General features: G+C 35.8%; 9 protein-coding genes across 13 annotated transcripts; 6 read left to right on the plus strand and 3 right to left on the minus strand.

The window, feature by feature from the left end:
• Nucleotides 1-4,346: 4,346 nt before the first annotated feature.
• On the minus strand, nucleotides 4,347-15,216 carry LOC135684012 (SCO-spondin). Of its 2 annotated transcripts, XM_089109492.1 has the most exons (14): nucleotides 15,085-15,215; nucleotides 14,855-14,911; nucleotides 14,209-14,344; nucleotides 13,201-13,445; nucleotides 11,993-12,172; nucleotides 11,728-11,904; nucleotides 10,261-10,437; nucleotides 9,744-9,974; nucleotides 9,051-9,227; nucleotides 8,417-8,647; nucleotides 7,619-7,795; nucleotides 6,972-7,202; nucleotides 5,118-5,294; nucleotides 4,347-4,735 (listed from the first exon to the last, which is right to left on the minus strand). In XM_089109492.1, exons 2-14 carry the CDS (start codon nucleotides 14,898-14,900, stop codon nucleotides 4,503-4,505), a joined length of 2,418 nt encoding a protein of 805 aa, XP_088965618.1. In that variant the 5' UTR covers nucleotides 14,901-14,911; nucleotides 15,085-15,215; the 3' UTR covers nucleotides 4,347-4,502. The 2 variants fall into 2 exon arrangements, with proteins under 2 accessions (XP_088965618.1, XP_088965619.1); XM_089109493.1 differs by lacking the exon at nucleotides 11,993-12,172 and having other exon boundaries at nucleotides 15,085-15,216.
• A 2,752-nt stretch (nucleotides 15,217-17,968) lies between these two features.
• Nucleotides 17,969-20,942, minus strand: LOC135684016 (sedoheptulokinase). The gene is made up of 4 exons (XM_065199459.2): nucleotides 20,257-20,942; nucleotides 19,202-19,377; nucleotides 18,944-19,087; nucleotides 17,969-18,535 (listed from the first exon to the last, which is right to left on the minus strand). The coding sequence occupies exons 1-4, from the start codon at nucleotides 20,907-20,909 to the stop codon at nucleotides 18,084-18,086; spliced, it is 1,425 nt and encodes a 474-aa protein (XP_065055531.2). The 5' UTR covers nucleotides 20,910-20,942; the 3' UTR covers nucleotides 17,969-18,083.
• Nucleotides 20,943-20,948: 6 nt separating this feature from the next.
• LOC135684015 (lysosomal dipeptide transporter MFSD1) lies at nucleotides 20,949-33,767 on the plus strand. Its single transcript, XM_065199458.2, has 17 exons — nucleotides 20,949-21,102; nucleotides 22,348-22,423; nucleotides 23,486-23,510; nucleotides 24,152-24,255; nucleotides 24,774-24,829; nucleotides 25,588-25,711; nucleotides 25,926-25,948; nucleotides 26,959-27,044; nucleotides 27,337-27,409; nucleotides 27,876-27,958; nucleotides 28,389-28,421; nucleotides 28,761-28,861; nucleotides 30,040-30,148; nucleotides 30,623-30,763; nucleotides 31,063-31,199; nucleotides 32,018-32,120; nucleotides 33,198-33,767. Exons 1-17 carry the CDS (start codon nucleotides 21,018-21,020, stop codon nucleotides 33,357-33,359), a joined length of 1,521 nt encoding a protein of 506 aa, XP_065055530.1. The 5' UTR covers nucleotides 20,949-21,017; the 3' UTR covers nucleotides 33,360-33,767.
• Nucleotides 33,768-33,772: 5 nt separating this feature from the next.
• On the minus strand, nucleotides 33,773-38,593 carry LOC135684019 (mediator of RNA polymerase II transcription subunit 19-A). 2 transcript variants are annotated; one of them, XM_065199463.2, is made up of 8 exons: nucleotides 38,407-38,592; nucleotides 37,284-37,400; nucleotides 37,001-37,034; nucleotides 36,616-36,712; nucleotides 36,251-36,347; nucleotides 35,406-35,434; nucleotides 34,754-34,810; nucleotides 33,773-34,006 (listed from the first exon to the last, which is right to left on the minus strand). In XM_065199463.2, the coding sequence occupies exons 1-8, from the start codon at nucleotides 38,480-38,482 to the stop codon at nucleotides 33,974-33,976; spliced, it is 540 nt and encodes a 179-aa protein (XP_065055535.2). In that variant the 5' UTR covers nucleotides 38,483-38,592; the 3' UTR covers nucleotides 33,773-33,973. The 2 variants fall into 2 exon arrangements, with proteins under 2 accessions (XP_065055535.2, XP_065055536.2); XM_065199464.2 differs by lacking the exon at nucleotides 33,773-34,006 and adding an exon at nucleotides 34,047-34,240 and having other exon boundaries at nucleotides 38,407-38,593.
• Nucleotides 38,594-38,660: 67 nt separating this feature from the next.
• On the plus strand, nucleotides 38,661-53,921 carry LOC135684014 (serine/threonine-protein kinase Chk2). 2 transcript variants are annotated; one of them, XM_065199455.2, is made up of 18 exons: nucleotides 38,661-39,048; nucleotides 40,003-40,127; nucleotides 41,591-41,646; nucleotides 41,827-41,861; nucleotides 42,277-42,336; nucleotides 43,232-43,287; nucleotides 44,383-44,423; nucleotides 45,861-45,954; nucleotides 46,539-46,595; nucleotides 47,657-47,721; nucleotides 47,866-47,965; nucleotides 48,778-48,816; nucleotides 49,244-49,291; nucleotides 49,562-49,725; nucleotides 50,298-50,413; nucleotides 51,061-51,146; nucleotides 51,799-51,882; nucleotides 53,333-53,921. In XM_065199455.2, exons 1-18 carry the CDS (start codon nucleotides 38,724-38,726, stop codon nucleotides 53,411-53,413), a joined length of 1,632 nt encoding a protein of 543 aa, XP_065055527.2. In that variant the 5' UTR covers nucleotides 38,661-38,723; the 3' UTR covers nucleotides 53,414-53,921. The 2 variants fall into 2 exon arrangements, with proteins under 2 accessions (XP_065055527.2, XP_065055528.2); XM_065199456.2 differs by having other exon boundaries at nucleotides 51,802-51,882.
• A 1,051-nt stretch (nucleotides 53,922-54,972) lies between these two features.
• LOC135684017 (malate dehydrogenase, mitochondrial) lies at nucleotides 54,973-66,372 on the plus strand. The gene is made up of 13 exons (XM_065199460.2): nucleotides 54,973-55,132; nucleotides 56,421-56,541; nucleotides 58,574-58,705; nucleotides 59,301-59,370; nucleotides 61,448-61,487; nucleotides 61,783-61,847; nucleotides 62,427-62,487; nucleotides 62,671-62,748; nucleotides 63,265-63,363; nucleotides 63,487-63,537; nucleotides 63,859-63,960; nucleotides 65,560-65,628; nucleotides 66,155-66,372. Exons 1-13 carry the CDS (start codon nucleotides 55,064-55,066, stop codon nucleotides 66,215-66,217), a joined length of 1,020 nt encoding a protein of 339 aa, XP_065055532.1. The 5' UTR covers nucleotides 54,973-55,063; the 3' UTR covers nucleotides 66,218-66,372.
• Nucleotides 66,373-70,551: 4,179 nt separating this feature from the next.
• LOC135684018 (uncharacterized) lies at nucleotides 70,552-76,309 on the plus strand. 2 transcript variants are annotated; one of them, XM_065199461.2, is made up of 5 exons: nucleotides 70,552-70,712; nucleotides 71,418-71,778; nucleotides 74,536-74,957; nucleotides 75,740-75,840; nucleotides 76,053-76,309. In XM_065199461.2, the coding sequence occupies exons 2-5, from the start codon at nucleotides 71,469-71,471 to the stop codon at nucleotides 76,153-76,155; spliced, it is 936 nt and encodes a 311-aa protein (XP_065055533.1). In that variant the 5' UTR covers nucleotides 70,552-70,712; nucleotides 71,418-71,468; the 3' UTR covers nucleotides 76,156-76,309. The 2 variants fall into 2 exon arrangements, with proteins under 2 accessions (XP_065055533.1, XP_065055534.1); XM_065199462.2 differs by lacking the exon at nucleotides 70,552-70,712 and adding an exon at nucleotides 71,092-71,231.
• A 2,605-nt stretch (nucleotides 76,310-78,914) lies between these two features.
• On the plus strand, nucleotides 78,915-89,268 carry LOC135683453 (protein spinster homolog 1). The gene is made up of 10 exons (XM_065198707.2): nucleotides 78,915-79,269; nucleotides 79,913-80,115; nucleotides 81,740-81,891; nucleotides 82,130-82,196; nucleotides 84,135-84,295; nucleotides 85,421-85,549; nucleotides 85,940-86,135; nucleotides 87,371-87,436; nucleotides 88,028-88,126; nucleotides 88,858-89,268. Exons 1-10 carry the CDS (start codon nucleotides 79,032-79,034, stop codon nucleotides 89,086-89,088), a joined length of 1,542 nt encoding a protein of 513 aa, XP_065054779.2. The 5' UTR covers nucleotides 78,915-79,031; the 3' UTR covers nucleotides 89,089-89,268.
• A 2,461-nt stretch (nucleotides 89,269-91,729) lies between these two features.
• Nucleotides 91,730-112,049, plus strand: LOC135683361 (protein spinster homolog 1). The gene is made up of 9 exons (XM_065198594.2): nucleotides 91,730-92,290; nucleotides 99,462-99,664; nucleotides 100,662-100,813; nucleotides 101,265-101,501; nucleotides 101,955-102,083; nucleotides 103,210-103,405; nucleotides 103,741-103,806; nucleotides 104,235-104,333; nucleotides 106,287-112,049. The coding sequence occupies exons 1-9, from the start codon at nucleotides 92,035-92,037 to the stop codon at nucleotides 106,635-106,637; spliced, it is 1,689 nt and encodes a 562-aa protein (XP_065054666.2). The 5' UTR covers nucleotides 91,730-92,034; the 3' UTR covers nucleotides 106,638-112,049.
• The last annotated feature ends 7,982 nt before the right edge of the window (nucleotides 112,050-120,031 follow it).

Genomic DNA, 120,031 nt, shown 5'->3' on the forward strand with positions numbered 1-120,031 from the left:
GTTTGCCGCTCAAGCTGTTTCCATAACACATACCGTAAATTGCTTGGTGGTGCCATGACCCACTGCACACTTTATATTCATTAGCTCTGCTGACCCCCCCAATTGACATGACAGATTTACGGCCCTGCTTGACATGTACTGTAATTGCTTTCCAAGAGCTACTCTAATCATGCAATGCGTATGAATCGTGTTAACACATGTATAACTTCTATGTATGTTATATAAAGCTATATCGAAAAGGTCCTGTGTAACGTTTGTCTCTCTAGTGATCAATTCGTTGTGAAAATTTGGATATGGCTTACCAGTAATTCTTACACCAATTCCATCAATCTTCAGATCGTAGGAAGGTGGATGCAAAGCCAGGGACGGATTTAAGCGGCAAGGATTAGGGTGCATGGTATTAGATAATAATTTAATTTCGGTGCCACACCCTTCATGTCATTGGAAAATGTTGGAAACGCCTATCTTTAAAATTCGGTTTTAATTTCAAGATAAAGAAGATAAATGTAACAAGGTAAACAAAGAAAAATCTTGGCAATATTTGATTACTGTTAACTACCAAAAAATGTTTTTAAACAAATGGAAGTTTAAAACAGGTTTAAAAAAATGTTTTTAAACTTAGCCTATGAAACATGGACTCAAGTCATTAAAAATTACATTTTATTTCACCAAAGTTGAATAATAGAGAGTTGTCACTTACCATTTAATGAAGGAGCAACAGCTACCTGATGACCATTGAAAAAAGGAAAGAGCTGCAGTGCAGGATGTTTATCTTTTATCTCTTCAGTATCAGCATTTTCAGGCAATAGGACAGCAAGCTGAGAGGATGTTCCAATATTCATGACTTCAAAAAAATACACAAACCATTGGAATTTGAACTCACTGTTTAAATTTAGTAACAAATGAATAAAGCAAGTTTCTTGTAATAGGGCAATGCTTGACACAGAAAATGTCTCACCTGCTGTTGTTGTATCAGCACAGCTAGAAAAAACAGCACATTGGAAATCCCCCATAGCTACCTCCACATCTGTTCCAACTTAAATGCCATGCCAATCTCCTGCCAACATACCAGCACTGGTGCCAGCCATACACATATCTTGAAGCAGTGACACTGGAAAACTTCTTGATGCATGACTAAAAATACAAAACCCAAACTATTAGGCATAGGTCAAGCCCCCATAAATCAATATAGATTCTTTAATTTTGCTTGGAAGCTATCATAACTCTGCTAAAACTATTTTGCTCTGCATATACAAAACAACTGGAATGTTCAATTACAACAAAATGAAAAATTTCACTATCAGTTGAAAATAATAGATCATGTATGTAATTTCAAGTCTGATGCAATAGCGTAACTCCTATTCTGTCAATGTCCCAAACTCTCAAATGCTCTATATTTGACTTCATTGTTTTCTCCATAACAGCAAACAATTCAACACTCCAAATTGGGCGGTTTCGTTTAGTTTTCTATACAGTCGAGGTGCAACATCGTCCTGATAGCGCAGCTTCAAAGCTGCTAATTATTATAGCGAACATTAATTATATAGCGATGGGTCGATTCCTGGTGAAAGCCTCAAAGGATTTAATCGCATTTGTAAGAATGCTGTCGAAAATACCTATTTGAAATATTATATTTTATGAATGCTTCAGCTACCTATTTACTTTTATGAAGGGATCAAAAACTTCACCGGCCTAATCTGACTTCTTATTGTAGAAGGAACAAAACAATACTACTCTTAAAATAAAATATTTTTAACTTTTTAAGCTAAGAGTTGCATTGCTCAGTCTTTCAACCCCTTTATATTGTTTTACGTGTTGTACTTCGGGCTTGCCCTTTCATTTACCTTTTCATGTAAAATATATTTTGTTGTTTGTCTCTTTATACACATAAAAAAATCTCGTGCATTTGGAAAAACAAAGTTGCATTATGAAGATAAAGCAAAGTTCTGCTATGAAACGTTATTTTCTACAAAAAATATGGCCTAGTCTTGATTTATTTTCCAAAACGATAAGGGCCTACTGTGATCTCATAATTTTTTAACAATTTCGATACCTTCTAATTGTCTCTGATGTCGGACTCATCAACCTAAATATGATCCGGAAAGATTGAGATTTGGATAATATTGTCATTGCTGCAATCCATGTATTTTGCTTTTTAATTTTTCTGCAAAGATAAAGTATGGCCTAAGAGAAACACTCTGAATGAAATGAAGAAACGAAGCGAAATGAAACGAAATGAAGTCTAACATTAACCTTTAAATGACACTAGCGCAACTTTTTTTGACATGAAAATATCATTTGTCATTTTTTTCTTGGCTTTGTTATTGTTCTGTTAACATAATTGTTTTATATCTTTCCAACAAGAGCTTTGGTGGCTTCCAGAAATATTGGTACTTGTAGAGAAGGCACAAATCACGCAAAGAATTTCACCTGGTAATGGTATGTTAGTGTCTGGATAATAGTGCAGGGCCACCTAAAGGAAGATTGGTCAAGGGGGACAAGATGAATAAAAGGGCATTGCATCTTTTTTCCATAACATTGGTTATTGGTAAAAATGTTAGTGCACTTACCGAGAAACATCTTCACTAGAGGGCAGACATGACTATATGCTCCATTTAGGAGCCACGTACTCTTGAGTATACTTAATTCTATTGAAGTTTTTCTTTGTGTAAATCTTTCTTCCATGTATGCTTTATATTTTCTTTATAATAAGTTGTACTTACTTTCCTTTTTAATTTTCATTGTAAGTGGAGGTGAACCCGGTTAAGCGCCAGGCACACATCCTTCCCAAAAATTGGGACAGGTGCATTATACGTAGCAAATATTCAGATTAACTACAACATAACACAGGTTTTTAATTTGTTATTTTTATATTTACGCATTTTAGTAGATTGCCTAGTAACCAGTGAATATCAAGTATACTGTCTCTTGCACTACATAATGGAATGATATTCAACTATATTCTTCATTATTCCGCCAAGCCAAAAAATCTGTGTTTGATCTATTGGAAACATCCAACATCAGATGAATGGCATAATTCATGGTCCACCAGCCGGATGCTTGAAGACCTTGTTTGTATTAGCACTCTTTCAATCCTTTCCGCCTTTTTAAGTTATATTCAATAGATTGGGCTGAGCTGAGGCTCTGCAAATTCAACGTCTCAAGGGCTAGCTTTCTCGCAGTTTTTCTTCTGTAAGAGAAGATGTATCGGATTTTGGAGAAAAACATCGACTGATTGCTCAGAACTTCAAAAAACCTGTAATTTTTAAAGCCTTTAACAGCAATTACAGTACTTAAATAACTTTGGAAATATAACGGTTGGTTTCAACTCTGGATAATGTGGAGTGGTTGGTAACTTTGATTCGAGAACGTAATTTTTTGCCCCTATACCAATTATGATAAAAAACCTGGTAAACTGCTGGACTGCGCAAGCATTCACTGCACATGAGAAGCAAAAGGCCACGAGTTAACGTTTGATACTAATTTATTGCCACCAATGACTAATTTCTCACAAACTAGCCGCAGCAGACGGAAACAGAAGCAAAATGTCAATTGTGGCATTTGGCTCATCGAAATGCTCTAGTAAGGGGCGGAGGGGGCTTAAGAACAACTCAAATGACAAAATGTGCTTCACTTAAATTCATTTATTTTTTTCAGAAACATTCTTAGTGGGAGAGTTTTTCAAATATTTTAGGACCAATCCTAAGGTAATGAAAGAAATTTTATTTCTATGAAAGAACATAGTAAGCCAGTCTTCTCTAAAGTAGCTTCTTTCTGTGCATGGTTGATGGTAAGACATTTCATATGCTAGGTATCACAAAATAACAGTGATGCCTGGTTGTTGAAAACAGCCGAAAAAATCAGAAGGTTAATTGAATAGACGCTCAAAAATGACTTCCACGTCGATTAAAGGTCTGTCGTGAACGACAAAGACCTATAATTTTACGAAATCTGTGCTTAAGACGAATGAACATATCTTGAACATAACGATAAAGCGTACAAAGTGACCAATATTCAAAGACAACAACGATGCCTTAACTGACTGCTATAAGGTATCTAAGCAAAATTGCATTAGCCAATGAGCGGCCACATCAACCTTAAACATCTATAGATATTGACTTCATTTGCAGATCTAAGAAGAACGCAGACTAGAGTCGCATTAAAAGAGGGATCCTGCCCTTTCTGACACAATCTTTAGAGCAGTTAGGTTCAACAGAAATTCCGTGGCTTGGTATAACGTGAAGAGAGAATGAAACGACCTACTTTTCAAAAGAAACCAACAAACAGGCACACAATCTTTTGTGCTTGGTCTCATGCAGGCTAAGGCTGATGAAAAAGGCAGCGAGTCAATGACAGCGCAATAATAATAAATGAATCTGAATAAGCATAGCACTCATAAAACTAAATGCTACTTCCTGAAACAAATGCAAACAAACTGATGTTACATATTGGATATAATATGTGAGATATAAAACTATATTGAGACAGTGTAAACTTTATTTTCATGGCCTGATGAATGTGTTTCGCCAGCTAGCTGCTGAGTTTCTTCCAGTTTGGCCAAACTCGCAATAACACCTCTTCTGCGTAGCAGCATCAACAGTTGCTCCATTGGCTAACTTGCCATTCTTCTTCCTTGAAGAACATTTCGCCACGCATTCAGCTGCATTGGTTACTTTTCCAATATTTACTTCACTGCCGCCGGTACCATCACCTCTCTCCCATTTGATAGCAGAGCCTAGCAAGTATTAGATCGATTAAGGTTTAAGAGCAACTTTGGCTGTTACTCAGATATTTTGAAAGGACTGTTTTCTTTTTGAAAGAAGAAAAGGCAATTGAGGATAAATGCAAGTTGCAAAACATAAACTTTAGAGGTTGTATGATTGCAGTGTCAAAAGATAAGGCCAAATATCAAAACATACGTTATAGATTGACCGGTATTAAATCCTCCTAATTTGTCAATTTCTTCTAAGCGAATGGAGCTGTTAAATCTTGTTCAAAAGCGAGTAATTGATAAACGTTTCGAAAGGCTATTTTTAAGCAATAAACAAAGTCATTTTGTCTTTTTCGCTAAGCAGAAAAGCAGGTCAGTTTAGGAAGATATTAACACCAAACCTTACTTGGGCAGGCAAAGGTATTGCAAGGAGCACTTTCTGTGGCTGGGCCTAAACGGGAGCAGCTCTTTCCACCCATTAATGGCGATGGATTATTACATGGACGACTTCTAAACTTGGTTCCTCCACCACATGTTTTGGTACATGATCCGAAGTTTGACCACGATCCGTAGCCACCATCAACTAAAATTATTGAAATTCAATTTAAGTATCTGTTGCAGAAAATACTTTAAAGAATATCTTATAGACATAAATTGACGTCATTATGTCTATCAAGTCAGCAATAGCTTCCTCTAAAAAACAACAAAGTCTAACAAATATTTGTTCACTGGCCTAAAAGTGAAAAATACGATGCCATGAAAATTATTTAAAAAAATCAATGTTGAGGGAATTCCTTAATTTGTTATCAAGAATGGAAACAGAATCATTTATCAAGTATTATCCAAAATACTCAACACATACAGTATTTGTAAAAATCTCCAGACGATTTCTGGTAAGTTTAACTTCTACCCATTCCAAGACATTTATATGCAGTGATGTACTTCAATTTTGTTACGACGAAAGCTTCGTGGAGTTAGTTTAATACGTATTAGCTGTACTTTGGTGTGGTATTTTCCACAGCCTATGATAGACCACACACATGAGACTACCTTATTTTGGAAGTGGTTGAATTATAATAACTAAATTCAAGGTGCAGAATTGTTCAAATATCAAAGTTTCTAGGTAAATGATTTACAATTACGAAATCTTCTTCAAGGTGTAAATATTGTAATATTTGTTGGCGTCATCTGCTTATATGACGCTATTGCTGTTGGCACAGTTAAGAATTATTAACTCATTGAAGCGTCAAAATATTTTTCTAAAACTTTTTTTAGACCTTGGCTGCTTTTACAGCAATTGTTTACAGCAATTCAAAGGAGAGAAAAAATGATGGATAGTGATTGTATATATATATGAAAAACAATTGGCTATGGTCCTTTTATAGCGATGGGCCTTTTACATTTGTCATTCAAACTTATGACAAACATTGCAAATCCACGGCAATTTCAAATACACAGCGTCTTTCCTGACCAAACCCTTTCCCAGCCAAGTTAATAGCCATTTTTTTCTAAAACAAGTCGAATGAAATGTTCTGGGTAGCTGTTTTTCAGAAGAATTTTCCTGATTTTGTCGAGCTAATGACCAAATATAGGTTTGGGAAAAATCATCAAAGCCCAATTGCCAATGCTTTAATTTTCCTTTTTCCTTTAAAAAGGAAAATTTTCCTTTTTCTGGACCAAAGAATTCCAGCAAATATATTACCAGAAAATGTTGCATTCTAGAAACACCGGGTGCGCAAAAAGGGGACTGGATCTCTTACATCTTCCTATCCCTTTCTCCTAAAGAAACTTTGATTGCACGTGTTCTTTTGATAGAATTTTTAAAGCATTTTGCCACCACTCTGCCACCTTGCAATGTTGTAGGTCAAACACTTTCATTCAAAAAAGGGAGGTCGGTTATAATACATCTCTTTAAAAATCGTAGCTCAAATGCGTAGGGTTAAACGGTAAGGTAAGTTGCTTTCTATGAAAGATATAAGCCTAAATTATTCACGAAAGAAGAGCCAAAATATAAACAGTTTGTTGTCAAATGTAGTTGCTGTTGAAGACGCTGTACTTTAATGGCTTAGCATGATGGGATGCTTCAGTTGTGTTCGAGAAATTACCCCGCTACGTCTTTCATCCCTAACGGAAGGACAATTGATCTCGCAACTTCAACCGTAATCATGAATTCTCCCTAAAATGTTTTTAAATAATTCAGGAAAAATATTTAAAAAAAAGAGCAACCCGAAGAAGATTTTGAAGGGAATAGATCACTTACGTGGTCTGATAAATGTGTTTTGCCAGCTAGCTGCTGAGTTTCTTCCAGTTTGGCCAAACTCGCAATAACACTTCTTCTGCGTAGCAGCATCAACAGTTGCTCCATTGGCTAACTTGCCATTCTTCTTCCTTGAAGAACATTTCGCCACGCATTCAGCTGCATTGGTTACTTTTCCAATATTCACTTCACTGCCACCGGTACCATCACCTCTTTCCCATTTGATAGCAGAGCCTAGCAAGTATGAGATCGATGAAATTTTAGAACAGAATTGGTTTTTGTACATATATTTTTTAAAGGACGGTTTTCTTTTTGAAAGAAGAAAAAGCAATAGATGGTCTTGAAGTTCGTGGATAGGTATAGTTATAGGTAAATTGTAGCTTGCAAATGCAGGTTGCAAAATATTACCTTTAGACGTTGTATGATCAGGCTAAATTTCAAAACACAAGTCATCGATTGACCGGTATTAAACCTTCCTAAGAATATATCTCAAATCTTTCTTAGCTAATGGAGCTGTTAAATCTTGTTCCAAAACTAGTAGTTGATAAAAGAATCGAAAGACCATTTTTAAGCAACAAACGAATTTACTTTGTCTATTTCTCTAAGCAGAAAGCAGGTCAGTTTAGAAAGACATAAAGAGCAATCCTTACTTGGACAGGCAAAAGTGTTGCAAGGAGCACTTTCTGTGGCTGAGCCTAGACGGGAGCAACTCTCTCCACCCATTAACGGTGCTGGATTATTACATGGACGACTTCTAGACTTGGTTCCTCCACCACATGTTTTGCTACATGATCCGAAGTTTGACCACGATCCGTAGCCACCATCAACTAAAATTATAGCAAATTTATTCGAAAACTTTGTCGCACTAAAAATCATAATAAACGCATATACGATTACATATAAATGGTCTTTTTTTAACAAAGTCAACATCATTTTTGTTCACATTTTCGAAGCTGGAAACATATTTTTTCCATACAGCATAATTTCAAAAAGCATAATTGTGTAAAAATTACACAGGGCCATTATTTGTAGTTGGTAAGGGAATCTCAAGATTTTGGCTAGAATAGGAGTAGAAAATAAAAGGCTCTTTATAGAGTTCAATAGAAACTTCACAACGAAGTTAAGAAACATGAACAGATTTTGTCTTCCCGTTTAATATGATAAAAACCTGAACATTTCTTTTATTTTAATGCCAAAGTTGATACAGTTATATTGTTTTTGCAATGTTCTCTTAGTTAAAAACGCTGCACATGGAACAATCGACAATGGTCAATTGTGTTTCATAAAACGAGTAATTCCTGCTTTTATATGGAGCAGAAATTGAAATTTGCGTTGCTTGTTCAACCGTAATCGTGAAGTCTCCCCAAAAAAATTTCTCGGACTTCGGCTCAAAATGTACATAAAGCAATACAGCTAGAAAGAGTTTCTGAAGCAACTAAATCATTTACGTGGCCTGATGAATGTGTTTCGCCAGCTAGCTGCTGAGTTTCTTCCAGTTTGGCCAAACTCGCAATAACACCTCTTCTGCGTAGCAGCATCAACAGTTGCTCCATTGGCTAACTTGCCATTCTTCTTCCTTGAAGAACATTTCGCCACGCATTCAGCTGCATTGGTTACTTTTCCAATATTTACTTCACTGCCACCGGTACCATCACCTCTTTCCCATTTGATAGCAGAGCCTAGTATGTATGAGATTGATTAAGATTTAAGAGCAACTTTGGTTGTTACAAATATATTTTTTAAAGAACCTTTTTCTTTTTGAAAGAGGGAAGGGCAATAGATAGGTAGATTGTAGCTTGCAAATGCAAGTTGCAAAACAGAAACTTTAGACGTTGTATGATTGCAGTTTCAAAGGATCAGGCCAAATTTCAAAACACAAGTCATCGATTGACCGGTATAAAATCCTCCTATGAAATATATTTCAAATGTTTCTAAGCCAATGGAAGTGTTAAATTTTAATCCAAAACTTGTAGTTGATAAAAGTATCGAAAGATTATTTGTAAGCAACAAACGAATTTACTTTGTCTATTTCTCTAAGCAAAAAGCAGGTCAGTTTAGAAAGACATAAAGAGCAATCCTTACTTGGGCAGGCAAAAGTGTTGCAAGGAGCACTTTCTGTGGCTGAGCCTAGACGGGAGCAACTCTCTCCACCCATTAATGGCGCTGGATTATTACATGGACGACTTCTAGACTTGGTTCCTCCACCACATGTTTTGCTACACGATCCGAATTTTGACCAGGATCCATACCCACCATCAACTAAGTAAATTCAAAATTTTTAACTTGGTTTTAAATGTTTCCATTTGTTGGTTTTATGAATGATGTTATTTTCTACAAACAATTGCTTTTCATAACACTATCTATGTGACCCATGTTATAACTGTACAGGTTTACTCCTTTTGAAACGTATTTGTTGATGATTAGCTGCAGCTTTCTTTAATATGAAGTTGAAACATAGCTATGAAATTGTATATCAATTGCAACTAAAACTATGCATAACTTCTTCTAAGGACTTTTACAACGGGCAAGCCTTTGGTGTCCTCAAAAGAGAGCAAACGTCCCAAACAAGGAAACGAATGCAAGGGCGTTTCCCCTAGCTCTTAAGTTAAAAAGCCTTGCTGCTAAAGGAATGTTCTTTTAAGTAGCAGTGCTGCCAAAATGATCAGTTTGAAAATGCAAATAATTTGATACGCATGCTTGATATGCAAATAAATCATTGATAATAATTTTAAAGATAAAGCGGTGACAAATCAGGTAAGTTCTGAAAGAACTAACTTGGCCTGATGAAAGTATTTTTCCAGCTAGAAGCACTGTTTCTTCCAGTTTGGCCATATTCACAATAGCAGGATTTCTCTGTCGCAGCATCCACAGTGGCTCCGTTGGCTGGTTTGCCATTACGAGACTTTTTCAAACATTTTGCAATGCATTCTTCCTTGTTCGATACCTTGCCAATATTTTCCTCAGGTCCACCAGTTCCGTCTCCTCTGCTCCAGGATGGTGTCGTAACTAAATGACATCAAAAAATACAACCCTAAACATCGAATTAGTTAAATTATATATCTGAAAATATCTGAAAATCAAAATTTGCTTTTCTTAAAAAGGCAGAAACAAAAGTCGTTTTTACCATAAGGAGAATCTTTGAAATGACAACACTGGATTTTAACCTGCTAAGTGCAAAAAATTTCACAGTTTTTACGCAAAAAGAATATCTAGAAGTGTATAGGAAAAGATTAAAAGAGGGCCCAAAATCTGCTTTATCACGTAGAAAATATTCTTATAAAAGAATTCATACTTCCACAGGGCTTGCTGCTGCATTCTGCACTTTGTCTTGCAGGGCCGAGCTTTGAACAGTCCGTTCCGTTATAAGCTGGAAGTGGGCTGTTGCAAGATCTTGTTCTCGTCTTTGTTCCGGTTCCACATGACACACTGCACGGTCCATAACTGCTCCATGGTCCATAGCCTCCATCAACTATGACAAAGTTGGATTTTATTTGGCTTGATTATTTGGAGAAAAGTGCTTGGTAACATGACACATTCCATAAGCACAAAAGACAGCAGTAAGGGAAAAAGACGAAACCATATGACCATATGCAGGAAAACCTCGTGTAAGCAAATCGTCTCTTATCAGTAATCATTCGAAACTTATATACTTAAAGGAGGCTGGGTAGAATGCCTTTACAGGTTGGCTTACAAATTAGCATGCTTTTAGGGGGCATGGCTGCCTGGGTGAAAGCACTGCCTTTAATTAAAGGGATGTTTTCGAAACAAATCATTCGCTTATTTTTGTTACTCAATCTAATTTAATTTGACTTGAGTAGCTTGGAAATTCAAAATTAAAGGCGAAATTCTATATTAAAGGGGCTAGGTCACGTGTAAGGCTGCGGGACAATGTTGTTGTGTCGATGCTTGTGGATGGGGTAAACCCACAACAGCAACTGAAGTGAGATTTGGTAGGACAGAGAATCGCAGCGCATTGAGATAATTCTAACGTCCTTTGATACTAAAAAATTAATTTGTCATTTATTTCAAACGTATATTTCAACATTGCTTCTTTGATCAGTCCACGAAAACGAAGCTGTTTGTACTGCAGCAGGAACACAAGAAGTAAACGCCATAACGGACTGTTTGGCCGAAGAGACAGCACAGAGGCATCTGTATGTGGAAGTCTAGGTTCACAAACAGTAAACATTACTGAAAGCCAATGGTTTAAGAATGATTTAGATTTGGAAGCACTGTTGCAAGCGTCAAGACACTGCGCTTTGACGATTGGTAAACAAAATCATCTTGCACGCATACTGTCCCATGCAAAATGTTTGTTTACAGTTACGTGGCCCGGCCCTTTTAAGAAGGGCTCTGCAGAAACGTGGTAGATAGTACAATGCATTGGCAAAGCAAATTGAGTCCATCAAAAAGTCTTCTCAGGGTCTGAGCCCCAATTTTCACACCCTGACGAGGGTTAAATTATCTTTCGAGCCAAATCTCACCAGACTTAATCATTCTTTACAGATTCGAAGTTGGAAGGGCTGTGGTCCTCTTCAAAGCAATCAGCTAAAAGAGCTCTGTCTCCCCCTAACACTTGTCTCTAACGTAAGAATTGTCTGAGTATACTAAATTCGCAACAACAAAATCTTACCTTGTACGACATGTTAAGATGAACAACAGTAAAGACCTCAAGTGATGACTCGAAAACTAAATTAAGCACATACCTTACTTGGCCGTACACTGTGAAATTTTGGCGAATAAAAGCTTTCTTATTTACCTGGACAGGGTTTCAAATTGCAGGCTACAGTTTGATTTGTTTCTCCCAACTTTGAACAATCTTTGCCTCCATGAGCAGGCTTTGGGTTCTCACACCTTCTAATTATCAGTTTCTCCCCTCTGCCACACGACTTACTGCATGCGCCAATAGGCTCCCATGGGCCATATCCACCATCAACTACAAAAGATAATGCCAAAATTAGTCTTGACAAATAAAGACGGACAAAATAAACTTATATCTTAGAAAAAGAGTCTCTAAGACCTGCCTGGACATTCTTTAACTTGACATTTTTCTCTTTCCGACAAAGGCCCAAGATCAGAGCAGTCCTTTCCTTCTCCTTTAGGTTCAGGGTTATCACAGTTTCGTTCCCTGACTCGCCACCCTTGACCGCACTCTTTGTCGCATTTTGTCCATGGTTGCCACTGTCCAAGCCCTCCGTCTACACCTGCAAATGGATAATTACGAAGATGATTCTTCATTTAATAAAGATATTTTAGCCGACAAATTTTTCTGTAAGGTAATATAAAAACACCCTTTGGGTTGGTTAGCTTCCACATATACTGGTATGGGATATAACATTTTTTGGGGATACCATTTTTGAAGTGGAAAACAAATTTTGGGGTATCAATTTTGGAAATATCAAACATGATCATAAACTTTGGGATTCATTTTCAGCATAACTATTATAACCTTAAATTCTGGAGTTTCATTTTTAAAAGGTAATATGTTTTTATTTACACGATTCAGCTGTTGGATTTTTGCAAATTTGAATTAACTTCAAGGGTACGCATTTCATTTTGTATCTGAATTTTGGTGTGAGGTTTTTGAAAATTTATAAAGCTTAGGGTATGTTCTCACATTTCAAAATGGTACACCCCCATCCATTGCATATTGAAGCTACCATCCCGGGCTGAAGTATAGAGACTTTTACTGCTATGACAGGTTCAAGTAATTTCTTCTTTACTGTATGTTGCTAGAGTGCAGATTTAGAAACACTTGATCTATGGAAACAGCATTTGTAGCGCTATTTGCGAATCATGAAACAGTGTGGAAGAATTTCTTGTCATCAAGGATTCAGAGACCAGATTTACGTCCACTCTTACTATATTAGAAACGTCTTGTTTTGCAATTTTTTATTGCCGTACCCTCTAAAAATGTTATTAATATATATTAAGAATATGTGTATTTTAGAAAAATGTAAAACTCTGAATTGGGCCTTTGTCGGAAAGAGAAAAATGTCAAGTTAAAGAATGTCCAGGCAGGTCGTAGAGACTCTTTTTCTAAGATATTTTCTTTATCTTAGAAGACTCGATAAGTTTATTTTTCTAAAATGTAAAGATAATATATTTAAAAAGAGCAGGTAATTACTAGTCCCCCTCCTACCCCCTATGCACAGCCACTGAACTAATCAAAACCAATTTCAAAAAGCTTAAAGAAGTAGTAGAATAAGCTTAGAAAAGTCAATTTCCTTACTTTTTTCTTCAGGACTCTTAAACTTGAAAACACCCTCTGCGAATTCTTTTCCGGTGCAATGTTCATGCTTTCCTTTGTCACAATGAGTATACTTCTGGTCACCAACGCACAAGTTCTGCTGATGACTTCTTGACTCGAGTTCCTCTAGTTGCTCTTTTGTCTTACCATGGCACTCACCGTAAAACATCAATGAAAAGCCTGCGTAATTGGCCTCCTTTGCTCTTTTGCCACATTGGCATGCCAATCTAAATGACAGGAACACTTTCAAAATGATCCAATGGGTAGTGAAGTTTGACAGTGGAAAAGAAACACGATAGAAAATCCCCGTGCCTAGATATCTATTTCATAGAATAATTTTGAGGACGTTAACTGAAAAGTAAACTGATATAAATCTGATCGCCGGCTACTAGAAGTTTAAAACATAATCTTCAATTTAGGAAGCAAACAGAGATTGACCTTAATCTGGTACAAGTCAAAACATATAAAGTTGAGTCGAATGTGAACTACACCTTGAAATGCAAGCGTAATTTTCATAAGGAGATATTTATTGGGATGCGACTTCATGGCATCAACAAAAAATTCAAATGCTATTTACCAATTGCTGATCTATTTAGTTGATTGCAAACCCAGAGATGTGTAAAGCACGAGTGTAAAAAAGTGTTTGTACAATTTTTGAAGATAAGCTTATATACTGAAGCTTCCGTTTTATACTTAAGTTGACTTCAGATAGTGGCTGCTGACTCAATCTTACACGTTTTGCATGGTGTGAGCTTGCTACTACAGTAGACCCAATCATAAAATATATTTAGCATTGTTGATCAAGGTTTTTATGGAAATAAAAGATATTGCCTCGAAATGCGCAACACAAACAATCTTCCTTCTACCTAGATGATAGTTTCTTCGACTAGTCAATGCTTGGGCTAAGTAGAATTTCCAAATGAAAGATTCGAAAAGTAATGTCAAATATAGATCAGTAAATTGCAAAAGATGAATTATCAGAGTGTATACTTATGCATGTATTTCTCAATATTGCCCCAGTTAATGTTGCTTCTATCACTGAATATCATGCTGTTTCCTTGGGTTGACTGGTAACAACCAAGCATTGCAAAGCTTTTCTTGTCACCTGATGGACAATCATCTGCCCCTGAGAAGATCACATATGCATTAATAGCTAACAACAAGATACTGAAAAAACAGGCATGCCTGTAAGTAGACTTAAGGCAGATATGTCAGTTTTCAAGGTGAAATCCAGCCATTTTCATCTCCGCAAGGGAGCAATGGTTTACTTTAGAACGGTGTATGAGTATTTTCATTTGCGCTATTTGTATGATGTCCGTCTAAACATGGTCTAAAATATCTACATCATATTTAGGAAAAAAGGGGCGGAAGTAGTTACATTTATCGTAAAAGTAATGAAAGACAGAAAATACAACGAAAATTGCCGGCTGTTCCGAGAATTGTTGGCAGGCATTATAGGCAACTTGAAAGCAATTTAAAACGTTTTTAACACAGCTCGTAAGTTAATGGGATTGGGCATTCTTGAACTTTGGTAACAACGAGAAAAGTCATCAAGATAAAATCCGAGAAGAACTTTTTAGCAAGATATATCACAGAAGAAAATGCCATAACAGGATACGACGTTGATGACAGTTACCTGCAACAACTGAAACTGCTACCAAGAATATTCCAAGAAGTCTCATTTTGCAGCTTTCTGAAAGATCGAGGCAAAAACAAAGTACAAATCGCTGAAATTGCTGAGTATGTTATGTCGTGAAAAAGAAAAACAAGTTACATTGTTTTTATGAATATCACAAAAATACTTGAGTGGAGCATGGAGCTACTCTTTTTAAAAAAAACAGAATGAAACTTTAGCTTAATACTCACAGTAGTCGAACGCACTGTTGATCTTGGCTAATGAAAGATTTTCAGTATCTTGACAACATAAAAGCTGTCTTTGTGAACTAACGGCTCTATATATATGCAACAGAACTGCAAATAAAGATTTGAAATAGAAATTGCTCAATAAAAACAAACATCTTGTCATTGCACATTTTCCAAAAAAGTTTCAAATTCACCTAGCAACTCTCGTAAGGTTTGCATTAATTCTATATAAAAATATAATAATAATTGCGGCGTATTGGAAAAATTATCCCATATGCAGCAATACAACACAAAAATTATTTGCTTTCTGTTCAAAGAAATACTTTTCCAAGATTACCTAGTTTCCATGCTAACTGAAATAACTAAAAGGATTGCGCTGAAATTTGAGCTATCTATAATTAAAAAACACATTTTTGGTGCCTTACAGTATCATGCGGGGTTTTTAGATCTAGGGTGAACTAATTAAAAATCGGCATAAAATATTATCAGATAATGTATACACTTGGTCTCACGCTTGATCAATAAGCATTACCAGAGATGAGGTCCCAGACTTCTGGAAGCGCTTGATCGTAAATGTTTTTCAATGGTTTGTCCAGGTTATTAAGCCTCGTTAAAAGATGTTTGACAATCATTTTTGCATAATATTTAACAAACGTTCGAGTCTTTTGCCAAGGCCTTTAAAAGAAAAAAGAATTCAGAAAAAATTTCACAGTCCCCAGCTCTATAGCCGTACGTAATTTTTTCTTTGAAGCTAATGCTACTACTTTTAAAACTATCCACTTATTTGGCACGCAAGACTTCCCGATTAGGATACTTTTAAATTTTTTTAGATACTTGGATCATATTTGATTTGATTTGTTTCTACCTAGCATCCGAAGGTAGTTTTAGGAACAGGGGCGGACTAGCTAATTTTTTTGGCCCGGGCAAATTTCGATCAAACCTGCCCACAAGAATAGCAATTAAAAAACTCCTCGGAAAATGCAAGTAAATGTTAGTCTTTAAGGAAAACAAGATTTTAAAATTCAGTAATTGTGTGCATGGATGAATGCTGGTTAACAGAACATGTTAAATATGTCATTTGCTGACTAAATAGTAAATAAACAAAAATTTTAACTCATTGGTTTGACTTTCTTTCTAAATACAGTAGCTTATATGTTGATAATGTGATCGTTCTAGATGTCAACTAACAGGTGTTTTTTAAGAACATTAACATTAAGGACTCCAGGTTTGGCTGCGAAAAATTACCACGTAATCTGTTTTTTATATATTTAAAGTGGAAAAGCTTCTATCACATTCAACTTGTGACAAATAATTTTCTAATCCTCCTGAAAACCACAATGATTTTCAGCAGCCCAAAAATATCGATTTGTCAATTTCTGACCCCAAAAAGAAAACATGGGCACCCCTGTTGAAATTTTATCGTGTAGCACCATACCCCTGTTGGGCGGGGGGTCCATTTCACTTATGATAGTATATGCCTAATAAATTTACCATAACTTGTATGAGTTTATTGAAAGGAGCAAGAGCAAGACCCTGCTGCTTTTGTGACGTTTGTGGCTTTTGCTTGATAAAAAAAAGCTTTGTATCGCAGCTTTTCCTCACGAAATTTCTGTGCACCACCTTTGGTTGGAAGTCTTCTTGCTCTTCCCTTGTTCTACGTATGTCCTCTTCATTGCTTCACATCACAGAGCAAATCGCTTAGTGGACTCTAATTTTTGGACTTTTAAATTTATTACATTTAGCAATAGCTTCTGCTTAGGAAAAAACATGACCAGCTGTCGCCAAAAAGGAAATACCGTCAAGAGAAAATATAACAATATGTCAATAACATGTTTCCTGAAGAAGTGTGTTTGGGCTGCGGTGACAATAATGAATTCACAATTTTCATGGTTTTGGAGTACTCGCGTGTATATTTATTCTTTCCCACAAAGTCTCTGAAAATTCAAGGCAAACAGATCAACGCGTGGGTATACTTTTTTGCCTTGCATTCTCTTTCTAAGCTAATTTATTATTTTGCACTTTCATCAACCGGCCCTCCAACCGACCGGCCCTTCGGGCGATCGCCCGAATAGCCCGACCAGCCAGTCCGCCCCTGTTTAGGAAACTGAGAAGCTATGCTTATCGAGCAGTGTCCTGGTCCTTCCTCTCGATGTGACCACACCTCGTGATTCCTACGCCTGGAATTACAGAGAGCTGGCGACTCTCCCCACTCTGGGTGAAAGTTTGGTCATGACGGGGACTCGAACCACGGACCCTCGCGTCTGTAGCCATCTTCGCACCTATCGTAGTACTAAGCCTAACTGATTGCACTAGTAGCCACTACCCAAGTTTGTCCTTTATATTTTTCTAATTTCACATCGCATCAATCACATCGAATTTTCACCTATTTTTAGCTTGGTTTGGGCTGCAGCTTTCGACAAAGAGAAAACGAGTAAAATCAAATACTTCTGACGGTGCAACAAGAAAATAGCTTCGTCCATGAATGCCTCTATGAATATAAATGTTTTTTAACCTTCACATCTTAATTCGTAATAGATAGGTAAAAATGTCTGCGAGGAAGCAACTTTGGTGACAAAGCAGTGTTTAAAAGCTGAAGCCAACAGTGACAAGCCATCTCGCAAATAATATGACAGGAGCTGAAATGATGCAGAAAACTGCCCTCCCTCTTTTCAGACAATGAATACTATTTATTCAAAATTGTTGCCCTGAGATCATTCTAATAGAAGACGTTTTGTAATGAGTTCCATATTGTAATATCAAATTCAAGTTCAACTATTGTAAATGCTTTATCAGCATTGCAACTTAGAGTATGTATGATAGTAACAACACTAGAAAATGTTGTCCTGTATTTCTAATACTATCAAGGACTTTAAGAAATGCATGCCAGTTGAAACATTTAAAAATGAATATGATTTCGAATTCAAATGATGCATGCCTTAAGAAACAATCACTAAAGAGAACAAAAATTAAAACTGCACTTCTATTAGAAGTTGCAAAGCAATCTATTTTGCAAGTGCAGCACCAAAAACCGAGTCTGCATCTCTTTTCACAATGCAAGGAAATCCCGAAATGCATTCAATGGCTTGCTTCAGATAACAGTTATCTTCAAATAAGCTTCCAGTGCATGCAATTTGACATTTTCCAAAATGCTTCAGACATTCTACTGGCATCATGTTGAACAAATTCTGAACAATGCCAATGTGTAGCTGTTTAACAATAGTCCTCAAAGAAATGTTGTCACCCTGTATATTATGCACACTTGCTTTCTGATCAGGGCAATGTCTTTCTCCATGCAATGTTGGAATAACTGTTAAACTACATTCTGAATAGGTGCTGCCTTCTTTGCAGAATTCTTTGAACTTTTTGTGTATGCTAGTCAAGTCCACTTCTGGTATCCCAAGGTCACGAATCCATGATTTAAGTGTTATAGCAAACACCTCCAAGACATTTCCACCTATTCATAAACAATTATAAGAAACATTTAAGAAAACCTGTAATACTTGGAAAATTGTATAGATTTTAGTAACAGTCAGCATCAAATTATTGAGACTGTTTCTTAAAAAAAAAAAATCTATAGGTTAAATTTAATTAATATCAACTAGATGTCATATGAAAATTTTGTTCAGGTGGGCTTCAAAGCATGGATTTTAGATAGATACAAAAAACGACCAGCTTACTAGCATTGAGACTAGCGAATTTCATAGTTTCCAACTGCATAGCTACTAGCTCTGCCTCCCATGAGTCCACCTAGAAAAACTCACAATTAGTGTTTTTGAAAACTTGGATTATGAAACCTGGACTCTAGTCATTGAATATCACATTTTATTTCACCAAAGTTAAATAAAAGAAAGGTGTCACTTACCATTTAATGAAGCAGCAACAGCTAACTGATGACCATTGAAAAAAGGAAAGAGCTGCAGTGCAGGATATTTATCTTTTATCTCTTCAGTATCAGCATTTTCAGGCAATAGGACAGCAAGCTGAGAGGATGTTCCAATATTCATGACTTCAAAAAAATACACAGACCATTGGAATTTGAACTCACTGTTTGAATTTAGCAACAAATGAATAAAGCAAGTTTCTTGTAATAGGGCAATGCTTGACACAGAAAATGTCTCACCTGCTGTTGTTGTATCAGAACAGCTAGAAAAAACAGCACATTGGAAATCCCCCATAGCTACCTTCACATCTGTTCCAACTTCAATGCCATGCCAATTTCCTGCCAACATACCAGCACTTGTGCCAGCCATACATATATTTGGGAGCAGTGACACTGGAAAATCTCTTGATGCAAGACTAAAAATACAAAATCCAAACTATTAGGCACAGACCAGAGTGCAAAGTATTTTTTGTGCGCAGGGAATTATTTTATGTTGCTTATGCTTACACTGGAACAAATCATGTTGCAAAATGACAGGTTAAAAGCTGCTGGATTTCATTTTTAAATAGACCTTTTAGGGCTCAAGACATGAAAGTCCATGTTCCAATTGCTCGGATCAATCTAAATTTGCAAAAATGCATGGACGGGATTTGAGCAAAAAATTATTGTGCGGGGAACTTGTTTCCCACGCATACCCAAACTTTGCAGTCTGGGGCACAGATTAAGCCTCCATAAAACCAAGTAGATTCTTATATTTGGCTTGGTTTTGAAGCTAGAACTGTTTTGCTCTGCATATACAAAACAACTGGAACTTTCAACTACAAAAAATGACAAAATTTCACTATCAGTTTAAAATAATAGATCATGTATGTAATTTCATGTCTGATGCAATAAGATATCCTGTCAATGTTTCAAACTCTCAAATGCTCTATATTTGACTTCATTGTTTTCTCCATAACAGCAAACAATCCAACCTGTAGAGGTTATTTAATCAAACTTATAAAGACTCAGGGATGTTATAAAGGAGTCATTCATTCCAAAAAGCAAAGAGCTAATATACTGTAACGACAAGAAGGTGTTAAAAATCGATACAGCACAAACAGCAAGCCAGAAATCCAGTGTGGAATCCATGTAGCTTATGCCGAAAATACCTGGCGTAGACTAACGATTTCCCATTGTCTTTCTATTGTTTATTGGCATATATCCGGCGTGAGTTTCACATGGATTCTACCCTGGCCAGAAAGTACTCAAGCACAACATACAGCAAATATTCACTTTGCAGCAGTGTAACTTACAGATCTGACTGCCAGGACATGGAATCATGATCATAATATCCCCAACTATGTGCAACCTGATCGGACACTATTGGAGATTTCAGGGCACAAATATACCACACTAACAAATCCATTATGCTGCCAGCATATTGTGACGATTTCACGGTATCCTTATCTTTTTTATTGAGCCAAAACAATGTTGCACATCCGTAGCCTGAATGAAGGGGTGATTTTGAAGCAGGGATTGACCTCAAAAATTCACTGTCGCATCTTTTGTCTTCCCACGTTATCAAATTGCTTCGAAATGTCACTTCTTTATCGATGCTCTTAAATTCAAGAAAATCATGTGCCGTAGTACGTTTTTCAAAACGAGAATCTAAATCTGACCATAGCACAACACCGTGCATCTGTCCTGATACTCTAACAGATGTAATACATCTTATCATGGACAAATCGATATCACGAAGGCAAAGAGCTACACACTCGTCGACCTTTCTTAGAATGACGAATGGATCTTGTTCCGAAAACGTAACATTTTCTCTATTGATTTGACTTTCTATGCTATGATTCAATTTGCTTGTAAATACAGATTTACGTTGCTCAATATCCATGAGTGTTACTTTGACTGAAGTAGTTCCGACATCAATTCCAAGCGACATTTCCGCAGCCGCCATATTGAACAAGGAAGTAAATTTTCCAACTCGAGGCAACGGACTTTTTGGACGTATTGTTGAGAGGCAGGGTTAAAAGGACAAGATTGGAGTTCAAATTCAATTCCAGAAATGGAGGAAGATGAAGATTTTCACGGGGATGAGCAGTACGTAAGTACAGAGCACGCCCACCAAAGCTGTTGCAATGGCCAAAGCAGTAAGTATGTTATTACCGATTGCGCCTTAGTTAATAAGGGAATGCATTGCATCGCGGCGTTATAAAACTTTTGTTAAAGCCAACTCAACTTTTCAGTGCCTGCTCAAAACTCTTCAGAGTATAAATGTCCAAAAACGACCAAAAGAAGGCAGAAAAGTGCTTCAGTTTGCTATGTTTCTGCTTTTTGTGCCATCTTCAAAGTTTAAGGTACCAAAAAGTCATTTAGGCTATGTTTAGTTTGTGAGCAGAATGAGTGTTTTCCTATTTCACTCCCTTCCCTCTAATTTTATTTTGGTGGAATAAAAATATTATGCAAGGCACTTATTTTCAAGGGGTGCAACCAGAAAGATATCTGATGTATGTAAGATAGGAGGTAGGGGATTTTTGGGGCACTCCTCCTTTATAGGAAAATTTTTATTTAGGGAGCACACCATTTTATATATATTACCGTAGAATTGCCCTTGGGGTCATTTAATATCTCAATGCTTCAAAATGCTGTAACCCTATGATAAATTATATTGTGTTGTCAAAATTTTGTGAAATGCCCAAAACAAAGCACTTTTGCAGGAAAAAACTTACACACATGACGAGGGCCATTCTTGGGGCGAAATTTGCCTGTTAGAAGCTTACTGTACACATTTAACTGAAATTTAATAGTTTGCACACATTGCACACTTTGTTAGCACTCTTGCACACATGCACATATTTTTGTTTGCTCTTGCACACAGGATCTTGTTGAGAACTGCTCTACAGACTTAAGTAGTATGTTTTGTGCCACAGCAGGCCCAGACAAAAACATTTTTAATACAATTTATTCTGATGAACATAACTGGTAAAAGCAATATTTTTAGCCACTGCAATTCTAATCATCTTCACAAAACCACTTCCCTTGTTAGTTTGTACTAGAATCAGTTTCAAGTTTCACCTTTCATGTGCCGATAACTTTTGATCTAGTATTACACTTTGGTTTTTTTCTTTTGCCTGGAGTGTAACTCCCTTGAATATTATCAGTTTGGGGTACAAGCCACAGGTCCAGTATTCCTTATCCATTGCCACTTTTAAAAATTCATTATTAAACTAAGCATTCTGCTCCTTTTGTAGTCTATAACCTATAACTGATTGCTATTTGCTGTTTCAGAGGCAGTTTGTAGATTTATTTTGCATCTATATAGATACATATTTATTCTAGTAAATATCATTCATTTTGGTTGCATTGCATTTTTGTCTTGTTTGCCATTTTTTTAGAATACTTTAGATTCATTATTCTGGTTTGCAACTGTTTGCTTACATTTGGACCTTACTTCTGTTTTGATATGCCAAGGTGAGTAAAACAAGATGTTTGTATGCTAATATATTTTATTTCCTTTTTAAATTTTGATGGCTTTGAGAGGGCACCTTTTCAAAGGGGGGGGGGGTGCATGTTAGAGCTTTCAAATTTTTTTTTCATTTTACTTGGTTAGTTTGTCATCAGATAACTATTTAAAGGTTGAACAGGGAAATGTAAGCATGAAAATTGTCTAGCTGTTTCTAGAAAGTTTGAAACTATTGTGATGGATGCGAGACAAGCAAACATTTTAAATGATGAACTGCTAAAACCAAAAACTGAATTCACACATTTTGAGTTATGTATAAAAAGAACCCATACTTCATTTAAAGTTTTAGTATTAAATTACAAAATAGTATTATTCTTATTATGTTTTTCCAGTCCTTTTTTAGGGAATTTGGATATTTTGTTTTCAGGGGGAGGTACCTTTTTGAGGGGGTGCCTTTTCTAGGGTGGGCGCTTTTTGGATGAAATACGATAATGGTATTGTTGAAGTAGAGAAGATTTTGAGTCACATGTAGCATGAACCTTTGTTTGTTTTTATGGCACGAATGACTAAAGAGTCCAGTAGTAGGACAAGTCTGTTCCAATTGGTTTGTTCCAGTCCACTTTTGGATCAAAAACCAGTGGCAGAAAAAAGCCTCCATTCTGTGAAAGTGTATATCACTTCTCTGTCATGCAGAAGTGCATGTTATAACTACCTGATTTAGATCACTCTCTTTTTGAACCACCAGAGCTACATTGTTTTTGGAAATCCAAAATTCAAAGTCACTGAAATTCAACTATCAATCTAAAAAGACTGCATATTATCCTGCTTATTTACCAAGATAAATACAAAAAGTCCTAATAATGTGATATGAAATATTCTCATTGTAGTTAATATTTAACATTCCTCATTTTCTTGCCATGCTGTTTTTTCAGAGCCTTGTTTTTCCTTCCTGAAAGCACTGTGATGGCACTATTTTAACACTGTTTTTATTAAAACACCATCATTTTTCTATGATAATTTCTTCATTCTTCAATTTTTATTTTCATTTGTTGTTTTCATATATATTTTAGTGTATTGCAAGACAGAATTGTTGCTGTGAGTGTAAATTTTATATTTCATATTAATCTTATAACATATTTCAAAGCTTTCTTGATCAACAGCTTCTTGTTTAGATTTTGATGACAACAAAATCATTTAGAATAAGTTCTGGCAGACTTTTTGGCACACTTCTATTGCACTTTTGCTATATTGACAACAAAGGAGAATTGACTTGTTAGCAGCCAATTGGTTTATATCATATTTCTAGTAATATATTTGCAAATAGGTTTTGAATTAGAAAAGTAGTCTTTTTGTTTTCAGTTCTAATCTCAGTATGCCTATTGACAAGATTTAAGGTGCTTTAGCATTTGCACTGGGGAATGTTGAGTAGAAATATTACATAAATTGTTAAATATATGAAAGCTGGGGTTAGAGAAGGCTAGCATGGTGCAGATTTCTCTTGGCTTTAGAAAATGGAAAATTTGTTAAATGTTTAAGTTGGATCTCAGTAAATTTGAGATGTGATGTGTCATATGTTAACAAATTTTGTGATATAAAGCAAAATGCTTCTTCAGCTATTTTTTGTGAAATAAATGCTGCACTCATATGTATTTTTTTATTTTCTGCCCCATCTATATAAAACTGTACACTATTGAAAACCATCAATTAGAGTACAATATATTGTTCCTCAATCATAGCCGCTCAATAACTGTACAGTAAAAAACAACAAGACAGTCTGCATTGAAGGGCTTGGCTTGTCTCAGACCCAGTATAACCTCCTGTATACTGTGTATGCTTTTATGTAAGTAGTTTTTGTCTTTGTCAGTAGTTTTTTTCAAGTAGATATAAACATCTCTTTGTCTACATAAATATTCATTTGACTCCTGAGCTCTGAGTATCCTCTTATTTACATTTATGTATAAAAATCTTCAACATTATCATTGTTCATCCAAACAATTTAGGTAGCAGTTAAACGTTCAAAATATCACTTTGCATTGGGGTACACTGCTTTGCTGTATAGCAAATACGATAGTTAATCTCCATTTCTGAAAATAATTCTTACTCTGTAAAGGCTAAAATATTTTTATTAAAATATTTTTAGTAAAATATTTAAAATATTTTTAGTAAAATATTTTAAATATTTTTAGTAAAATATAGTAAAATATTTCTGGTGCAGGGAAATAGGATCTTGTGCAACAAAGACATTTTAACAACATTTAACAATGCTCTGATTTCTCCATTTATGATGATCTCACTTAAATTTTACAAAAACAAAAAGAATGATATTATGCTACGTTAGCTTTTTCCATTTTCTTTCAGGAATGCATTAATTGTAGTTGCATCTGGATTTCTTCTTGATAAACTTGGAAATAGAGGTTGTCATTAAAAATTCTGTTATTCTTCCCTTGTTATTATTTCACTGTGCATAATGTCAATAAGTGAATTTTTTTAAGATGATAAGTTTGAATTCTAAAAAATTTGGTGTTGTTGAAAGATACATGCAGTCAATGTGGCTAAATGACTAATGGTTTTTTTGGGGAAACATTTTGGCAATCACTTCTCAGCAGTAATCATTTTGTTCGTGTTTTGACAACTTTTGGATTTTTTTAATGATTCATGAAAATGAAGAATGCTTCCTTGTCTCCATTCATTAAGTTTTTGACTGCTGAAATGATCCATCATCAGCATAAATTCATATATTTAACCATAGTTTTCTCATCATTGGCGTGGTCAGTGCTAAACGTTAAGGGGGCATAGTATGGATCTTGTTCGAATATTATTAACTTCATTGAGGCAGAACTGCGGAATCGAGCCTAAAATGTAAAAATTTTGTCTGGTTAGGGGGTTATTCGAGCAATACGGTAAGAGAAGTTCACATTTAGCCCTTTCTTACCGCTTAAGCTTTTTTCAAAATCTTCCTGTCATTCATTCACTTTATTGGCTGGTAAGGTAAAGAACTCTTGTGCCGTCTTTTTCAGATGTGATGCAGTTTCCAATTAAGGGCCTTATCTGCAAGATGCAGCTAGAAAAATGCAAATGACTTTTTATATAAATCGTTCCTTTGCATCAAATCGCAACACAGAAAACTCTTTAGCTTTCTAGTGACTGATAAATGAACAACGTATTTTTGCAGTTGCAATCTTGCTGTTTTCAACACTCTGTGTCCTTGGATCATCAACGTTTGCTGCAGGATATTTCTTGAAAAATAACACTAACCATATGTTTGCCGTGTTTATGGTTGGACGCCTGTTGTTTGGGTAAGAACCTTATGTTTTAATTTACCTAGATTTAATTTCTAATGCTGTGCAATAAATCGTCAAAACATTCAAGTTAGGGATCATTTTTACCTATTTTTACCTTTTACCAATGTTGGAAAACCCATTTTTAGTTTTTTTAAAGCAAAAATGTCATGGTAGTTATTTTGTTTCAATGTTGTAAAGTTCCATTTAAAGCACTTCAAATTTTTTACAGGGCTGGTAATGGCTCTTTAACAAGTAAGTATTTTTGTATTGGCCTAGGCTTATTTGGATCTCTTCATTATTCCACTTTATATTTGTTATGGGGGGGGGGGGGGGCTTTGATTGAAAAGACAGCCTTTAGGAATATTTTTTGTTGTCGCTTTTCGGTAAGTTATCCATTATTGTTGCCTTATTTTTAGAGGACCTAGAAATATCCTTTTGAATGTTCCTTTAAATTAGTTTACTGAGTATTCAATATTGTCTAAATTTTTGGTAGATCTTTTCTCGTGTGAATATCTTTTTAGTTCTCCAAACCCTTCAGCAATAATTTGATTTGCAAAATATCAGCCCATTTGTCGGATATTTCTTGAAAGCCAATTAAATAAAGGCAGACCTCGGCATGTTGAAATACTGCTGCAATTCCTGGCCAACATCCAGAAATATTTCAATGAATATCTTTTATACGTTGATAATGCTACTCAATCGAGACATTTCTTTATATATGGATTTTGTCAAAATGTTGATGAGCCATTTGATTCCATTAGTCACAGTAACTTGTTTTGTAAACCCAGTCGTTCCCGTGTTCCAGTTGCTTGATAGTTGACAGTTATAAATCTAAAACAACTGCTGGATGATCGATTAAGCATAAGTCAGAATAGCAATTTAGAACCGACTAGTTTTGTTTTATGCACCAAAGCATAAACCTAGTATTATAATACAAGCGAAAGCCCAAAATCTCCGTATATTTAGGTTGTGAACACCATGTCATTAAATATGCTGTACCTCAATAAACCGTGCTAGGTTCTTTCTTATTTATTTGTATTAATGACATGATGTTATTTCTAAAATGTCTGAATTTCATCTATTTGTTGCTGATACCGTAGTCACTCGAATCTTATAGCCAACAGACCACGCGAAAAGTACATTTTTCAACATGTAAATAAAGATTTTGAACTGCATTTTGTTATACATCCTGAGAAACTTTAATGCTCACTTCATTATGGTTTTTTCAAAATAATACCCATCTTAAATTTTTTATTCACTAGTCGTTCAAAATCGAATATCAGCATTTTGGTTCGAGGGCAAAGAGCTGGCATTTGCTTTTGGTTGCACCCTTGCGTTCTCCCGCCTGGTAACTCCAATATATGTATAAATGAAAACGTAACGCTTTTTCTCTGATGCTATACCTTTGAATTAATATTTTGGCTCGAAATAGTGCGAGCATTGTAACACATGTAACTGCTATATTCTAGTATCATTTTTTAGATATCTTGTGACTTCATAATTCCAATATATTTGAAGTGCTTTTTAAATTATTTAACGTAATTCTTTAAGCATTAAAGTATGTTCCTTAAGCTTCTTTATAGAACCACAAGAATTATTAAAGCATTATTTTGTACAAAATCTTTTTTGACCCATTTCAGGGAAGTGTTCTTAATTTTTTGCTGACTGAATCATTCAATGAGCGCCATGGTTTTAAAGCTACCTTATGGGGAGGTATTTATTTCTCATCATATTTCATTATCTGAATCTCATCATTTTTCATTATCTAAATCTCATCATATTTCATTTCACAAAACAAGGTTGCAATTGTTAGTTGCTACCTAATGAAAATAAACACTCGATATCTTGATTTTTAAAAAAAAGATCTTAAAATATCTGCAAAAAGTTTGTAAAAAATGTGCAAAATCGATTGTCAAAGTAACGAGGGCTTTTACTTTACTATGTCGAGCAAAATAAATCAATTCTATCTTTTACATAACGTTATAGCAAACTAGAAATGAGATGCATCAACAATTCAAATATATACCGTGATTACACTGCCTTTCTCTGTTATAGCATAAAAAACTTGCTTAAATCGTATTCACCCAGTTTGAGGAGACATAAAACTGTTTGTTTTTATATTTGTAGCTTTGTTGTATGCACTCGAAATCTGTCATTTTCTGAGTTATCTTCTTTCCAGGCGCGGTATTATGTGCTGCTAGTTTTCTGGCTGGCCTTATTGTCATCTCGCTTGACAGAAGAGGCGTCAAAGACTTGAATCAGGTAAAAACGTCATTTTCCACAGTAGGCAGAATGTATTATATAGGTACATTTCACCGTGGCAAGGGGATATATGACTGAATTTCAAAATGTTAGAATGGTAGTTTCGGAGCTGCCATTTTTATTTATTGTGCTAATTCTTTTGTCGCGTAAGTGTATATAGGTACATATCAAAATGGCTACTAGAGGGTATATGGGTAGGGACAAACTAACAATTGAAGTTTCGTTTACATGTTTTCCTATGTCCTTTTGACTGCACCAACTTTTATATAACATGAAACACTTTTCAACGGATTAATTAGCAGCAGTCTTCATTGAACTTCTTGCTGTTGATTTAAATGACATGGAAATGTCAGACTCGGACAGTGCAATTGTTAAGGCAAGCTATTTTTTGAATTCATCTACCTCTCAACCGTACTTACTTGGCTTTTAGGAAGAAGATATAAAGCGCAATTCCAAGAAGATGGTAAGTGATCGTTGTAGTATGTTACAGAGCAGTGGCGGACACTTGGGGGGGCGGGGGGGCGACCGCCCCCCCAATACTTTGGAGGACAATGGTCTTTTGTTCTAAAACAATGGGAAATGTGACGTCATCTTATTAAAACATAGGCTTGCCCCCCCCCCCAATATTTGATTAAGTGTCCGCCCCTGTTACAGAGTAAATATATCTTTAATATCTCATATCAATGGCGTTCGATATACATTGCAATCCTCGGATAGTCCAATCAATTAAAGTATAAACTGCACGTGTTTAAGTGGAATAGTTTCCTTTTAGTAAATTGTTTAAACATGTTTTGCTTTGCAGCGATTCAGTGACATCAAATACTTTCGGCTTCAATTTTGGCTGCTCGCATTTGCAACAATGTTCTTCTATAATGGTGTGTTTCCGTTTGTTGCAGATGCAAGGTCAGTACCAACTTTTTTTAATCTCAAAGACAATCCCAAAATCTCTCTATGCAATTGACCGTACAATGGGAACGAGAAGGACATTTTTTAAAAACTTTTTGATTAAATGCACTGTAGAGGGATTAGATTCTTCCGAAATCATATGTTGTATATCGAGTATATTTCGATATAAAGATTAGATTCTTTGAATAAACATTGAAGTTTCATTAAAGAGAGATATTTTGCTTGAGGTTTAAGAAAATAAACCTTGTGTAGTATCAGATTTCAAAACTGCGCGAATGAGCGTCACCATTTAATTGCAATATAAATATCCGATATAAATATTTCCTCATATTAGAAATACCAGAAGCTCTCCCCTAGCAAGGGCTTTGTTACTGTAAGCTTAAATTAACATCCAGGTGCGGATAAACAAGCATAAGAGTAGGAGTTTTGTTTTTTCTTTTAAACTAATCGTTGCCTTCTAACCCCTCACTTGGTTAAGAGTCAGAGTGGAGAAAAGACCTCCTTCTCCTTTGTTTGTTATGGAATATTTGTTAAGCCTTTTTTTAAACGCTCTTTACATTTCATTCGACTACTCTCGATTTTTTTAGCATTGTCGACCAGTGTTGGGTGTTGTCGAGTGGGGGTGTTCAAATGCTCTCGACTTTTCAATCTATTTCCGTTCCCAATGAAACTCTAACTTTCATCGTATCAATGTTGCAATTCGCTGAAGCAAAATGAAACAAGAAAGCTTTGTTTAATCATAATCAGCAATATTAGCGTCATGATTATACAGTTCAGCTCACAACGAATCTGTAACCTTCTCAGATTTATCCACGTCTTACTGTTTCGTATCTACAATCACTGCCACACAATTGTATAAAGCACCCAGCACTTAGCAATTTGCTTTTCAGTTTTTCATTTGTTCTTTTGTGTTCCCCAAAAACAATGTTGTAGAAAAATATCATATAAACCACAAAAACATATACTCCATAACCTCTTTTATTTATAGTAGATCAACATTTTTTCCTAGGGGATGAGGTGGTTGGCTGAATTTGCCTTTGAAAACTGATGTTAATGTTCAAGACTTTTGGTAGTGATTATAGCTTTGTGCAAGCCAGCCACCTTTGGTACAAGTACAGTGGATCACAATTCATTGCATTTACATTACAACATAGACTTTTAATTTTCTTTTTAAGCGATTTCATGCAAGAGAAGTATGGTTATAACAAAGAACGAGCTGCTTACATAGCTGGAGCTGTTTATGATGTATCAATGGTGCTCTCCCCTGGCATGGGCTTTGTCATTGTAAGCGAAGAACCTCATTGTCTTAAGGTTAAAACGTTTTAGTCAGGAAACCAGTTGCAAAGTTCAAAGGTTATATGACTGAACATGCTGTTAATCAAGCATTTTTTTGATAAGAAAATTTGCAATTGATTGATTCATCAAAAGACTTTGTCTGCAGACTGCAAATATTTAGTTACTGGCCATCTCATTGAAGCTCATTCAGCCAGAAAAAGTAGTTTACCATTTCATTTATAGTGTGTCATTCTTCCTCAACTATTGTTATATATATTTTTTGTAAAAACTTTCTTCTTAGGAAGTCCCCAAGTTAATACCCTTCTTTCACAATTATTATTTTCAAGCTCTTTTGTAATTCAAAGACCATCTCTTGTAATCCGTAGACAATGTCTTCCATTGCTGACATTTTTTGGTGTGTACAAAATTAAATCATTATCAGCCTGGTTTGAATCGTAAAAAAAATCCCTTTTTATTTAACAGGACCATTTTGGCATGCGTGGTGCTTTAGCAACTGGATGTTCTGTCTTGACAATACCTGTCTTTGGAATATTGTCTTTCACTAATAAGGTTAATCCACTCATTGCCATGCTTTGGCTTGGATTTACCTATTCTGTTGCTGCGGTAAGTCCCCAGTATTTTTTCTATTGATCTTTTAAATGATACTGGTAACAACTTAACTTCTGTTTGGATTTCTCATGACAGACCTCTTTGTTTTTCGCATGTTTGAATTTTTTACTAGCAGCATTGTGCTTGTTCCCCCTTTTATCCTCTCTTGGTGTAGCATGTTTTGAAAGCTTGACAATCAATCTCTGTTTTGCGAAATAATTTCTTTAATTTTAATAGGTATAAGTAAATTGTAATATAAGAACTTAACTGTTCATCAGAGATTCAATTTTTTTTGTTCCTGTACTGTTTTGCAGGCAAGCCTGTGGCCTTCTGTGCCTCTAGTAGTTGACCAGGCTTCATTGGGAACGGCATTAGGAATCATGACATCAATTCAAATGATTGGCATTGGCTTGTGCAATTTTGCCATAGGTGGCATCCTTGACAAATGGAAGTATGAAAATATCAATTTTGCTACTCTCAATTAACTTTTTTGTTTGATTGTGTTACTTAAACTAAATGTGTTTTAGCTAGTTTTCACTTTTCTGTCAAGAATGTAATCCCTAAATTATGAGTTACTCGTTTAAAGAGGTGCTTCATGGTTCTGAAGATTTCAAGAATGACAGCCCGATTGCAATGTCATGATAGTTGGGGGTTATACAGGGTTGCTTGTTTCGTCCACTTCTGTTGGCTTTTTCTAAATTGTGGTAAAACTTGAATAATGGATATGCAAGAATGCAAATGCAAGCCATGCGTAAAATCTGAAATTAGAATAAATTGGAAACTCTGAGATAAGGAAAAACAATATGTGAAACATATAGTTTGATGTAACTATCTAGTATAATGAACATATTGAATTGATAAAGCATAAGACACAAAAGCTACCTCTTTCTTTTAGCAAAAAGCAGAGACTGGGGAGATTTTCAGGCTAATTTCTTCCTGTCTATTTGATCATACTTTAATGCCACAAAGGACTTTTCCTTTAATAAAACTCTTTCTATTAGTTAACACATTGAAAGTGAATTCCACATTCAGCTTAACCTTGTAAAGTGACCCTGCAAGTTATATCCTAAATAATTTCCTTGCTGTTAAGTTTTATTTTGTATAAAAAACAGTTTTATTGTTTGTCTTTAAAAATGAGTATATATTGTATGAAGTTATATAATTAGGGGTCATCTCTGTAACCCTTTTCCCCTTTGCTTTTTAATTGTGTTTCCATTTAGACTGATAGCCACTCTCCACCACCATCTTAAACCCTTTTTTTCTTTTTAGGCATAGTCCCCATCGTTGGAAGTTTGTCATGCTTTTCCTGCTGGCCAACACACTATTGTGTGTTATTTTGTCTATAAGTTTGAATCTTGTCGACTGGAAAAGAGTATGTTTATTGGAATTCAAGTCTTATTCATTGTTTATCAATTCAAATTCTATTCATCTCAACTTTTTGAAGAAAATTTTGCAGTCATCAGGCAAATTTGATCATCTAGTAATGCTGACTTAGATATGAAACCATGACATCATAGAATAGTAATTATATTAAAACTGCTTTGGCATAGGCCACTTCTCTAACTTTAAGGGAATGTTTCATTCCCTTAACAAGGCATGCGTAACAAACTGGAAAATATTTAACATTGCTTTAAAATTGTCGGAAAAGGTCTTCCTATTCCATCTGGCTTGATTCTGTTATTTCATCTTCGTAAAATTTGTATATCTTTATAGTTAAGGGTTAGTCATCTGAGATCTATGGGCATGCCAGCCCTTAGGGGGATTTTTTCTTTCCATCCTTCAAGCGGACTGCTAATATCAGTCTTACATCAACTTTTACCTATCTGTCAAAGGATCTGCCCTTGTCTGTAAAACATTCCTTGTATGACAACTTGTCATGGTGCATTTTATTCCTTAAACATCGCCATTGCTGGTTTCCAACAGACTTTTTCTAAAAAGCTCCTTACTAATAATGAAGCCCCCTGCTAATAATGTTTGTCTATTTGAAAGCAGATCTTTACCAAAACTGTATTTGCCAGCCTATTAAAATTTCATTATCAATAGCGTGTTTTCCAAATTATCTTAAAGAGAGAGCACACTCCACTTTTACTAATCACACTTGATTTCAGAGAGCAGATTAGGAAATGATGCACCACCCCCTTGAATACTTTTCATTTTCAAATCTTATTTTGATTTGATTTTGTATTTAAATAATGAAGGCTGCAGAATTTTAAATTGGTATAAAAAGCAAATGTCAGGAAGTAACCAAAACCAAAGCAGAAATTTATATGCAGGCTCAAAGAGTAAGGACCATGAATAGCTCTTCACATAATTCCCATTGGAAAGGACCAGCAACATCCAACATAAGCACAAGCTCAATTTGTTGTCAACCTTTTTCTTTGCAATTTTCCAGCTGAAGCAACTTTTAATTTTTTCAAGTAAAAATTTTAACAAGATGTTTCACTTTCAGGGTGGCATATTGAACAAGACTTCAAAACGAAAGCGCAAACTTTCAAAAAAGAAAGCGCAAACAAATGTAGCTGGACATGTGAGTGAATCAGAATCACTCATCCGTGCGGAATACCAGGAAAGATTTAGCTCATCTTCATCACTAAACCAAGGAATTAACTGAAAGGTTGAAGTACCTTGTCAATGAGCAAAAGGATATTTTGAATTTGTTGAGACAGTTGTTTAGCTCAATCAATAAAAGATAATTTTAATAAACACATTTGTTACTTATGTGCTATTCATGCTTTGTTATTTCCGTAGCCTATGAGCTTGTTGTTGTTTTGTATGTCGTGTAATTTTACAAAAGTATGTGTAAAATGACTCTCTCTTTTATATCATCAAGATCAGCATATCTTTAAGTACAACCCCTTCAAATCTAAACATTAAAATACTTTTTCTGATTGTAAATCAGTGTCAAATTGATGTAATTATTTGTTTTTGATGATTATTTGTACCAAATTCTAACAGCTTTCAGCAACTCTGATGTAATTAAATGAATGCAGTAGAAATAAAATTGTTGCTACAAAGAAAAAACTCTTTAATGCTTTTTGAATGATGAGGTTTATTTACATTACATTATAAACAACAATTTACTTGAAAAATAGCACTATTCATTCAGCTATTATAGCTGGATGGTTCTTATTCATTCAGCATCATTGAGTGCCGAGATATTTTACCAATCTTCTTCTAAAGCATAATCTCCAACATGGATGAATGGGTTTTAAAATGGCATGGATTTCAGACATTCCCCTGTGTTCCATCTGCCCCTTTCTAGAAAAGTTAAAAATTTTCAAAGTTAATAGGATTCAAAACAGATGCCAATAATGAACAGTTAATTTCTAAACTACATTTACTGATTTCAAGTCAGTTTTGATAAAACGTTTACATAGCTAAAGATGCAGCTGGTGCAAACATTTCAAAATATCTGCATCTTTGATTTCTCATTTGATCAAGACATGACAAATTGCATAGTGTATCTTTTTTCTATGGCGGCCTTTGCTCTATCTTTATAAATTATAAACAGCATTATAAATTCTGAAATGTTATTTTGCTAAGATAAATGGGGAAACATCTTTTGCCTTGTCATTTTAAAGGGCTGATATTAAAGTGACAAATATTTGAAACATGCACACTAATCATACAATAATTATGTTAAGAGGAATTTTGAGAGAAATATATTTAATCAAAGAATGCATTTTACCAGAAAAAGATCAAAATGACAAATAATATCACTTTGCTATGCAACTGCTTCAAGACTATATATTTTTCGGAGACAATAAATTTTAGCGTTGAAGTGTGATGTTGCCATGTGAACAGAAGTGAAGCCAGTACATAGTGAAAATCTGGTATCGAGTGAAGGGGGCTAAGTTTTCTGATGAATTCTTGATAGTTTCCTGATTTCATAGCAGTTGCCTGTTGTTAACAGTATGTCTGAAACTCAAAGAAGCAACTTATTACCATCCTGTTCTACAAAGTAAATTGTAAATTATTACAAATTGTAAGTATAGAACTATTTACTTTTTTCTTCTTCTTGTCTTTCTTCTTCTTCTTTTTCTCACCCTCTTCTTTCTTTTTCTATGAAAATTGTATATAGGCATAAGTAAGTATACAGTAAAACCCCGCAAACAAGAACATAGGAAAATAAGAACCTACAGACTGATTTTGTGGAAAATAACACCCAATGATAAGAACCAAAAACAGACTGATTTCTTTTCATGTTCTTATAAGATTGTACATCATATTAAATAAAACATGAAATTCTCAAAGTCTGAAAGTATAGATTTCAAGTCGTCACTGTGGTTTGATTAATTGATATTCAGAGCCATGTAATTTTATTTAATTGTGATTGAATTGGTTTCTCCCCAACAAAATACCATATCCTCTACAATTTGAAATTCAGTTTCAAGCCATTCTCAAATCTAGTTTCTTTTATCTATAGTTGTTATTGTCCTTGCGATAAGAACCACACTCTGTAAATATCATAAGTACCACATTGAAAAGAACCTAGTCAGTCTGTTCTTTAGACAAGTAGATTCTTGTTTGCAGGGTCTTACTGTATTTTGATATTCAGATTAAATGCAACTATTTTTTGGAAAAAAATTTATTCTATCTGTGATATGATTCCAAAAATCAATGAAGTTTTGTGCATCAAAAAAAAATGCTTTTTTACCTTTTTATGCTTTCTTTCAGCTGGGTCACCTGTAACAGTGTTAAATATTGATCATTACTTCTAACATACAATCAAGATAAAATAAGGAACTAAGATAGTCTAACTAAAACCCCTTGATTTACCTCCCTTTTCGCATCCAAATTTTCGGTGGAATGAGCTTAGTTGTCTGAAACAAGACCACCTTTGACAAGAACAAGCCTTGACAAGGTAAATGAGCTGTTGCTCATACATTTCTATTATGTTTTTGTTACGGTTTCTAGCCATTTCTGCTTTGCCAACTTTTGTGTTCTGTATTCCATTTACAAAGGCAAAGTGACCATTTTATCAATTTTCAAACTATTGTTAAAGAGCGCAATCAATAGGTTCTATCGACATGCATAGCTGAGAACAATCAAATTTGATGCCAAAAATAGATCATGAATAGATCAAAATTGTCACTTTGCCTTGGGAAAGGGCTCATCACTTTGTTTTCAATTAGGTTTGGTCCACATTTGCTTTCAGTTTCCAGCAAAAGGCAATAATTATCCCTTATTATAATTATCATCAGAAAGTGCATGTTCATTATGCAGTACCTCTCTCCAACACACGGTGTCCTAAAAAATATGGATAAATGACCAAATGCCCAATGTGTAAAAAATTGTCCCAGCTAATAAGGTTTGAACAAACATTAACCAGTTGCCAAAATTTCAACATACCAAAAACTTATACCTAAGATGTATACCTAAGATGATTTGAAACAGTTCTTTTAAACATATTAAGCAACCTGGTAATTTTCTAAAGATGGTTATTATAAACATAAATTAGAAACGCAGAAAAGACTGAAGTAAATAGCATAAAAATTTAACCTGAATTTATTTCACCCCCATCCTCTTGTATTTTATGTTTCTTGTGTTTTTTCTTCTTTTCAGGTGGATGATTCATAAATTTAAACTTTTCTGGTACCTTGTGAAAAAAACTTCAAATTCAATAATGACAAAATAATAATGTAATATAATTCCAGGAAGTAGCTAATCAATGCTTTGCAATAAGAAGTTTAGAATGTGTGGATTGCTTTAAACAAGAACTAAACACATAGTAACTGAATTTACCCCAGCTAATATAATCCCCCCTGGCAATTTTAAAGTACAATAATAAAAGGCAGGTCAACTAAGTTACTGGTAATTGAGAAGGCATTGTCATTTAAGCCGATCATAGGCATTGTCAAACTTACAGATCCTGGCATAAGCCTGAAACTCATAAGAGATGAATCCGATAGAGGGGCCAGCTCTCTTCCACCAATTGGGGGTTTTTCTATCAGTCCATACAAGCTATAAATAAATATGACTGTTAAATTGTTTGATATGATAAAAAATGATGAAAATCAAAATCAACAAGAGACTATAAAATTTACACAATAATGCATTAAACATGTCCAAGTTACAAAGCCTCCATATGCATCACATCTATTTAGAATTTTGAAAAAGGTACATAGATGGGGTATCTTGCTAGCTTAATTTTTGGCTGGCAAATGTGGATGCAAGATAAACACTATGATAAAACTGCTTCACAAGCTGTTACATCCAGCAAAATTTTATAAACTGAAAAAGTGTCTTTACCTATCACTAGTTGTTCCTGGTGCGTCAATGTAACCTAAAAGATAAATATAATTAGCTTTTTGACTGCAAAATTGTTAAAATGTAACAAAAAATGCTAAACTTTAGACATAATGCTAAGACCTTTTTATATCATATTATTCAATTACAGAAAAAACAGTCTTAAGAAAGGTGTATTTTTGAATAAAAGCCAAAGAAAACAAAGCCTTATTGGCATTTATTTGTACAATGGCACAAATATACAATCAAAGTGGTGTACACCTTGATGCAAAGTAAACCCACAAACCTGGTAAATGTGGAAGGAAACTGCTTAATCTCTCTTGCAGCTCCTCATTATTTGTTTTTCCATATACGCTCTCTAGCCCCCTTACAACATTTTTGTTATCTCTCATATCTTGTGATGCTTGAAGAGAAATGTATCATAAAATTTTTTAAAACATAAAGTATGTATAATTGATAAAGTACAAGACAATTGGACTACAAAAATAAATTAAGTTGGAGAGATCATTAAAAGATGTAAAAAACAGCAAATTCAACTATGGTGCCTCTTACTCTAGCTCAAACAATAAGATTTCAAAATTCCTGAAATCTTTTGTGTATGGTAAAAATGGCAAAATGGGGAAAATATGTTCTTAGATAGGCAGTCTATGCTAAAAAATTTCTATGCTCCGAACTGGACAGATTTATAGGCCAGGCTTGAAGCCATGTATGCTATGCCATAGACCTCTGATGGGCATAGCAATTTTAAAGGGACTTCAGCTGGGGAATCAAACTTCCACTATTGTGAAAATGGGAAAAATAGTCTGTGTTTTAAGCTAATTTTCCCTAGTTAGTGTAGATAAGTAGACTGGCAAATCCCCTGTCTGGAGAAACACTTATTTTCCCTCCCCAGTCTATACAGGACTTGATCTGGGCACTGAACACAATTCTTGCCTATATATTATTGGATGAAAATGTTTGGACCAAAAATAAATTTGTTGAAACTGTGAAAATAATCTGGGGAAAAATGCTGGCCTTACAAATTATACTCCAAATAAACAATTACGCTATAATAAGATCTGTAGAACAAAATGCATGCAACACACTCAGATAAAATGACCTGAAAGCGCGAGATCACGTCCAGAGTTGCCATACTCTTCTGCAGAATTGCACTGTGTTGAACTAGACGTTAGGTTTCAAAACAAAATACCGTTAACGCAAAAACATTACTTCTTACTGATCAGGGTTTCAAACATTTCAGAATATCAACGAAAGGAAACTTTCCTGCGTTGGCAATAATCATCACTAAAACTGTTACTTCTTAATGAGATTAATTCGACCTCCGCCACTGAGCGCATGCAATAAGCTACAAGATTCCTACGTTCCGTCTCACTACATATATCATTAAAAAGAATGCATTATAAACGCACTGCTTTGCAATCGATGTCTTCTTAGTAAATGAAAAGGAACTCCGTGGTCTCCTGGTGTATGTCTCATCTGATTCATGACTTCTCTTTTGTTTCTCCATTGGCCATTTTCACAGATACCTTCACAGCGCAATTACCAACCTACCACTTTTCCGCCATTCATTTTCTCAAGTAAACACTGCCCTCGCTTCTGTAATTAATAAATCTCAAATCGAGAATGGCTGCAGAATGTGCCATGTGCCCATGCGCAAACCAACACCGTTCTTTCTCGGAATTCTTGCAAAGCAAACACACAAGACATAGGCGGGAAACTCTCCATCATGAAACAAAACGGCGTCAATGAGGCTGGCGCAACAAATCCGACTTCGTCGAGCTCATCAAGTAGTGATCAGACTGGTAGTAGCAGTGGCAGCAGCTTGACACCGAGCTCAGGTACGTCAGCTACTGGAGAGAGCTATCATAGCAGCGGTGTCACTAGCAGCAGTAGCGGCAGTGGGAGCAGTTCTTATACCGAAGCAAGCAGCACAGTTTCAACTCTACCTCCAGTTACAGAAGACGAAGATGGTGATGAACCTGACGGTCCCCCAAGGTCTAAAAACTGGGGATTGCTTTTATCAGCTAATGAAAGGCTGTTCGATAATTTTGGTAAGTAAAAATGTTATACTTTCGCTACAGTTGCACCTATGATACCAGTTTTATCGATGTGGGATGTACTCCATTCCAACTCATGATTATGACAAAAATAGCGAAACTAATAAACTGATAGCCTCTAAAAGGTCTAAAGGCTCCTTGATGCAATGCCTCCTTATGGATCATTTAAGCTATAAAACAATTTATTTACCAATTTTAGTTGATTACGTTGAAACATATCCTGTTTCTTTGACATTCAGTTCAGTTCAGTTTTCATTTTAAAATCCACTGTAGTGGAAATCAATAAAATGCAACTTCTTGTGGAAATCAACAAATTTGAGTGCTGGGCGGAAACTGTATTAATCTTACTTCTGATCTGAGTTAATTTTCCTTGTTTTTTCTTAAATGCTCCAGATTGGTTGTAAAGCCTTTAGGAGTTAACAATGGAAGATTTAAAAGATAGTCTGAATTGAATCTTCAAGCGGGCCTGGTACCAACTACAGTTTAGGTGTTTGACCCCTTACTCTACAAAGAATGTGCCAAAAAATTAGCAGTGCAGCAAAACTCTCTAGCTGTGACAACAGATGCAAAAAGAGGGGCTGAGTGGCTTTGCCACTCCCCAAGTAATTTCCAGAAGTGTACTTAAAACCATACATAGCCTCACTTTGAACTTGCTTTGTTGAATGTTCTGTCCCCTCCCCTCAAAAACCCATCTTAGAAATACCCCCCCCCCCCCAGTCAGCACTACTAGATATTCTGCAAATTTTTTCATATGTTTGTCTCATTTTTCCACATAATTTTATGACAATGTAAATGACAACAACATAGAAATTCAATTGCATAACAAGTGCAACATCCATCTTGTACCATAGCTTTCCCCCACTAAACCTATTCTCTTTTGTGTCTATTAACTTGCATTGTTCACACTTTATCTTTCCCATTTTATTTGAAATATATCTTCGTTAACAGGACTGCAGCAAGATCAATACTTGTTTGGTAGAGCAAGGACATCAGATTATGTGTTTGAGTTGCTGAGGTTTCCAGGCCAGGGCTACTTCAAGAGCTTGAGTAACAATCATTTCAAAATATTTAGGGTATGTAAAACAGTGATATCTAAGTTGATGTTTTGTCAACTATTAGATAAAATTACCAAGTCTAAATCAAGGCATAAAATATGTTTTTTTTCAATTTATGATCTAGGTTTCCCACTTGCTCTTAATACTCTGCATCTATTTATCAAGTATTGGTCTCACAATGCTTATTATTTGCAGAAATAGTCCATCCAAGACATACCGTAAATCCTCCAATGAGCCCTCTGAGGTTTATTTGCAAAAATGAATTTTTGGGTGGGGGCTTATTTGAATAGGGGGGGGGGCTTATTTCAAAGTTTAGTATTTTCCTCAAAGGTCGACATAGAAACCACAAAATTTCCTTTATGAAATAAATGGAAAAATTACAAAAAGTGTGAAGATCTAACAAATATTACAATTTTTTATCATCACAAAAGTCACTTTTTTGCTTTGGGTTCTCCAGTCAAAGGAAGTAGTACTGTATAGCTATTGTCCTGTGGGGGCTTTCATGAAATAAGATAATATTCCGCAATTATGCTTCCCTTGAATAAGCCCCTATGGGGGTTTATTTGAGGGGTGCCTTATTTGCAAAAAAACGATTTTTTAGATGGGGGCTTATTTGAGCGTGGGGGCTTATTCAAGGATTTACCATAATTATTCTAGCCCCCCTTGTTTTTTTATGTCAAAGCAGGTCAGGTCTGTGACTTCTGCTCATCTATGGCTTCTTTGTCAGTTTTCCAAAGATTGCAGGAATGAAGCCAAACAGAAAAATTCTAGAAGCTATGGAACAAGTTGTAGACAGCAATGCAATGAGACAATTTTTGTTCCATCTTATATCAGGCATGTTGAGTCTGCATGAAATGGTACATGAAAATGTGTTAGGCAGAGAATCTACGAGGAACCAGTCGGTTTTGAATTGAAAAATTTGGGTCTTATTCTCCAGACATTCTTGCATGGTTTAGAATGTCACTTATTACTGGGTAAAAGTTTTACTTTTGGAATTTATTATAGATTCTGCTTACCTTTTTCTACAGTTGATTTGTAACAATGCAAAGTTTTTGCAAAAGATAATTCTTTCCTCATGATTGAAGAACCAAGAGGTTTTGTTTGAAGAAGTAACGAGGAAAACACTTATAAGAAAATAATTTGATTAAATATCAAAATGCACCTTAAACAGCTTCTTTCGTAAGAAATGTTGCTGTTTGTTTTCAGCCAATGCTTCCGTCCTGTGTTAAGATATTATTGCTCTTCATCTTTGTAACTGGTGTATTGGTTTGGCAGGTAAACAATAACTTGTAAAAAAATCTTGATTAAGCTACCTACTGCCTAAATGTTATTACAATTTTTGCAATTTTGCTCAGTTAGGTTAGGATAGGATCAAGCATGAATATGGAATGTTTTTCTTAGAGAAAACAGATGATACAAGAATGACCTGCATTTGCATTTATAATCTTGCTTATTTTATAAATAAGAATATTTCTTTCTAGGAACTGCACTCAGCGGGGGATAAAAATGATTACACAGTGTTTTTAGAAGATCTTAGGTTTGTTTTGATCTGTTAATATGGCTTTTTTATTTTCTTGAGTTTTTTGTACAACAGAAATATCAGTATGAGTCTTATTGAAGCCTGCCAATGGATTATTTCATAGTAGAGAATTAGTTTCAATTAGTGTACATCGGAATGTTAGTTTTATCTAATAATTAGTGATTTCCTCTTTTCTAGTGCAAATGGTACTGCCATTAATGGTACAATTGTAGGTAAGCTTTAATTTGTCATTGTACTTGTTTGCTATCGATATCTACCAGAGGGCCATGCCAGTAACATATCAAAGGGTGTTTTAGTCAGCAAGCCAGTTATGAGTTGCAAATCAAATTCTAACAAGCCACATGTCAAATTTTTAAAACTACATTTGTGAATACCTATTTTCAACCATATGTCAATCAATGATGTCCCTATTTCTTTTTTGGTGTTAAACTTTTATAAAGCCCATTACATATGTCATTTTTTGCTAAGATAGAATTTCCATGCATGATTTCTACTATTTGAAATGGATGTTATGTGTGCCATTTGCAAACTGCTGAAGCAAACATATGTGAATGTATACATGTTTTATTTAAAAAAGCCCAATTACATTGACACAAGTTTTAAGCTCATTTTTTGAATTTTATATAGGGCAGAAGAAAACAAGAATTTTAAACTCAGGGGATGAAATCTCACTTGTATATAAGAAAGGTGAGCTGATTTTTAAAGTTTTATGTGAAATGCATATGTACCTACATTGGCCTGTTTTCTTTATTTTTATTCAAACCAAGCTCACTTTGTAACTTGGATACAAGACACACTTGGGACACAAGGCAGTATTATTTTATTTGGTGCATAAGAATGTCATTCTGTGTCTTAATTTCAGTTCAACAGCTGCCTCCTTATTTAAGATGTGCCTAGTATTCTCCCAGAAGAACATCAAAATCTGAAAAACACGCTTTTGGTCTATAGAGCAGGAACCGTTTGTTGTTACTCAAGCATCAAGCCTAATCCGTGTGTCTAATGCCTGGTGATACAAATGCCTGATGATAGCATTAAGCGTGATACTCAGAGTTCAAGCAACTTAATGGACCTGTTCTGTTCATCAAATGCATGTAAAGCTCTGTCTTTACTGCATCAAGTATATCATGGCAGTCTAGTAAAACAATCATTTTCAGATGTGAAGAGCTTTGAGTGGTTCTCAATCTGAAAATAGACAAGCTGTTTCAAAATGCTTTTGCATTGATCCTAAGACCCCAAACAGACCCCAAAATAGACCCCAAATTGGTAGCAAACAATAGCTTGTATGAGCGAAACAGCTAGTCTTTGCCTTTCACGAGCCTCCTCAGTACTGCTAAGTACTAAGATTGTACCCCAATAGCTTAATTCAACAGAGCCAATTTTTTCAGTTTGTTCCACCTGTGATTTTAAAACATTGATATTTAGATAGTAAATTACTGTTTTCTTGTATCTAAATAAATATCAAGTCATCAGACAATGAAAAATAAACTTTATAAAACCTAGCTAACATTGAATTTGAATTAACGTTTCATCAGTCTACTGACATTAACTTCAACTATTGTCAACTTAAAACTTTTTGTTGCAGCCTTTATTTTTCATGATATTGGAGAAACTGAAGCACAACAGGACAAATATCCAAAGGTATTCAGTTATTTATTGAAGCCTATGCTATAAACCAGGGGTCGGCAACCCGCGGCCCGCGGGCCACATGCGGCCCGCAAGGTACTTTTGTGTGGCCCGGAAGGCCCCTGTTAACCTGTAAATAATGTGGCCCAATGCACAAGTGTGTCAGCTCGATATTGATTCAGTGATCTTAAATTCTTGCCTAGATTAGCATTCCTCGTTAACATTACTAGTCACTCGAACAAGCTGAAGAAGAAGCTTCAAGGCCATTGTCATTTTGTGAATGTCATGTATGAACATGTCATGTTCCTGCTTATGCTACATCTTTGGAAAACTCAGCTGAACCAATGGAACTTGGTTCAATTTCCATCTTCAAATGGAGTTGATCGAGCTGCAGGGTACCAGTGAATTGAAACAGAAATACAAGGAAACTCAGATAATCCCGTTTTATATGGAGTATCTCCATGGTGGATGATGGTTCATATCAAGGTCTGGTGCAGCATGCCAAAAAGATGTGTTGCATGTTTGGAAGTACTTCTCTCCTTTGCGAAAGTCTCTTCTCAAAGATGAAGCATGCGAAGAGTCGACTGCGATCTCGCATGACTGATCAGCACCTTGAAGGCAACTTGCGGCTGCCAACATCAACAATTCTGCCAAATATTGAGAAGTTGGCCAAGGACGTGCAGCACCGAGTTGCCCATTAGCTTCTTGTAATACACTGAACAGTGAACATGTACTTTACATCTATGTTTGTGTTTACGTACAGCTTCCACGTTACAGTACATTTTCCGATAAATACATTTTTATTGATTAGATTAGTAGTTAGGTAGAATTGGTATAAATTCAAATTATACTGTATTTTGAGTTGCGGCCCTCGTATGCATTTCAAAAATCAAATTTGGCCCCCTGTTTTATTAAGGTTGCCGACCCCTGCTATAAACCCTTATAGAGACAAAGAACCTCTCTCGTTTCAAGCTGAAATATATCTTTTAACTTTGTTGGCAGGTTTGTTTTCTCAGGCAGGATAGGCAGTAGTGTTTGAAACTATTTAGAAAAATGTGTTCTCACTTTTCTTGTAAAACATTTACGTTCTTTTTCCTTTTTCTCTTCTAGGAACTTACAGAAAAATACACAATAGCAAAAATACTAGGACAGTAAGCATTCTTATTAAAACATTATGTTACAATGCAAATATTTTTTGACCTTACAGTTTTTCACTTTAACTGCCAATGTACTTTGTTCATTTAGATGCAGTCGATCTTCTCCCTCTTTTAAGCTTCTCCTGAATCCGATGTTTGAGTTTCTCTGCTATGTCCCTTCTGCTGCCTTTAGCTTCGATCCTTGCCCATACATCGTCTGCTCTTTCTTTGTTGATGAGGCATTGAATATCATCAGAATCACAGTCATCTTCATCTCCTATTTCCCTGTTCTCGTGGTACTCTGTTTTGACTTGGTTGAAAGCAAAGGGTGGCCGTATCAGCAAACCTCTGACCATTGTCTCTGAAAACAGTACCAAGAAGAATGCACCAATCAGTAACTGGTGTTTCATTTTAATGCACGATATAATCCTGAACAAAGAGGGAACCTTTGCTATCTGAACAACTGGTTAATGCAATTTATCTGTTTTGTGATGACGATCATATCGATTTCAGATACCTGTAGCATTATTTAAGGATTTGTTTATTTTTGTATTACCTAAGACAAACTAACCCTGCCTGGTTTGCACAGCTGCCAGGTCCAAATACCGAATCACAAGATTTATTTAGCAACCTCATCCGTGTTCCGTGGACATTGAATGAAAAAGTTTGAGTGGATTAATGTTTTTTGTGCATACACCGGCTTAATTTTTTTGATAGTTATTGTTTCGTGTGTTTAATTTGATGCCATCACTTAGCCTCCTAAAGTTAATTTTATTTGTGTGTAGTTTTATTTGTTTAATTTTCAAAGAACATACTCTCACGATGTAGCTTTCTGTGAACTATTGCAACAAAATCTCTTTCAATTATGCCAACTGGCTTGGCCTTTGGTTTTTAACAAACATCGGAAGCATGCTATTATTGCTCCTGGAGATAGTTGCTGTTTTAGATTCATAACGAGAATAAATACTGAATCAGACATGTAAAGAGGACAATTTTTTATATAGGTCGAATGGCTCCAATCTCAATTTATAGATAAACAAGCACAATCGTAATACACTCCCCAGTTTCGTCATGACCGTTGAATGCTTGAAACTTGCGTTGATAGAATTTTAAGTAGTATTCTATTTGTTGTGCAGCTTTTTTCTTGTTTAATGGCAAAACCACGTGAAGATGATTATCCCGATTTTGTTTGGCGATTGGGTGATTGTGTTTTGGGAGTGGTGTTTTTTGTTTTGAAAAACGTTTATCAGTATTAATTACTATTGGACTGTCACGATTTCTCACGTCTAGTTCTTTTTCTCTTCTGTTTATACTTATCTCAGGATAGTATAACATTAGTCACATCAATTATCTTCTCAGTAACTCTGTGAATGTTGTAACCATGCATTTAAAACCAACGCCTTTTCTTGAGCATGTATATAAACCTCAATTATATCTTTCGTCAATGTATAGGGGTGCATGTGGCGAGGTTAGATTGGCGTATCAGCAAATCTCCCGCAAGCAGTATGCAGTTAAAATTATACAAAAGAAAAGGTTTTCCGTTGGGGTGAGTTTTCTTTATACTCCTTTTATTTAATGAACCTGCTACCTTTTACAACTATGTCAATGAGATCTCTCAAGCCATCCTCTTACAAGTCCTCATAAATTCGCCCACTTCCCCATGCTGCAATTCAATAAGAAACTTTTTTCTCCATTGATACTGATGTGTTCTTCTCGTTACTAAAACAGCTGTGTGTCTTTGTAATCAACAGCCTTTAGGGCCTTTTTTGCTTACCGTCGTTATCCCACTGTCTGTTTGAACTGCATGACAATATTTGATCATTCAGTCGATATTTCATAAGGCTCGCTTGTCTTATGCAGATATCACCCAAAAGCATATCTTGTTATTTTACACCTAAGTAAGCAAATCGCCACGAGAATCATAATATTTCGGATTTTATTTTCCTTTCTTGTGAGAGTCTTACTTGAGTAACATTGCGTTGAATTTCAGCAACCTATTCCTTTAGTATATACTTTATTTTTTGCATAAAATTCTACCTAGCATAGCTTTTCATTAGTCCAGTAGGCTCAATATTATCTGAAACTGATCACGTTTTCAAGTTAGATTCTTCTTTGTTTTGTAATTCTAAGGTCACGATGTCCAAATCCATGATGGATGAAGTCAATATTCTGCGGACACTTGATCATGTGAGTTGTTTTATTCGGTTGCCTGGCACACGTCAAAATGGCAGCATTCAACCAAACATTACCTTTACTGTATTAGAATTACCGATATTTACAATCTTCAACTAAATTAATTTTTATCTAACGAAAAACGGTTTATTAACGTGCTAACTTATGGGCTATTTGCTTTTCTGTGGTTTCACCTTACATCTTTGTCAAACAATCTGAAATTGCTAAAATTATATTGCTTTAGTTTTTCTAGCTGATTTCAAAAAAGTCCCGAAGAGCTATCCTCGTCTTGGAGAATGCTTTTTCTTTTTGGGCTTAGTCTCCTGACAGCATAACATTCAGAGTATGTTAGATGTCTATAAAACGCAAAATTTCGTCATAAAAGATAAGTCAACTTTGCAGCTGGAAGTTAACCGAGATATTATGGCCTACTTGTCTTGAGATTGAACAAATATCTACATGCAGAGAAAATTCCTTTCTTATGACAAGCATTAAACACTTATAGAGATGAAATCACGTGCTTGCTAATATTAGTATCGTCATTAATCATTCCATTGACAATGTGAGTGAAAAGCCAAGAGCTTTTGCATTATCTGGTAGTTCTAGTTCCATCATTTTCCTAATTTTTGTGGTGCAACCTGTCACTCCTGTTCTGTCGTTTATCGAGCAATCTATTTGTAAACAGAAAACATTTCTAAAAAGCTTATCCTATGGTATCTCCGGGCATGCGGGTTGAGCCAAAGGCAATATTAATATGCAAGCCAAGGCAATACTTAAATGTAGGCCATTCCTCGTTGCTGAAATTAGCGTTTCTTTCGGTTTTTGTCTTGCATTCGACTTACAAAACGAACTTACCAAACGTCAAAACTTTAACTGTTAACATTCTGCTTGTATTTCTCTTTTTGCTTGCTCTTGCAAAGGTTTGCCTCACTTTATGTTCATAAACACAAGAGTTTCTTCAGAGAGTTTATTCCTTGCTACTTCATTCCTTTCTTATTCCTCTTTTTCTCCAGTTTTCAATGTTTTTGTTGAAATGTGTCCAACTAACTAAAATGATTTATTCCTTAATGTTTCAGCCAGGCGTCATCAAAATTGAAGATTTCTTTGATGCTGAAGACACTTTGTTTATTGTTTTGGAGTTGTAAGTATCATTTTAATAGCAAACTCCGATTCACTTTTAAAAATTAAGTTTTAAAAGCAGAGAATTGCTGCAGATGGTGATAAGGCTAAGCTGCATATGATTATTATTTGTATTAATGATAAGTTGTATTTTATGTCTTGTTAGAGTCCGTGGTGGTGAGTTATTCGACAGAGTTGTGAAAATGGGGAAGTTCACAGAGACGATTTCAAAGCTTCTTTTCTACCAGGTGCTTTGCGCTGTTGATGTGAGTTGAATGTTGATCTTTCTTGCTTATTACCTTTTATATGTTGTAAGTAAAAGATGATTTTTTTATGCCTGTGATTTTTTCTCTCATCCCATTCTTTTGCAGTATCACCACAGGCAGTTACAAGCATGTCAATAATGTTTCTCTTGGTCTCTCATTCTTTGCCACTTCCTGTCGTCTCATTCAGTGGCCAATTTAGGGGGGGAGGGCAACCAGAGGCAGGTGCCTCTTCCTCCCGAGTTGATGCAAGTCTGGCGCCCGTTTTTTGGAAATTAAGCGCCCCTTTTTAAGAATGAGAATCAGGTGAAAAAGTTTCTGAGACCTATAGATTAATTTGCTTCAAGGATTATCTCAAAGTACACAACAATTATTGTGACAATTTCCTTACAACATGAATAAAGAGCCTTCTGTCAGTAGTTTGGGTCTGAAAGTGTTGTATACAGCATACACTCGTCATCAATTTCTGAAAATCTTTCAGCGCCCCCACTACAAGCTGCCCCACCTTCAAATTTGCTCTGGATCCGCCCCTGACTCCTCGGCCCCCAATGTGTTTATTTTTTTATTCATTTTAAAATTTTTATACAGGTTATAAGTTTCATATCAAAATATGTTTTTCAAACTTACCTGTTTAAAGGAAAACACTAAAGTAAGAACAAAAGAAATGTTTTCTCCTATTCTGTTGCTAACTTGACCATGTGGATACAGGTTTGATCACCATTGAAGAAATATGTTATTACGTATGTTTTGACTTTAAGAAATATAGCCTTTTATACTATGCCGCTGTTAACTTTTTCTTGATATTTGATTTCTAGTACTTGCATTCGAATAAAATCACCCACAGAGATTTAAAGGTACGACATATCTTCGTGTTTTAGTTACTGCTCTGCTTTTTTGCATGAAGCCTTCCTTTCCATTCTGTTTTCAAGGAAATTTGGTTCACAAGACAACCAGTTCTTTTTGACATAACCGTCAAAGCATCAGCTTTTCGCACAGACTGCTCATGTCCTTATCCAGAATTTTTTCTGTTTACATTGTTTGGATCTTTTAATAAGCTTTGAGAGTGAGAATGAAAAAGATCTGTCTCTGAAATTAAGAAAGTCTTATCATTTTGAGTTTTAACATTTGTACGCAAAGAAGCTTCAAGAGCTGGTCCTCGTCGACGTCTGTTGATTGTATTCATTTATATAGGTTATCATATCTTGAGTCATCAGTTTATCTCACATTGTCCCATTTACTGTTCCTTTCGTGTGTGCATTTTTTGCTCTAAATTGTTTCCAGCCAGAGAACGTCCTGCTCCAAACAGATGACAAAGAAACAGCTGTTAAGGTATGCCTTCCATTCAGAAATATCAACGGTGTTCTGGTTTGTTTTGAAAGTTGTTGCTGACCGTTGGCTAGTCTTTTGTTAGGTGCAAAAAGTAATACAGACTACGTCTTATTATAAACAAGGCTCCGTGGCACTATCGTTATCTGCAAGGCTTGTTCATATACAGTGTTTTGGGTCGTATAAAATCTTGCCAACATAGTCAAGATACCAAGCATGTTTTTGTCTGGTGGAAAAGCTTTAAGTGGGATTGATTTAACCCTCTTTTCCTAGATTACAGATTTTGGTCTTTCCCGAATCGTTGGTGAAAACTCATTGATGAGAACTCTTTGTGGTACACCTAACTACCTTGCTCCAGAGGTTATCAAAACTGGCGGAACTGGTGGTTACAGCAAAGCAGTCGATTGCTGGAGTCTAGGGTGTATCCTGTTTATCTGGTAATCACAACGCCATTAATTACTTGCAATGAGATATTCTTCCTGTCACGTTGCGTTTAGAATTCCATAATAAGTAGATGTATGTGTATGCAGGCCTATCCATAAGATAGCATGGGAGTAGTAAACAGATCTCCTAGAAATTTCCAGGCGAGTTTTTCATAGATATGAAAAAAGGAGAGGAAGGAAAGATTGTTTTCAAGGAGGGCAATTTTAAACAGTCTAGGAGAGCAATTAGCAGCTCTCCTCGAGCACTTGAGGGAAGCAAGAGCTACGACTCTGCTCAAATGGCCAGTTCTGGATATGTTTTGGTATATCCCTAGCCTTTATCGCAAATATATTTTTCACCTAACAGTTGAATAGACTGTCAACGGATCGTAAAGAATTCTTGAGTGGAATTTTTTATATCATTTTGCTCGATAATTCTGAACTATCAAGTCTAATAATAGAAGTAAAAAAGCAAGCAGAAACATCAATAGTCTGAAAAGAGTAATTTTCTAAATATTTTTAGCGATTCCTTTATTCTGTATCAAATCAAATTTGCCATTTACAACTTTCTTTGCTCTGATAAACAGTCTTGGTGGATACCCCCCGTTTTCGTCCGAGCATCCAACAATGTCACTTTATGAGCAAATTCTACAAGGGTTTTATTCGTTTCCTGATGAACACTGGAGATCAATATCACAAGAAGGTATTTACGATAATACATTGTAACCTGCTTGATATTGCATAAAGGTGTTTATGATATTACACTGTAACGTATTTGATATCACAAGAAGATACTTGTCGCATTACATTACATTGTATCACAAGCAGGCATTTATAATTTTACACTGTAACCTAGTGAATATCACAAGAAGGTATTTATGATATTACACTGTAACTTATTTGATATCACAAGAAGATACTTGTCGCATTACATTACATTGTAAACTACTTGATATCACAAGCAGGCATTTATAATATTACACTGTGACCTAGTGAATATCACAAGAAGGTATTTATGATATTAAATTGTATCCTACTTAATTTGGATTACCCAGTAATAGTACCCTTTTAATTTGATCTTTATAGCTCTCAGTTATTAGCAAAATTGATATTTCGCATATTTGCTCTTGTTTTATTATTATTTTAAGAAATTTTTTGTTGAACTGATGAGTTGTGATATTGCTGTTAGCAATGGCAGAAGCTATACAGTAAAAAATCACTCCGCATTTCCAATAAAGCTTTTATGTGTATTGTGGTTACTTACATTTTTACTTTCTAATACTTAATTCTTCAACCCTAATTGTTTCACGAGCCTGACTTGCAATTAGAAATGACTTTCCTGTGTTACAGCTAAAGATTTAATCAAGAAACTTCTAACTGTTGATGAGAAGGAACGAATATCAGTCTCAGATGCTCTGAGGCATCCTTGGCTCGAGGTAAGTGAGAGCATCAGTTTCCAATTGTCATGGTGAATTTGATTTTTTGAGAAAAATCATTTGTATGTGCAGTTTTAGAGAAGCATGAAAATTTGTTGAGCCTTGCTTTTAAAAGAAATTTGTTCAAAGTCTATTTATTACTTTCTATGGCTATTTGACGAAATTCAGAGAGCGCCTTTTCTTGATCTGCGTGAAATTTATTTGGGTGCTAATTTAAGGCGGCAAAAATGAGCTGGTGTTTTCAACTCGTCATCCAAACCATCACAATTGCCATTTATGGGGCATCATTAGCGATCAGATATAATCTTCACTCAATCGCAATAATCTTAATGCTTCATCGGTCACCCGACAGTTATTATTCGCATCACCGTTTTTAGTTACACAATCATAATCACTATTTACGAGTTATCATTAGCGATTAGATACCATCAATCAACCAATCAGTCATGAAGATAATCGTAACACTTCATCAGACGCTACCAATTGTTATTCTCGATAATACCATTTATACTGTTTAGAACTTGAAATGTCTCCATCATTTATCCTTCTCTAATCTACCGTGCGACAATATTTTATTTGATATTTTGACATTTAGTCGAGATGTTAATCGGATTTTACCGATGCATCTGTGTGATGTGTTATTTTTGTAAAGCAGGATGAAGGAATGAGGTCGAAAGCGCGATCTTTGATGTATCCAGAGGGAGAACCGATGCCTCCTCCTGCCGTCGTTCCAGCGGTATGAGTTTTTTTTATAAAAATCGAATTATTATGTAGTAATTTATCGTTATTCTTTAAAAGACATTTTATTTCATTTTAGTACATATTCTTATGGCACCTGAAGACGCAGGTTTTTATTCAGTTTAACCTTTTTACAAGGACTTTTTTCATTTTCACTCGGTGCATTCCGAATGCTCGAAATGGTATGACATCTGGGCTTGGAGCTCCTCACCTTACCTCCTACTCACCTTACCCCAACTTCTCACAAGGGCTCCTCAAGCCCTGCATTGAAACACTAGGCCCTTAGTAGACAGTTGGACCCCTCCTTCCTCTTTCTGGAAAAATTTACAACCCTCATACTACGTAATAAGGAACAATGATTTTGGCTGTTGCAATAAAGAAGCTGCGTGGCTCAGATTTGTTACGTTGTTTCACAACGAGTCAAGAAAAATATCAAGCGTAATTCATAATCAAATGTAGATGCTGTTCCATAATAACTGCTAAATTTGTACCCCAAGTATAAGTCAAACCCTAATTGCTGGACCATGGTGGACGTTTTATTTTCAAATGATTCGGCTGACTGCAAATGGATTAGAAATCAGCAATGCCTTAGGAGTATAACTTCACTGTGAAAGAGGTTTTAGCTTGTACTGCCCAAAGCATTAGGAAACCTAGCTTCATTATAAAGTAAGATTTGCCATTAGGCCTGTAAACTTGAAATTTTTGTTGTAAAACTCGAAACTTTTCGTGGCCGTCTGCTGCTGGACCACTTGATAGGTTTTTTTTAAATTTTTTGCTTACCAGATTTTTTAAGAAATTTTACCAAAAAATCATGAAACAATTATTCGATATCTAAGATTGCAGGTTCTCGGCAGGATCACGATTCTTGTGTATGTCGTTTACATAAAATGAAGAGATGAATATTTCTCTGTTTGGGTTGTTTATTAGAATGCAATATATAGGTCTTTAATGGCAGTTTTCTTGCATCAAGGGGGTTCAAAATTTAGCTTTATATGCTCGTATGTCCAAATGTTTCACAGATAGTCGAATAAAATTGCAGACCCTTGACCTACACTGTGACATAATGTGACAAATGAGTTAGAATAGAATGAATATTTTTGATAAAATCAAAACGCACCTTTCACTTGTCTGTTGAAGAAGGATTATCTGTTTTGATTAATTAGCCGAGTAAGAATGGAATGTTGCTTTTTTGTCGGTAAACCCAAATCCCATTTGGCAAGGCTGGAATCAAAATAATGTCAGAAATAAGTCTTTATCACTCTTTATAGAATTAATATTTTATTCATGATAATTTTTCAAGCTAACTTTGCTTCTTTTTGGTTTGACCTTCTGCTATTCCTGTGCCTTATGCCTCTATGTTTAGCAATAATTGCCATATTTTATTAATGTTGTTTATGTTTTGTGAAACTTTAACGACCTAAAAATAGTTTTTTACTGGATCATTGCAGGTGAGAAAGTCGTCATCATCTGACGAAGGCCAACCAGAAGCCAAAAGGCCTAGAATTTCGTCGGAGAAGGCCGAGGAATAATCTTCTTGGTGCTGAACTTGCAAAATCGTTTTAGATTTATTATGAGATGATGTGGCGAACTTATTATATTCGATTCACAATTTTATGTCTTTTATAAAGAAAAACTGAACGTTTTTAGATAAAGTTACCTTAAGCATAAATTAACGTTTCTATTTTGTGTGTCACTTATTTTTTTAAACAGGAAATGTTATTTAACTTAATTAAAGATTTTGCCATTTTGTGGCAATAGGAGAATATGGTTTTTTACTTTATGAAACTGTGATAATTTCTCAGTTTAGTTTATAATTCATACTATATTTAATGTGATGTGATGACTATGTTCAGTTGTGATTTCTATCTAAATTCAAATTTGTCTAAGTTTGAAAGATTTTTGATTAAATTTTTTGACGATAAACTTTTGGCAATGGTTGAAATCGAAGCAAAAATTATCACTAACCAGTGTTAAATACTTAATTAATAATTTTATGGGTTTATTGAAGATTTTACTATACATAATGTTCTTGTTGTTTCTATGAGCTTACCAAGTCTGTCTCTAATTTTCTAATGAAAGATGTATTTATGAGCTTAGAGATAAAACAGACAGATTATTTGGGAAATATGTCTTTTATTTTTGCGCATCTTTTTTCCTAGTATTGTAATTTCGTTCTTTAGTTGAAAAGTATTATGAGATTCTGACTTTTTGCTATTACATTTGGGCCCCTCTTTCACTATTTCAATTGTTGGTTAAATATACTACGCTAAAGATAAAGCTAGTGAATACCTGGACACAGGGTTACGCCCAGTTACCTCATCTTAATTTCTGTAACATTAAAACCAATGCTATTATTCATATCTGATACAAAAAATCACTATTTAATCTCTCGAATTAACGTGTGTAAAGACGGTTTGAAAGTTTTGTTTCTCGCTTTTGCCATCTGGCTGTCCATGATTATATTGCATTCATTTCTTCTGCTCTCAAAAAGACCCACTGGATCGAGAATATCCTTGAAAATAATTGACTTTCCTTCGTGGCGATTTCTTAATATAGTATATTCGTTTCATATTATCACTTTGATAACTATTATGATGGGTTTATTTCAGTTTTTATAGATTTTGGCACGTATGTTCGATAAAAGATATCAAGTGGGGAGATCATCGACCGACGATATCTTACGTTGTAGTTTTGTTTTTTATCACAAAAATCGTTAATCGAGCTATGCCATGTATTTAATCATAGGCTATTTAATCATGACAACAACAAATACTGAGAAAAGTCTTCTGAAGAATCAGTAAAATGGTCCGTACGCCCCCCCTCCCCCACCCTCTATTGAATTCCTGGACACTGCGCTGCCCTGCAAGCTCAACATTTATCAACCTGAGGTCTTAGGCCAATGTTGCACTCTGACCCCTTCGCTTTTTATACTCTCAGTTGCATCACCGTAAATTTAACGCACCTTTGCACTAAATTACCACAAGTTGAGTCGAAGTTGCTGAAAATATTTCCTGTTATTTCCTTTCCCGCCAAATTATCCCTTTAAAACACCATCAGCGTTCCCAAGTCCACTCCTCAAGCCTCACACTGCAGGCTGATCACGAGGCTGGGTAAAAAGTGGTCTTTCCTTCTTTCTCGAAGTTGGAGGTGGCCAGACGTAATAACGCAAGATTACAGTCATGCATTCATTGAGAAGAATTGTGCCTAATGGGCAAATAATCTCAAAAGCATTTTCAACAGCTAATGCGGTATGTATCGGGCAAGTTTTGCTTTCCATTCTGCTCCTCTGCATTTGTTTTTCGTCGACAACCCACCCCACGCTTGTTACCTATGAATAGGTCCGCATCACGGATACCACCCACTTTCAGAAACAAAACTTACTTTTTAAATCTTTAGTGATGACAGTTAGGTTTAACTTAATCAAAAACATTGTGCAATGTTGCAAAAATTCCTGAAAAAGTTTAGATTTTGAAATTTTGGGACGACTAGCAAAAAAATTTATCAAAGGCTCATTTTATCACCACCTGGTGGCTGTTGCAGTTATGCAATTATTACTAACTGTGAATAATTTCAAACATTTTCCATGCTTGTATCTGAGGATAAAGAGCAATGAATTGTCCACCTCTTCTTGTAGATTTTCAAACCATATATTACAATCCTTTTTGAATAAATTGCACCAAACTTTTGCAAGAGACTGTCTGGAAACTGTTAGAAGACTCCTTTCGCAAGGTACTTTTGCACTCCTTTCGCAAGGTACCTTTGCCAAAGAGCCTTTTCAATGAAAAGCAAATAGGTTTAAGCTGTCTTACATAAATTTCAATTTGTTAATAAACCAAATAAGTAAAGGCTTTGTTAGATGTTGATGACAAAATAAATTCATTATCAAAATCAGGGGACATGGCTCCCTCTCTCCCAGTTCTTGGTGGGATCAGTTTTGCAATTCATCTAAAGCTGATGAGAAAATATTTGAAGAGTGTACAGTTTTGATGAATTTTCCGATATGATTCTATGCTTTCAAATCTGCTACTATGTGCAAAGATTTGTCATGGGATTGGTAGGAAAGGAAATTTTCAAACATTAATAAGCCTAGAAATTTTTCTTTCTCCTTGAAAATCCAAGACCCAACCAACACACGTGGCTATCGCCCTTGCTGTTTTGGATAATAGACATTTAAAACTTCACATCTGAACCTTACAGAAGTATTTCTTTTTAAATCCATCTTGTAAAACTGTTGTTATATTTTTTTAAAACGATTCTCAAATGCATGCAAAAAAACACACAGAAACTTGCCCACACTATACGCAAAAACAACGACATTTCAGGCTCACACCGAAAACAATAACACTAATAGACAACAAAAACGTACAGTAATCCCTGAGGGGCAGACAACAAACAATGTCAACAAAGACAACAAGCAACAACACAAAACTCACAAACAAGAACAAAACAACAGGCTGACTCTCCATTCACACAACAAAAACCATATAAAGCATTATATTGTTTATTTGCTGACAATGTATCCTGTTATTTTCCTAGAGTAACAATAAAGTTGCTGTCCTTGGTGCTGCTGGAGGCATTGGACAGCCACTTGCTCTTCTGCTAAAACATTCACCACTCATCAATCACTTAGCTTTATATGATATTGTTAACACACCAGGTAAACTAACCTTTCTAGAAGTGAAGTAATGTTTGGTTTTTGGATAACAGCAATTTGATATTTAGCATCATTTATATGCAAAGTATGCAAGAGGTTGTTGATACAATCATTCCTTACCACTTGTGTGGTTACAACTCACATCACCTTAGCAACAAATGTGTGTAAGAATGGCAATAAGAAAAATCTTATGAAAAATGGTGCAGACCTTTGATGATGAGGATTTAGGCCTAAAACTTCTTTTCATCATACAGTGAGAGCAATTACTATTAAATAACTTATATTTGTTTTGGAGTTGACAATTCTATAGTGTTTCAACTGGAAGCATTTCTTTTTACAAAAACTCAACAGTTAGGTTTAAGAAGAAAACTGTAGTTGAAAGGAGAGAGGATCAACAAATGTTAAGAAATAGATGGTTGATGAATTTGAAAAGTATTCTCATTTATTATTTAAGCACTCGTGCTGATCAGAAAATTGTTATTTTGAATGCCAAGCACTGTGAATGAGAAAAATCAAGTGCATTATATGTTTGATTAAAGATGATAATTTTCTCAAAAAACTCTCCACTAAGGCATTGTTATCATCCTCAATTTGAATTGATAAATTTGACAATTTGAATCCCCAAGTAATTGTGCTACATAGATTCAAATGTTCAGCATTTTCAGTTACAGATGATTTTATTACAACTCTGACCTTTTTGAGCTGTACATATTGTCAATTGATACAACTTCACCTCAAATTCTCTTCTGGCAAGACATGTTTTTCAAGATCAATGGTGTTTCTTTGCTAATTATTTTGTAAATTTTGGCTTGTGATGGGGGCAATCACATTTAAGCATTTGTTGTGTCTTGAGCTTTTTTCATGAGCAAATTCTTAAAGTGCCTATGAAATGAAATTTGACAAGTTTAGATAAAGGCACACTTTTCATAAGCAAAATTTGCTGATTTCAAAGATATATGTTGAGGTGATTTTTTTCTTGCGGAAACATCTAAAAATTTAGGTTGAATATCCTATTTTCACGTTTTCGACTGTGACAAAGCGCCATTATCTATGACGTCACAAAGTTTGCAAACACGGAAGCAGTTGATGTTTAGTACACGGAGGTTGTTAATTGAACTACCGTTAAAATAGCCGTATGGGGAAATTTTAAGTCAGGATACATATCCAATCTTTTTTAGCGCATCAAACTGTCCTTTTTTGCAAAGTTTCATACTGCTGTACCAAAATACGGCAAAACGATAATACCGTTAATTAAGATCTTAGGCGGTATACCCCAGTCTAAAAATAGAACAAGGGAGCAATTTTCAGATGGAGTTTTTATCCTACCATTTCCTGCGTATCAGATTGCCGTCTATTGCAATGTTTCCTGCTATTGTACCTACTTTCGGCAGAGATATCAAAATAACGTCGTTTGGGGAGTCATGTGGAAAAATACCCCAGTCTAAAAATAGCCCAAGGGGGCAATTTTCTGTCGAGGTCTGTATCCTATCTTTTTCAGCGTATCAAACTGTCCTATTTGGCAAAGTCTAGCGCTGTAGTACTAAAGTACGATCGAGATGCAATCAAACTGTCTTTATAAGTCTGTAGCAAAGAACCCCAGTCTAAAAATAGAAAAGGGGGCAATTTTCAGTTATGTTCTTTATCCTATCTACCCCTTTTTGCAAATTTTCATGCTGGTATCACAATTTGCACAATTGTTTGACTAACAGCCCTGACTAAGTGGTATGGTGTGTTTACTGCGAAGTCGGAATCAACTGCAAACCTTGTGACGTCACTGATTCTTATGCTTTGTCACTCGCACTCATTGTTTTTGAGACCCCAAAAGCAAACTTTCCCGTGCAAATTTTCGAGTTAATTTTCGTTTTATATTGCAACGACATGTAGAAGTTTCAGTTTCTTACAAAAAAACTATGTGTGAAATTTTGTTTCATATGCACTTTGAGAATATGAATTCCTCCCTTCCATAGCCTGATTAAAATAAATTTAAATCAAATAGATATCTTCTGTATTCTCAACACATTGAAAATCATTCCAGGTGTTGCAGCAGATTTGAGCCATATCGAAACAGGTAGTAAAGTATCTGCCCATCAAGGACAAGAACAATTAGAAGATGCTGTAAGAGACTGTAATCTTGTTTTGATCCCAGCTGGAATGCCAAGAAAACCGGGTAGGAATTTTTGGAAGCATAACTTTAAGCAATGGTTCAATTATTTCAAGATATCATATATTACGTTTGTTAGTTTTATTTGCCTTTCTGTTTATTCTGATTTTTCCCCATTTCAGCACTTGTTGCATATACAGAGTTTTCTTTTTGAACTTCTGTTTCCTAAATGTCTGAAGATTTAGTCCCAAAGTATATCAGATTGGAATTGTCCTAAAGCCATTTTTAGAAGTATTCCTTTGCTCCTACAATTTTTTTTCCCTGATATGTTTTATTCAACACAGTAGAAGACTTGTTATGGTTGAGAAATTGGCATATATATATCTTGTATTGTACACAAAAATACCATTTTGTTTTTTGTCTGAAAAAGCAAAACTGATTTATTTGACCCAAAAAGTTGTAATGTTTCTCTCTAAGCTCTTTCTCAGCACATTATTTCAAATTTCAATTGGCCTTTTTGTTTGTTTGTTTGTTTGTTTGTTTGTTTGTTTGTTTGTTTGTTTGTTTGTATGTTTGTTTGCTTGTTTAATTTTTCCTTAGCCTTTCCCCAGTTATTAAAATGCCAGTACAGTTCAATTCCAAGAACCTAGTTTTTTCTCAGGAATGACAAGAGATGACTTGTTCAATACAAATGCTTCAATTGTGAAAAATCTTGTTGAGGCATGTGCCAAGTGAGTAGTTCAAAGGTCAAAAATTTGATTTTAATATCAATCGCTAATGCAAATTGACACTTCTTGAACCTTAGAAAAACCATATTAAGCATTTTGCTTTTAGCACATTCATTATTATCATTAAACTTTTAAGAGAGAACAGACTAGGTCCATTTGCAATTCTGAGTTTTGATCTTAATGAAATCATTTTTGTGATTCAGTTACAACTCAGAACAATCCTGTTCTGTACATCTAAAGAACATACAGCTTAGCATTCACAACATCAAGCACTTTATGACTGACCTTTAAAACAAGATTTTCAACATTAATACTAAATGAATTCATAAAGGTAATAAATGAAGATTGCCAGAACATCAAGATTTGAAGTGTTTTGCAAAGTTAGCATATTTTATGATCTTTTATATATATATTTATGCTTTGTGTGTACCAGTCTTTGTAATATGAAAATAGGCCGCGTGCGGCATTTCGCACGCCTTGATTACTTTGCGCGTGCGATGGCGTGCGATGCGAACCGCTTTTTATTGGTTGTTTCTCTTCCTTGTTGTCAAGAACTGGGTGCTGCTTTCAAGGAGACCTTTTGTGTTATAAACTGAACGGAAACAAAAGAAATTGATGGAGGAACTATTCTTGTTCTTTTTTAAAGATGATAAATTTAATTAGTCACAAAGAAATCTGGTTTGAAAAAAATTCTATTACCCGTAGACCCTACCATCCGTCGAGACATTGCCATGCAGCGTCACTGACTTCAGTAGCATCGTTAACATAGCGGATATCTTAGCGGATATTCATAAAAAATATCTAACAATCAAATGAGAAGGAATGGGTAGAGAAATAACACAAACGTCGAAATGAACACACTTTCTTTGAGCACAAAAACAAGTTTAAAAAATTTAAAAGTAAGTACAGTCACCGTCACTTTCTTCTTCATCAGAGCTTTCTTCAGCTTCCTCCTCCTTATCTAGCTTTGGTTTCTTCGATAAACTGTTGTAATTATGCTTTCGCTTTCTGCTTTTCGAAAGATAGATCTTCGTTGCCCTTTTCAAAATATTCTCCCTTTCTTCGTCAGTCCATTTAATGTCATTGACTGTGCTGCGAAGTCTCATCTCCATAACCTTGTGTGACATTCGCAATCTTCTAGCTGACAATAATATGCTGAAAATACTGAATGCTCTCTCTACCGATGAATTGGAGACAGATATTGCAACCATTATATTTGCCAGAATGCACAGGTTGGGGTACTCGTCAGCCCTGTAAGAAAGCGTATTTTTACACAGCTTTCTTGCTTCAATCCCACAAGCATTATATTGTACGTATTTTTTGAATGACTTCCATTCCTTGAGAGCTTTCGAAACCTCAAACTTCGTCTCGCAGAGGGGGGGTTGGAAAATAGCTGCAAAAGCAGTGATCTCTGGGACCCCGTTATCATTGTTGTCGTTCCATTGCTTTTGATCAAACCACTTCATCGTACTAAACACTCCATCAGCATCATCGAAGTAGCATCATCTTTTTCCGACTTGAAACCGATAATTTCGTTCTCTCCCCAACCAATAAATGTTGCCAGCTCGACTTTGTTTCCTTTCGCCATGATTACCGAAGAACAGAAAAATCAATCGAACAGTGAAAACATCTCTTGAATCGAAAATTTAAATTACCGGGTTTTGACAGTAAGCACCAGGTGAACTGTTAAGCGATCTTGTTGTATTATTCTGTGATCATATAAAATATGTGATACAAATGTGACCTGAATTATGATCATGTAAACCGGCCTTTAAGCGTCCTTTTTGACGCTGTTGTTAAATCCCGTATGGGAATACTTTAACAACACCTTGGACAACGACAGAACGACTTTGGCGACTTTGAGTTACCGCTGCTTTGAAAATCTTCGAAACATAAGCAATTGTAAAAAATTTTTGTGACAAATTCTTTGTTTTGCGCGTGCGATGATTAGCACGCCTTGGACAATTTGCGCGTGTGTGGAGGCGTGCGCGTGCGATCGCACGCCTCATATTACAAAGACTGGTGTACCAGACATTTTTCCTCGTTTTTATTATCTTATTTTGTCTGATTTCTCTCCAAGGGCTGCACCAAAAGCAATTCTGGGAATTATCACAAATCCTGTAAGTTTGAAATTACATGAAATCTTGCTTATTGTTATCTATTGAAATTCATTTTATCAAATCTCATCAAATTATATGTAAATGATATGATGTTATTTGTTAAAACATTTTATAAAACCTTCTTTTGTTTTGTTTATTTTGTATATACATTATTCTCAATTTTTTTAAAATGTATTGATTAATTGAAGTTCTTTTTCAATGAAAAATTTAAGTTTTGCTTTTGATAGATTCTAATACTTTGGATAAACCGCTCTGATCTTAATCCTGTGTTTGAAAACTCCTTTTTACATTTTAGGTTAACTCTACTGTTCCAATTGCATCTGAAGTGTACAAAAAGCATGGAGTGTATGACCCTGCAAGGTATTGTAAATGTTGTCTTTAAATATATATTTACATAATTTTGTTGTATGTGTGATAGGCAAAAAGTTTTCAATCATCAGTGGGAAATGTATTATAGCACTCTGCTAACCCCGATTTTGCAAGTTTCCTTTTAGTGTCATTTTCAGGTTTTGATTGCCCTGGGAATACAGCCATCTCCATGCTCTGAACATTAGTTTGTGCTAAATTTGTCCCTTTTCCTAAATATATTATTTGTCTCCATTTCTCAGAATTGTCGGACTTTTTCTGCAAGGGACGAATGCCAATTATTATTGCAGAAAGTAGTATTAAAGCACTTCTCTAAAGCTTTCTTTATATAGTCAAAGAAACCTTGGGTACAAAACCCTTAACTCAAGACCAAATCATAACTGACTTACTTACAGTATTTTCCCTGTTGCCTGCCATCCTTATGTTAAATTTTATGTTAGATAGTTGTCTTAAATGTTTTCGTGCTTGCAAAAACATTTATTGCCAGCGAATATTTTTGTTTCCCTAGAAGAAACAGTAAATTTATGAATAAGTTAGTTTCTTGAATTTCAAGATGTTTTCCTCTCATTGCAGAATATTTGGAGTTACAACTTTGGATGTTGTTCGTTCTAACACTTTTATTTCAGAGTTGAAGGTATGCCTCATTCATTAAAAGTCTGTAGTTTTAGAGCACTTCTAATTTTTTAACTTTTCAATGCATTCCTTTTGATTTGTCTCTTATTTGTAAATGTTCTTTGGTATGCATATTTTAATGAAAAATATTGCTGATTTCTATAAAAACTGCTATTAAGACACTTAAAATCCCATTATTTTCCAGAATCTAGATGTCAGTAAAACAAACATCCCAGTTGTTGGAGGACACTCTGGCATCACTATATTGCCCTTGTTGTCACAGGTTGTTGCCATTTTTCTTTTTTTGCTCTCCATTACCAAAAAGTTTTACATTAAAAAGAAAAGTATTATCATCTTCTAAAACAGCCTCAGATTTTGGAAACTACATTAGAATGCCATAACATAACATAACCAAAAGCCAGCCTGCCTTCCCTGGAAATCTTACCTTTGGAGTAATCTTGCTTTGTCACATCATTTAACAGTTTCTGGTCCTTTACATTTTTTTTAATATTTCCCTGGATTTTTTCCATCTTGATGAGCTGGTATAATAATGCCCGATGTTAGGGAAGGAGATGCTACAGAATTTGACGCTGAGTTAAAAGGTGTTTGATAAGAGATCTGCACATGAAGAATTGGCTTTGAATACAAGGTTTCTCTCTCTAAGAAAGATTTCAAATTCTTTAGAATAGATATGAATCATGTAGGAATTTTTGCAGAGATATTGCCGTCTCGATTGTCATTATCTATATATAAATATATGATTTCAAATTTTGTATTGGTATTCTCTCCTTGCTGACAGGTTACACCCAAAGTTCAGTTCTCAAATGAAGAACTTGAAGCATTGACAGAGAGAATCCAGAACGCTGGTACTGAAGTTGTAAATGCAAAAGCTGGAGCTGTAAGCCTAACTCTTTTTCTCTGAAACCAAGAATGCAAATACATTTAAATATATCATTTCCAGCATTCTTAATCTTCGTATACCCTTCTAGATATTCCTTTAAATGTTTTATTTACATTTCAGGGATCTGCAACTTTATCAATGGCTTTTGCTGGAGCGCGATTTGCTTTTTCAGTAAGTAGCAAATGCTATGTGTGTTTTATTTAAACATCTGTTAATTTTTTTAAATCATTTCTAAAGTAATTATGATGCTGATTTTCACTGCAACGTAGCATTTGAGCTGACATTTTCGATATTTTGAAGCGACGTTGAAAAACAATGTCATACTGATTAAAAGTAGTTTGCCAGCAACACATACATATAAAATATTTATCATCGAGCAGCCCACTTTCTGCATGTTGAAGTCTTTTGTAACTTATCCATTCGATAAAGTGCTTATTTTCTACCAAATTTTAATCATTTCATTCTTAAACTAATCATCTTCTCCTTCATCAGGTCTTAGATGCTTTGGCTGGCAAAAAGGGTGTTGTTGAGTGTGCTTACGTGAAGTCTGACGTCACTGCTGCTACTTATTTTGCAACACCACTGCTTCTTGGGGTAAGGATCGTTGCTTTTCAGCTTTAAAATATTCCTACTGCATGCAAATCCAACAACATGCTTCCATACAGTTTATTTATATGATTTGTAAGTAATGGAAAGTCCACAGTAGCAAACTGTGTGAAGAACTCCACTAGAATACCTGTGACGCAAAGTCGCTTAAATATTGAATTTATTTTTTTGTCGTCTATGCTTGGTGCTTTGCGGTGTTTCTTATTTTTGACTAATTAATGGTACAATTATTGAATTCACTGTTAAAATGTATCGAGTCGCTTTTCATGTGTATTACCAATAGGTATTTCATGATCATAGCTAAGTTATAAACTCCTGGGTTTTTATTAGCGATTTTGTATTCAGGGTTATCTCTAGGTGCTAATTGATTTAGATCCAAGCTCTAGAAACTTTTAGCAACAAGAACTTTTCAATGATTTTATTACAAATTGTTTTGATAATGCAAGTTTCCTGAATGATGCAGCTTGATTGAAAATATTGAGTATTGAGCATTTTGATTGGAATTATTGAGAAAGATGCAATTTTGATGGCACATTTGCAACTTTTGAAACAAGTAATAGTGTTCACAGCAAGCCAGATCGCTGTTTTATAAGCTGCGCACGTTGTGCTTGAATCTAAAGAGGACAATTTTTTCACTTAGGCTATTTATTTTTATATTTTTTTAAATTCATATTTCTACAAAATATTCTGTCAGAGATTCAAGTACAAGTTATGAATAAATAAAACGCTAACAATGCAAGACAGAATTTAAAAATCTGGTTCAAACTAGAATTGCACTTAAGCAGACGTCTGATCTTCCTGGGAGTCGTGTTTTATTCAGGGTGAACTGAGCTCTTCAAAAGTTTTTTTTAATTTTTTGTTTGAATACAAGAGAGGGGATCTACCTTAATTCTAGAGGTATTACATTCAAAGACTTGAGCTCAGAAAGGTGGAATCTTTTTTGTACACTCAAGCTTAAACTTGAAGATGCATGGTTCTTAACGGCAGTTTATCTGTATCAGCTGCAGTTGTTTTCAATATACTTATAACTGCTGATAAAAGCCTGACATTAATCAGAAGTTCTCTTACTTGATTGGTTTAGACCAGTCTACTTGTACGTTGATTGGTTTATAGCAAGTTACAGGAAACAATGCAAGTTACACGAAACAACACACTACATTTAAAGAGAACGATAGCATAGCACAGCAAGGCATAATCAGGAAATAGCGTTTCTTCCACAATTCAGCCACCTCTTCTACAAAAATCTGCCCCATTTACTCTGCAGATGCCCCATATGCGGAGCCATTATGTTTGTTCGTCTGTTTTTATTTTCTCTGATATCTGATATTCGGTTTACAAGACAATTTTTCGTGGCGTTGGAGTGTTCTTTGTCGTTCCGCGTTGTTCCTGTTAATCGCCTTAGTATATAACCTTCCTATGACGGGCCTTATTGCAACGTGTCTCTCTCTTTATGCCAATTACTTTTGTGACACTGTCAAGAAAATGACGTTTCTTTGAGGTATTTTTCTGTAAGTATATGATATCTTAACAGAAGTGTGGTGATTTCCTGATTCGCTCGTCGTAACTAAAAATCCTCAAATTTTGCAGCCTAATGGATTGGATAAGAACTTGGGCATGGGTGACCTGTCAGAATTTGAAAAGAAAAAACTGGAAGAGGTAAGTGTCTCGTACATTTGTTTTGCTAACGAGTAAGAATCGCCTTGCCAACCCTACGTTTCCTCTGAGAAGTAATCTCTGGTTTTTTGCAAGAGAATGAGGAAACTTGTGAATTCTTTTTGAAATTTATCATTTACTCTAATGCATATTATTTATGTCCAAAAAGCTATTAAGTAAAGTAAAGTCCATGCAAAACCTTGGTTGTCGTACACCGTTTCTGGCGTGACCTCTTAGATGTGCCAGAAGCTTCATTACAATCCTCAAGACGCTTGTGTTTGGATATTCTTTACATTTATCAGTGTTTTGAGATCTAACAAAAGCAACAATGAGGCAAAAACAGAGCCAGTTCATATCTAACAACAATACATATGATTCGTTCACCGATCATAATTCTGCTTTGTCACCTCATTTATAACTTCTTTTTTCTTTCTTCGATGTTTTGTATAGTAACAGATGATTTGTATTCTTCAAGAACTGACTATTCGTCTAAAATAGATTCTATTCAATTTACTTTTGTTTCTTAAAGGCTCTTCCTGAGTTGCAGAAGAACATCGCCAAAGGAGAAGAATTTGTAAAAAACAATCCATGAACTCGACCTTTCGGTTAACTGTTTTATTGTAAGTTAGCGCTGCGTACATAGAGTGATTTTTTCTCTAACAACTGACTGACCTGGCTGCCTGTACATGAAATTAATTCATATTTCTTGCTTTTGCTTATTTTGAAACAATGCTTCGCTGGTTCAAATTTTTTGTCGTGGTTTTCACAATCTTCTAAACACGGGTCAGATGGACGAGTCTGTTATTTCCACCTGCCTCGTGGCTGAAACAGTGCATTTATAGCCATAACGTTATTTTACACTGCTGAGACTGTTTAAGAGATTAGATTGTGGTTGAAATCGCCCTACTGAATGTCTTACAGGTCAATGGAAAACGGGCTTGTACAAGTCAAGGCTGACCGTTGTTATGGCAAGACTGCTTTGCCAATCAGATTGCCTTCGAAGTACCTTGCAGTTAATGCTCTGTTTGTGAAAATTAGTGATCTTTTCAGTTGAAGATAAAGGTATTTTTCCTAGTCCGTGTTTGACTGCAGAGCATGTTTTCGTTGCCGTGTGACAGGACTAAATTGTCCAACTGTAAACTCTTAGCAAATAACACCAGAATTTTATAGCAATCAATATTTTTCAAAGGGGACATGAAATCGAAAATGGTTCATACCCAGCGCTGTCTAAATTGGGGCAGTTTTTATCTGTAGAATGAGGATGTAATTGCAAAAGCAAAGATCCAGTATAGTGTCCCAAGACTTCTGCAAGTATATTACGCTATTTTAAAGTCAATGCTCTACAATGTGATAAACAAGTTTGGCCATATCGCACCGCACTTCAGAGAGATTCCTGGCTTCATTTCCTATTTAAATTAGATGACTGCTTCATCATGAATTTAAGCAGTCACAACGACGGATCAACTGCCACTAAATATTCCACAAATCTCGAACAGCTGCTTTTGCGGTATGTCGCTGTGCTATTGCGTTGAGACCACATAAAACACACTGAAGTCGGATGCAAAAATGCTTTGCAAGCAGCAGCTTTTTTGTTATCCTTTAGGATGGCATTGATAAGGTGTCAGCAGGGCAACCGGCATGTCAGTTGACCAGAAAGTTTGTTTGGCCCATAACCAGGTTTCACTCGTTTGTCATACTTTATCTGACTGGAAATTTTAATGAGAGTTTTCAAACGATCTTATACGGTAGTTATCTTGGTTTACTGTAAAATAAACACGTTTGGCATTTCATTCCTTCGTATGTATGTGCATAAACAGATATGAAGGCGTTGATTCAAGCGGAAACCAGACACCGCGCAAAGATATTCTGAATATTTCAGAATATTTTTGTTTTGTTGAAGCAGATGCCGTCCTCCGATCTACTGAAAACCAGAATTCCTATTTTTGCGAGCATCAGGAACTAAACAAAACAGAGCGTTTTGTTTTGATATTTTTAGTCCATTAAGCCAATATTGCAATGGATTATAGTAAATGGATAACAACGTTTATGAAGAAATCAAATGCTTGAAGTCTTTGAAGTCTTCCATTTTCTTCCACTTGATATTGTTTATTGGGTTAAAAAGCTATAAAGTTTCATATAATTGCAAAATTGGTGATTATGTCTTTGACAAAGAAGGTCCTCTGCTACATTCAAACCACAGAATTTCCTAGGACAATTACTCTTAAAAGCAAGGGCCTACTTTTTATCGGACGTCTTTTTCTATTAAACACTTTCTGGCACGCTATTTTCCGATTATTTTCCGTCATAATGAATTCGTTCTGATCCACTTTAAAATTTGCAAAGAAGCACAGCTTTGCAGAACGAAGAAGAATTAACACACTTTTTACCTTTTCAATTGAATGCAGAGCACAAGCAGAACACAAGCTTTACTGCGGGAGAATCCAAAAGCATGTATTTCATGATTCCGTATTACGATAATCAGTGACAAAAAGAGCGAGAGTCAAAAGGCCGAAATGAACTCTGCTGGGAATGCTAAATTGATCGAATGTCATTAAAGCCTATGTCAGTACCAACGTAGCTTGTCTGCACACTTTCCTGTTTTCAATACCCACTTTAATATAAGAATGGGATTTTTAAGAATTTTGAGGCTCAATTTGATTGTAGTTCAAAAATTGATTAAGAATGTAACCCAGGCTCGAATTTCATTGACAATTTCAATTTTTGAACATTTGAGCAAACAGGACAAATAATACTTTCAACCAAAAGTCTTGAGGAATTCTCATTAAGCTCGTATTGTATATTCTACCATGTTTCCTTCATAATTTTGTTTTCGAGGCTCAGCAGCAATTAAAGTACTCTTTTGAAAAGGTATCCAGTGTATACAATAATACTATGGGATACAATTGCTTTCTCCAATATACCTTTCTCGGTTATCATCTTTTTAAATATAACCCAATAACACAGTGCGTCGATTTAATTGTACACAACCCTGCCACCATTACAAAATCTCATTGCAGAGAATAGTCTTTAATAGAATTCTTCAGAAAGAAAGAACAGTCTAATGCACCACAATGTAATACCACAAGCCAAATATCTCTTTCGACCTACAGTCTTCACTTTGCCCCCTTAATCCTGGGATTCCTCCCACGTTATTTTTTATACTTTAACACTTTGCTCCCTCCGTGTTCCACTCTCTTATCTTCAAGTCTTATAAACACCCCAAATTTTCAGTAAAGTGTGCTATTAACATAGAACATGTATGTTGCTTTCCTTCAAACGCTTCTCTTAAGATTGAGTATATACCTGAGAGCGTCTTAATAATTATGCTATCACTTGAAGCTTAGTCAACTCTTCAAACCTTACTTCAAGATTTCTGCACGCGTGAAAATTCTTTAATTTTTTCTCATTTGAATATGTTAAGGCGTGGGCGCACTGTTTTTTTCAAAATAAGTATCTTAGAGCACCTGCTGCCGTTAAAAATTAGGTTTTTCAATAGTCCGTGGATTGCAGATGGTTTCGAAAATGCATGTTATTATAACTGATATCAATTCAGGCCGTAGTTAAACAATTTGATGCTGGATAAACCACTAAATGGCGGCCCATTTCTTTATTCCTTTGAAATAAGAAGTTCTAGTCACAAATGCAAATACTGCGAAAATGGCATTAGTTGAGACTGAATGTAAACCATTTCATGAAATGTTCGGATTGTGTGATTCATTAAGGTACACAAAGATCTATACATTATTGATAGTTTGACTGACTATTTACAACTTCTTTGCATTGTTAGACAAGTTTGAGGAACTATATAGGCATGTATATTACAAATTGTAGGAAACGGGGTTTCTGTTTCTACCACGAAAGTCTGAGGCACAATGTGCTCAGTCTGAATTGAAGAAATAATACTCCAGAAAAGATTGAGCCATTAAACCATGCTTTTTCGAAATATACATACCGCAAATCCTCGAATTGGCCCCCCTCGAAAAAGCCCCCCCTCGAATAAGCCCCCACCCTAGAACTACAAATTTTCAACAAGCCCAACCTCGGATAAGCCCCCACTGCTACCGTAAATTCTCAAATTGGACCCCTCAATTTTATGATTTTTGCTATCTGAGGTTGCCTATGGCGTTTTATTGAATTACCACAACAAATTCATAATTTTGGTAGTAATTGATTAAATGCTCATAAAGAAATTTCTACTAAAATAAACAAGGTCTTTTGATAATGTCTTCTTAATGTCTACAATAATTTTGTATGCCCCCCTTCCTCGTATAAGCCCCCCTCGAAAAAGCCCCCATCCAAAAATATCAAAATAAATTAGCCCCCAGGGGGCTAATTCGGGGATGTACGGTAGCTCGCGGTTGCAAAGGAGATTTGTGGAATAGTTCTGAATTATGCGCGAAGTGCATTTGTTCAATGTTCTTAATGGACATAAGTTAAATTGAACATTTGTTCTAAGCCATTATGTCAATTAATCTTAGTTAGAACTATCAATTGCAAGGATATTTTTCTGGAAAAGACTGTCCTTTCGTTAGAAAAATCAATCCAACCAGTTTTAATATATATTCAAGATGTTTAAGCCTGCATACGAGTTGTCACACCTGGCTATGAAGATATTTTCCTCACACTATGTTACAAGCAGATTCTTATTTGCTTCCAATGCCATTCTGGCCTGTTTAAGAACGTCTATAAATCAAATTACCTTCAGCTAAGCACATTTTAAACTCCATGTTTATTTTTTATGATAACTTGTTTAATTCACTCGATTTCATGAGCAGGTTTGATGACCATAAGATAATTGGTGGCATTCCGTAGTTCAAGCTTTTTTATTGCATTGACTTAATAGATCTTTGCAGTTCAAAGTTTTCTAATCTTCTTAGCTTTGATTCTAAACACTGTTCGGTAAAACCATAAGAATCGTAATTAATCGTTGAATCTACTCAATGTTATCTTGATGGCAATCCTTTCTAAGCTCGTCTTGCTTCTCAACATGGCCATGCATAACGCTCCTGTTTATTGATGTCGCTTGTTCAACAACACTCTTTACTGCTGGGACAGTTTTACTTGCTTTATTTGTGACTGTATAAACGGTAAGTGTTGTGGGAGCCTTGTTATGTCAATTGCTTGATTAAACGTTTATTATCAAAGTAAAAGCCAATTACTTCAAGTTTTTATATTGAAAAATACCTGTTTCTGATGGATATCAGTTTGCAAACAATAGGTTTCATTTGATTCAATCAAAGACTTCAAAATCTAATGAGAATAGAGGACAACGCCATATTTATGATAAAATTTTCTCCCAGGTCATAATGATATTCTCTATATGCAGCATGTATACTGTAGGTGCAAGGAATTTCCCTTATTCATGATAGTAATGTTCTATGATGTGTAATTAATTGACATAGTCTTGCATTCGATCATTACATTCATCACGTTGGCCTTAATTAATTTCAAGCTACTGCGGGTATGATGTGAAATATGCATTAATTATTTAAGCAGGCAAGTTTTGTGGGTTGATCGTGCACAGAAAACCAGTAGAAATTTGGTTATACGCAAGTTCTCAAGAGAAATTAACTTGCTTCTAATCAGTAAAAAAGATAAGCACTGATGTAAGTAGTTGATAATGCATTACGTGAATCTTCGCTTACAGCCTCATGTATTTATTCTTAAAGCCAACGCCTTTATGGCACTTTGAAAAAAATATGAAAATTGCTAATCCAACTTCACTGCTTCATATGCAACATCACCTGAAAGTTCATCTTTCGTCGGCTGTTTCATGAACATTTACTTTTCAGTTTACGCTCCTGAATTTTGGTAGCTGAGGTTCAACTGAACTAAAACATAGCATGGAAATGAATGGAGGAGATTTCATGTTTCCCTTTCGTGGGCGATTATTTAGAAGATTAGAGTTAGGAAGTCCGGGTGCAATTTTAGCGACTGCTTCTTCATGCGACGATAACACTATTGCTACATGTTCAACGGACACCAAAGTTTTGCTTTGGGATTTGTCGTCGGGCAAAAGAATCAACTGCCTTCAAGGTCACACGGCAGAAGTCACAACCTGCTGTTTTGGGGACGAGTTACTAGCGACAGGCTCAAGAGACGGAGTTGTGATTCTTTGGAAATATAAATCAGGAAAACGTGTGTCTAGAATATGTAAGTACAGTTGTGCACTATACTAATACTATAATTGAACTGATAAGAAATACCTATATTCGTACATATCTAAATTCACTCAAACTCTAAATCATCTTCTAAATATTCATGTTCTATTTTCAGTAGTATGTATATTTATTCATTTGAAACCTTGGCTATTTGAAAATCGGTCACCATATTGCCCAACTTGCTCACGTGTGACATCAGCAACCAATCGTCTTAAACAAAGGCTTATCCTTCCAATCCTTGCATTTCTGTCAGTATGTTCCTGCTGCTTTGTTTCTTTGAGGGGTTAGCGTTAAATTATGCAAAGCCTTCAGGATTATCTTTCTGAATCTTTCAATATTCAAGTCCTTGGCCTTTTCACAACGATGTATCAAAAACTCTTAGATTTGGATGAATCATCAAAAGCCCATTAGACATAAACGAAGTTACAATAATGAACAACTTTTTGTATTTAGTACAAGAGATAGAAGCCTTTCTTTAAAAAAGGTGCAAGTTATATTCCGCTTGTAACGCAACTTATAATTATTGCAACATTCAGATCAATTTTAGAACTATCTTTAAATTGATTGTAATGTTATTCAAAAAATTTTGTGACCACGACCTTTGAATTAGCTTAAATTGCATTTCAGAAAATTTCTGACAGTCATTTTCTTGCAATCTTTCAATTTTTCAGCACACTTTTGTTATGTTTGATTCAATTCTTGAAATGGAATTTATTGTTTTATGAGTCCCCTAGACCTTGAAGCCCTGGGGCAATTTGTCCCCCGCCCCCTATCGAAACCTTGGAATGTAAGCAACATATAAAATGACCAAACAAGATAACTGCTTGTAAACAGTCTTCTTACTGCTGAAGTAGCCCCTGAAAATAAAGTATTTTAAAATTAAATGGTATCATGTAAGTAAGGGCAGTTCTTCTTGAAGCTTTATCGTGAAGAACTGCTCAAATAACAGTCCTTGCATATTCATTGAACGGGCACCAAACGAAACACTAGAAGTCTGGAGCATGAGAAATATGCAGCTGAACATGAGCTTCATATGTAGTAGAATCTAAAGTAACATAACGCGAATTCATCAATTATTAACCATTTGGTAAAGTAAAGAACAAAAACCAAACCGTTTTGAGCTTGCTATGCATACAACTTCGCTAAAAAAAATTGAATGCCAACAGTTGGTTACTCGACTTTCTCATTGTAGTGTTTCTCAAAGAAACCCAGCATCAAATGACGGGCTGTGAAAGATATCTGAGTTTCTCTGTTCTCAGATTTAGGTGCCCAAGCTTGTTCTCTTTCGAGTGATCTATAGTTTTGGCTAGAGTTATTTTCCGCTTGCTAAAACACCTACCCTTCTACAGACCTCGCCCCGTTATCTCCATTTTAAGAGTGATTTGCAAATGATTACCTATACCTAGCATTTGCAAATGATAGGGCTTGCTGTTCTTCTTTATGTGAAGCATTGTTGTAGATGGTGTGAGACAAGTTTTAGTTTATATGTATCCATTTAAACAATTGGAGCTGTTGAAAATCTAGGGAAGCTTATTAAACTAGCCCTAATCTGAAAGCTACCGAGGAAAGTTTTTAGTAAGATTCTCTGCTATGATAACTCTCAAAAGACAAGCATGTAGACCCTGGTTATTCATCCCTTCTTGTAACCATGTTGCCTGACTACACATAGATTTGGTAAAGGAGAACAAGGCCTTGTGATGTGAAAGATTAAGAATTTGGTAAATTATGGTCGACAGCTGGATCCTCTTCATCCTGTTGCCTCAACAAAATTAAGCGGTTTTGCATTGCAGCATACGTTTAGATTAAGCCAGCAAATTTTCCAGTCGCTGTGCGAAAAAATTCTTTTCTCATGTTTTTCGGCAAAGAAAGGATAGCTCACCTACTTGTCGATAGCCGAAGGCTTGTGTTTGAGAGACCATCAAATGTAGAAACACAAGAATTAAATACAATTTTGATTATATTTTTAACAAAGTGCTGTTTGCCTCAAACAGTAGTGCGAATTGGGTTATCTGAGTGACAAAACAGCCACAGTGGTTTTCCGAGTTTTTTGATAGAGCGGCCTCTTCTCTTTCATCGCTTATAAACAATTAACCGAGCCATAACAAATTGAGTTGGGAGTTGTCCCCTACAACCATTCCCCCGTACCCTATCCTCGCGATTACAACTACTGGCTAAAAATATAGATCTGTAAAAGATGCAGTGTACATGGGCTCCGACGCAGGTTGGAAAGTAAATTGGCCAAGGGAAAACTTAACAATCATAACAAAGTGATTTTGAAAAATGCTCCATTGTTTTGGAAAAAAGCCCCACTTCGTCAGAAAACATCTCAACTTGTCATGTCTTAGCTTCCTGTCATTTATAGGTGTCTGTACATGCTGTGAAATTCATTTATAAACTAACTCTTGTATAAATTGACTCGAGTAAATTTGAAATTGTACGTTTGGAAGGTGTAAACATACCGGGAAAGGACTAAACATTATCTTTTGCATTAAACGAGAAACTATGCATTCTTTTGCATTGATAGGACGTTACTTTGAGGAAAGGAAGATTGAGCATAGATTGAATAATTTTTCAAGTCAATAGAGAAAAATTGAAAGAAAACTTTTCATTTGATGATCAATTTTTCAACAAAGTAAAACGAGTAAGAAAGAAAGAGAAATGTCAATAAACAAGAAACATGCAACAAAATGAGCTAACACTGTATTTCATCCATTCAATTGCCATAAAATTTTTCCTTGTATTTTTACAGCTTTTCACCAAGGCTCGATACAAGCTGCAGTGATTTCTCCCGATGGTCAATTTCTGGCAAGTGCAGGCGATGACGGGCAAGCAGTTGTGTACCGAATTCAAAGTGGTGAAGGAGCATATATCTGTGGCTCAGAGAATAGGCAAGTTAAGGGCCATGAAGACGCTGTAAATGATGTCTGTTTCTCGGCAGATAACTGTCATTTCTTAACGTGCTCTAGTGACGGATCGATTCAGTTATGGGACACGGAAACAGGCCAAAATAGATTGAAGATAGATACGAAACATGGAAAATTGATTAACACAAGGTTTACACCAAATGGCAAAAGGGCAGTCACACTTAGTACTAGCCACGTGTCTGTATGGGACTTAACCAATGGAAAATTGGAATGGGAAATGAGAGACGAGGAAGGTCGCAATTATCAGGTAGCATTTCAATACCTTGATGCCAATTAATTAAAGAAATTAGGTATTTTCCTGCTTCAATTTCTTCCTTTAGATAACTTCAAGATAACTTTCTCTAAAGATAAACAAAAGGTATTTTTAGGGAATAATGCTTTCTAAAGACATTTCCCTTCAACCATTATCTATTTTTAAAGCGAATCCATCTCATAAATTGTCCGCGATAAAAGCATCCTGTATAAGCTAATGTATGTATGTTACTTTATGGTTTTATGAAAAGTAGACTTACATTTTTGTATATATCTTCTTTATTTTGAAATGCATCTAAAAATACAATAACATACTTTTAGGAAGAAAAGAGTTTAGAAAGTCATTTTAAAACAAAAGTCCTTGCAAACTAGCTTTTATCTAGCAAGATTTCTAAGTCATCAGTAATGCTGTCAGCAAGGCCTGTCCCATTCTTTAGCTCAAAGGGTTTAAACATTTCTGTAAATTATGGAAGTCTGCCTGTTCTAGAAACCAAGACCTTCTGTTTAATCATTCTTTTTGACTTTATATACTTCTTATCAAAGGTGTCATGCTATGAAAAGAACAGGGGGTGCTCTCGCGAGAAATCGTGTAAAAAAACAACAGCACAACACAACAGTTTGAGGAGAGCTCATCTCCTTGGGACCCCAGCTCTACACCGCTACATTTAGTAATCATTGGCTTTCTGGAATTCCTCTCTTTGCTTCAACTGCTTGCATTTTTCATCATTGGTGTTGATAAAATAGGAGAATTGAAATGCAATTTTTGGTTCCTTGCAGGCTCTGTCTGTCCACCCATTCCAAGATTTGATCACCCTAGTGGCAATGGATAGCACTTTAACTTATCAAAGTCTCCATGAAAAAGAAAGGAAAATTGTAAAGTAAGTTTACTGCTTCATGCGATTGTTATGTCTTTTGTTGATGAATGTTATTATATCCTTTTTGCGCCTTTAGCTTACAAATTCGAGAACCGAGGGATAAATTTGAAAGTGTGTTCATAAAATTTGAAATTTTTTTTAGCCTTTGTCATTACACTCCAGTTTTTCATTTATCTCATAAACGATAACAAACAGCACATACTTTCTTATTTTAGAGGGACGGACCACAAAGGACCAATTCTGTCTTGCAGCTTCTCACCATCCGGACGCATTGGAATGACTGGTGGAATCGATGGCAAAACTTTAGTTTGGATGTGATAGCTTAGTTTACAGAATTTTTCAGTCTTGAACAGTGTCCTTCTGTATGAATCGTCAAAATGATTGCTTTCCTTATAAATTGTTTTTCTGACTGATGTTTGATCGATTATAATCATTATAACATTAGTCATTCTCATTACCACGTGGCTATGGATTACGGCTTCTTCTTTGATTACCTTTCCTCTCATGGCAGCAAACAACTGCCGCTTCACAGGAGGACTAGAAGAAGCATATCTTTTACCTACTGCCGTCATCAATTTTTGCAACACAATTGTTGTTCGTTTTGATTTGACAATATTTTCAAATAAGGAAGGTAAGTTAAAGAGCAAAGATTTACAGAAATGAAAGAAAGAAAGAAAGAAAGAAAGAAAGAAAGAAAGAAAGAAAGAAAGAAAGAAAGAAAGAAAGAAAGAAAGAAAGAAAGAAAGAAAGAAAGAAAGAAAGAAAGAAAGAAAGAAAGAAAGAAAGAAAGAAAGAAAGAAAGAAAGAAAGAAAGAAAGAAAGAAAGAAAGAAAGAAAGAAAGAAAGAAAGAAAGAAAGAAAGAAAGAAATTTGAATTGCTAAGAATATTCATTTAATGATATTTTCTGTTCATCTACAGCATTAGATCTATTTTTGCATAGAAAATGAGATATATAGCTCAATTTTTTTGGAAACAGATCACGAAAGAACTAACAGTTCTTATCATCAAGCCTTTGAAACTCTATATTTTTGTCTCATTATATATGCTTTATAAAAAATTCATTATATCAATCTTTCTCCAAAACAATACCTTATCATATCTATAATCGAGATGACCAGTCTCTTGACTTAGTATTTTTTGAAGCTAACAATTTTTGTTTGGCATTCAACAACCCGGAAGCATACTGTAGATCAAAAACCATTTCTTAAAAATTGTACTATGTGAAACATTGTACGATAATCAAAACTTAACCAATAAAAGCGAAAAACATGTGCAAGGACTATTTATGGAAAATTTAAAACAAAACTATCTTGACATGCCTTGTGCCTAGCTTGCAGACCGTTCCTTAAGTCACGCCCATTATACGCTAGTCGCACAATCTTTGCTTAAGGTTATTCAATCAGTTAACAAATAAAATAAATCGATTAATGCAGAGTGGGTGTAAAGAAAAAGTTATCATGTGATTTCATCGCAACAATGCTATACACATCTCCGCTGCTGTTAAAAGCTCTCTGCTTCTCCCCAGTGCCGCAGAGAGGATTTATTGGCCCCGGGTCAGGACAAAAAGTAAATAGCAAAAGCTACCCCCCCCCCCCTACCTAAGATAGACACAAAGGTACGGGGGCAATGCTTCCCCGGAAAAGGATCGATGCATTAGTTGCTCTGGTGGCTATTTTGGTTACTAGCATTGCTATATTGGTTAAATGCCCTATTGGCTTTAACTTCTGTTGGCTATTTCAATATCATTTAAACATAACTGAGAATTCTCATGTAGCTGAGGATCTAAATTTTTCTATAAGAATTGAAACCAAAGAAAAATTAGTCAAATTAATATCTGTCTGATAATGAATTTCAGGAAAAGGCACTTGGTGATTTCAAGATCAATGTCTACATTGCTATTTGATCGTTTTAAAGCAAATATATGAAGGCGAATCAATTCCATATGCGAGAGGTTCAGTTTACTTTAGCTATACTAAAGAATGAAGGAAGACCACTAAAGTAACAAATTGCATAAAAAGGATGGCGTATCTCCTGACATCACTGAGGAGTCACTTTTTCAAAGGAGCATCACCCATTGGAGCTGTTGAAAAAGCTCGAGCATTTGAATTTGCAAAGCTTATTTCCTCATTTTTTCATTACATGAAGGTTGTTTCTGACTTTTCCTGATAGTGCTGCATCAGCTGAAAGTTCATTCAGTAAGCTCAGATTCATAAGGAATTACTTTCGTCAAACCATTTGTCAAAACAGGCTTAGCTCACTGAACCCATTGTCCATAGAAACTGGTATTGCCGAAAAACTTGACGATAGCTCCATAATTGATCATTTTGCAGACGTAGAGGCCAGAAAGACATTTCTTGAATAAATATACTGATAGACAGAAATTTACTAGAAAATTACCTAAAGCTGCTAGCTCTCTTTGAGACAACATAATGGGGTTAATTCTGTTTCTGCTTCTACCTTATTTCATTAATAGACTCAAGTTATTATTGTTACTATTATTAACAGTTTGTGATAAATGGAGAGGCTGGTTTATTGCCTGATTTTAAGCGTGCATTCAGGGATGCTTTTAAGAAATTATGGAAGCTAAATAGATTCATTACATCTTTATCGATTTTTTGTCCCTGGATTACAACAGGATGACAAAAGCAAATTTTTTGAAAATATACTGCTCTGTCGGGATATTTTGTAGCAACGAAATTCTGCAGTTAGTGCATAATTCTGCAGTTCAAGTGCATTGATTTTTTAGAAAAAGGGTCACTCTGCAACTTTTTCTGAAGTTGTTAAGTTAAATCTTGGGGACATGCCAGTAAACTCCAGGGCCTTCTCCAGTGACAGCAAGCACACCTGCTTAATTTTGAATTCGCTCAAATCTAGTTCACTATGAAACCTTCACAAAATCTTTGTAGCTATTAACTTTAGGAGAGGTTATCGTGAATACAGGATTCTTCAGATTTCTCTTATCTGGCTATCTGACGTACGAAAAATGTACAAAATCGTTATCGCTTTATCAGGAAATGTATGCGATAAGGGACAGCCTCTTTCTGAAGACTTGTAAAAAGTAGGAGATTGCGAGACGAGACCACTTCCTATTCTGTGACGCGATGAAAGCATGATGAAACAGAGAAGGAAGAAAGTGCAACTATGTGCTGCAAGTGAGCCAGCTGTTTAAATCTTGATTAAACCTTAAAGGAAGATGATCCGAAAGAGCCATGAAGATTCATGTGAGCAAGAGAACCTTATTGATCCCAGCATGTACGATAGCAGCTCCATGTTACAATCGCATCCTAGGTCACAACACAATGTCAATGGTGCTCAAAGAGTCGATGATGTGTTGTTGCCACCAAAGATATCAACATGTCAAGCTGCTGTGTCCTTAGCGTTACTTGTATTTATAAATCTTCTTAATTACATGGACAGACTGACAATAGCAGGTAAGTTTAGATGTACTTTGGTAAAAACGAGTTCAATTTAATGTCTCGAGCTTCCTTGTACGCAATCCGGTACAAGCGACTTTAGTTACAACTTCCTTCACTCCACGAGATTTGAGAAATCACACGGCACACGTAGAAAGGTTTTCTATTATGTCGGAGTTTCTTGAATTCACGTATAGATTCCTAGCGGCAATTCAATATACTTGCAAAAACGTGTAAAAAAGTGCATATTTGATTCTAAAGCTTATTTGTATTCAAGACTAAAGAGCATCCACGTAGCTGCAGGGGGCACGGGGGCTGAGCCCCCCAGATTAAAATTTTGACAACAACTTGCCTCCTCTGGCTACACATTTTCCAAAAGATATTTCGAAAAGCCAGCATAATTATAATTCTGTGAGCCTGATTTAGTCCAGATATATCTATTTGTTATATATTATCTGCATTCTTGTTTTAAAGCCTGCCCCTCCCCCCTCCCTCAGGTATGGTTCTTACTCGAGTTTGCCCACCCTAGCTGACATCTACAGCTACATGGCTGCTAGAGAGCAACCTCTAACATTCTTCAGAATCTAAACTGTGGAGACAATCCTAATATCCCTTGGAAACATTGAACCCTTTATCTTAGCTGCTCTTTTATCATTTTCAGGAGTTTTACCACAGATTAAATCATATTATGGCCTAGATAACACGATGGCTGGCTTACTGCAAACTGTTTTTACCTGCAGCTACATGCTGTTTGCTCCTTTCTTTGGTTATTTGGGGGACCGTTGTCCGAGGAAATATGTGATAGCATTTGGCATGGTTATTTGGAGCATGATGACATTAGCTGGGTCTTTTGTACAAAGTAAAGTAAGTCTGACAGGATTTTTTAATTTCTTTGAAGTCATCTTCTTGGAATATTCATTTGTGAAGCAAAGGACCTTATGAATCATTTTCAAAGCAACAGTTCAGCATCTCTTCTCACTGATGATCTGACAGTAATTGAGAGGTGGGGTAAAGCATAGCCTTTTGTTAACATATAAACTAGGTGCCATTTTTGCCACCCAGTGAAACAGTTTTGCTGCCCCGTGATCTGAAAATAAACCTTACTGGTTTGATTAGTTGTGTTGGCACACATTTTGTCTTTGTTTCTTATGGATTTTGTCAGAATCTGAAGTAAGTCCATGCAATTATGTTGCATAAGGTAACTTATATAACAAGGACACCAGAATATTTATTGAGACCATAAAATTGCTTTAGCCTGTGGAAATGAGTTTAAAAGTTAAGTTACATTAGCAAAAATTACTTGAAAGATTGCATTTTCCAGCTATCTGGAAGCATTAAGATTAAAAATGTTTCATTTCCTTCTGCAGCAACCATGGTGCTACCTCTGGTAGTAACTATATCCTGTGTATGTACTGATCCATAAGGTTTGATATAGGGTCAAATTGACAAAACGTATTGCTAAGGTTTGTGTCAGCAACTACAGAATTTCAGGTAATGTTTTTAACCAGGTAAATGCATAGTCCATACCCCTCTCCCTTCATATAAATTGTCATTTCAAGCAAAGGCAACCCTGACTTTCCCCCTGTTTCCATGAATGGTGCTGATTTGGACATTTCTACTTTTTTTCCCAACTAGGCTCTCACATTTCTTCTACTGCTAAACATATATCTCAAAAATTTGTGCTCCTCTCTAGAGCACATGGATTCTTCTCACCATCAAAACCCTTAGCATTTTATAAGTCACGAATCTGTCCTACCTTGAAGAACTGCTCTCAGTTTTGGATGGTACTCCTAATCTTCCCTGTGCCTCTCTGTAGCATCACAAACTAAGAAAAAGGTTTTACTTTTTCATTATGTGACTTTGTGAGCAATATGCACTTTTCACTACCATTCCATTTTTTGGGAGTTAAAATTGGATGGAAATAAGTTCATATAAAATTAACAAAAAGTATACAAACTTTGAACTTTGTTGAAAAGCTATACCACAGAATATTTATTAGAGCCTTTGTTAAGCTCCAATGATCAAAATCCTCAAAGAATCCTATAGTAGTCTTTGTACATACCCAATCTTAACGGGAGGAAGGAACAAGGACAATCTGTGGGAGTTAAGGCCCCAGAAAATTTTTTATGACCATCTGAATAATCTTAAAATGGTTCCTTCTTGGGGTTTTGGTACATGCTTAAAAGCAATTTGCAGCCATGTTCTAAGTATTTTGATCTTACTTAACCTGTCTTTTGTTTTCCTTTTTCTTGCAAAAAGAGAACGGAAATATTTTCTTTGATGATAAAGATGCATATACCTTTCGTAGATGTCATAGAGGACCAGCAATTGTGAATATTGCGAACATAGAAGACTAACTTTTTTGCTACCTTTTTGTTTCACCAAATATTATGCTTAATTTTGATGTTCTCCTTTGAAACAATTTATCTACTGTGAATATTTTTTCCTTTCTTAGCACTTCAAATATGATTTAGAATCTCTTTTGCAGGATGTTACATGGTTTTTTGTCATAAGGGGTCTTGTTGGCATTGGAGAAGCCAGCTATTCAACTGTATCTCCAACTTTGATAGCAGATATGTTCGTTGGTGAAAGTAGAACAAAAGCATTGTCACTTTTTTATTTTGCAATACCTTGTGGCAGGTTAGCATTTTAATTATTTGAAAAAAATACAGCCAGTTATTTAAACACGTGAAAAATTATGTTATGCTTTGAAACGTTTACTTTGCATACCTCATTTTCTTATCTTTATAATATACAGAGGTATTCCTTTGACTTTCTAAGGTGCATGTTTTCAAGAAATTCTTGAATCAGAATGTTCACAAACATCTATAATGAAAAGATTTCCCCTGCTTGTTTTGACTGAAATTTATTTGTCTAGTGGGCTTGGTTACATTGTTGGTGCAAAGGCTTCAAAGTTGCTTCACGGATGGCAATGGGCACTAAGGGTATGTTTTTTCAAAGATAATTTACCTTCCATTATAGACCTTTGGTAAATACCAGCTGAAAGCTCATTTATGTTCCTTGCTATCAAGATAGAAATATCATATATAATTCCACTGGAGAAAATTGTGTATTTATAACGAAACTGCAAGACTTTGACAGATTTTAACAACTTGTGTTGTTAAGAATATTGATGTCTAGGGCAAACCAATGTAGTTCGAAGTCAAGCGCAGGAGATTTGCTTGTTTACTTAATGTTGCTTTTTGTTTTACTAAACCTTTAAATTACACAGCAGCATAACATGAAGATACAAGCAAGGTAGGGTAACCCTTGTTATGTAAACATATGTAATGTTAAATGTAAACAAATGGATTAGGTAGATATTTTATCACCACATCTTTATATTTTATCCTCCCTTATTGTTCAAAGTTAGGATTACATGATAAAATCTGAATCATATTCACGCTATATTTTTCCTCAAAAAGTATGATGGTCATCTGTAACTTGTTAAAACTTCACATCATATTCAACTTTTAGCCCTAGAATTCTCCTCAAAGTTAAAAAAGACCCAAAAGTTCAACAGAAAGTCTTTGCTTCTCCTTCGCATGACACTCCAAATGACTTGAATCTAAATGTTCAGGCTTTTGAAACCAATCTGTTATTGCAAATTTAACCTGGGTATCCTGCCACTCGAAGGATTTTTGTTTAACTTTCTAACCTCCTTTTGTTGTTCCTCTCCCATCATGCAGTCATCAATCTAGTCTACCGGTCTGCTCCTTTGAAAAATATGTTAAGAGAGAGTTTTAGTGCTAAAAGTTGAATTTGACTTGAATTTTAGCATGTTCACACAGCAATAGATGACCATCATATATTCTTTTGGCTAAAAATATGATGAGAATATTACTGCAATTTGATCATATAATAGAAAAACTATTACATGAAGTCAAGAATCAAATTTATGATATCCTTTTGATTTTCTTAATGTCAATTACGTCTTTTCCCTCATTAACGTCATCTCCATAATTGTCTTTATCGTAGGCATCATCATCATCATCATCATTGTCAGTTCTTTAACGAACTTCGTTTTCACCATCGTTCGATATATAAGTTTTAACTCAGTGGCGTAACAAGAGGGAGTAAAGAGGGGGCGGACGCCACCCTCAATAGTGAAAATCTTTTTGAATAAAGGGCGTTTACTTGGGTCCAAAAGGTTGTGGACCCAATTTTCTTTGCTCAACTCGCCTTTGCCCAACAACGCCCCCCCCCCCCAGCCACAATCTTAACACCCTGGCGACGCTGCTGTTCTAACTGTGTTTTGTCGCCGGTTTCAAAGGATTCCACCGCTGTCTTTTTATACTCAACTGTATTATTTCTTTTATTCGTTCATGGTATTTACACTTTTCAATCCAAATTTTGAACTCTACAGAAAGTACAGTTTTCAAACCAACTTTTCCTATGGGAGATGGTCTTATGCTTTCCGAATCTTAAACTTATATTTTTGCATATCCTTTTAATTAAACTCTCTTTATAAACTTTCCTACCATATGGTTAGTGTATAGACTCTTGAATGCTAAAAGCATCTCTTTTGACCCCACCTTTGCATAAATTGAAAAAATATGCCGCTTTTATTTAATTTTCCTGAAATGTTGTTCTGTGTTTAAAAGCTGCCTTGGGGGTTGAACCAAATTCCAAACGGGTGCTCAAGCCAAGCCCCCATGTCTCCACGAAGCCGGTACCTATGGGATTGAATAGCGAACAACCTGTATAGTTCTGCCTCCTAAGATTTTGGTAATATGCTGCTATCTTTGTGTTAAAAATCAACGACGAAATTTCGTCACGACGAAATTCTGAAAAGTTGTCCGAAATTTTTTCCGACGAAGTTTATCCGCAAATAATTTATCTGACGAAATTTTTGGTTGTTAATGTGTGTGATGATGTTTTAGATAACTCCTGGATTTGGTTTGCTATGTGCCTTTTTGGTGGTTGCCATTCTTAAAGAGCCAGAACGTGGAGCTGTAGAGATAAAAGCTATTAAAGGAGATGTAAAATCTCATGGACCAAAAGCAACTAAATATTGTGATGATTTAATGTATCTCTTAAAAGTGTAAGTTATCTAATATTTGTTATTTATAATTTTATATGTTTTTACTTATATATATCAATTTTTGCAATGAATTGCTCAAATTTGATTGTAAACAATCTTTTGATGGTACAAATTTGAGAATGGCTTTGAAAAATGCCAACAGCTTTTCGTTTGACACTCTTCAGAGTTTAAAACGTCACAACATAGTTCGAAAACTCTACGCTAGGAAATATATATATACCCAGTTGTGGATCGAAGTAGGCCAATCAGAAAGGCGAGAACATGACTGTTGAGGTTGCCCATTCAGTGCCGTTTGCCCATAGAGAATGTTACCCATGAAGTCTTTCGAGTAAATGCTGCCCGATAGCAGAATCGCATGGGTTTTGTTTCTAATACTAGATGGAACATGCTGTTTTATTCTATCCTCCAATCTCGAAAACCATTACTGGAAAGCCCATTTTGTGCAAAAAAAATATAATGGTGACATGTTTCGTATTATTGGTAAAGCCCGATCGTCATTTCATCTAGCAGTTTTGGAATCTATCTACATTAGCACGAAAAAAACCCGCTATTGTGTAGACAAAAGGAGTTCGTTTTCACCTTCGGACTCCATTGAGCAACCTCAATGGTCATGTGCTCACGTTTCTGATTGGCCTATTTTGATCCCAACTGGGTATGAATATTTCCTAGCGTAGAGTTTTCGATCTATGTTCTGACGTTTTAAAATTTGAAGAGTGTCAGACGAAAAGCTTTAGTTTTCTCAAATTTTCTGCTTTTTTCAAAGCCATTTTCAATTTGATTGTCATTAAACATGAGGAGCTATAGACTGAAGCGTAATTAAAAGTATGGATCATTTTCAAGAACATATTTTTTGCTAGCTTCCAATTTTTTTGGCTGAAATATTGACCTCTTAAGTATTACCATATCAAATCACCCAGAACTATTACCTTCTTTTCCTGTTAATTTCCAAGCCCTTCAAAATGCTTATCAAACAACAAGCGAATTTCTGTCTCACACCATTCGTTGGCAGTAACAAAACCAGTTTGTCTTCTAGTTGTGTTATTAAGCTTACACTTTACACTTTGATTTCAATTTAGTATGCAAAATTTTTATATGTGGTTATGTTTTAAATTGCTTGTTTGCTAGAAAGAGCTTCTTATGGGCAACAGTTGGTACTACTCTTGTGTCATTTGTAGTTGGTGGGTTGGCATTCTGGGCGCCAACTTTCATTCAAGAGTCCCAAAAAAAGATGGGGAAAGATGTTTCATTGGACCAGTAAGTCTTTAGATACTTAAAATATGCCTTGATTTTGGTTTTGTCCTATAAACGATTATGCAGCTGTCATTGCCTATCAAATTCCTTTTTGTCTTGCTATGATATTTCTTTTTGCTGCAGCTTTGTTTTGTAACTTATTGCAGCTGTCAAGAAAGACAGTTGCAGCAGTGCCCATCTTTCCTTCAAGCATTGCCCTTACACCTGAAAACTTCCTAAAAAAAACAATAAAATCAGGAGGAATTTAGGTGTGGTACTTCATTCGTCTTGCTGAAATCGTTGTCGATGTGACAGGCACTTAACAATGTGACAGGTTGGCCATTTAACCTTTATATCATATGTTGAAAATGCAATGTCAAGTAAATGGCTAATATTGTATAATTTTTCTCACAGAGTTAGCTTTTTGGTTGGCGTGATTACATTTATTGCTGGTCTTACTGGTGTCTTGGCAGGTGCAGAAATTTCCAGGAGACTCAAAAATTATTACAATAACAGAGAAGCACTTGTCTGTGCGTATGGTATTCTTTGTGGTGGACCATTTTTATACGGTACACTGTATGTAGCAGACAAGCATGTTACGCTATCCTGGGTAAGACCAAACATAGTATCTGGAAATTTGCAGAATGATTTTCTTTTCGCGATTAGTCTTTTTAATGTCATGAGATCATATGGAATAGCTTTCAGTTTTCGTGAGAAAGATTATGTCCTATTACTCAAGTTTAGATTTGAGATTTAGACATGATAACATGCTGGACAATGTTCAGATTATTATAAGAGGTTAGGTTGGTTGTTCTTACAGCACGAAGAAAAGTTTTGATCGAATGTATAGGTTTAGTAGGAACTTTTTTATTGTAAAGTGAGTATGTGCCTTGTCCGAGATCTTGAGAGTTCTGTCAAGAGGAGGTCTAGTTAGATCGTTATATTGCTTGATCTGTAAGTCAAATGGACTTTCTACAAGTCTCTCTCTATCCATTTAGTTATCTAAAGTCTCTCCCTCTGAAAAATAAAGAAAGGGAAAAAAGAAAAAATGGGAGGGAACGAGCTACAAGTCTCTCTCCTTCCCTTTTCTTTTTTTTCCTTTTCTATATTTTTCAGATTACTAAATGGATAGAGAGAGACTTGTAGCAAGTCCATAAGTCAAATAGAGAAGGTTCTTCGCGAGTATACCGCCCCCTGTCTGGATAAGAAGATGGCGAGGAGCTTAAATCTATAATGACATCAACGATTATGATTCTTTGTACCTGTCGCTCTTGGTAGGGCGTGGACTATTAAGAAGGTTGCTCAAATTTGTCGAGTGTAAGCTGATTTTGAGGGTTAGTCTGGCTATAACGTGTTAGTCAAACTAGAACGTTGAAGTGCGTTCTGATTTAAAACTTAAAACTAACAGTGTTGCAAGGAAATTTTATTCTAAAACAAGACGTTGATGGATTTATGTTAGCAAAACAGGCGGTGATGGGTTCATGTTTACACTAAGTCACAAGAAGTATTTTGCTGTATGCCCAAAGAGACTCTGTGTTTTCTTTCATTCTAAGTAGTGTGATGTGGTATTCTCGAAGTTTTTTGTTGCAGTTGTGGACAAAATGAGGTAATTGGGGACTTTGACATAAAGCGTGGTTTTTATGATTGATTAGCTTCTACCTTTTTACCTAACTTATAGATTGTGCCTAGATAAAAAATCGACCGACGATATGAACTTAACTTTCTTGTGAATCAACATTCTTACAATCGATATTTCGTAATTCCATGCGTCGCTTCTTAAGAACCAAAACATTACCTAATCTACATTGGCTATCAAATGAAAAGTTACAAAATTATTTTTTTTAGATTTTAGTATTCATAGCTGAAGTATCTCTCTGCATGTACTGGGTGCCAAATGCTGATCTACGGCTGGTGAGCTTTTTTCTAGAATTGCAAAAGCTATTACACTATTTTTACGGTCCTTTCATTCGCTCTGCTGCCCACCCCCCTCCCCCCTCCCCCCTCCCCCAATTGACATGACTGATTTACGGCCCTTGTCTATTCTCAGCAAAAGCGTCATCCTTCCAGTCAATTTACTTTCGATCCACTCTGAATATGAATTTAGGCTTACTACCGACTTTTACATCCTGAGGAATGAATTTACTATGTATTGTGTTTTTACTTTTTCATGCACTTTTCAATGTACCAACAAACAAAGCAACCAAGTCGTAGAGAATTATTATTGAGACCGCCATATCTCCCTCATTCCCTTATATATACAAATTAAATAACAAATTATTTTTACTAATTAGGAGTTCTCTTGGATAGATTTTAGCTAGACAGTTGTACCCAGAATAAGCTCTCAGATCAGCAGTGTTTGTCCTTGAGATGCCGCGTGAGAACCCAATTCTCGGATTAGAACTTTCTCATGTTCAGAATAAATTTAACGCTTAAATTGTTTGAAGAAGGTAGCAATCATCTCTATTAACGTGCAGTTCCAGTTATCGTCCAATCTCTCCCTAGGCCGTGATCGTTCCAAACCGACGCTCAACAGCTGAAGCAATGCAAATTTTAATGCAACATCTTCTTGGGGATGCCTCAAGTCCTTTTATAATCGGAGCCGTAAGTAACATAATATTTTTTTTGTTTTCCCACATTTATATCATCATGAACACTTGATCTTGTAAACGCGTATGGAATGAGAATTTTAATAAGAAAGAGCTTGAAAAAAGAGAGAGGGAGAGAGAGGGAGAGAGAGGGGGAGAGAGAGGGGGCAGAGAGAGGGGAGGAGAGAGAGGGGGGAGAGAGTGAGAGAGCGTTCGTGGCTTGAATTTGTTGTTAGTCTGCTTTTTCTAATTAACATGGTTTTTGGTTGCCATTTGTTTTTGTTATCGAAAGTACTTACCCTGCCGGGCTAATGGACCAAAATGGTATTCTACTCTACATTAGCAATTTGGAGCTTAAAATTCACTTAAGTTCTTGATTAGTTGCTTTTTTTATTAAAGTACGTATGTTTTTGTTTCTTCTTTCGTTATTGATAAGTTTTTTACGTCACACTGTTATCATCTTTGGTAACCCAAACCAGCATTTCAATATATATTTCAGCTGCACCTAATATTTGTGTTGTTTCTTCAATACCATTCTTATGTTTTATACTATATCTGAATTTTACTAAAGAAAATCTGATCTAGACATCTACATCTTTTCAAGTGATCATTGTGTGCAATGTCATTCAATGAAATAGTGCATTGTTTCCTTTCTAATATGAGGCATCTCACTACTCTAACTTTTATTCACAGGCAAATTGTAATCCAATAGCTAGATTTTATTGTAATGAAGAATTTCCTGCTTAGATTTCAGACAGTGTCAAACATGTTGGCTTTGACGACCAAGAGGCTCTGTTAAACGCACTCTACATAACTCCATTTTTAGCAATCATAGGGGGAGCTGCATACCTTTTCTGCAGTCTGACTTTACAGCAAGACAAGGAAAAAGAGCAACGGGATGTGGCTGCAAGTGAGGACGAATTCGTTGACGCAAACACGCATCCAAACCCATCTCACTCACACGTAATCCATACGTAAAATGAGCATTTTCACCGTCGTTATTTCTAAGAACGTTTTTGTAAAATTTTATAAGTTAAGCATTTACATGCATGATTTATAGATGATTTATAAATTAATTTCAGAAGTTTTTTGTTACTTTCAAAGTCGTTGAATAATGATCACAATGAATATTTAAGATAATGAAAATACATGACAGTGTTTTACCTTTTGTTTCTGTGTTCATTTTTCGTAAAAAAAGTTCACAAATCAAGGGTTTTATATGCATATGCTTTTATATGCATGGATCAGTTGCTACATATCCCCCCAATTCATGCTTCTTCTTATAAATACGTAGGTATTTCAAAGTTCATTCATAAATGATAAAGAGCAAGGATATTATCATTGGAGCAAATGACCTTTTGACATAACACGTAGGCTTCCGTTGCAGTCAGATTTGTCTATCGATTTGTAAGAAGGAGAGTAAGAGGGAAAAGAACCTGGGTATCAGACAGGATAAGACCGCGTACAGGCCACGCAATAATAAAGTGAGAGGAAAGTGGCTAGACAGTGATGTATGCGATCTGTTGTCTGATTATGTCCCTACTTCTTTACGGTATTGGGAGCGCAGAATAAAGATGCAAGCTTTCCTTTACAGTAAGGGGAGTGGCTAGCTTTCTGTAATTCCAGGCGTAGGAATCGTGAGGAGTGATCACGTCGAGAAGAAGGACCAAGAAACGTTCGCTGTTTGCTAATTTGCACCTTGGGATGGGGGGGGGGGGGGTTGCAAGAACCTGCCTTCACCAAGAACTCCTCTTTTCTAAAAGGTGAAAACTGCGTGCGCCACATTCTGGACATTTCTTTGTGGCATGCATATCGTCTATTCCAGGGCTCTAAATCAGGGAGGTACAGTCCCCCCCCCCAAAGAATTCGGGAGCAAAGCGTTTGAGAAATTATCGTCCAACAGATTCTATAAACTTTAAGTGCCTAGTCTATCGTCATTTTTTTAAAGAAAGGAATCCAAGTTTTTATGTGTTATTGCAACAAACCTCAGCCACTATGCCATGGTGTCAAGTGCAAGTTCACTATTGGCTGTTATTTATGTTTGCAGAGTGGTGTCGAATCGGTGACGATGCCCATAGGAGGGAGGGGGGGGGGTAAATATCTTGTCCACCGGTCACCCCTTGAATAAATCTAAAAAACGTGAGAAAAGAATCATTTAAGTCACCATAAATCTCGACAAACCCACATTACACATATTTTCAGTACACGCCTTTTTATAAACATCCTAACTTAAAACCTAGGTCCTAAAGTTCCTAGTTTCTGAACCTCTCTAAAAGAATTGCGGTACCAAGATCTTCATAATAGCTCTTTAATCTTAACTGAACATTTAGTGACATGAAAATAGCATAGACACAAAAAAAAAATTCTAAGTTTTGCTTTTTACTTTAGCTAGGAACAAGGCCAAAAGACAAAGAGGGCAAGAAATAAATCAATTTGCGTAAAAGTACGACGTCAATAAAGAAGTACCTTTGCATTTAATATAGAGAAAAGCAATGAGTACACTCTTTATCATAAGAATACAATAAATTTTGCCCAGCCTCAATCTTTTTAAGAAAATCTTCGTTTTGAGACCGAATATGTTCTTGGATACATCCTTATTCTTTCGAATCCAATATGGTTTCATGAAAAAATCGCTTGCTCTCGAATAGAAAACACATTTGGAAGAAGCGGAAAATGTCAGTATTGCGTTTCTCTGTTGCGAATGTTGCGAATAAAGCAACTGCTGAAAATGTGCCCTCTACGCCAAAGGTAATGTTTTCTTTCTTTCCCCAACGTCTGTCACTAGAGTTTCAGCATGACTCTTCCCCTCCCAAAGTTCTCAAGCGTTCTTCTGAGAAACCTCGATTTTTCTATTCTGAACGGTATAGTATTTTGTTAAACTTGGTCTGGGAGATGCTTTTTTAGTCTTTCTAGAAGGTATGCTTTCAAAACTTTTCTTTTTTGTTGGACCCAACAATGGTGTCGGTCCTCCTACGTCACTAAACATGATTCTCAGCCCACCCAGGTTTCAATTTCTTCTCGCTGTCTCGCTTGCCCCTCAAACTGTTTCCACACCACACACCATAAATTATACTTGGTGGTGCCATGACCCACTGCACACTTGATATTCATTCGATCTGCTGCCCCGGTCTATTCTCAGCAAAAGTATCATCCTTCCACTCAATTTACTTTCGATCCAGTCTGAATATAACTTTAGGCTTACTACCGACTTTTATACCCTGAGGACTAAATTTACTCTAATATATTGTGTTTTTACTTTTTCATGCACTTTTCAATGTGCCAATTAACAAAGGAACTAAGTCGTAGAGAATTATTATTGAGACGGCCACATCTCCCTCCTTCCCTTCACCCATAGACAGGCCCTCTTGTTTTCAGACGAGCACTTTGTTTTCAGAGGATTAAAATGAACTAGTGGCAGCTCTCAATCTAATTACATTGTTAAATAAGTGTTCTTTTAATGTGAAAACTTCGCAGTTTTCTAGAAGGTGGATTGTTCTTCGAATGTGGTAGAGTCTTAAGAGTTCGCGGAAAGTCAAACGAAGATGCTATAGAAATCTTAAATGTGACGTCACTTTGAACTCTATTTCTCAGAATCGATCTATCATGTGACTTTATTTTACATGAAGCACTTGATATGAAAGAGTTTTTCTCTTCTGTATGGCGTCAAGTGCAACTGGAAATTAAGTGAAATTTGGCGAGGAGAATACTGAGAAAAATGCTGTTTAGAAGAAGTAAAGAGGCTACATAGTTCACTTACTCTCACCTTAAAGCTGTTTAACTGCGTGCAATTTCCCATTTTGCAGTCACTTGACTGCTTTTTTACTGCTATAGACAGCTGCCTGCTAATGCTAGGCCAGTAGAAAGGTTACTAATCGAGCGTTGAAAGGCCATCACAAAACGGAGACTTTTCAGTTACAAAACAAAATGAGTAGTTCTCGTCTAGAGCATTCTAGGAGAGAGGAGGAATTGTCAGATGAAAGTGATACTGGTGAAGCTGAGGACTCTAGATCTGAGCAAGAGGATCAGGATGGTGGGGAGTCACATGTGGTGGGATATTCACAATGTAATGAACATGATGCGCCTGTACCAAAGAGCAAGTTAACAGTACGATCAGCAATAACCTTGGGAGTTTTGGTTTTTATCAATCTTCTAAATTATATGGACAGGTTTACAGTCGCAGGTAGCTATTATGTGTAATTGTTTTGCTTCAATTTAGTTTCGTTTTGTTCCAGATCGCCACACCTTGAATTTCAGAGAATGATGTTGTTATGTTGAGTTTAAAAAGATATACAGCCTAGTATTATTAGGCAAGATATGTTTAGGTTCACAAAATAAATGGTTGCTTCTGAAGAGAGTTAGTTAAAATTACATTTAAGTACATTCCTGTTTTAAATGCATGTTATTTAAAATTTGAGCTGGTTTGTTTGAGCTATAGCCCTAGGGTTATTTCTTGCTCACATCAGGGGCCGGTCCAGAAAATATTCTGACTGATGCACACAAGTGTCTGTTCGGAAATATTATTTGTGGAAACACTATAGGTCGGAAACACCCTTGGGTTTTAAGCGAATTCTCTCCCCCCCCCTTTCAGTAGTGTGCAACATGCACATTGAATTCTTGCCTTTTTAAAGCCTGGTCAAACTACAGTATATTCCCCTTCTGGGCTGGAGCCCTATTAGCTTCAGAGGAACACCCAAGTGAACATTCCCTGGAAATGCCTGAAACCAGAAAAGAATTGAAAATCCATGTTGCAAAGATTTACTCTGAAAGTTTTGTTCATTGAAAATGTCACTGTGCCAAAATCCTTAATATTAATTCTTGGCGAGAGCCAAATCACAGGTATTGCCTTATGTCAGTTTGATTGACATTAGTAGGCCCTCAATCCTTGGAGGAAGTAATAAATATTGAAACTTGAATCCCTTGTTTAATGTTACTGAAAATCTAGCGACCTTTGTCTTCCCAATTGCCACATTTTATGCATTCATTTTACATGTGGCCTGTTGATTCCATAACACATTCCCTCGCCAGGCATCAACAAGCTAAAGACACTCTGTACAAAACACTACACTCATTACAGAATAAATCTTTGCTCAGTGGTGTGACCTTGCTGAAAAACATACTGTGCACCAAAGTTGGCACTATCTAGCGATTTGATTGGCTGAATAATTACAAACAAAAGCTTTGTGAATTGGTACTATTAACAGGCCTGGTCGTTTGAGGCAAGCAATAGCTCGCGCTCGCCTCCAAGCTCCCCTCGCAACCTGAGGCGAGCTATGAATTGCTCTCCTAAACAGAAAATGAAGGGAGAATCGCTCCCCTAAAATTTCCATTCATTTGCCTTTTTCCTATGCAGAGAACCCTGAAAACGTATAAGGGTTAATTGGTTTATTTTTGTAACAGCGATTTCTCCCGTCATTGCATTTTTTTGCAATTAACTTTTTGCTTGTTGGGCGGTTTTTGTTATGATAGGCATAAACTTCAATCTATTTGGAAAAGGATATTTAACCGAAAGGTACGTTTGTGGTGATTAGAACCTTTCAATCTTAAGAAAACAGGAATATTTTTGGAAGGAAAGTCGAAGAAATTGGTAGGAATTGTAGATTGGGGATATAATAAGACAGCAGGTCCCTCCCAGGAATAGAAACAAAACTATCCCTCAAAGAGAACAAGGTACTCTGTCTTGCAGATCAAAAACGACAACCAAAACATGGAATTCTACTATCCAGCGGCATTTACTGAAAAACCCAGATTGGGTGAAAACTATAGCGGCAACATGTTTGGCATTATTGGCAAAGCCTGATCATCGTTCCATCTAGCAGTTTGTGAATCTATCTACTATATAAACATGACTAACCGCTTTTGTGTAGACATAAGTGAGTTCGCTTTCACCTTAGGACTCCGGTGGTAACATTTTCAATAGGAAAGCGGCACTGATCGGACAACCTCAACAGTCATGTGCTCGCGTTTTCTGATTAGCCTATTTCGATCCAAAACTGGGTATTTTAGCTTAGAGATTTCCATCTATCTTCTGACGTTTTATTCTCTGAAAAGTGCTAGACGTATAACTTAAGTTTGTTTCAAAATTTGTTTTTCAAAGCCATTTTCAAATTCTGTGCAACAAAAAGGTTGTTTTGCAAGAGAATTGTTGTTTTTGTGTTGTGCCAGCTTTACATAAAACGGAAAGAGTCTGTTTTATGTAACTTCTTCAAGTAAAGGGGGTGCCTGAGTCACCGTTAAAGCAAATACAAATTGAAAGAAATAAAACAGCATACTCCTGACTGAGGCTATTGAAAGCAACCGACAGATACTAAAGGGGCTTATTAAGTCATCTGTCGATTGTCTTTAAAGTACATTCTATGTGTTACTGATTTAGCTCGCCTCAGCAAATGAGGGGAGCGATTCACAGCTCACCTATAAAAATACAAACGGCCAGGCCTGTATTAAGCATACTGTGCACTGAACCCCCTAATCTAACTACATTGGTACCCTGTTCTTTTTTAGTCAGGATGCTTAGAGATATGAATCAGATTGAATCAAGATCTAGTATAGATTTAGGGATCATGTAATATTTGGCTATGGCCAGTTGGAATCATTCATGATTAAGACCCTGGATCTCCTGCCCATGCAAGGTGGTCGGTTGTTAGATATTGCTAAAGAATAATTCCCAAGCAAATGCAACCAAAACACAAATGGAAAATTTACCAATGAGCACTAAACTTGGAGAAAGTTGATGTTCTGGGACCTCCTTTGAGACTCATTGCTAATGCCTTAGTTGTATGTGTGAATGGCACGTTGTCCGCGAAAGGTGAAAGACATGTCGGTAGTGCTGAAATTTATTTGCATCTTACTCTTGGTGATCATAAATTTCCAAGTAAAGAAGATTGCTTTTGTTGGCTCAGATTCAATTGGGTTAACTATCACAGGAAAAGAAATTGCTAGCAGCAAGGAGACGTTTATATTATCCAGTTTATGGCAAGCTAAGAGAGGGAAGCGCGATATTCATGTCCGAAGCTCGATGCAAAGTTTCCTGTGTCTCCTAATTCTGATGAGTGGTGATATAGAATCGTGTCCTGGTCCCTACAGCAGAGACATCCCGGCTTTGAAACAGTTACTTAAACAGAGAGGCTTGGCAGTTTTCCATCAAAACGTGCGTGGATTGTTTTCTAACATAAACCTTGTTTCAGAACTTTTTCAAAGCTTCAGTGGGATCGATATACTAACCCTAAGTGAAACGCACATACAGAAAGACAGTGAAAATAATGGACTGTATGATATCCCTGGCTATTCGTTTGAAAGCCGGCCACGAAATTCTGGAAAAGGGGGCGGTGTTGGTGCCTACATTTCCAATAAGGTACCCTGGGACAGGCGAGAAGACCTCGAGGACAAAGAATTGGAAATTATGTGGATTGAGGTCTGGCCTAGTCGTGAACATTGCAAAGGTATTTTGATCGCAATAATATACCGGCCTCCAGATAGTTCCAAATACCTGCGAAAGGATTTCAACGCACGCTTTAATTCCTTGTTAACAAAGGCTGCAGAAGAGTGCAAAGAAACTATGATTCTTGGGGATGCGAATATAAATTTTCGAATTGAAAATGACAACAAAGAGCTGAAAGCAATCTTCAGTGTGTTTGGTTTGAAACAAATTATTGCAAAGCCTACGAGGATATCAGAAACTACAGAAACGTTGATTGATGTCATCCTTACAAATAATCCTTCGAACATCGCAAAACATGACGTCATACCGACCAGCATTGGAGATCATGACATGCCTGGTTGCGTTCGTAAAATAAATTACAGTCCTTTTAGACCGAGGGTTATTACTTGTCGGGATTATAAAATGTATAATCCGGAAAATATGAAATCAGATTTACAAAATGTGGACTGGGCTCCATTCTATAACCAAATAAATGTGAACGAGGCTTGGTCGATGATGAAAAGCATCCTTCAAAATGTATTTAATCATCACGCCCCGAGAATATTCAAGAAAGTAAGGGGAAAGCCAGCACCGTGGCTAAACAGTGAGGTGAAGCGTCTTATGAATGAAAGAGATAAACTGTTAAGAAAATCAAGACGTACTAAAAATCAAACAGACATCTCAGCATATAAATGCATGCGTAATAAAGTGAATACAGCTGTCAGAAAAGCCAAGTCAATGTACCACAAGGATTTATTGAAAGAAAATTCAAGGGATCCAAATAAGTTTTGGAAAACACTAAAATCAATTTACCCAACCAAGTCGAGCGACAAACAAAGTCCTCAATCTTTCGAAATTAACGGCGATAAAGTAAAAGACCCAAGCAAGATAGCAAACGCATTTTGCTCCTTTTTTGCTAATATCGTAACAACCTTGAAGGAAAAGGCTTTCCCGTTATGTAACTTCACATGGAGAAATCAACCCAACTTACCCACAAAAACAGTTAGAAAGTTTATGTTTAGAAAGGTATCAAAACAGGAAGTTGAGCGTGAACTTAAGTCTATAAAGAGAAATAAAGCAACTGGCTTAGATGATCTGCCACCAGGTTTGATAAAGGACTCTGCTGAGTCAATATCGGCTCCCTTGACCCATCTTATCAATATGTCACTCATGACCAGTACCTTTCCCGCGGACTGGAAGGCAGCTAAAATCATTCCTACTCACAAATCTGGTGTACGCTCTAACTGTGATAATTACCGACCAATTTCAGTTTTACCGATACTATCCAAGGTGATTGAAAAGATTGTTCATCGTCAAGTTATGAAATTTCTAGACACAAACAAACTCTTGTCAAAATACCAATATGGTTTCAGGCCCAAATTATCAACTGAATATGCGGCGACTATATTGTTGGATGACATACGGAGAAGCGTCGACAAGGATCAGCTCGTCGGAGCAGTCTTTGTTGACCTTAGTAAGGCGTTTGATACCATAAGCCACGCCATACTACTCGAAAAACTTGCGATTTACGGAATAAAAGATAACGAATTGGAATGGTTCAACGACTATCTGTTCTCCCGAAAGGCAGTGGTAGCATTCAACGGTTGTATCTCAGATGAGGAGAACTTGTTAACAGGAGTTCCACAAGGCTCAATACTTGGCCCTCTATTGTTTCTTATCTCTTTCAATGATGCTGTAGAAGTCATGGAGTATTCAAGCATTTTAAAATATGCAGATGATACTGTTTTGTATGTGGCAGGCAAAGAAATTGATTCAATTGAAAATAAACTATCGAAAGACATGGAAAATCTGTCAAAGTGGCTGAGATGCAATGAACTTATATTGAATCTAAAAAAAGGCAAGACAGAGTCGATACTATTTGGAACGGCACAACGAATTGCAAAACAGCAAAATGGGCCACTCAAAGTCACAATATCTCAGCCAACCCCAACGGTAATTAACAACACAACGGAATATAAATATCTTGGCGTCCTTGTGGATACCTCACTTAACTTGAACTCCCATTTCGACAAATGTTTCAAGCGTGCATCTGGTAGATTACGACTTCTAGCAAAATTAAGGTCGTTCATGGACAATGCTACAGCTAGTACAATCTATCGTACTATGATTCTTCCAACATTTACTTACTGTGGTATACTGCAACTAAAGCTCACAAAAACGCAAATAAGCAGACTTTCCTCATTTCATTCTCGTTCATTGAAGATAGTCTATGGTGATGAAACAGCAGACAAAGGGCTCATGTCAGTCATAAATGCGAATAAGATGAGAGCCTGCAAACTTGTGCGAAAATGCCTGGACAGAGATATCTGTGAACATTTTCAGAATTATTTTACTCTGATACAACATGAAAAGGAAACAAGAAGCAACAAATGCACTCTGCGATTACCTATTATTAAAAAAGAATATGCACGAAAATCGTTTCAATATATGGGCTCTAATGTGTACAATGAGCTACCTATAGACATACGTCGGACAAGGACACACAAAGAATTTGTTAAAAAACTTAAAAATCATTTTGCAGGACAGTGACAAACATTATTTTATTTCAATGTGAAATTAGGTTTTATTAGGTATTATAGATCCTATTCTTGTAAGTTTTATCAATGTTTTTAATGTAATAAATTTTTTTTCAATATCATTTAAGGTCTAGGGCACAGGACACACAGTGATAACAGCGATGTTCTAATTGTTGAAGTGTTTATCCTGTATAAATATTCGTTTTATTATTATTAGTGGTGTGAACGTCTAGATCCACCCCCGGATCACATGTCTAAGGCTCTTTAGAACTATTTAGAGGCATTCAAATTCAATGATATACTTATATCATGCATTAAATATATTCATACCCCTAAAAAGTAATGTCAGAAGCCATTTAATTGTTATTTCTTCTCAGAAGCACTTTGTCTAAGCAGTGAGGTTAAGAAGTGTACCATGGATGGTACTATAATGGCCCTTTCGCCAAAGCTTATTTCAGAATTAAGCTTAGATGAAGAGAACTCAAAATGGTTTCTTGCACTTATTAAATACATTTGCAACTGAATGAAGAATTGTGATTTTACTGGAAGGAGAGCAGCAAAGCCACCAGAAATTTGTGAAGTGAAAGAGGTCTATATATTCAAAAGGGAGCTCAAATCAAGATTTAAGTTGGCAAAGTTCTATATATTGATAGTATAAATAAAGAGCTAGATTTCAAGACATTTTTGGCGTTTGTGGTTCAGCCTCTGTATTGACTTCATATTGAATCACCCAAAAGTTGCTTGCAAATGGCAAATGAATTGGTTTTAACAAAGATTAATTAGACTCCTTGTTTTTTATAATATTTCAAATCAGAAGGATTTCAAAAAACTTAGAACCCAGGTAATATCCCTCACTTTTTCTCAGGTACTTTCTTGCAAAGCAACTAATAGTTCTATAAAGAAAAATTTAATCAGAGCCAATTTAAGGGTTTTAGGGCTTTCGGCCACCATATCAGATTCCAACCGCATCCTCGCCATACCTTTGTAGGAGCTCTACTTGCATCAGTCATAAAGGTGTCATGTAAAAAAGAAGCAATCCATGCCAACCTTAAAAATTGTTGAGTGTAAGAGTTGTTCCTGAGGGTGTAGCCCATGTTCCAGTCAGACCTTTTTCTGGACCCATGCCTAAGATGCCCTAGAATTTTTTATTCAACTTCCCCATACAGAACTCAAGGAATGCAGACTGAGTAAGGGGCTCAACCCAGGCAATAATGCAACTTTACACTGAAATAAAGATATTTTGACTGAAATATAACAGTAACAGGTGGTTTCCTTTAAAATTGATTTTAGTTCTCACACTAAGTTTTGGTTGACTCTCATTTTTAATGATTCATTTTTATAACCAAGCTTATAGGAAATAAACTTAAATCTAACTTACCTTTGGGGTTTGTGTCTTTCAGGTGTCCTCACCCAGATTCAAAAATATTTTGACATTGAATATAAGACCGCTGGACTCCTTCAGACTGTCTTCACCTGCAGTTACATGGTTTTTGCACCTTTGTTTGGATATCTTGGTGATCGGTATTCAAGAAAGTATGTCATGGCTGCTGGAATCCTGATCTGGAGTGTTACAACCTTCCTTGGTTCCCTAGTTAACAGTGAGGTATGTTTTCCAGTTATTCGTCAGTCTGTTGGTCTGTTAAATTGACAATGATTGGCCTTTTGATGCAGTCCATGCCATATGAAAGGACTGTCTCTAAATGGTTCTAGTTTGCAGATTTCATTGAGTAAAAATATAATATTGTCATGGCGACCTTTATACAAAAATGTGTAAGTAACTTGAAATGTGTTTGCTGTTTTGTTAACTGTCACATCAAGAGAAAATACTGTATTTGCTGTGTATAAGACGCATCCTTGCATAAGACACACCCTTATTTCCATGTTTGAATTCTAAAAAAATAGTTTTTACCATGTCTTACTGTTTTTAAGACACACCCCCTTTTCTCAGTTCTTGTAAACAAGTATGTTCCTGTGAAAGAATAAACTTGAGAATACTATCGACACAAACTCTGTGGAGGAAGATTCGTTCAAAGCACAGTTTTTCAAATATTGTATTATGTTAAATTACTATGTTTAAAACCATTAGGTAGAAAGTTCAACATCATGAAATAATCCGAATCATCATGCAGGTTGCAAGAATCCATAAAGCTCTTGTTTGTCATCCTTTTCATTCACAACATTCACAACGATTACAGGGATGTGCCCTCTTATTTAGAGAATGCAGGGTACAACCTTTGGAAGAATTTTGAGGTTTTTACTAAATTTCCGGTAAAAGTGAGATTATCCAAATTAAGAGAACAGTTGCACCAAACGATTTTGGCTATATAATGACACTTTGCCTTCAAAAGGAAATGATGGGACAGTCAATGTTATCATTTATAGGAAACACTCTCAAAAAAAGCCACAAATAATTCGAAAAAGGTGTGTCTCCTACATGGCAAAATAGGGTAACCATTTCTATTTTGGCAGTACCAGTCTGCATTGAAAAATCAATTTCAAGAGCAATGTTGAGAATTTTTTCCTGTGTTAAAATTTTTCTTTTTTTAAATCTATCATTTTTAATTATGAGGAAAGCTAATTTGATTTTTTTTAAATTTTAGCAACTTGTTTGGTTTTTTGTTATACGTGGCCTTGTTGGTATAGGAGAAGCCAGCTACTCAACTGTAGCACCAACCATCATAGCAGATATGTTTCTAGGTGATAGCAGAACAAAAGCACTATCATTGTTCTATTTTGCAATACCCTGTGGCAGGTAGGTTGATTTTTGTCATCCCTTTATTACTCTGTTATGCATGCTATGTAAGTTAACAGTTGGTCTATTTCAAGTGAAGTATTGTCATTAAACAATTACTTGATGCTTATGCATGTTTTTTATTCCACTTCTAAGACAGTTACCTGATCAGTGTATTATGTGCCAAACTCATAGTTGTAGGCTACAACTATCCTCTTCTATACACCAATGCAACTTCTGAGACATTTTCTAAATGAAATACAAATCAAGCAATTACATTTTGCTTCTGCGTAATGCAATTTAGTTGTCACTTTGGATCAGCAAGAACTTTGCAAACAAATTATTTGTACAGAATGACCAAGTATAAGAATTCCAAAACAATGGTGATGATCTGGAGCTAACAATAATGCTTATTCCTTCACTTGCTTGCATCTTTCAAAAATATCAACATAAATGAATTTTTTTATTTCAGTGGTTTAGGCTACATTGTTGGATCAAAGGTTGCTGAAGCAGCTGGTGATGACTGGCACTGGGCTTTTCGTGTGACACCTGGACTTGGTGTGCTCTGTGTCATTCTCTGTATGTTTGTTGTCCATGAGCCAAAACGGGGTGCAGTTGAAAGTGAATCACCCGATCTTAAAGATGTGTCTGCTTCACTGCACCATGAGTCATCCAGCTATCTTGATGATATTAAATCCATTTTCAAGGTGTAAGTTTCCAATTATGGGCTTGGAGTGGATGTGTTCTGGCATTTCTTTCTGTGCAAATATTTTATCTTCCTTTGAGATTGCACACACCAATTCAGTATACCAAATTTATTCTGTTTAAATATAAATTTATATAAGCTGTCCTTGTTTATAAGCAGCACCCACAAGACCATGCAGAGATACTTGGTTTGAAATGACAGATGTAAAAACTTGGGAAACTTTCTTGCCAAGGCTTCGCATACTTGTGGCTTGCTTCGGTTTTTAAGTTTGTTGCCATAAATGTAAGGGACTAACTGCTACATCCCCACCCCCTAATGACTTCTTAAAATGAAAAACCAATCGGTCAAAAAGATCACTTATACACTGGCAATAGTTTTGAAAACACAACACAATTGCCTCATTTTCCATTGCGTATATCCCTATGTTATTCAATCATTCCTTCATCTTTATTCTAGGAAAAGCTTTGTCCATGCAACTGTCGGTTTTACTTGTGTCTCTTTTGTGGTTGGGAGTTTAGCATTTTGGGCACCATCATTTGTTCTGTACTCAGAGCAAGCAAGAGGGAAAGATGTTAAAATTGATGAGTGAGTGTTCTGTTTTTCTGCCCCCTTTAAAATAAAACATTCATTAATAAGGCAAATCTTTTCGCATTCCTTTTTAGACTTATTGTCTCCGTCATAAACATGGTTTGTCACTTTCGAGATTAAAGGGGCTTTAGTCCCTTTGTTAACGTCATTAATAACCCGCTAAGTTGTTAATTTTTTTCTAATTTGAACGATTTATATTTTATTGGTGGCATCGACCACTCAGCCTACGCGTCTTCAGGTTTCTAGCTGTTTAATCTCATGAAATTTTCTCTACCCTCTAAGAAAAACAAAATCTGCATTTTCCTATAACTTTTTGAAAGCAAAACCTATAAAGTGACGTATATTAGGCTCGAAACAGTGACAAAAATGGCTTTACGGCGGCCTTAATGAAATAATTGCTCTAGTTAAAGATATTATCTGTTCCTAGCTATCTATCGATAGTAAATTTATTGTTCTTTTAAATCTATCATTATTGAAGAAGTATCGTTAAAGGCATTGCTCACTTAATTTTCGAAACCTAGCCTTTCCAGACAGGGCATAACTTAGTTTTACAGGTTAAAAATCTCCTACATCCTCCCAAAGAAGACATAAAAGCTATGCTCTTTAATGTTGCTTACATCCAGCACACACCCTTCATGTGTACATAAGGTTGTATGCAAGCTTTTTGCCGGTCTGAATTTCAATAATAAAGTAGACGGATTTGCAATGAAAAGTTTTTTAAGCTGATATTTGTTACAGTAAGGCAAAGTTATGCAAAAGTATTAGCCGCTGCTCTATTTTAATCCAAGAACGTCTATACTATCTGACGTTTGTTTTTTTACTTTGGCTTGTTTTTATTCATATTAGAAAATGTACCAAAATCTACGGAAATTGTATCATATAGTGCATTAGAAACTAATACCTATCTCAAAAATGAGAAAGATCATTACAAATCAATCTTTACAAACTGGCGTTGAGTCTCTTACATCACAACCATAAATCTCGCAAAATCATATCATGTGATTTCTTTTTGTGTACTGTCGCACGTTTTTCTACATTTGTATCGTATAACTACGTTATCAAATGGTCTACTTCGATTGTCAAGTTTTATAGCCTTCTTTTAAGTTCTCTGTATTAATTATAGTGTCAGCTACATATTTGGCATTATCACCTTTCTTACTGGAGTAATTGGTGTCTGGACAGGCTCTGAAATTTCACGAAGATACAGAAAGAAAAACAAGAAATCAGATGCAATTGTTTGTGGATTGGGTATCTTTGCATCGATTCCATTCTTGTACTTTTCTTTATACCTCGCCGACAAGATGATTTACTTAACCTGGGTATGTAGCCCACGATTTTCTTGTACATTTCCAGGCAATTAATAAAATAATATACAATCAATACTTTTTGTTAAATGCAACTAGGGCTATGCTCATGGAAAAGAAAGTCTTGTGGTGCGTCGATTATGTTCGAACCGAAAGTGCCAAGCGTTTAGTCGTAATATTTTATCTGCAATCCAAAGAGGCAGGGCCCTTTTAATACGATTGGATAATAATGCTTTTTTTAGGTATCCGCCCTTTTTTTATATTTAGATTTAAATCTGGTATTTCCAGTCTACATGTTTTTTTCTGTGGCCATTTTCAGCGTATGCAACCCATCTTTCATTCATTCGCAGGTTCTTATAGCGCTTGGTGAGATTCTGCTTTGCCTCAACTGGGCACCAAACGCAGACCTACTTTTGGTAGGTTTACTTTACAAGACAAGAGCTATATTGACTCATTTACAAAGTTTTTTGCCTTCACTCGATGTCTTAATTTGTGACATGGTTCACTTTTGGCGATTTGCTTACCAGAAACTGCCTCATTTTTCCCACTTTGGTTCTACCCATAAGATATTTTTTTTGGAAAAAACTTCATTTGTTGCTTGCAGTCAAAACATCACCTGTTTTCAATTTTCCTCTGGTGCAAACAATAAATTGTGGTGATTTCTTCTTCATGACCATGTAATCATATTTAGCTTTTTTCGGCTGTTAATTGTCATTATTTTTAGTTCATTGAGGAGACAATTCTTATTCTTGTTGGTTGACCAAAACTGCTACGATACATCAAATTCGATAAATCTGGTCATGTGACCTTGACTTCAGTTAAGTATTCCTTGATCTTCTTTTAGTATGTCATTGTGCCAAGCAGAAGGTCCACCGCAGAGGCTGTGCAAATTCTATTGATCCATTTATTTGGTGATGCAACGAGCCCATTTATTGTTGGTAATGTAAGTCACTTTATTAAATATTAACGCATTTATTTTCCTTTACAATCAAAGAAAAATTCCAGAAAATGCTTGCCAAATTGAAACGAAAATATTTTTGTCGTGAACGTGGTTTCTATTATATTTGCTCTTTGCATAAATCTATTGCTATCATTTCACTATCGAACCGAAGATGGACGAAGACCCCATATTTGTTTTCTAAGTCCATTTCTATCAATCATTTTTGGATTGAAAACATACCAGAAAAATACAGGAAAATGCTCATCCTTGATCCAACAAACGTTTGATGCCGTGTTTTGCCTTAAAATTATTTTGAAATAGTAGAGTTGCTACGCCTTTATGCTACTAAAGCCTGGTCTCCATAAAGTCGTTGAGAGTCGTTCTTTATGAGTCGTTCTTTATGAGTCGTTGAAAGTTGGAATCTGAGATGTGTTTTCATATGGTCGCTGAGGGTCGTTGAGAGTCTATGGCAGTCTTTTTGAGTCAGAGTTTGGTGTTTGAATCATTCCATTCTTTCTCGGTGGTTATGGGTTGCTGGGATAGAACTGTGGCTCGCTGAAATGTTTTTATGATGTCTCTATATAGTCGTTGACAGTTTTCAGTTGTCAACGAGCCTCAAAGACCGTCAACGACCTTTAATGACTGTATAGAAACCAGGCTTAACAGCACTTAGATTTATTATCTAGCAATACCACCAAGCATATTGAACTATTATTGAGTTGCCAGAACAATGTTTGAATTTTTCCTTTGCATCCTCTGGTATAAAAAGAAGCATTGTTCCGTAAACAGATCATACTCTAAGTTTTTCTTGCCAGAGGCCGCTCTGTGTTGTCATCCCTGTTTCTCCAAACTTGCAAAAAGTCCGTTCTATTTGCAGTTGGCTCATTTTCACAATATTTGGTATCAAAGTTGTTTGAACTTTAGATGCTTTCCTGTTACAATGCAACTTTGAACTTCAAATAAAATTGCACGTAGAATGAAAGAGCGAATTGTTCTAACATTGTGAATAATGATTTTGTTAATATAATTCGCTCTTTCGTTTTCAATATTTCATTCTTGAGTATTTTACAAACAAGGTATAGTTGAAATGATTGTGTATATTTTAGTGGTATCAATAAACATTCACAAATTTATGTGGCTATGATACTCAGGCAGGGCCCACGCCACGAAGTTTAACGTGGGGGCGGGGGCAAGGCTAACAAAGGGGAAGGGTCAAGCAAGGCATATTTACCTTTTATTGCAGTTTTGAAATCATTTGCTTCGCAAAAAAGTGGGGAGGCCATGGTCACCCTATTTGCGTAGTATGGGAGCAACCTCGCAGAGTTATATGTAATGTTTCTGTAAAAGCAATGTACTATGATGTTATAGCGTGCCTAGAAAGGACTAAATTTGAGTTGAATGTAATGAGATATGCCGTCATCCTTTTTCACAGGACTGACAAAAAAGCACTAGGAGATACAATAGGAGATACAATATGAATCTAATTCATAAATTGCAAAAAAGAATATACAAAGTCAAGAAATACAAATAATGTCATTTAAAAGTTGTTTTTTAAAAAACAACAGAGGTCGGTGGAAGTCACCAGGGCCCAAAACTACTGGGGAAATTCTGTGATTTTGGCTCTTACTACTGGGGAAAGCATTGGGCCTACTGGGGAATCTGGCTCTTACACTGTTAAAAAATGCCCTGCACGTTGTAGAAAGTAGATGGTGCTCTGTTAACTCCAAGAGGAGAGCGCCCCATTTGATTCGCTCTGGTCGTGCGATCCATGTTTAACTGCACTAGAAAACGCTTTTTATTTGCGTTAGTCCACTCTTGTCAAATTCGCACCTAGACTAATGCGGATACCCACCGTTACTAGGACTGGTCCATTTAAGGCAGTGACTCTTAAACGAGGACTTGTTTACTAGGGTGATTAGAAAAGACCTTGATAGAAAGATATTGATTGAACTATAGATTGCTGATGCTGTGCAGGGAAACGACCAGTCGGCTTTTGCCAAGCAGAAAGCATTGCTGTACGCTCTGCTCATAACACCATTTGTCAGTTTGCTTGGCGCGATTGCATACTACTTCTGTGCGAAGCATTTGGTTCATGACAGAGAGGTAGCTGAGAAAACAACAAAGAAGGCTTCTGAGGAGGAGAACCAAAAGTACTTGGAATCGATGCCGCCGTCAAATGGTGATCAAGAAGACCCCGCAGCGATAGTGTGTGTGAGGCAGGGACAAAAAGGCATTGACTATGGGCAGAGTGATGAAATTGCCAGCGACAAAGAGCAACTGATTCCAGCAGTCAGTTTCAGAGACTAAAGGGAAAGACAGAAGCGTCAAGGTTGATATAGCATATTTGACTAATTGTTTAGAAATTCACAAAAACGAATTTTGTAATGCTAGGTAAGTGTTGAGTGTAAGGAGAGTGTTGCAATTGATTATTGTAAATCGACTTAGATTTTTTATGTTTTGTCACGAGATCGTGCAATAAATTTAGGCTATTTGAACATACTGATTAAGTTATTAACATATTTGTATAATTATTTTGCAACAAGTGATAGCACAGCCAGATTTTCCCATCCCAATCTTTCAAGGCACAATTTCTTAGCCTGCCTAAGCCCTTACTGACTAAACTTAGTGAATTTGAAAACAGAATGAACTTTTCCATATTTCGTTTTTTATTGACAATGATTATAAAAAACTAGCCACATATTCATATTTTGTAAAGAATAGATTGATTGCTTTTTACCTGAGGTAGTGCTAACTCTGATGTTTGCGCCTGTGCCTAGAAATTTCTCATGTTGATCTTTAGTCAATGGGTGAGTGCCTCGAATTGATGAATTTGTTAGTGCCTCGAGTTGGTAAATTTCTGTTGCAGCGTCTGTTAAGTGAGGCTGTAGCGAAACAGAGGCTCATGGGGTAAGTCCACCCAATCGGTTAATATTTACCAGCATTTTTTGGTATACCCATGTAAAGCTATGAAACACAACGATTCTCATAGCTTGGGTATTAAACAATAGTTTTTGTATAGATTTTTGGGCTAGCACTAAAATGCATACGTTTTCAATAGAAACTGTTAACATTGCAGAGATACGTCGGTAAGGTTTATTGAAATGAAGCTTAAGACTACCTATCATGGTTTCTCTTTGGTATCAGTACTATCAATCGCAATAGATCTTTGTATATGATAATGTAGGTATGTAATAGACAACGGGACGCACGTCCTTTCCAGCAACGAAGAACTGTTTTGCTAGAGTCTATCAACTGAAGTACGAAACAATGTTTTATGAAAAATATTAATGGTGGCCTGATGCCAGAGTTGGGGTACTATGAATAAAGCCGGGGCCCTTGCTGGATGTTCTTCAGATCATCATCAACATGAAAGACGTGAAAATTGGTCGGTTTTCATATAAACAAGAGAACTGATCTTTCACTTTTCCTTAGCACTTTACCCCTGTATGTATTTCGTAGTACTATCTATCTGTAATACCTTGGTTTTGCCACTAAAAACATCATACAAACAAGTGTTAGTATATAGGAAATAATATGTACAAATCTGAAAAGTGATCTTTAGGGCAATCTTGCTATTGTAAGTAAAAGTACGCTTTGCAATTCTTGGTAATTTTAGAATTAAGCGAATTGGTATTCATAATTTTCACTTTAGCATATTTTACGGGCCAGGTAAATTTTCATGAAACTTTTTACCTGGTTAACCTACCACCTTAATGATGGCCCCATTTTAATACAAACGAATGATTGTTACAACTATTTATAATAATATTGTTAGAATGCCAATTAAGACTGTTAAATGTTTAAAGAACATCTCGAAGTAATTTGTAGTTATATTAGCAATGTTTTTATGAAATGAATTCAGTTGTCCGACTTTATGTGCTGATATCATTCTGGTGTACTCCGAAATTCTTCGTTCATAAAGAGTAGATTTTTAGACACACAGTGGATAAACTAAAGTAAGGTGGACGTCACTTCTGGAAGGATGGACATAAGATTCACTTTGTTAAAATTCTAATCTACCTTACGAAACAATGCGTTGTAAAGGCAATCGACAGATACAAAAGGGGCTTAGGCCATTCAGGCCCAGGCCAAAAAATTGACCAATCAGTGAGTTTGATTCCATTCACACGCTAATTGATTGACTAATATTGATTGACAGCAGTTTCATTGTAGCCTTTTTTATGTGTCACAAAAATCTAAGCAAAACATTTTTTGGGACAATTTGCCCAATCTTTTGCCAAAAATCTTTGGTTCTTTACAAATTACTTTGTTTGGTTCAAAATCCGGGCGTTTTCTAAATTGGCGTATTCGAAAACTTAGTCACAGTTTATTCATCATTTAAGTTCAATGTACCTTATCAATGTACTTAAACACGGAGTGAGGAACATTTTCAACTGCTAGTGTTTTTTTACACTTGTTGTAAGCTTTTGATCTAAACACTGACGTCGGAGCGACAGAAAGTATGGGAGGCAGGATTATCTTTTTCCTGAAATGTTTCTGCTCCAAAGCGCTACCAACATTGCAGAAATATCACACGCATTGTTTGTTTCTCAAGATTTCCCCACATTGTTTGACAATGTGCTGTTTCTCAAGATTTTCAGCATATTTGCCTTTTCAGCATCTTGCACTGATAATATCAATGTGCTTATAAGCTAGACAGTTTTTGATGAAATATTGTTCGATAATTTGCCCTGCGAATACGTTAATTATAAAACTAAAACTGATACAGCTACAAGATTTTATAGGATTTAGGAACATAGCTGTTTACGTATGGTAGTAAAGATAGTAAGTGAATGTTTTTGAACTTGAGATGATTCTCATTCAATCCTCGTATAAGCCCCTCGTCTCAGGATAATAAACCTCCAGGGGGCTATTCGAAGACTTGCGGCGATATCCGCATCTTTTCGATTTTCTTTGTTTTAGAATAATTTTGTCTTTACAATCCACTTCACATTCCACCACAACACCACGCCCTACAAGCAAGTTCAACTATACCTTTACTATTTCGCATTTATTTGTTATTGTAAAAGCTGCACGAGAAGCCTAGCTATTAATAAATGATTTGCGTTGTCTCTCGAGCCCGTGATTACTGCATAGCTTGTATAAAAAGAAAAGCATTAATAAGATTCTGGTCTGCTTTTGTAGTTTCAGACTCCGAAATAGCAGGATATTTACCTAATGTTTAGAAACATTGATAATGCTTCTTTATAAATTCGTACATTAAAGATGTCTGTTTCTCCACATTTTCACACCAAATTGCGCCAACTAGAATGATTCCTTCTTACTGTCTTCCTTTCTTGTCGTATATTCAACCCATCGAACTCCAATGCTTAGATTTGTTAAAGTTTCCCTCTTCATGTCAGCTGTTTAAAGACATTGTTACCTATTAGATTTGTTAAAGGTACGATATTTGTCTTTCTTCAGCTACCAAGGTTTTTTTTGTAAGAAATGTTGTAAAACATTTGAAAATAGCACGGAAAAGCGGAAACATGTTATACTAAAGTACTTTTCATCCGGCATTCGTCTTTCTTTAAATTTACTTCAGTTTCAGTTTTTCATTTTAAAATTCACACAACATACAAGTTCCAATAAAAAATACATCAAATACAATAATATAGATATAAAACAACCGATAAGCAATAAAAATTAAACTAAGAAAGAAAACATATGAAACCTGAATGTGGGGAATTCCTTAAAGGAGGAGATCTCTCAGTAGATAGGCTAATCGAGGAGAGAGCACCCCCTATGTTAAAAGATCGATTTTTTCAGTATTTTATGATGCGTTATGTGCAAGAGACCTAGAATCACCGCAGTGACCCCAGGCCAATGGAGCCCACTCCAAGCAAACCCTACTGCTTACCTTTGGACATTGTCCGACGTTTATACTCTGACAAGTGTCGAAAAAAAAGTGCTTTAGTATGGTATGCTTTCGCTTTTCCGTGCTCAGATTTTGCGGTACCAAAGGTTAATTGCTAAGACATTTGTAAAAGTTTTCAATCAAATATTTGTAAGTCTACTTGAAGCATAAGCTTCTCTCTACCAGGTTCATGCTGAAAGCTTTTTGTGTAAATTAATTAAATCTCTTTTGATTTCATAATAGAATCTTCAGCTTCAAGATTCGATGCTTAACCAAACCTGGACTCTTGCAGCTAAATGACGCTGAAATTTTTTGTTTTGTAGAAGATCATTGGTAAGCCATGATTACTCGCCTAAATATGTGCTTTTTGGCGTGCCATTTTCGCCTTTTTTGCCAAAGCTTGAGACGTATATTCTGACCGGTTTATCCTTGAAGTTTTGAAAGGCTTATTTGACCCAGTTTGAGAAAATGTCACATATTCTTCGATGCTGTTCTTACGTTTGTGACAGTTTTTGAAGCATCAGGTCACAGCTAGGAAACCTCAGTTATTCACGTCAACAGGTATGTATCCCACGCCTTATGTTGCAAGGTCACTAAGAGAACTGATAGAAAACGAGCTTAGTTTTGTTTATAACTGACGTTTTGCATTGGATATACCGAGACTAAGCAAGCAAAGATGGAAGAGTGCGTGGCATCGAGAAATTGTCAAGAACGGTAACAGATGTTAACAAGTATTGAAATGAATTTAATAGAAAAAGCAAAAAAGAAAACATCGAATAAGGTTAATTGCAAAGATGAAGTAAATATACGGAAGTGATTGTTAAAGAAAGAATGGCCGGCCTTTCGTGTGTACACCTATAGCTGAATAATTAATGATAATTTACAACATCAAAATGCTGAAATGCAGGAATTTTGCTTTGCATCGCCGTTCAATCTAAACGATGTATACATTTTTGAATGAGTAATGACTGGGCGACAACAATAGGCTAGCATGTCACACATGTATCCTGTCTTTAGTGAAGGAGGTCTATATAAGGATCTGTAGTGTCTTGAAAGATCAGAGCACAGGTTTGCACTGAATTATAATTATCTGAAGGGAGAACTGATTGTCGAGAAAACATTCACTTGACACCATGCAGCCACTGGTAATATTCATGACATTTCTTATATTCGAAATCAGTGATGGCCTTGCTGGACCATTGGGCTCCGATAGGATTGTATTAGATTTGCTTACAAATGATGCAGAATCAGTGACATCAGAGAAAACCTATAAAAGGGACAAGCTGAATGAAAAGGAAAGTCGTGACGCAGCTAAGGCTGCTCAAAGCAAAAAACCAACAATTCTTGGTGATGAAAGTGCTGAGTACAAAAGAAACTCCGCCATTGAAAAGCGGCGAAGTATGGACGATCTTTTCGCAAATCTGCTGAAGGTCGAAAGTGACGAAAGTGCAACCAATAAAGTTGTGCGCATGATTGAGAAAACAGAGACAGGAATTCGGAAGCAGTTGGACGATCTCGCTGAAATGAAACGTTCTGTTGCAAGGAGGGCAAAACGCTTCCCGCAAACATTTGAAAGCTTGTTTGGGAAACTGTCGCGCCAGATTGAGGAGGGAAAAGATACAGGGATGATTTCAAAACCGAAAATGAAGAAGGAAGAGCTCTTGCGATTGGCCGAGGAGCTCGAAGATCTTGATTTATTCAGTTTTGGAAAGCGAAGGAAAGCGAAAGAAGAAAGTGACGAGAACAGGCCACCTAGACCAGGTTAAAAACAATCAAGTACTGGCTAGGTGTCTTTGAACATTTATTTGCATTAAATACACTGTAGAAACGTGTGAAATAAAACTTGCCCTGTACAAACATTAGCCATGTTGCTTTTCATCTCTTTGATCTCTTAAATTTAATGCACAGATTGCTATGAAATGACATCTTTTAGACCCGGCTCGTGATTTAGTGAATTTTGTATTGAGATGGTCATTCGAATATGTTCAATGACTGATCCATATAAGACTTTCATGTAGTAAAGATCGGCTTCCACTGTCTTTGGTGACTTTTCTTAGCTGCATTCACCACCAAAGTTTTTATTCGATTCGGTGAATCATTTCCCTACATTCTACCAATCGGGAATCCTTTATTATTTACGTTTCTGGCATTTTCATTAAACAGCGGCGTTATTGGGAATTTGATAGAGATCATTACACATTTCCACTACCTGTTTCAACCGAGATGAAGCGTAGAAGATTGTGTCTTTTCCCATCCGTCTTCACTGTGGTCTTTTTGAAAGCGCTGAAAAATCAATTTATTTCTATTTTAAGGCGCCATCGTTTATAAGCTGCCCTTGATCACGAGTTACAACAAATGGGGTTCATGAAAAAGGATACCGGCTTTGATTATAGTCGCCCACGCAAAACCATGCAGAGATACTTGACTTGACATGGCAGAGGCAAAAACTGATAAAATCCTGATTGTGTACTTAAACCGAAAAATAGACGTTGGAAGTTTAACCAACAACAATGCCGTCCTGATGACAGATCATCAATGTCGTCCAGAAATACTTCTTCCACATCTTCTACATTATCACCACCAGCTTCAAGGTAGCGGGAAAGCTTGGCATGATCTGGATAAAAAAGTGCAAGCCGCCCTCGTTTAAAACCGCCCTCGTTTTAAGCCGCCCTCGTTTAAAGCCGCCCTCGTTTAAAGCCGCCCTTGATTATAGACCGCTGCAAATCATACCAGAAAATGGTTATAAGCCGCGGCTTATAATCGAAAAACTACGGTATTTGTTCGACTGGCCTGACAATCTCTCTTCTGTTGAAAAATAAAGCTTCAAAGCTAGAATGCCGGTATTTTTTAATGCAACACCTGGAAAGCCAGTAAAAGTCAAACATAGAGAATGCGAGTCTTGTGCTTAGCAAGGAATCTCCTTTGAATTGTCTTATGATTTTAAACGGCAATTACCAAATAACTTGAAGACAGAATATTTTCAGACAACAGAATATATGAAATTTTCATTGCAAACTCGCTTAAAAAAATTTAAATAAAATTACTAGATGTTGAAAGTCAGAATTCTATGGACATAAAAATATTTGCATTCATGAAATATTAGGCCAAAACTGAAGAATTCTGCTAGAAAATTTTAGCAACACTTTATATCGGAATGTCTATATTGGTTTTCGACATTACGTTGTTTTCATTCGAACTGAACACACAGTGCCATTTATATAGACATGCCTTTTGTTACCGATGTTTGTTTAGTAAGCAGCTTAATCAACCATACACTAATGAAAATTTTTGGTTGAAGATCATGAAAGATCTGAGAAAAACATCTTTAAAATCAACACAGACAGCTTCTTCTATTACCAGAAGATTATTTATTCCTAAAGTGGTCCGTATATAAAGCAAATTAGTATTCTTCCCACCCTCGAGTCCATAGTGCATTTGAGTCGTGGCGTCCTCTTCCAGAAAGTCGCGTTAGAATGATGGTCACTTGTTCGTTGACTAAAATTTATCTATAAAATAAGGCTTGGACGAGTGCAGTACATAGTGCATTTTTTGGAAGAGAATTTTTTGAAAAACCACTCTCTAGGATAATCTTTTTTATCTCTTTTAGCAAAAAAAATTTGCTCGCTGATAAATACGCTGTTTTTGTCAGAAATTAAAAGTTAAGAACAAGGTGAGGCTACTATGAACCTTAATTTTAAATATCCTTTGTTTACATACGCTCTTTATTCATTGGTGTGACGTTTTAAGCAATAGTGGTCGAGAACATAGCTATTCAGCGCATTGAATCAGAAATTTTATTAATGTCACTCTAATAATGTAAGAACAAATAAACAGCAACCTAGCCTCACTGCTTTGAAAACATTAAGAAGAACCATCCTGAACCTGAATTTACTAGTTCTTATATAAAAGATAGTGTATTTTATCAAAACAGTCTTTTCTTATATAAAACGAGTATTTTTTTCAAACATTGTTTTAACGAACTCTTATTTTCTTACACTCAGATGAATCGGCGCTCATACTTAACATTGAAATTTGCCTGCTTTCCCTTTCATAATCTAACTGTTGGAGGTGACATTGCAGGTTAGATGACATTCCTCTCTGCAGAAGGTTTAATTTTTTCAGTGCCTTATCTACAACGTGCAAGACATGTGGAGCAATGAATTTATATTTTGTGCCTCAGTTCGTGGACTGTCGATGCTGCAACCCAATGACTTTACAGAAGGACTGCAGGACTAGGTATATCTCGTGAACGGTCACATTGACACTGGGAAATTTTTGCGCATATTGAAGCATGCTGTTCTTAAAATATCACGTTTTTAGAAGATAGGTTCATCCTTACCATTGTCTTGGTATGATTTTTAATATCATAAGGCGGGTCAAACGAATGCGTATTGGTGTTTTTTTATAACTCTAACAAGAAATACAAAACTCAAATTAATTATTGTTGAGGTGAGTTGAGGGGAGCCAAAAGCATTGTCGAAAACGTCATCGTGTTGCCTCCACATCCAACAATACAAATATTCCTTTACTTTACAAAATACACGATAAATACACAATACAACACACTACAGCATAATACAGCACAATACAGCACAATATAGCACAATACAGCACAATACAGCATAATACAGCACAATACAGCACAATACAGCACAATACAGCATAATACAGCACAATGCAGCACAATTCAGCACAATACAGCATAATACAGCACAATACAGCACAATATAGCACAATACAGCACAATACAGCATAATACAGCACAATACAGCACAATACAGCACAATACAGCATAATACAGCACAATGCAGCACAATTCAGCACAATACAGCATAATACAGCACAATGCAGCACAATGCAGCACAATTCAGCACAATACAGGGCAATACAGCACAATACAGCACAATACAGGGCAATACAGCACAATACAGGGCAATACAGCACAATACAGTACAATACAGCACAATGCGGCACAATTCAGCACAATACAGCACAATACAGCACAATACAGGGCAATACAGCACAATACAGGGCAATACAGCACAATACAGCACAATACAGGGCAATACAGCACAATACAGGGCAATACAGCACAATACAGCACAATACAGCACAATACAGGGCAATACAGCACAATACAGGGCAATACAGCACAATACAGTACAATACAGCACAATGCGGCACAATTCAGCACAATACAGGGCAATACAGCACAAAGCGCAATACAGTACAATACAGTACAAAATGCAAACTATCTATACGTCATCATATCAGATCGGGAACAAAGAGCTCAATCTACCAGAGATAGTTGACAACGGCCAAAAAGAATGTATCCATTCGTTTGCTTTCTCGTTGTAAGCATTACTTCAAAAAATAAATTTGTGTTGGGTAATGATAACAAGCTGCGATAATGATTGCAGGCATTGTTTCCGTTGATTCCGTTACACGACTGTTCGTGTCAGAGGGAAGACCTGAGAGATGTTATCGATTATTTTAATTCTTCATAAGAAATATGAGCTTCCGCTCTATAGTTCATTTACCTATCAACCTAGCTATGGAGCCAATGCTGACTTTTTGTTTGCTGACCCTAGACTTAAAACGTATATACTATTGAGCTTGGCTTTTTTCTCGGTTTACTTTTGTATTTTTGCAGTCACGGATCCCAATATTCTAATGATTTATAATCTTAGAAAAAAGTCCTCATGAATGGAATCATCACTTCTAAAGGTTTTCATATGAATGGATGATTTCAGACCCTCCAAATGTGCCTCTCCATAAACGATGACCCCTTCAGTGTCATTCGGTTCCATACAAAAACGTCTAGATGGCAATAGGAGGAGAGCTGTTTTGTCCGGTATTGTCCGGTATTGTCCGGTATTGCCCTGAAAGTTTTTCAAAAACTGCCTTAATTTCTTTTGCATATATTCTTGAATCTTTCAATCATAGAAGTTTCAATAAAATAAGACTGATAAAGGATAATGTGCTGTTATTATGAAATATGTTGCCCTTTATAGCTACTTCCCATGGTTATCTTCGTAGCAGGATTTGGCCCAAAACGGTTAAAGATTTATGGTTTAATTAAGGCACACTGTCAGTGGTTAGAAAAAGGAAGCTTTTTGATGGAGACTTGGTTTGCCTAAATTAAAACAGTATAAAGCATTCCAGATGTTTGAAACATCTATTTGAAGTTGATTGCTCAGGTTCATACGGCTAAGGATAGAAAAGCAAGCCACAAAATGGAAATAAGGAACACTGTGAGGTTGTTCTTCATAGCGATGTTTACAGCTCAAGTCATTTCGTATGTTTATAGGCCTGGAAAAAGATCTGCTGATTCAGCTGCCACAAGGCAGTGTTTGTTGGGCCAAATTGCTAAGCTATTTGCTGATATGCGAAGATTGGAATCACTTGCAGATATTGGAGACATTCAAACGCTTGTTGAGAGAGCTAATGCAATGCTATACCATCTAGCGCTGAGGAAAATGAAGAAAAAGAGAACGAGTAAAGGGAATGTCCCAGCCAACAGCAGCAAGAGGAAGAGTCTGTTTAGACCATATTCTGGCATGTCCGCAATTTTTGATGGTACAGAAAAACCTCGCCTTTCAAAACTGACCCATGCAGGAGAGAAGTTTATTCATAGAAAGGGAGGTGAGAAATCTTGTGGAAAGCCCTTCTATCAAATTAAAAGAAGTGACAGGCTTCAGAGTCAAAAGGCTCTGATGGCAATCTGGACTTCGAATAACGAAAAATAAATACTAAAAACAGATATATGATAATGAATATAATAACTGTGGAAATGTTTATCATCTTGAATGTCATAAAAGCATATATTAGAAAGACATTGAAAATATGGAAGCTCGGTGTGTTTTTTCTACGCTTCATATGCCAATATGAAATTCAAAGATCAGATCTGCTTATACGTAAAGGATAAAAGGTTCTTTTGGTTTCAATCCATTGCACTGTTCTTGAAATTGATATATCATACAGTAACCTTGACAAGTAAGAAGGGTCTAAATCGTGCTGTTTTGTGCATCTTATCTGAAACACGTGACAATCATTTGATCGACATAGTGTCTGACTATTTTGAAATGGTAAAACAAACAACTAGGTTGCATTCCTTGAAAAAGACCCTGCTACAAACTTTAAACTAATAAAAGCCTTGCGAATAACCCTAAAACTTATTCTCTGTTACAATTAAAAAAGCAAGTTTATCCAGCATTATGTAATCGAATAGTACATTAAACCCGGAAGGCCGACGGCATGTCATATTTGAACTAATTTTGTATCACCATAGATAAAGCTCTAGGATTCAAACTGGACATGTGTGTTCTCATAAACAATAGTTTTTTACAAGTTTCCTAGATAATTGTATGTCCTGTGTTTTATTCATTACAATCATAAAAATTCAAGTCAAGAAGGCCCAAATTAATTTTTAGGCGCAACCATCACAGAATGGTTGCAAGTGATGGCTCGATTACATGCATTTTTATAAGATAATTAGCTCCGGATAAGAACATTGTTTTCTTTTCTTTTCAAGTGCCCAGAGTTTTTCTTAGAAAACAAGTCACTTGACATAAATTAGAAAGAAGTAAGAGCTTTTCTTCCTTTCATCTACATGGAGATACCAAGAAATAAATACCTAACTGTCTTTAGAAATAATTCCGATCCCGTCTTTCATAGAATCTTTTCGAGATAACATCAGTCATATGACTTCTAAATTTCACCGCTATCTTAGGGCTTGTTTTTTGTGGACGGTCTCTTATAAATAAAAGTATGTATGTTTTTACGTCAATTCTTCGAAAAAAGGTAGCTTCTTTTCGTGCGAGCTTCAGAAAAAATTTCTTAAATGCAAAAGATATTACTGATTTTTTTTTCTTTAAACAGTAGATCCAAATAAAGAACTGTTTTCTTTGTCATCAAAATAGACTCTTGTGGCTGAGTGAGCTTTATATAACGAATTTTCATTAACGCTAGAATAAGCAGTTATTAAAAGATTCGTTATCCAATGCTTGAAATATTTCGCAAAATAAAATACTAAGAAAATGGATGAAAAACAAAGAAGCTGGTTTTGCAAATCAAGGAAAATCTTGTGATTGAAATAAACAAACACTCTCCCAACAACATCTGTTAACGATTTCCAGAACTAATTTCTAACACAACAACTCACACAAATTTGAATAAAAAGCTAAGTTTAAAACTGTTCGTGGAATGTCACCCAGGTTTTGGTGGCCTTGCATCGTCTCTTGACAGAAACCGTCCTGGTCTTGGAGGTCTGGCATTGTCTCTTGATAGGAGCCGCAATCCTAGCCTCCGCATATTGTCCAATCTTCTTTTTATGTGGCTCCTGGCATCCTTCAAATTCAAACGGCGGTTTGCTTCAAAAGTTGCAATGCTTCTTCCTGGTTTTGTCCCAGGTTGCAATGGAGGGCCGACTACCTCATTATGTCCTTCATCTTCAACTCTCATCCAATCCACGGTGTGATCTTTGAAATCATCATCAGAGCTTAGCGTAAAGCCCTCCGATTTGAATAAAACCGTGCCACTCAAAAGCACTATTATCCACGCCGTCTTCATCCTTTCGTTTTCTTCAGCTTTGTTGAAGAAATGGTCATACTCAACTGCATTTATAATTTTTTGTATCAAAGTGATTTTGCAAATCAGGTCATTTGTTTGTTTTAAACATCCTTTTCTTTCCATTATAATTGGTTATGAGTCTTTCAGCTGATCACACACAAAATGATTTTCTTCGGAATTGGTTTTTTTCGTTGGCATTAGCAATTTTTATTTGATAGGTGGTATCTTCAAAAACGTGCAACTCACAGCGGTTCGTCCCGCTTCCTCTAGGCAAGCAAAACATCTGCAGATTGTTTGTTCTAGCATGTGTCCACTATTTTCGATCTGCCTTCATATTATTGAGAAAAAAATTTATTCAAGCTAACTTAAGCGTTTTCATTTGTAGAACATTGGTAACATGGCATTGTTTATTGATTTTAGTGCCGGCTCTCGACGTTTGTTAACTTTTTTCATAGCTTTTCAATTTCTCCTTCTCTTACGAAACGTGAGCTGTGACAACATTTGAAGACACAACAATAATCGAAAGGATATCGTTTGTCTTGCTGATAGTTATATAGGATTTTTGAAGACCTTTTCAGTTGATAAGAAATGAAATATAACCAAGGTGTCGCAGTTTTTCATTTAGAACTTTTTACAAACGTCCGTCCTTTGGATAATGCAACAAAGAACAACACATGTTGAAAAACATGGAAACCAGCTTTTAAACACACAGCGACAAAGCTCAAACTTAACATGAATACTATATATTACTATTGTAGAAACTAGGTTGGTTCTTTCCCATAACAAACCCTGTTATCATTAGATATCTTCAGGAATTAAATGTAAAGGAACAATAAAATGAACATTAAAAGCATGCGAAACTTACATCTGCTAGACGAATAATTCAAACTTTTATTTGGAGCAATCAAAGTTTTTGTCCAGTAGTAACCAGCATCACATGGCTAGATGTCATCTCATGCATATTTTCAGTTTGATTTACCCGAAGAACGCATTCATTTTTATCCCCTCCCCCTTCCTTCAATTTTCCTTCGGAAGAACGTATCCGAATTACAGAGACGAAATTCAATAACCTTCTACCCTTAAATATTTCTATGAATGTAGAGAGACAGCTTGATCTATTCGAGATTTTGAAGGATTGACAGGCCACACAGGTGCGAGAAATATCTTTTTTGAAACTTAGAGCTTTCCAAAAGATCCTACCTTTAAAATATACACATTTATCTACAAGGTATATTGAACATGAGCCGACTCTTTTGGCACAAAGGGTGTGTTC

This window comes from Rhopilema esculentum, chromosome 7 (genome assembly GCF_057945365.1).
Source record: "Rhopilema esculentum isolate cy_ngs chromosome 7, ASM5794536v1, whole genome shotgun sequence".
Classification (NCBI taxonomy): domain Eukaryota; kingdom Metazoa; phylum Cnidaria; class Scyphozoa; order Rhizostomeae; family Rhizostomatidae; genus Rhopilema; species Rhopilema esculentum.

Coding starts and splice junctions, on each gene's coding strand:
- LOC135683361 (XM_065198594.2), top strand. CDS start 92,035: ATGAGTAGTTCTCGTCTAGAGCATTCTAGGAGAGAGGAGGAATTGTCA. Junction 100,814..101,264: donor TTTGCAATACCCTGTGGCAG/GTAGGTTGATTT, acceptor TTTTTATTTCAG/TGGTTTAGGCTACATTGTTG. Junction 104,334..106,286: donor GCCCATTTATTGTTGGTAAT/GTAAGTCACTTT, acceptor ATTGAACTATAG/ATTGCTGATGCTGTGCAGGG.
- LOC135684017 (XM_065199460.2), top strand. CDS start 55,064: ATGCATTCATTGAGAAGAATTGTGCCTAATGGGCAAATAATCTCAAAA. Junction 61,488..61,782: donor TGGGAATTATCACAAATCCT/GTAAGTTTGAAA, acceptor TTTACATTTTAG/GTTAACTCTACTGTTCCAAT. Junction 61,848..62,426: donor GGAGTGTATGACCCTGCAAG/GTATTGTAAATG, acceptor CTCTCATTGCAG/AATATTTGGAGTTACAACTT.
- LOC135684018 (XM_065199461.2), top strand. CDS start 71,469: ATGGAAATGAATGGAGGAGATTTCATGTTTCCCTTTCGTGGGCGATTA. Junction 74,958..75,739: donor AGGAAGGTCGCAATTATCAG/GTAGCATTTCAA, acceptor GGTTCCTTGCAG/GCTCTGTCTGTCCACCCATT. Junction 75,841..76,052: donor AAAGAAAGGAAAATTGTAAA/GTAAGTTTACTG, acceptor TTCTTATTTTAG/AGGGACGGACCACAAAGGAC.
- LOC135683453 (XM_065198707.2), top strand. CDS start 79,032: ATGATCCGAAAGAGCCATGAAGATTCATGTGAGCAAGAGAACCTTATT. Junction 84,296..85,420: donor TTAATGTATCTCTTAAAAGT/GTAAGTTATCTA, acceptor CTTGTTTGCTAG/AAAGAGCTTCTTATGGGCAA. Junction 88,127..88,857: donor GTCCTTTTATAATCGGAGCC/GTAAGTAACATA, acceptor TTTCCTGCTTAG/ATTTCAGACAGTGTCAAACA.
- LOC135684014 (XM_065199455.2), top strand. CDS start 38,724: ATGAAACAAAACGGCGTCAATGAGGCTGGCGCAACAAATCCGACTTCG. Junction 47,722..47,865: donor TTGTTTATTGTTTTGGAGTT/GTAAGTATCATT, acceptor ATGTCTTGTTAG/AGTCCGTGGTGGTGAGTTAT. Junction 47,966..48,777: donor AGGTGCTTTGCGCTGTTGAT/GTGAGTTGAATG, acceptor TTTGATTTCTAG/TACTTGCATTCGAATAAAAT.
- LOC135684019 (XM_065199463.2), bottom strand. CDS start 38,482: ATGAATCAGATGAGACATACACCAGGAGACCACGGAGTTCCTTTTCAT. Junction 37,401..38,406: donor AAGACATCGATTGCAAAGCA/GTGCGTTTATAA, acceptor TTTCTCTTCAAG/CATCACAAGATATGAGAGAT. Junction 37,035..37,283: donor TTTCCTTCCACATTTACCAG/GTTTGTGGGTTT, acceptor TTTATCTTTTAG/GTTACATTGACGCACCAGGA.
- LOC135684012 (XM_089109492.1), bottom strand. CDS start 14,900: ATGAGACTTCTTGGAATATTCTTGGTAGCAGTTTCAGTTGTTGCAG. Junction 7,796..8,416: donor AAACACATTCATCAGGCCAC/GTAAATGATTTA, acceptor CTATAATTTTAG/TTGATGGTGGCTACGGATCG. Junction 7,203..7,618: donor CAACACTTTTGCCTGTCCAA/GTAAGGATTGCT, acceptor CATACTTGCTAG/GCTCTGCTATCAAATGGGAA.
- LOC135684015 (XM_065199458.2), top strand. CDS start 21,018: ATGGAGGAAGATGAAGATTTTCACGGGGATGAGCAGTACGTAAGTACA. Junction 21,103..22,347: donor CTGTTGCAATGGCCAAAGCA/GTAAGTATGTTA, acceptor CCATTTTTTTAG/AATACTTTAGATTCATTATT. Junction 24,256..24,773: donor TATACTGTGTATGCTTTTAT/GTAAGTAGTTTT, acceptor ATTTTCTTTCAG/GAATGCATTAATTGTAGTTG.
- LOC135684016 (XM_065199459.2), bottom strand. CDS start 20,909: ATGGCGGCTGCGGAAATGTCGCTTGGAATTGATGTCGGAACTACTTCA. Junction 19,378..20,256: donor ATGTCCTGGCAGTCAGATCT/GTAAGTTACACT, acceptor TTGTATTTTTAG/TCTTGCATCAAGAGATTTTC. Junction 18,536..18,943: donor TGTTGCTGCTTCATTAAATG/GTAAGTGACACC, acceptor GTTTATGAATAG/GTGGAAATGTCTTGGAGGTG.